Genomic DNA, 144,179 nt, shown 5'->3' with positions numbered 1-144,179 from the left:
TTAATTTTTAAGGCATCATCTAGCAAGGACAAAGAGAACCAGAGAGGAGACAAAAATAAATGGCCAGGGATTTACAAGTGATCAAGATTTAGCAAATCAAAGAAAGCTGAACATTAAGTTGGTTAATGGTGAAAGCCAAAAGCAGGTATCTTAAATTAGCATTAAGTGGAATGAAGTAGGGACAAATGGCAGAAAAACTGATTGAAAACTCTTTTAGAAAGAGACCCTCAGATCTTCCTGACTCCTGCAGATTTATGCTCCTGATGAGGCACAACAGAGGGATCTCTGTATTACCTGACCTGAGGGCAGGTATTGAAAATAGCACCACAGCATGACCATATTGGGTGGGGGGGCGGGGTGGACACAGGATGAAAGATGACTGACTGAATGCTTAGATTTCCAACCTTCTTCCCCTAACCTGGCTTCTCAGGATATATTCTTTAAGAAGATGTAAGAAGAACATTCTCTGGAGAATACAACCAGACCCAAAGAAAAGCTTTAATGAGATGAATGTTGAGGGTCACAAAATGACTCAGCAGCTCAATCTACAGTAAGTCTGAATCAATGAACACCCTCTACATGTACAAAGCCTCTAAGCAACTTTAACTGCCTCACAGTTAAATATGAGTAAGCACTTGAGGAAAGTCTCTTAATATGAACAAGCTGAGACCAAAATGAATAGCAAAAAGGCAACTTTAAAAAACAGAGTCTATGCTGGAAGAAGAAAAAAAGATTGAGACAGAAAAAAAATTGCATCTACCATAAAGAAATAGGATGCTATAAAACAGAACATATAGGGAACTAAAAAGTACTCATGGAAATCAAACTACTGGGCTTGATAGTCTTTTTTAAAGATTTTATCCATTTATTTTAGTGAGAGAGATAGCAAGAGTGAGAACAAGCAGGGGGAGTTGCAGAGGGAGAGGGAGAAGTAGGTTCCCCAGTGAGCAGGGAGCCTGAAGCAGGGCTCGAACACCCAAGACCCTGAGATCATGACCTGAGCCAAAGGCAGAACATTATTAACCGACTGAGCCACCCTGGTGCCCCTGGCCTTGATATTCTATTTGTCATTCCAGATCCACTCTACCCTTCTCTGTGGGCCTCTACAGACTAGGTCAACCAGGCTCACTTGCCCTCTGCCACTGAATGCAGTAAAGGGACAAACACCAGAAGGATGGAAGACAGGAGAGAGAAGAATTCCCGTTTTTTTCCCTCTCAGACCATGTGGGAAATGGGTAGATGGTTGGGGACTGCAGTTTTCCACAATTTGCCTGTACAACTTAGACTCTATAAACTATGTGCATTTATAACTTTGTTAAATAAAAACCGAATCAACAAACCAAAAAACGTAGTCAAGAACTGAAAAATCCAAAAATGGGAACAGGGGTATATAACATTTCAAGTCATGCCCCCCCCCCAGTTGCCTAAAAAAACCCCTAAAACCTTTGTTGGCTAACATATGAAAATTGAATGGTGTCTTAAAATGTTATTTAGCCAGGGGCGCCTGGGTGGCTCAGTCGTTAAGCGTCTGCCTTCGGCCCAGGGCGTGATCCCGGCGTTCTGGGATGGAGCCCCTCATGGGGCTCCTCCGCGGGGAGCCTGCTTCTTCCTCTTCACTCCACTTGTGTTCCCTCTCTCGCTGGCTGTCTCTCTCTCTGTCAAATAAATAAAATCTTAAAAAAAATGTTATTCAGCCAATTATCCTAGGCCTTATGTCATATGTACAAAAAAATCCATTAATACTGCAAAACCCTAAAACTTTGTTTTATGTTCAGCTGCTTTTCATTTGTTTGTGAAATAACAATAATTCCTCAACAATACTGATTACAGAAACACATTATTTATTTATTTGGCTCCACGCCCAGTGTGGAGTCCAATGTGAGGCTTGAACTTGAGACCTTGAGATCAAGACCTGAGCTGAGATCAAGAGTCAGACCCTTAATTGACTGAGCCACCCAGGCACCCCACAGAAGCACATCTTTAGACTTTTATCTAGTTTAAAACACCCTTATAAGGCAGCAGCCTTTACATACCAAAAAGTATATGATACCATTTGCACAAATGGGCAGCTTCGGCCCGTAACAAAAGTAAAAGAAGTCAAGTGAACTCTCTATGTGGGTGTTTCTCTTAAAAAACAAACAAGCAGAGGCATCTGACTCTTGGTTTCAGCTCAGGTCATGATCTCAAGGTAGTGAGATGGAGCCCTGAGTTGGACTCCATGCTCAGCAGGGAGTTTGCTTCTCTCCCTCTCCCTCTGCCCCACCCCCCCAACTCATGTGCATTCTCTCTCTCTCTAAAATAAATAAAAATCTTTAAAACAAACAGGAAAGGGATATTTACAGAAATACTGATCTAGTTTGGCTGGAGAGTAGACGAAGGCAACATTAAGTCTGGTCGGCTTGGGAAGAAATTAAAAAACTTAGCACAGCATCAAAAATGTGGGCAGATAACTGAAATTAAAGTGTGGAACAGAGATGAAGTACATGTTTTCATAAAAGATGTGACATTAAATCTTAAAGGAAAAAATACACTTCCATAATCCTATGTTCCCATCACAAAAGTATTCGGAAGTATAAATCTCACTGGTAAAGGTAAATATTTAGACAAATACGGAATAATGTAATATTGTAATAATGGTGTGTAAATCGCTTTTATGCAGCATAAAAGGTCCTTCTTAAACTCTTCCAAAAGATAGAAGAAGACAGTACTCTGAAATTCATTTTATGAGGCCAGCATCACTCTGATACCAAAGCTAAGGATACCACAAAAAAAGAAAACTAAAGGCCAATATCCCTGATGAACACAGATGCAAAACTTTTAAATAAAATACTGGCAAACTGAATTTCATAACACATTACAAGGATCATCCTATGCAAATCAATGTGATAAACCACAGTAAAAGAAAGAAGGAGGAAAACCACATGATCGGGACACCTAGGTAGCTCAGTTGGTTACGCATGTGCCTTCGGCCCAGGTCATGATCCCAGGGTCCTGAGACTGAGCCCTGCAGCAGGCTCCTTGCTTGCTCAGCAGGGAGCCTGCTCAGGTCATGATCTCCGGGTCCTGGGACTGAACCCCATCGGGCTGCCTGCTCAGCAGGGAGTCTGCTTCTACCTCTCCCTCTGCCCCACAACTATTATGAAAAACAGTATGGAGGTTCCTTAAAAATTAAAAATAGAATTACCATATGATCCGTACATATCCAAAGGAAATGAAATTGACATCTTGAAGAGATATTTGCGCTCCCATGTTCACTGCAGCACTGTTCATAGTAGCTGAGACATGGACACAACCTAAGTGTCTGTCAAGGGATGACTAAAGAAAATGCGTCACACACACACACACACACAGACAAAGAGGAATGTTACTCAGCCACAAAAAAGAAGTAAATGTGGTAACATGGGTAAGGGTGGAGGACATTATGCTAGTGAAGTAAGTCAAACACAGAAAGACAAATATTGCATGACTTCACTTATATGTGGAATCTAAAATAGTGGAACTCAATGAATAGGATGGTGGTAGCCAGGAGTTAGAAAGTGAGAAAATGGGTAAGATGTTGGCCAAAGGATACAGAATTCAGTTAGGCAAGATGGATAAGTTCTGGAGATCTAATGGACAGCATGGTGACCATAGTTAACAATGCTGTATTGGATATTTTTAATTTGCCAAAAGAGTAGATCTTAAATGTTCTCACCAGAAAAAAAAGGTAATTATGTGAGGTGATGGATAAGTTAATTAGCTTGATTGTGGTCATCATTTTCAATGTATACATAAATCTAAACATCTCAAGTTGTACATATTTTTTTTAAAAGATTTATTTGCGAGAGAGAGCGAGTTCAAGAGAGCAAGAGTGAACGAGTGACTCGGGGGAGGGGGAGAAGGAGAGGGAGAATCTCAAGCAGACTTTCTACTGAGTAGGGAGCCCGATGTGGGGTTCAATCCCAGGAACCTAAGATCATGACCTGAGCCGAAATCAAGAGTTGGACATCCAACCAACTGAGCCACCCAAGTGCCCCATCAAGTTGTACATCTTTTTTTTTTTTATTATATTATGTTAATCACCATACAGTACATCCCCGGATTCCGATAAAGTTTGATGCTTCATTAGTTGCGTATAACACCCAGTGCACCATGCAATACGTGCCCTCCTTACTACCCATCACCAGTCTATCCCATTCCCCCACCCCCTCCCCTCTGAAGTCTTCAGTTTGTTTCTCATAGTCCATAGTCTCTCATGTTTCATTCCCCCTTCTGATTACCCCCCTTTTCTTTATCCCTTTCTTCCCCTACCGATCATCCTAGTTCTTATGTTCCATAGATGAGAGAAATCATATGATAATTGTCTTTCTCTGCTTGACTTATTTCACTTAGCATTATCTCCTCCAGTGCCGTCCATGTTGCAGCAAATGTTGAGAATTCGTTCTTTCTGATAGCTGAGTAATATTCCATTGTATATATGGACCACAGCTTCTTAATCCAGTCATCTGTTGAAGGGCATCTCGGCTCCTTCCATGATTTGGCTATTGTGGACAATGCAGCTATGAACATTGGGGTGCATATGGCCCTTCTCTTTACTACGTCTGTATCTTTGGGGTAAACACCCAGTAGTGCAATGGCTGGGTCATAGGGTAGTTCAATTTTTATCAAGTTGTACATCTTAAGCATATATAATTAATTTGTCAATTACACTTCAATAAAGTTTAAAAAATAAAATATTATGGATGAAATGTTTCCTGCATATTTTTGTATATATTGTACATATTTTTCATGACCTGTGTAGCCCCACCCAATGAGGCCACAAATAAGCTCAGATCCACTTGCTGGGAATTAAGACACTATCCAGACACATAAATACTGTCTCCCAAGTAGTGGACTGATATATACGCTAAGACTCTGGAACAGGTTCTTATGCAAGAGAAAGAAAGTCTAATGAGCCAAGAGATCAGGTTGGGATGAACTAAGGCTATGAAAAGTGTACCATGATCATTAATTAACTCATGATGTCACACAACAAAGAATCCTTACTGGAGGAGAAACTCAGAAATGATGAAGGCAAAAATAACAGCCCAGCAAAACATGCTGGATAATACACTGCCAACCATGGTAAACACTAGATAAATATTTGTTGACTGAATGAATACATGTCATGCATCAGTCACAAATAAACAGTCCCAGCTACCAATTCCTGTCTATGCTACTTCACAATTATTCCTACATCAACACCTTTTCTGCGTCTAGCACCACTACCCTAATTCAGTCCCTCAATAGCTCTTCCCTGAAATATGGCAACAGCCTCCTAAATGGTCCTCACTCTAATCTCCCTTTCTCATGGCTACCAGAGAGCTCCTTCTAAAATACAAATTTCATAATGTCATTCCTCTGTTTAAAATCCTCCCCTGATGGGGTGCCTGAGTGGCTCAGTCAGTTGTGTCTGACTCTTGGTTTTCGTTCAGGTCCTGATCTCAGGGTTGTGGGATTGAGCCCTGCATCCGACTCCGTGCTCAGTGCAGAGTCTGCTTGAGAGTCTCTCTCCCTCTGGCTCTCCCACTCTCTCTCTCTAAAATAAATCTATCTTTAAAAAAATAATAAAATTCTTCACCACTTCCCCATATCTTGGAAGATAAGCTCCAACCTACTTTACATGGCCATGATTAGGTCCCTGCTTATCTTTAGTCTCTTGACCTTTTCTGTCTCATACTGCTTGTCATTCCCCATTTACTTCACACTATTTCTCATTTGTATGCCTTGTTCATGAGGTTTTCTTTCCTCAGTATGCCGTCTACTCTACCTTTCAACTTCCTACATTTACCAATTTAGTTCTCACTCACTTAGTTTAGTCACAACCTGCTCTAGGAATCAATACCCAACTCAGCCTTCAGGTGAAAGCCTGGTGTCATGTATGACGTGGTCTACCTTGGTTCCCTGAATGCCTCAGTGTCTGCCATTCTACTCAGTACCCTAGAGTACTGCCAACCAGGGGAGGGGCTGGCAAGAACTGGCGGAGTTGGCTTCCTCCATCATTCCATTCAGTCCTCATCTCCCAGGAGGTTGTCCTACTTTCCTTTTTTCTCTGTCTTGTCTCTGGCAGATGCTTCTATGATTATACATATTTCAAACGAACCAATATTTGAACCAAATTTAAAAAATTTATAAGCTTAAAAATAGCTATGTCCTTTCTTAAAAGGAATTCAAGTAGAAGAAGATACGACAATTTAGGCAATCTTTTCGATTTTACATCATCAGAATAATAGCCCTGGAGTATTAAACAATTTCTCTAAATAAAGGAAAAATTTTGTATGCCCAAGGCAATTACTCAGAATTTTTTTGTGATAATCTTTAATGTGTACACATGCACGCGAATATACATGCACATACACACAGCTGCCAGAAAGCTGTCCAAACTACACAAACAAACAAAAAAAAGTGGCAAAGCTAGTTTGTGACAGTTTGTTATACTGATGGATTACCATGGAAACAAACTCAGACTACTTGGCAACTGAGACTGAAGTCACATTTAGTAATGTTTTCCGTTATGTGAGTCATTAATTTCCTATGAGTTTTATATGGTTGCTTAACCACTTACAAGAAACAAAGCAAGAGAATAGGATTTGTGTTGATACTGTGGAAAGTCAAGTATTTCTAAGATAAACGATAAAGTTGCTGATTGTGAAATACATAAGCAAAGGACTTAAAAGAAGATAAACGTTGCTATGCCCACTGCTAATCCTTCAAGAGTAAAAAAAAATTGAAAAAGTCTTTAAAAAATTAATATAAAGTGAAAATTTTGGGTCCCTTTTTTGTAACTTAGTTACTGTACCAGCAAACTGCATTATTTAATATTCTAAGAATAACTTGCATATGTACACTCTATACATATATTTAAAATTATGCCATGTCTTGGTAATTTGAAATATTTTTAACTTTTTAGAAACAGTGATCAAAAAATTGCTGTGAGGAACGCAGGCTGTTTTGCCAGACAGTATTATTGTAGGGAGGTTAAGTGTATCCAGGGCCAGTCTGCTTGGGTTCAAATCCTGCCTCTGCTACTTGCCAGCTGTCACACTGGACATGTTCCCTAACCTCTCCGCACTTCCGTTTCCTCATCCATGAAACACGGGTGGTAATAGTACCTACACCTCAAGGGAGTTTTTGGAAACTAAGTGAATTATTACACACAGTGTTTGGAACAGTGCTTATAGTGGATCTCAATAATAAATGTTAGAAGTTGTTATTATTAAGAATATAAGTAGTTCTAAGTCTACCTACATTTGCCCCCTGCCCCGAGAGAAATAATGATTAAATTTATAAGTAGAGAATTTTCTTCAACAATCAATGGAGGTTTCTATTTGCTAAGAGATATAGATTCGTGAGAAAATGAAACTTTGGGAACTGAAGCAAAAATAAATATTTTAAGACTCCAAGGATAAATGAGATCTGTATTTTCTGTAAAACTGACTTTTAATTACAACACGAAGTGTACATGAATCTCTCACACTCTAGAGGCATTTTTGGCTTGTGTAACTGGGTGGACAGTACTGTAACTCACTGGAAAAAATTGAGCACAGGGGATTTTCATTCATTCGTTATTCATTCATTCATTCGTTATTCATTCATTCATTCATTCATTCATTCATTCTTCATTCCATTCATTCATTCATTCATTCATTCATTCTGCTGGTAGTGTTAGACAGTGAAGGAAATGATGATCCAAAGTTTGGACGTTTTGAGGTTGAGGAGCCTGAGAGTCCCTCATTTGGAAATGTCCAGTAGGTAGACAGATACAGAGACCTAGAACTCAAAAAGAGGGCAGGGCTGAAAATACAAACATTAAGTCCTCAGCATGTTAATGGTCATCAAGATCATGGGAATGGATAAGGCCATTCAGGGAGAGCGGTAGAGTAAGAAGGGAAGAGAGTGGAGTCTGGAACTCTAGGGAACACTAATATGTAAGGTATGGGAGAAGAAGGGGGCAGGTGAAGGAAACCAAAGGGTAAATGCAGAAGCAAAGGAGATCCTGTTGTCACTGAAACCAAGGAAAGGACTTTTAAGAAGGCGTTGCCCAAGAATATCAAATGCGGCAGAGGGGGCAGGTAAGATGATGAAGAAAAAGCACGAGTGAAGTCACGAGAATACCAGCAAGTGTAGTTTCAGTGCAAAGGTGAGGGTGGGACGCAGATTACTACAGGAGGAAGACACAGTAGTAATAAAGTGGAGAAAACAAGGGTTGTACTTGGAGGGGGACATGGGGTAGAAAGAAGATTTCAACTAACATGCAGAAGACTTAAGCATGTTTTAGCGTTGAGAGGAAAGAACCACTAAAGAGAAAAAGTCAAAGATTTGAGGGGGTCTGAGTAATGGTACCAGGGAGGACCCACCTCTGAGAATGTCAGAGGGGATGTGAACCGGACAATAATTGCGGGGATTGGCCCTCGACAGAAGAAGGGGCTCCTCTTTCATCATGAGGAAGGGAAGAGAAAAGAACATGCTCTAATGCAGGCAAGTTTGTTGACAGATCACTGTTCACTGCCCAGAACTGTTTTTTTTTTTTTTAAGATTTTATTTGTTTATATATTTGAGAGAGAGAGAGAAGGAAGGAAGGGGGAGAGGAGCAGAAGGAGAGGGAGAGAGAGAATCTCAAGCAGACTCCCTGCTGAGCATGGAGCCTGATGTGCAGCTCCATCCCACCGCCCTGAGATCATGACCTGAGCCGAAACCAGGAGTTGAACGCTCAATCGACTGAGCCACCCAGGCTCCCCAACCCAGAACTGTTCTGATGAGAAATTTCATTTAGAAACACACACTTGGTGTACAGGAGGTCCCCAAATAAATGTCTGAATACTTGAATGTTCATAATCTGCTGAATATATTAAAAAAAAAATCTTTGTAGTCTCACAAAAGAAAGACTGTCATTCAGTGACTTAGCAGATGTCCTAACAAGAAAAGTCATTTTTTGAAAAGTATGTAAAATTATGCCAATTTTTATAGTATAACTGAGTAGTTGTTTTTATGAGTAAAATATGAATTTATGTTCACCTAAAGAGACTTGTATTTTTTAAGTTCCCATATGTATAGTCATTATTTTTTCTATATACCTTTTTTTTTTAAGAGATTTTATTTATTTACTTGACACAGAGAGAGTCAGCCAGCGAGAGAGGGAACACAAGCAGGGGGAGTGGGAGAGGAAGAAGCAGGCTCCCAGCAGAGCAGGGAGGCCGAGGCAGGGCTCGATCCCAAGACCCTGGGATCATGCCTTGAGCCAAAGGAAGACGCTTAACGATTGAGCCACCCAGGCACCCCCTATATACTTTTTGATCACATTTCTAAACATTTAATAGAAACCAGTAGAATAATATAAAAAAGGAAAGACTAGCACCCAGCTCACCTGTCAGTTAACATATAGTTTTTCTATTTATAACTTCTCAGCTAAACAGCCAGTGAAAGAAAAGCAGGATGATGTATGGAAAGAGCAAAGGATAGAGACCAAGATGTTTTCTATCGTAAACCAGGTAAGTGAGTTGTGACTAGTCATTTAACCTACTGGGGCTTCAACTTCTTCATTTAGAAACAAGTGTTAAACTAGATACTAAAATTGCACAATTCCCATGTATCAAAATAAATATTTTTGACAATATTTTATCATCCAAGAAAACTAATTTATTTTGCTGTAAATACACACATTCTACATAGCATTACCTCCCTACCTTCTAGAAAGGAAAGTACAGAAAACACAGTAAAAAAATGAAGTAACAGAAAAAAACCCATTCCTAATCTAAGGAAAGACCTTACACTAGAAATTTAAGAATACACAGGATAGTTTAGGAAAATTTAATGAAAACTACACAAATTAAAAAAAAAAAAAAGAGCCACCACAGCTGCAGCTGGCCCACGGGGCCCTCAAAGTCTCTGGCTGAAGCACGGTGTTGGCGGAGTGATGCGGCCCAGGAGGACAAGGATGAATTTTTAGATGTGATCTACGGGTTTCGACAGATCATCTCTGTGGTCCTAGGTGTCATTTGGGGGAGTGTCAGCTTTGCAGGGTTTCTTGGGAACAGCAGGATTCTGCCTGATCAATGCAGGGGTCCTGTACCTCTGCTTCAGCAACTACCTACAGATAAGTGAGGAAGAATACGACGGCACATGGGAGGTGTTCTGTCCTTTTCCTACCATCCAACATCATCTACACAGTCTACTGGAGAGGGAGCAAAGTTTAGGCTCAGAAGACTTGGGCTCAAGTCTAATTTTTCTTTCTTTCTTTTTTTTAAAGTAGGCTTCATGCCCAAGTGTGGAGCCCAATGTGGGGCTTGGACTCACAACCCTGAGATCAAGACCTAAGCTGAGATCAAGAGTTGGACACTTAACTGACTGAGCCACCCAGATGCCAGAAAATTAAATTATATTTATCTATACATTATACAGATAAATTACATATATATTATTATATTACTTATATAAAAATTATATATGTTGCACTGTGTAAAGAACAAAATTTTTTTTTTTTTAAAGATTTTATTTATTTGACAGAGATAGAGACAGCCAGTGAGAGAGGGAACACAAGCAGGGGGAGTGGGAGAGGAAGACGCAGGCTCATCGCGGAGGAGCCTGATGTGGGACTCGATCCCAGGACCCTGGGATCACGCCCTGGGCCAAAGGCAGACGCTGAACCGCTGTGCCACCCAGGCGCCCCTGAAGAACAAAATGTTATGAATCCAGACTTCACTCAAAAGCTTTTTCTATGATACAATTCCTGAGTCCCAGGGTAAAATTATTCTCTTGTTTTGATAAACTCCTGGGACATTTTATATGTATCTGGAGCTGCCTTGCAAATAAGAGATACTGTGAGCAAGAAAGATGGGACTTGAGTGAAGTTTTGATGTGTGTGACGGAAGTACTCCCCCTTCAGTATTTTCACAAGCGTAATTATTGAAAGGGAACTCTAGAGTATCAGAGGAGGTTTATCTGTTACAGCGATATTAAGTAGTGAATTCAAAAGAACATGCCATCAGGACTGATTTGGAGATATAGATAAGGAGGAGGAGAATGTAGAATGCTTGAGACTGGGAGTGAAATGAGCCAGTGACACAGCTGGAATGTGACAAAATAGCAAGAAAACTGTGCTGCGAAGGCCCTACTCTGGCTGTCTTGGTAATTCTTAAAATAATGAGAACGATAAAATAAGTAGGAAAAACTCACGCAAAAGAAGTGAATTAAAATAAAAGTCATGGCAACAGTCTAGTGAGTGCTACTTTGAAGGGATGTCTGGGGACGAGATGGAGGAGGGGAGAGATCTGGGTGGCCATGAAAGGATGCAGTTAGGGGGTGACCAGAGAAGGACTATACTGAGCATGTGCGCTGGGAGATTTCTTGAGTGGCAGAGACCCACCGTGGTATCTCCTGCTGACTGTGACCACCGTATTATGCATCACATCGTGTTGCTTGACAGGTCTGAGACCATTTCTCAGCTGGAAGAAAATCCCAGGGAGTGCAGAGTAGGTGAGTTAGAAAAACTGCAATGAATATTTTAAATAGCTTCTCTCTCTCTCTCTTTTTTGTATGCTGGTTTTATATGGGTGACCTTAGTGAAAATAACTCTCATTCTGTCTTACTATCAGTTGGCACTAATATAGTTTCCCAAATGAGGAGCTGGCAAGAGCTAATATTGCAGGTATTACTGAATTCCTAGTTGCTTCACAAAGGCTTACACTATGTTAGTATAATGAGAGAGCTTATAGTGCTCAGCTATATATAATTACCAAATGCTTCTCATCTGTATTAGTAACTTAATGAGTGAGTTAATTTTTCCATGAATAGAAATGCATCAATAGAAATTGTAAAGGAAATTTATGGTTGCTTATAAAAGTTTCTTTATTAATTTAGCCTATGAGCAAAATTTTGGAACCAATTATTTTCTTTTGCAGGGACTATGAACAATCTTTTCTATGGTCCTGGGGCTGTTATTTCTAAAATTGTCTCTGCCTTGGACGCAGAGAAAATAGTGATGTCTATAGGACACTCCAAGGAAGATACTCATTTGAGCTTTCTGAAAGTCATTCCTTACCCGTAAGAAATGACCAAAATGCGGAGACCTTTGTGTCCAGGCTGGTACACAGATGTGATACTTAAAAAAAAAACCAAAAAACAAAAGCAAAACCTTTGGGACCCTGCACTGGCCTCAAAAGAGAACACTAGAAGATAAAATGCTAACAACTTAAAAAAAAATGTTAACAATTTTATGTTTAGACACCAGCACTAGAGAATTCCTAAAAGTTGCTATTGAGATGTGGCTGCAGTCTGCGAATAAGGAAATATATAAAATTTTAAATAGAAAGAAAATGTCACTAAATGAGTTTATTCTAATGCTATGCTAATGATGACTCACTAAAATGAAATGGAGCAAACATGTAAGGTCCAAAATCAATACTATGGTTACTTCCTCATTTCATTAAGATAAAATAAGACTTGGGTGTAAGCTAGTTTCTAAGCCACAATGTTTGGAAATAGCATTTGATTAGGAAAAGCCTGAGAATTTCTTGTGAAACCAGTAAACAGGTTTCAGGACAGAAAATTCTTTTTTTCTTTGAGATAACAGAAAGGTGTTCAATCATGGGTTTGTTTTAAATATCTTTACCCCTATTTTTTCTTATACTGTTTCTTTGCCCCAACCTAGAATCATGTTTGGGTCTCCATCCTAAAAATAAATACATAAAACTGTTGTTTTTTCCTGTTTTCCCCCTTTTACCTAATTCACTTCTCTCCTCTTCATTAACAAAGTTCCCCAAAGCACAATCACACTCAGCACTTCTGCGGCTTCACCGCCTGCTCACTCCCTGACTCCATGAAACTTGGATTCTGCTCCTATGACTCTAACGAAACGACTCACTAAAGTTCACCACTGGTCACGTGCTAAAGAATGAAATTAGACCACTATCTTACACCATATACAAAAATTAACTCAAACTGGATTAAAGACTTGAACATAAGACCTGAAATCATAAAACTCCCAGAAGAAAACTCAGGTGGTAAGCTCCTTGATGTAGTTCTTGACAATGATTTTTGAGGTTTGACTCTAAAAGCAAAGGTGACAAAAAACAGACAAAATAGCATTACACCAATCTAAGAAGCTTCTGCAGAGCAAAGGAAACCATCAACAAAATGAAAAGGTAGTCTACTGAATAGGAGAAAATATTTGTAAATCATATATCCAACAAGGGGTTAAGATCCAAAATTAGAACTCCTACAACTCAATAACAAAAAAACAACCTGATTAAAGAATGCACAAAGGAAATGAGTAGACATTTTTCCAAAGATGACATAAAAATGACTAACAGGCATAGGGAAAGATACTCAACATCACTAATCCTCAGGGCAATGCAAATCAAATCCACAATAAAATGTTACTTCACACCTGTCAGAAAGGGTAGAATAAAAAAGACAAGAAATAAATACTGGTAAGGATGTGGAAAAAAGGAAATGCTTGTACACTATTGGTGGGAATGTAAATTGGTGCAGCCACTATGGAAAACATTATAGAGGTTCCTCAAAAAATTAAAAATAAAACTACCATATGATCCAAAAATTCCATTGTTAAGTATTTATAGGAAAAAACCCCAAAAATTATTTGCAATAACAAACAAGCATTATTTACAATAGTTAAGATATGGAACCTGAGCGGGAACAAAGAGTCCTACGCTTAAAGGATTGAGCCACCCAGGCACCCCTCTTAACATAGTTTAGACAGGTAAAATCTGATCCTGAAAAACTGGCCTTTATAAAAAAAAATAGCCACTATACACATAACAGATTAATAAAAATTAGGATATTATAATTTTCATACTTGTTTTATAAATCATGTTTATTGCAGAATATACAAAGAAGATAACAGTCACCAAGAAAAATAATTTTATGGTAAACTGAAGTGAAAAGTAACAGAATAGTTCAACTGCCTGGAATAGTGCCTGGCACATAGCAGACACAGGAATATTTGTTAAACGAAAGAATGAACTATATAGAAAACTGTCCAAGGACTTAGATTGGTTTAAAAGAGTTTTGTCAGAAAATGCTTTATTATTTTATTATTATTATTATTATTTTAGAGAGAGAGAATGCAAGCATAAGCAGTGGGGGAGAGGGGGAAGGAGAGAATCTAAAGCAGGCTCCGTGCCCAGCACAGAGCCTGACATGGGGCTCAACCTCACAATCCAGGAGATCACGACCTGAGCCGAAATCAAGAGTCAGATGCTTAACCAACCGAGCCACTCAGGTGCTCCTATTATTATTATTTATTTTTATTATTTAAGTAGGCTCCATGCCCAGCATGGGACCTGAACTCATGACCCTGAGATCAAGAGCTGCATGCTCTATGGTCTGAGCCAGCCAGGTACCCCAGAAGATGTTTTTTTTTTTTTTAAAGATTTTATTTATTTATGTGACAGAGACAGCCAGTGAGACAGGGAACACAGCAGGGAGTGGGAGAGGAAGAAGCAGGCTCCCAGCGGAGGAGCCCGATGTGGGACTTGATCCCAGAACGCCGGGATCACGCCCTGAGCCAAAGGCAGACGCTTAATGACTGCGCTACCCAGGCACCCCCAGAAGATGCTTTTTAAAAACAACTTTATTGAGCTATAATTCCCACACTAAATGAGTCATCCATTTGAAATGTACAATCCAATGGTTTTTAGTGAATTCAGATTGTGAAACCACCACAATCTGTTTTAGAACATTTTCATCACCTCCAAAAGGAACCTAATCAACAGTCACTCCCCTTTTCCCTCCAACTCCCCAGGCCTGGGCAACTACTAATTTACTTTCTGTCTCTATAGATTGAATTTATATGAAATGTCCAAAATAGGAAATCATATAATATGTAGCTTTTTGTGATGGTTTCTTTCACCCAGCATGATGTTTTCAAGATTCATCCATATTGTAGCATGTATCAGTACTTCATTTTTTTATTGCTGAATAATATTCCATTGTACGGATGTCCCACATTTATCCATTTGATCAGCTGACAGACACTGGGGTTGTTTTGACTTTTGACTGTTATGATTAATGTTGTTATGAAAAGTCATGTATAAGTATTTGTGCTGACATGTTTTCTTTCTTTTTTTTTAAAGATTTTATTTTTAAGTAATCTGTACACCCAATGTGGGGGTCGAACTTACAACCCCAAGATCAAGAGTCCCATGTCCCACCGACCAAACCAGCCAGGTGCTGCTCTGTTGACTTGTTTTCATTTCTCTTGGGTATATTAGAGGAACTGCCAGATCATATGGAACTCTGTTTAACATCTGAGGAATTGCCAGTCTGTTCTACAAAGTGGTTGCACTAGAAAATGCTTTCCTGATGAAGGCTCAGTATTAACGTACTGCTCTTTAAGATGGTTTTTAATAATAAACACAAGTCCCAAAGTTATTAAAAATCAAAATATCTGACATTCTACCATCCCATTTCTCCCCTACTGGATAAGTCCTACTAATCTTTCAAAGCTTAGCTCACATGCTACCTCTTCTAAGGAGTTTTTCCTATTTTCTCAGTCAGAATTAATAGCTCCCTTTCTCCTTTGAACTGCCATACAATTTGATTTGTACATTTACTGTAGACTTTGTCACTCTGCCCTATATTGCATTTAAAAATATATGTCAGTATCTCTCACTAAACTGCAGACTTTTTGATGATAAAAATATTTTATACCTATGTTTATAGCAACAATTATATTATCGTATATTATATTAATATATATTATTATAATATACTCATAAATTGTTATGAAGGATATATCATTTGATAATAAAAAGGGCTCGTGCAAAAGATGAAAGTAATACAGTAGTTTCATAGAACAAATTTATTGGGGGGCCTGGGCAGCTCAGTCCATTAAGCATCTGCCTTAGGTTCAGGTCATGATCCTGGGGTCCTGGGATCGAGCTCCCCACAGCAGGCTCCCTGCTCAGCGAGGAGTCTGCTTCTGCCTTTCCCTCTCCTCTTCCCCCTGCTCCGGCTTGTGCTCTCTGTCTCTCTCTCATGCTGTCTGTGTCTCTCTCTCAAATAAATAAATTTAAAAATATCTTTTAAAAAAGGACAAATTTAGGGGCGCCTGGGTGGCACAGCGGTTAAGCGTCTGCCTTCGGCTCAGGGCGTGATCCCGTCGTTATGGGATCGAGCCCCACATCAGACTCCTCTGCTGTGAGCCTGCTTCTTCCTCTCCCATTCCCCCTGCTTGTGTTCCCTCTCTTGCTGGCTGTCTCTATCTCTGTCAAATAAATAAATAAAATCTTTAAAAAATAAATAAATAAATAAATAAATAAAAAGGACAAATTTATTAAGGTAATACATTTAATGAAAGATAAATTTGAAATAATATCAATAAATGCTATTTGTTGATGAACAAATAAGTTATATCTCAAGACTTACAGTACAAGCAAAAATGGCTTAAATAAGCACAAATACAAGTGGGAAAAAGAGGGACTTGCCTAAAATTGCTAAGTAAAAATTAATTACTACATAAACCTGTATGTCTTAATTTTATTAAATCACGTTAGTTTGCAGAATGACTGAATGGACTCATCAATGCTACCGCAGAAAATTCATGGCAAAATGTTCCTGTATTATGAAGTTTAAAAAGGTGTGGAGTCGCTTAAGATTTTGTCTCCTTCTCCCTCTGCCCCTCCACTCCAAAAAAGAAAAAAACAAAACCTGTGGTAAAATATACATAACATAAAATTTACTATCTTAACCATTTTTAAGTGTGCAGTTCATTAGTCTTAAATACATTCATATTGTATCAAATCTCTAAGAACTCTTTTCCTCTTGTGAAAGTGAAACTCCGTACACATTAAGAAATTTCCCATTCCTTCCTTTCCCCAGGTCCTGGCAACCATCATTCTACTTTCTGTCTCTATGAATATGACCACCCTAGGTAACTCACATAAATGGAATTTTATACATATAAAGGAATATACACAAATTTATAAATTATATATATAAAATCAATATAAAATATATAAATGTTACATAAAAAATAAATATAAAAATAAATATATAAATGTATACACACATTTATATATATATACACACACACACACACATACATATATAGTGAATGGTAGGTGAACAGATTATTTGTGGTACATTCAGACCACTAAGTTATTATTTGATGGTAAAAAGAAATGAGCTATCAAGCTATGAAGACACGGAAGAACTGTAAATGCATATTACTGAGTGAAAGAAGCCAATTTGAATAAGGTTACCTACTATATGATTCCAATTATATGACACTCTAGAAAAGGCTACTCAATGGAGCCTGGAGTTAGGGAAAAGGAGGGAGGAATAGATGACAAAGAAGATTTTTCAGGCACTGAAACTATTCTGCATACTGTAAGGGTAGACACGTGTCAGAACACATTTGTCAAAGCCCACCAAGATACAGATACAGAACACCAAGAGTGAATCTGAATGAAAACCATGGACTTTGGGTGATGATGATGTGTCAATGTAGGTCCATCAATTTTAACAAACGTACCCTCTGGTGGCAGATGTGGATAACGGGGGAGATGTGCATGTGTGGGGCAGGGGGTACGTGGGAACTCTCTATACTTCCCACTCAATTTTGCTGGGAACATAATACTGCTCAAAAAATAAAGTCTATTAAAAAAAAAAGAAGAAGAAGGTGAGCAGAAGCGACCTCAGAGGAATCAGAAGTGGGAGGTTAAAGTGGAGAATAAAATTCATGGAAGCCAAAGTAGTCAAGTTTCAAGAAACAGGTACTTACCAGATAATTTTGAATAGAGCGCAAAGGCAGGAATGAGAAAATATTGACCAGATATGGCAATTAGAGACGGCTGATGATGTCAGCAAGGAGAGTTGCCACTGTGTGGAGGGGTAGATATCAGAGTATAGGGTTGTGGGCAGGGAGAAGGAATGCTTACGAGGCAGCAAATGTGGATTATTTTTTCATGATGTTTGGGTCAGAACTGTAGAAAGAGAAGGAGAAGGAAGTTAGATGGAGGTGGCGTCAGAGATACAGGGGGGTGGTTTGGCACCAAACAGAAGGAAGAACATTTATCCTCTGAAACAGGGTGACAAGATTAGGGAAGGTGAAGATCAAGTCTGCAGGTAGGGGCTGTGAGACAGACAGAGACACAGATGATCAGGGAGAAGGCCTCCTAGGAAGCGGAAGGCTAGAAACACATGACCTTGTTCTTGCACGCCTAGAAGTAGTGCAAGTAGAAGACAGCTGGAGCAACTGTCTTGTATTACCTGGGCCTTAGACAGAATGCTAAATTATTTCATGTTCATATTGGAAATCTTCAGGCCATGCAGTTCTATGCATACCTCTCATCCCTGTAATTCACAGGAAAAGACTAAGATGCAGGTCCTGGTCACTCAGCCTTTGAATCCCCAGCAAGCTCTTTCCTATTGTTCTGTTCTTCCTCACTCTGATTCATTCTCCTCCGGCGGCTCTCCTTCGTAACTCAATCCTGTCACCTGAAACCCTGATCCCAGAGGGTTAAGCAAACTCTTACAGTCTCAACTCTTCATGTAACAACACTCCACACACTGTCTAACCGAAACCAACTATCTCATGAGGACACTATTTGTACTGAAGCCTTGTAGAGTCGGTGATGTTTACTTTCCACCCCCATCTCCCACAGAAGGCAGCACTAGCATTTCCCTAACTCCACAACATTATTGGTAGGCTGTAATTCTTCTACTTCCAAGCTTGAGGCACATAGTATTAGGCTGTAACATCAGGCTACACTCTTCCTCTCGTAGTTAATGCCCCAATGAAGCACTGCTTTTTTGATCTCTTTTCACCCCAACACCTGCAATCATACTGGCTATTTTAACACCATGCAAACGACCTAACACCCTACACCAGAGTTCTTTGCCCTATGTCTACCTTCACACCCACCGCTTTAGTAACACTGCACCTTGGACCTTGCCAACCCTCCTGACTACTCTAGAAGGAAGGAACCGCAAAGCTTCAATATCCTGCTCTCTGAACACATCTCTGACTCCAGCAACTCTCTTACAGCCTCATTCCTTTCACATGTACTTTTCTTTACAATCACCGAGGCCTGCATCTTCTAACCATTTTGTTTTCCTGATTTATCTTCCTGGCCTGGTTTCTTTCCTCATGAAGTGTGGACCCCATGAGTGACTGCTTAACATTTCTTTCTCACCAACAGTCTAATTCCCTTGCTTCCTTGGCCTTTTCACATACCTACAACATCTAAACCTGGATCAAATTTTCCATTTTTGCCTGTCTCAAACCTATGAGCATTGCAGGAGAAAAATGCATGCATATACACACCGCCATCACTAAAATTCATGGGTTATTGTTTTTTTAGAGAGAGAGAGTGAGAGAGAGCGAGAGAGAGTGAGAGAGAGCTAGAGAGAAAGTGATCAAGGTGGGGGGGAGGGGCAGAGGGGGAGAGAGAGAATCCCAAACAGACTCCACGCCCACTGCAGAGCCCAACATGAGGCTTGATCTCAGGAAACTTCCGCTTCAGCCAAAATCAAGAACTGACTGAGCCGCCCAGGTGCCCTGTTTTAAATTCTAGTTGGGCCTTCTGGATTTGTCTCTGGTCAGCTTTCTCTCCCATCACTTATAGAAGCTTTTCTGATTTTTTTATCATTATCCTCACGTTCCTTATTCCCCCCTTTTGGGTTGCTACTGAGAAAGCTAAGGTCGTCAGATGAGAATTCTCTTAAATTCCAGCCTTAAGCCAACCTACTCACTTTGCGTAAGTCACTCCTCTGCTTTTGGCTCCATAGATCCTACAGTATCAAAGTTAAGTCCAGACTCCTTGTAGAGACCACCCTCTCTGCCTCTCTTTATGTGTCAGCAGTAATACAAAATTATAGCAGTGCCCCCCCTTCTCCGTGGGGGATATGTTCCAAGACTCCCAGTGGATGCCTGAAACCCGATAGTACGGAATCGTATGTGTACTACGTTTTTTCCTATGCAAACATACTTACGATAAAGTTTAATTTATAAATTAGGCACAGTAAGAGATTGGCAAAGATAACTAACAATGAAGCAGAACAATTATAATATACGGTAACAAAAGTTACGTGAATGTGGTCTCTCTCTTACAATATTGTATGTACTCACCCTTCTTCTTGTGACAATGTGAGATGATGAAATGTCTGTGATGAGTGAGACATAGGCATTGTGACATAGCTTTAGGCTACTGCTGACCTTCTGACCATATGTTAAAGGACGATATCTGCTTCCTTACTGCAGCTGAACTCTGGTAATCAAAACTGCAGAAAACGGAACAACAAATAAGGGTGGAAAATACTACACACAGGTATCCCTCACTTTCAGAAAGTTTGTGTCTTGTCACTTCACATTTAGGAAAGACCTACATTAGTGCCTGCTAAGTGAAAGAAATCTGAAGAGGATTTTTGCTTTCACGAAAAAAGCTGTTACCATAATAAGGTGGATTTTTCCTAAACGTGAAGTGGCGGAATGTGAACTTTTGGAAAGGTGGGGGGGGGTGGTACTCTCTCCCTTATGCCATAGGTTGATGGAAGATTTCATAGAATGCTCTATCTTTGGATAGCGGGGTAAACCTGTATTCACAGAGCTCCCAGTACATACCATGCTGCCATCCTTGCCACTGTGTATATGTACTGTTCCTTCTATCATTCATTTCCCCCTCCAGCTAGACTTTTTTCAAAACCTTGCTAAGGAATTCTCTTCCACGACACTCCCCCCCCAAACAGTTAAACACTTCTTTCTACCCTTTCTTATTTACTACCATAAATTTTACACTGCATGGAAATTTTTCACAAAGGCAATTAAAACAACAAACTTGGGTAAAATGGCTGGTATGTAGAAACAAGGACTATAGGAATTGAGTGAGAAATAAAATCAGAGTGGGATAGTGAGGAAAGATTTCATTCATTCAACAGACAACTGACATTTATTAAGAACACAGTATGTGTAGTAAACATTGCAGCCAAGCAGTGGGTGTATTGTAGGTTGGGACAGGTACGGGCATAAAGCCAATGAGACATTTGATTTAGCTCTTGAAGAATGGCTGGAATTTGAATCAACTACAAGAATGGTGAAGAGGTGGGAAAGGAGAGAGTACCAAGGAGACAGAAACACACAAACACTTGGCTACTATAAGCTGATCAGTCTTGGCTAAAATGGGTGATTTAGGAAGAGCAGTATTAGGAAATACAACTGAAAGCCTAATCATAGAATCGTGGAATCAGAAAGGGCTATGAGAATCACCTAGGTCACCAAGCCTTCTAATGAAGGACAATGTCCCTGACAATGTTCCTTCGGATAGGGTACCAAGGTAGCCTATTCACTACTGTACTCTTCTAAATATTAGAAATTACTTTTCTAATACTATACTGGATAGAGACATGCCTTCTTTAAACTGGATAGAGACATGCCTTCTTTAAAATGTCCCCACTGATCCTAGGTTCTGTCCTCTGATGCACCAAGCATAAGCCTGTTCCTTCTTTATGGGACAGTCTTTCAAATATCTTTCATTTAATTGACTTGTGACCTTGAACAAATTATGCTGCTTTTCTGAGGATCAACTTTCTGATTTCTAAAACAGTGGTGTATGGGGTGCCAGCGTGGCTCAGTAGGTTAAGTGTCCGACTCTTTTTTTTTTTTTAAGGTTGTATTTATTTGTCAGAGAGAGAGAGAGAGACAGCACACATAAGCAGGGGAGCAGCAGGCAGAGGGAGAAGCAGGCTCCCACTGAGCAAGGAGCCCAATGTAGGACTCGATCCCAGGACCCTGGATCATGACCTGAGCTGAAGGCAGGTACTTAACTGACTGAGCCACCCAGGCGTCCTAAGCATCTGACTCTTGACCTCAGCTTAGGTCTTGGTCTCAGAGTTTTGAGTTCGGCCCTGTGCTGGGCTCCATGCTGGGCATGGAGCCTAATTAAGCAGACAAAACCCAAAACAAAACAGTGGTGTCACAGAGGCTAACTGTCCCCTGATATCTGTCCTCCCCTTCTCTTTATCGTAATTGAATCTTTTTCTGGACACGTGGACATCTAGGAAAGACTACACTTCTCAACCTTTCTTGGGGCTGGATGTGGCTTTCTGCTTAAGTTCTGGTCAATGGGCTCTGGGCAATAGGGACCTCCCCTTCCCCTTTCCTTCTTTCTAGTGGCCAGAATTCAGATGTGGGGTGAACCAACTTATTCCCCGTGGATGAGAATGATACCCTGGGCAGGACAGAGCAAGATAAAGCCAGGGCCCCTGACAACTTGACACAGCAGAGCCACCACATCAGCCTGGAATTTATGTAAGACAGAAATAAACTTTTGTATCTTTTAAGCCACTTATTACTTTTTAATATATGTGTTATAGCACCCCACATATATCCTAACCCAATAGGAGATAACACCTCTATAAAACGGATTTTATAAGAATTAAATAAAATTAAGAATGTAAACTATACTACTGGTGATGGGTATTAAGGAGGGCACGTATTGCATGGTGCACTGGGTGTTATACGCAAGTAATGAATCATGGAACTTTACATCAAAAACAAGGGATGTACTGTATGGTGACTAACATAATAAAAAATATTATTAAAAAAAGAATGTAAACTATACATACACTTTTTTTTGTTTTAGTATTTGAAGACTATCATCTCTCTTGAGACTCACCTCATAATTCAAGATTCCTCAGAATCTTTTTTTTTAAGATTTATTTATTTATTTGAGAGGGGGAGTGGGGAGGGGCAGGGGGAGAGGGAGACAGAGATAAGCAGACTCATGGGAACCCGTTTTCTGAGACTAGCATTCGGAAGAAGTCATACCATATATATTTACCCACAATTTTGTTAAAACATAAAAATAAGAAACCACATAACATAAAATTTGAAAGGCAGCAGAATTTAGTGATCAAGAGTGTACCCTACCTCCCAGCTCTGCTGTTTATTAACTGTATAACTCTCAATGCCTCTTTGTACTTCTGTTTCGTCAGGTATAAAATGAGAGTAATAACAGCAATAATGTAATAATAGTACCTTCCCACTAGGGGTATTCTGAGGATATAAAGACTTAGAAAAATTTCTGGCACATGGGAAAAGTGTACAAAAAATGTTAGCTATCATTATTACAATACTGTATCATGTGAATAGATGACCCCATTTCTGGTCAGGGTATAAAGAAGTCTGTAACACATACTCAATGGGGAAAAGCTGAAAGCTTTCTCTTTAGGATTAGGAACAAGACAAGGATGTCCTCTCTTACCACCTGTATTCCACATAGTACTGGAAGTCCTAGCCACAGCAGTCAGACAAGAAATAAAAGGCATTCAAATTGGTAAGGAAGAAGTAAAATGTCACTATTTGCAGATGACATGATACAATATACAGAAAACCCTGAAGAGTCCACCAAAAAACTACCAGAACTGATAAATGATTCAGTAAATTTGCAGGATACAAAATCAATACAGAGGGACCTGTTGCATTTAAATACACTAATAATGAATAAGGAAACTAAGAAAATCCCATTTACAATTGCACCTAACAAAATAAAATACCTAGGAATAAACTTAACCACAGGGGTGAGAGAACTGTATTCTGAAAACTATAAAACAATGATGACAGAAATTGAAGATGATACAAACAAATGGAAAGATATTCCATGCTCATGGATCGATAGAAAAAATATTGTTAAAATGTCCATACTACACAAAGCAATCGACAGATTTAATACAATTCCTATCGAAATAGCAACAGCATTTTTCACAGAACTGGAACCACAAATGACCCTGAATAGCCAAAGGAATCTCGAAAAGAAGATCAAAACTGGAGATGTAACAATCCCAGATGCCAACATATACTACAAAGCTGCAGTAATCAAAACAGTATGGTATTGGCACAAAAACAGACAAATCAATGGGACAAAATCGAGAGACCAGAAATAAACCCATGATTATTTGGTCAATTAATCTTCAACAAAGGAGACAAAAATATGCAATAGGAAAATGTCTCTTCAACAAATGGTGTTGGTCAAACTGGACAGCTACATACAAAAGAATGAAACTGAACCATTTTCTTATACCATACACAAAAATAAACTCAAAGTGGACTAGAAACCCAAATGTGAGACCTGAAACCATAAAAATCTTAGAAGAGTGCACAGGCAGTAATTTCTCTGACATCAATTGAAGCAACATTTTTATAGACTGTCTCCTAAGGCAAGGGAAACAAAAGCAAAAATAAACTATTGGGATTATATCAAAATAAAAAGCTTTTGCACAGCAAAGAAAACAAATCAACCCAACAAAAGACAATGTACTGAATGGAAAAAAGGTATCTGCAAATAATATATCTGATAAGGGGTTAATACTCAAAATATATAAAGAATTATACAGCTCAATTACCGCCCCCCAATAATCCAATTAAAATAAGCAGAAGACATGAACAGACATTACTTCAAAGAACATACAGATGGCCAACAGACACATGAAAAGATACTAAACATCAGTCATCATCAGGGAAATGCAGATCAAAACCACAATAAGATATCACATCACACCCACCAAAATGGCTAAAATAAAAAACACAAGAAACAAGTACTGGAGAGGATGTGGAGAAAAAGGAACCCTTGTGCACTGCTGGTAGGATTGCAAACTGGTGCAGCAAAACAGTATAGAGGTTCCTCAAAAAATTACAATAGAACTACCATACGATCTAGTTATCACACTACTGGGTATTTACCCAAAGAATATGAGAACACTACTTTGAAAGGATATATGCACCCTTAGGTTTACTGCAGCATTATTTACAGTAGCCAAATTATGGAAGCAGCCCAAGTGTCCATCAATTGATGAATGGATAAAGAAGATGTGTATGTGTGTGCTATAAAAAAGAATGAAATTTTGCCATGTGCAGCAACATGGATGGATCTAGACAGTATAATGTGAAATAAGTGAAATAAGTCAGTCAGGAAAAGACAAACACTATATGATTTCACTCATATATGGAATTTAAGAAATGAAACAATGAACAAAGAAAAAAGAGACAAAAAATCAGAGTCTTAAATATAGAGAATGAACTAGCGGTTACTGAGGGGAGGTGGGTGGGGAAATGGGTGAAATAGGTGATGGGCATTAAGAGTGCACTTATGATGAGCACTGAGTAATGTATAGACTTGTTGAAGCGCTACCTGAAACTAATATAACACTATACCTGAAACTAATATACCTGAAACTAATATAACACTATACCTATACCTGAAACTAATATAACACTATATGCTAATTATACTAGAATTAAAAAATAAATAAGTAAAAAAAAAAAAAAATTCTGTGATGGGCGGGGGAGTCCAAGATGGGAGCCTAGGAAGATCCTGAACTCACCTCCTCCCACAGATATACCAAATCTATAGCTACATATGGATCATTTCTCTCTGATAAAGATCTAAAAACTAGATGAAGTACTCTCCACAACAAAGGAAAAAAGGACCATATCAAGATAGGTAGGAGAGGCAGAGACACAGTCTCACAAAAAAAAAAAAACCCCAAAACCCATTCCTGGTGTGGTGACACAGAGTAGAGAGGGCTCTCACCAGAGGGACACTTCTTCTGGAGGAGTCAGGGGTTGATGCTATACAATGGGCCCCAGTCCCTGGGATCTGAACCATGCTATACAATGGGCCCCAGTCCCTGGGATCTGAACCATGAATGTCTGGCCTGTAAAACCAATAGGTCTGATGTCTGGGGGTCCCAAAGGGCTACAGGAAACTGAGATTCCCTTCTTGGAGGGCTCATGTACAGTCTCACTCACTCTGAGACCCAGTGAAAAAACAGCAGTCTGAAAAGAGGCAAGGTTTTGTGTGGGAAAGATTCATTTGCTCATCTGGGGGTATTGGCTAGAGGAGTAGGGGACAGTTTAGATGCTTCCCAGATATGGAGGCACTGATAGACACCACTGTTGCACTCTCCACACCGCCTACTAGCACAGGTGGGTGACCTTGGATGTGGTACCCGCTCACTGTCTTGGTGAGATGAGTCAGGTGAGCAGTCATGGCACCTGCTGAGACCAGAGAGCATAAACAGTTGTGGAGTTCTGCTCCCTAGCTAAAGTCTGCCAGCACTGGCTGTTGCAACCCATTCCCTCCACCCCTTCCTGGCTGGGGCTGGTAAGTGTGAGTAGTTGGGGCATCCTCCCACTCCCAAGCCTAAAGTCAGTGCAGGCACACAGACAAGGCACTCGCTCTCTTGCCACATTGCTGAATACTACCACTGCAGGAAGTCAAGACAGTTTCCCATTGCTTTTCTAAAGCTAGGGAGTGTGTCCAACCCCCTATACCTTCCAGCTCCTTTACTAAAACCAGTGGACTTGTGCCATCCATACAGGGGACCTCTGTGGATTGTCTGACCCTGGTGGCCAAGAGGATTGGTATTCTAGAGCTCCACAGGACTATAATAGTCCAAAAGACAGCTCTTGTTAGGCCGCCATGCCCTGGGCACTACAAAGACGGAAGACTGAAACACAACCCTAGTCTTCCTGTGAAAAAGGCCTATTTACTTAGCCTGGAGCTTCAGCCTGAGAGATAGGCTTTAGGTTTCCCACACATCTAGAGGCTAAGGAGGCATATCCAGGGAACGTAAGCAGAGAAATACATCCTTGTGCATCCCACTAGCCTTGCTGTGGCTCAACGAGTCTTCCCAGATTTTTGCAACTGTTGCCCAGGGGGTTCCTCAAGATCTCCTGGTCTGGAGGCTAATAGAGATTGTGACTGTGGCTCCATAGGATTTTGCAAACTTTAAAAGCTTTAAAACTTTAAGTTTAAAAACTTTGAAAGCTCCTGCCTGAGGATCTGGCTTCCAAACTGGGTGCTAAATGAGAACCCTCCCCTTGGATCACTAATAGGTCTTGGTACAACCTCAACAACAGGGGCTTATCAAGAATACAACAGGTGGCTTATACAATCACAAAGGTTAGAGAGACAGCCAACAGTTAGGGCAATGTTGAATGAGAAGGAGCATCACTTACATAAGGCCACTCCTTCAAGATAGAGAGGTAGCTATTTCAGTAATACATAGAAACAAACACAGAGAGTCAAGTAAAATAAGGAAACAAAGAAACATGCTCCAAATAAAACAAGATAAAACCTCAGAAAAAGGCCTTAATGATATAGGGATAAGTAATCCACCTGATAAAAAAAAATTAAAGTAATGGTCATAAAAATGCTCACCAAACTCTAGAGGAGAATGGATGAACACAGTAAGAACGTCAACAAAAACACAGGAAATGTAAAAAAAAAAAAAAAAAAAAAAAAAAAAGTACCAAACAGAAGTCACAGAGCTGAAGAATAGGGTAGCTGAAGTGAAAAATATACCACAGAGGTTCAATAGTATACTGGATGAAGCAGAACTATGGATCAGTGAGCCGGAAGATAAAGAAATGGAATTCACCCAGACAGATCAGCAAACAGAAACAAGAATTTTAAAAATGAAGATAATTTAAGGAATATTGAGGAAAACATCAAGTGAGATAGTCCCACAAGGGGAAGAGACAGAATAAGAGGCAGAACACTTAACTGAAGAACTATGGCTGAAAACTTCCCTCACCTAGGGAAGGAAACAGATATGCAGGTCCAGGAGGCCCAGAGTTCCAAATACAATGAACCCAGAGAGCTACCAAGACACATAATGATTAAAATGTCAAAAGTTAAAGAGAGAATCTTAGAAGCTGCAAGAGAAATACAAAATTGTTATGTATAAGGGAAACCCCATAAGGCTATCAGCAGAAACTTCGCAGGTCAGAAGGCAGTAGCATGAGATATCAAAGGGCTGAAAGGAAAAACCTTCTGACCAAGAATAAGCTACTGGCCAAGGTTATCATTCCGACCAAGAATAATCTTCTGGCCAAGGTTATCATTCAGATTTGAAGGTGAGATAAAGAGTTTTCCAGGCAAGCAAAGTGAAAGTTCATCACTACTAAACTGGCCTTACAAGAAATATTAAAGAGACTTCTTTAAGCTGAAAAGAAATAGATAATAAAACATATGAAAGTAAAAATCTCACTGGAAAAAGGTAAATATACAGTAAAGGTAGTGGATTAAAAAATTATAAAGCTATTAAAAGACCAAAGGACAAAAGTAGGAAAATTAACTAAAATTACAAGAATTAGTTAAAGGATACATAAAACTAAAAGATGTAAAAAGTGACACCAAAAACATACAATGTGGCAGGGGAGAATGAAAGTGTAGGGTTTTGAATGTGTTCAAATTTAAGTTGCTTTCAATTTAAAATAGACTGCTATATACATAGGATGATATATGTGAGCCTCATGGTATCCACAAAACAAAAACTTATGATAAATACCAAAAGAAAATGAGAAAGGGATCTAAACACAATAATAAAGAAAGTCATCAAATCACAAGGGAAAAAAGAGACAAGAAAAGAGGAACTACCAACAGCAGAAAACAATTAACAAACAAAATGGCAGTAAGTACATACCTATCAATAATCACTTTAAATGTAAGTGGACTAAATATTCCAATCAAGAGACACAGCGTGGATGATTAGCTTAAGAAATAAGACACATCTATATACTATCTACAGGAGACTCACTTCAGAAGGGCACACAGAGACTGAAAGTGAAGGGATAGAAAAAGATGTTCCGGGGCGCCTGGGTGGCACAGCGGTTAAGCGTCTGCCTTCAGCTCAGGGCGTGATCCCGGCGTTATGGGATAGCCCCACATCAGGCTCTTCCACTGTGAGCCTGCTTCTTCCTCTCCCACTCCCCCTGCTTGTGTTCCCTCTCTCGCTGGCTGTCTCTATCTCTTGTCAAATAAATAATAAAAAAAAATCTTTAAAAAAAAAAAAAAAAAGAAAAAGATGTTCCATGAAAATGGAAACAAAAAGAAAGCTGGTGTAGCTATACTCACTTTGGATAAAATGAACTTTAAAACAGCCTATTTATAACAAAAATGATTAAAGGTGCAAACCAGCAAGAAGATACAACATTTATAAACATAAACGACCCTGAGATTATGACCTGGGCTGAAATCAAGAGTCAGACACTTAATCTACTGAGCCACCCAGGTACCCATCAGTGAAAATCTAAAAGCTTTTCCTCTAAGATCAGGAACAAGACAAGGATGCCCACTATCCTCATTCTTATTCAACAAAGAATTGGAAGGCCTAGCCACAGCAATTAGACAAGAAAAAAAGAAAAGGCATACAATTTGAAAATGAAGGGAACTGTCACTATTTACAGATGACATGATACTATAAATCGAAAACCCTAAAGACTCTACCAAAAAGCTGTTAGAACTAGTAAATGAATTCAGTAAAGCTGCAGGATGCAAAATTAATATATAAAAATCTGTTGCATTTCTTTTTTTTTTAAAGATTTTATTTATTTATTTAAGAGATAAAGAGCGAAGAGAGAGCACAGGCATAGGGAGCAGCAGAGGGAGAGGGAGAAGAAGACCCCCTGTTGAGCAGGGAGCCCAATGTGGGGCTTGATCACAGGACCATGGGATCATGACCTGAGCTTAACTGACTGAGCCACCTACGCACCCCAAAATCTGTTGCATTTCTCTACACCAATAACTAAGTAGCAGAAAGAGAAATCAGGAAAAATAATCCCATTTATAATTGTATAAAAAAGAATAAAATACCTAGGAATAAATTTAACAAAGGAGGTGAGTGACTTACACACTGAAAAAGTATAACACACTGATGAAAGAAACTGAAGATAACAAATAAATGGAAACATGTTCTGGACTCACGGACTGAAAGAATTAATATTGTTTAAATGTCCCTACTACTCAAAGCAATCTACATATTCAATGCAATCCCTATTACAATTCTAGTGACCTTTGTCACAGAACTTAAACAAATAATTCTAAAATTTGTATGGAACCACAAAAGACCCCAAACACCCAAAACAATAATATTGAGAAAGAAGAACAAAGCCAAAATATCACACCACCTGATTTCAAACTATACTACAAAGCTGTGGTAATCAAAACACTATGACATTGACATAAAACCAGATTTACAGATCAGTGAAACAGAATAGAGAGCCCAGAAATAAACCCATGCACATGTGTTCAATTAATTTAGGACAAAGTAGGCAAGAATATACAATGGGAAAAGGACAGTCCAACAAATGGTGTTCAGAAAACCGGACATGCAAAAAAATCAAACACAATGTGCAGTGAACTAAAATCTTGAAAACATGAAGACATATTCTGGCCAAAGAGAAGAAATCCCTTTAGCTTGTTTACAAAGTAAAAGATCCAACACACAGATGTGCTCATTAGCTTCCCAGACACCATGAGTACAAAAAAAGATGAACAAAATAAGGCAAACTTGGGAATCCTAAAAATACAGGAAATTTTTCTTCTTATTCCTTTATTGAAGCAGACCAGAAATGAAACCTGTTCTGACAGTCTTAACAAACCTCAAAAGAGATTAAATGCTTTTACAAAGGAAGCATGTACTTAAAAGACTTAAATAGTGTAATTTTCTGTTCTTTTGAAAGATTCAAAAATATTTCATTAGGCAATAATTGGTTTCAGTTTATTAGATTATTTTAATCATACGATGTATTTTCTGAATGCTTTGTTAACTATGGTATGTAAACCCTGATAATTTTAATAATATTTATTACAAATAAACACCTTCTAGTCTTATTTTTTCTAACCTCTTCACTAAACACACTTTTCTAGCAAAAACTGGATCCTTCTCAAATTAATTGTCACTACTAATCTTTAAAAGGGCAAAACGGGTAAGGAAATTCTAGATGAAAAGTTCAGTAAGCAGGCTTACTTACAAGAGACCAGAATCTAAGAAACGCACAATAACTATGTCTCCAACTGCTAATCAGGCTCACTGTCACCTCAATGTGGTGTGTCCAACATATAACCTGCCTCCTATCCTCTCCCACAATATACTATCAACAAATATACCTCACATATACCGTGATATACCTCAACAAAACAATAAAACAAAGACTCTACTTGACTTCCTTACCTTACTCTGTCATATCTTCAAGGCATTTGTCATAATATTATTATTTTATCAGCCACTTAGATGAAAAACCTCCAAATTCAGGTTCTTGTTAGCTCCTGCCTGGGTTATTTTAACAGACTCCTAATTTGTCTCCCCATTTCTCATCTATCCGCACTTGAATCTGACAAACAGCAACGAGCTAGCCAGCTTAAATACCACTTTAATCACAATACAACTTAGTGCAAGAATCTCAAATTGACTTTTATCCTATGAGCAGTGGAAAACTATTCAAAGTCTTTATCTTCTGCTTCTGTTCAATGTGAACTCTCTCTGCAGTCAGGCTGATCTATCACCAGCTCCTATTGATGACCTGTTCAAGCTGTCCTCTCACCCTCACTTCTTTGTTAATGCAAATTCATCCACCCAGCACGCTCAACTGAAAAGCTACTGTGGTTTTTCAGTAACCATTACAGCTGCAAATAAATTCTTTACCTGCAGAATTTCAACAACACTCACATATTGTCTGACCCATTGATTAGGCACTAAATCATACTGTCTCCTACTGTCAAGTAATTATACATCTGTGATCTAATTTCATTAAGTAGAGCTAATTCCCTTTGGGCTTTTATATTTGTTGTGCTTCTTGGGGCCCCTGCCACACAGCTTGAAACCTGGTAAATGCTCAGTTAACATTTAGTGAGCAATGAATGATCTGCCTCTTTAGTTTCTGATTAAAGCCAAATATATTTATAATTTGCAATGTACCTCTAAAGCTTTTCTCTAAAAAATGAATTATTATTTTAGGTACATTCATGCTCAGGGATCCCCAAGAACATCCCCAGGTTGAGGGATCCATTAGGAAGACTCATAGGACTCAGCATACAGTTGTATTCATGTCAACGTTGGTTTTTTTGTTTTTTTTTTTCCAGTAATCTCTGCACCTAACATGGGGCTCAAACTCACAACCACGAGATCAAGAGTTGCATGCTCTACCAACTGAGCCAGCCAGGAGCCCCACGTCTAACATTTATTATAGCGAAAGGATACAAAGCAGAATCAGTAAAGCTAAAAGGTCCACGGACCAAAGTTGTGGGAAACCAAGTGAAAAGCTTCAAAGAGTCCTCTCCCAGTAGAGTCACCCAGCATCAAATAACAGCAACATATGTTATCTACCAAGGAAGCCCATTTGGGGGCTGGTCATATAGGCACTCTCCCCCTGGCACAGACCAAAATTCCAGACTCCTAGAAAGTATTCAGCATAAATCATATTGTTGGTAGTCTAGGCACGGTGAGACACTCCAAAGTTTTACATCACTGTAGGGAACTGGTGACCATTCGAGTTCTCAGATGCCAGCAAATACATTGTAAACAGGCCTTTCTAAGAAAAGTAGTGTTGGGCCTATGTTAACCCTTTTCTATGTAATTTCATATTTTTATGGGAGAAATGTTATAGTGTTAGCCATATTTGATTTATAAGAGGCATATAAAGCATTTTTGGTTGGTTTGGGGTTTTTTTTTTTGGTTGGCAACGGGGTTTGTTATTTTAAAGATTTAAGATTTAAATAATTTATTTCTTTTAGAGGGGGAGGAGCAGAGTGGGGAGACAAGGAGACTCCACACTGAGCGTGGAGCCAGATCGGGGCTTGATTTCAGGACCCTGAGATCATGACCTGAGCCAAAATCAAGAGTGGGACACAACGGACTGAGCCACCCAGGCGCCCCTTATTTTAAAAAAAAATTAAAATTTAGCATTTAATCAGAGATGCAATGCTTCAACTGGCATCCAAGAATTAAAAGTTACGCAATTTAAAAATAATTCACATCCTTTAGGTGTTTCAAGTCTTTTTTTCCTTATAATATGAGGTACCTTTTTCAAACCAACACTTTTGTAATTGTCAGGATAAAGGAATTAAGTATGACTATTGTAAAGGAAGCAAACCCTCTTGGACAAGCTCCTTGTCTTCTCTTTAAATGTTGATTGGGTGTGGACACCTGGGTGGCTCAGTTGCCTAAGTGTCTGCTTTCTGCTCAGGTCATGATCCCAGGGTCCTGGGATTAAGTCCTGCAACGGGGCTCCTTGCTTGGCAAGGAGCCTGCTTCTCCCTCTGCCTGCCACGCCCCCTGCTTGTGCGCGCTCTCCCTCTGACAAATAAAGCTTTTAAAAAAAATGTTGATTGGGTGCTAGAGCACTGTGATAGCTGATTTCGGCACATCATCTTACTAAATCCTCACAACAACCTTATATGCTAGTGATGGTTTCTATTTTACAGATGGAAACTTTGAGAGGCTGAGTAATCCACCTTGGTTTATCATGGTGGAGTTGGGATTTAGGCTCAGATTTGCCTCGTTCTAAATCCTTGTTCTTAGCTTTACACCAACCACCTCTACCTAACAAGGCACAGGCCCCTTATTATGAATCATTTCCCTCCAAACTGTAGGGGTTTTCGTTTGTTTGTTTGGCTATATAGAGCATTATTCTTTTTTTTTTTTTAATTTTATTTATTTATTTGACAGAGAGAGACAGCCAGCAAGAGAGGGAACACAAGCACGGGAGTGGGAGAGCCTGACGCAGCGCTCGATCCCAGGACCCCGGGACCACGCCCTGAGCCGAAGGCAGACGCTCAATGACTGAGCCACTCAGGTGCCCCTAGAGCACTATTCTTAACCTTACTGATTTTCATTAAGGCCACATTTTTGTTGGAAGAGAAAGGGGTAAGTTGAACCCAGGATACTCTGCTTTTGCCTTTCCAACTCTTGCAAATTAGAAATAAAATTATACCCCTTGTTTGTTAAGATCATTAGGAAGCTCCCCATTCAGCACAGCACATAACTTTCTCCTTCATCTGGCATCAATCTGTTTGAAATTAGGCAGACCTGTATCAAGATCTTGACATTTTACTTAACAGATCTACAGGCCTTGGGAAAGTTAAGCTTTCTGAGTCTCAGTTTATTCATCCACAAAATGGGAATCCCTACCTCACAGGTTTGCTGTGAGAATGAAATAAGATAATATACTTAAAGGTCCTAACCTACTCATATTTGCTGAATAAATGACTGCCTGCAAAACTGGAATAACTGATTTGTGAGTAGCAAGCCAAGAATCTGAGGGAGAAAGAGGTAAGAGAGAGGTACTCTAACCACCAGGTGTCACCACCAACCAGGAAGGGCTGGTCTAACTGCCAGAAATGGCGGGGTGGGACCCTGCAGCAAACAGGGTAAGACAGTCATTTGCACCTACAGGACATTCAATTGGTTTTGGCTTTTCCACACTTTAAGAGCTGGTACAATATTTGCTGCACCATTTCAAGTTACACTGTTCTCTTACCAGTGTGTTAAAAGTGATTGTAGTGTAATTAATTAGCTGAATAGCCACAAAAGATTTGGCAGCACAGTTTAATCTTAAAAAGTATCCTGGGTTGTTTTTTAATTTTGAAAGTCGACAATGCTTTATACATCCTTTGCTTTGGCCAACTAGCCATTTACATTTTCTGGCTTCTATAGGCTTCAGCGTTGCCACCACAGACAATTTTCTGACCCCAATCACACAACCCATTGACCTTATTTCCTTTACACTAATAGGGATGACAGGTAAAAAGAAAGCAGAATATTTTTAGGGTAAAAATAAAGTCTATGAGCAGTAAATTTAAGCAAAATAAGCATTAACTGTTAACCTCTTCCCTTGATCTCAGGCACTTAAAAATTCATTTTAAAAAATTCTGTAAATTTCCTATTTTCTTAAGAAACACTTATCTACTTACCTAAGGGTAAATCTGTCAACCTACCAAATAGACATTACACGACTCAAGGAACAAACACTATCACCCTTGGCTCCATTCTGTAACCTGCCAATGACTCTCCCCGAGGGTGCCCAAGGGCTCATTTCAAAATGAGGGCAGGTCTGGGCTCTCCTTCTGGTTCTAAGTCCTTCACACTGAGAGCCACTAGTGGCCACCTCAAGACTGGTAACTCAGTGAGTGTTACCCCGTAACTGGAGACGCCGCTCTCCGATGAGGCAGACTGTTGTCTCATCTGCCAGGGAACGCTTGATTCAAGTCAAGCCTGACCGGGCCTAACCTGGCCGCATCCTGAGCTTCTGGGTCCCCGAGTAAGCAACAAGAGAAAAGGAGTTAACGCTGAGCACAGGTTTCTGTTCAGAGCCAGGGCTCTTGGAACTCAAGCAGTTTGGGTTCTTTTGGGTTTTGTTTTAACAACAATTCAAGTTCCACTTTGCATTTCGCAAATATGGAAACGTCTTAAGAGAAAACAGAAGTATTCTCTCCCTTCTGGCCATTGCTCTCATTCCTAGAGAATTTAGGAGGGAAGAGCAGATACCAGGAACCATCTGGAATCAGGAGAGCCAGAGCCAAGCCCAGCTGAGATGGATCCATTTGAGAAGCACTTTGTGCAGATCAATAAACTCCTGACTGATTTCAGACTGGTCCCTAGAGAAAGAGAAGCTCGCGAGGCTGGCCTTCCCCCTGGAGTAAATGGGCCAAGGAATGACAAGCTGCCCATCGAAGAAATCCCTGCGGGGCAGGCGCGGGCGCAGCGGCTCGTGGGGCGCAGAGGGCGCGTTACCTGGGGGACTCTGCGGTGAAGCTGCCGCCGTCCAGCAGCCGCATCTTGCAGAACAGGACCCCATTGACGAAGGGCACTGAGGAGAGCTCCTCCAGCTCGAAGTCCACCTTAAACTTAAACTTCTTCTTCTTCATCATCATGAGAGCCAGACGCCNCGCCTCTCGCGGCAGCCCGGGCCGGAGCGCGGCGGCGCGGACCCCGCCCGCCCGCGAGGAGCGGTCGTGCTGCAGCTCGCCTAGGCTGTGGGGGCCCTTTCGGTGTGCAGCTCGCCGCCGCCGCCGCCCGTCTGAGAGCCGAGAGAGGCGAAGCGTGGAGGACCGCCGCTGCGGCCGCCGCCTCAGCGCCACGGGGCCCGAGGCGCCCCCAGTGGCGGCGGCCAGAGGTGCACCGCGGGGCGGAAGCTGGAGGGCGGACGAGGAAATTCGGGGCGGGCGGGGGCCNCGAGGAAATTCGGGGCGGGCGGGCGCTTCGCGGGGGAAACTGACCCACGACGGCAGTTAGAGCGTCACGCCTCTCTGAGGTTAAAAAAAGACAAACCCAACCAAAAAGGAGCTTCCTTCTACAGCTTCCTCTCGGCCTTGTTTCAGTTTTTGCTCCGCCTCCTTTTTCCCCTCCCCCTCCAGTGATTTCTTTTTCTCTTGGGTTTGAGAGTCATGGGTTAATAGGGTTAATCAGAATCTCCACGACGTTGTTTTCGTCAAATTGAAACCCTAAAACTAAAATTTCCTTTAGATACTCTAAATTCACAAGCTTCTAATATAAAATGAGGACGTGGTAGGAAAAAGGAAAGGGATTAAAATGTGCTGAGGGCCTACCAAGTGCCCCGCACTGTACTACTATAAGCATTTTCTCTTATTTATACTTTAATTCCTGTCCCCCAGGATAAAAGAACACAGGAAGGGTTAAAATAATACCTTCCCTTTTAAAATGTGGCTGTCCATGATGGAGAACTGAAAAGCCTGAAAATAAAGTCTCCCTAAGATGCATAGCAATTACTTTCCTTCCGTAGGCATGTATATGTTGTTACAATATATGTTGCCTACTTGATTACATAAAGTTAGTGTTTTCAAACCTAGTTATTGGTCGCCTGGGTGGCTCAGTTGGTTAAGTGCCTGCCTCCAGCTCAGGTCATGATCCCGGGGTCTTGGGATCAAGTCCCACATCAGGCAACTTGCTCAGCGGGGAGCTTGCTTCTGCCTCTAACCTCTGCTGTGCTCGCTCTTTCTCTCTCTTTTTTTTTAAGATTTTATTTATTTGACAGAGAGAGACAGCCAGCGAGAGAAGGAACACAAGCAGGGGGAGTGGGAGAGGAAGAAGCGGGTTCCCAGTGGAGGAGCCTGATGTGGGGCTCGATCCTAAAGCACTGGGATCACGCCCTGAGCCGAAGGCAGACGCTTAACAACTGCGCCACCGAGGCACCCCTCTTTCTCACTCTCACTTTAAAACAAAAAACTTAGTTACTGTCCTTTTGACTCAAAGATTCCCTCCCACTAATCTCTGAAAACATGTCATTGAAGAGATTCTCATTTCCAGTTCAACATTTATTCATGCATTAATTCATATGAAATAGTTTTTAATCGCCTAGAATGTCAGTTACTGGTTAGCCCCAATGATTGAAAAAAAAAAAAAAAAAGACAAAAACCTGCCCTCAAGAATTTTACCATCTAGTGAGAGACATATAAATCAATCATTAAAAACTGAATCTAGAATGAAGTTGTGTTTGTTCAGAATAAAGAAGCAATTTGTCTAGAACTTAGAAGAGGAAGCAATTAGGTGAAGTTCTGAATTTCAAAGAATGTATAGGATTTGCCTGAGATGTTCCAGGTGGAAGAAATAGAATACCCAGAGGCAGAGGTTAGGATTTGGGGCTGGGGGTTTGATGGTGGATAAAGCTGGTTGCCCAGCAGGACAGGGGAGAAAAGGCAGCTGGAAGCGTTGGGTTTTGTAACTTGGACATATAGATGCTTATTAATTACATTGGCTGAGTTTTGGAAGCGGGAGGAGGGCAGGCTGGGAATGGAAGAGTTATTTGAACTGCCTGTGAGATAACCAGGGAGAGAAGGGCAGCCTTAGCTCAGGTGAAAGGTTAAGATTGAAAACATGCGGGAGTTAGTGTATTCTCTGATGGCTGAAACCCCAAAGGTGCATAAAAATGAATTACTCTGAAGAATATTTAAGAGGAGTCTGTGAAGGTGCCTGAAAACAGAGAAAGAGGAGATCAAGAAAGAGAGATGGAAAAAAAGAAAGAAAGAAAGAAAAGAAAGAGAAACGAGCTGGAAACCAGGAGTTTTAATTACTTAACATTCATAGTAATTAAGACCTACTGTGTGCCAGGCACTATGCCACTATGCTTGGGGCTAGAGATAGAAATGAGCAAGACACACAGGGGCTTATAAACAAGTGAAGGATAGCATAGATATACAAACAAATCAATGAGAGAGTGAGAGAGACAGATACAGATCCCCAGACAACAGAGGAGGGAGTTTCCAGAAAGTGCTGCAGAGCATTCCTAGAGGATTTGGACTGAAAAGAACTTATTAAATTGAAGAGCAAGGAGGTCACTGGTACTATTGGCAAGAGAAGTCCCCACAAAAGGTGGTGGCAAAGTAAGATTAAAATGGTCTGGAAAGTAAATGGAAGGTAGTAATGAGGAGTGGGTGACTAAAAACTATTTTTTATGATTTTTGTCAGTGAATGAGAAGAGACAGGACAGTAGCTAGAGGAGGAGGGTTCAAGCTTTTTCAATAACATTTAGGTACTGTCTAAGATTTAGTGAGAGCCTGTTATGTACCAAGCACCTTAATAGGTCCTAGGGATCTGAGCTGCAGTCCTTGTTCTATATCTTACGGTCTACCAGAGGACACAAGTAAGTATGCAGGCAGTTGCAGTACTATGTAACATTGAGTCCATCTGTATGTGATGGTGATTAAAAGCTGCCTTGGGAACACATAATAACCTCTAACTAGGATAAATAGGTTTATGGAAGAGTTTCTGGGATAAATGACATTTGCACTGATGTCTGAATGATGAGAATGGGGGTTAGGGAGCAATTTCCAGGAAGAAGGTACTGCATGTGCAGAGGTTCAGAGGAAGAGTGACCACTTTGCAGGAGGAACTGAAAGTCGTTTAGTCTGGCTGCAGCTTGGAGTGGGGTGTGGTGACATTGATAAAATAGGCAGCCATTGACGTTTTAACACTGACGTTTAACAACCATTGAAGGGGCCCGATTCGCATTTTATAAAGATCTCCTGCTGGAGGAAGGGAGGGAGTCTAGTACTCTCTTTGATCTATGGTTTGATTATTAAACACGTTGTATGAATTAAAGCCCAAGCAAGAAGCAGGCATCAAACTCAAAGTGTTTAAATGAGGAAAGTTCAATGAAAGGACTCTTTACTGAGGGCAGGGTAAGGGACCCACAGTCTGCTGGGGAGCTGAAAGGAGGAAGGATAAATACCCTGACCTCTCTCACTTCCTGCATTCTGATCTCCTGCTGGTACCTCCCATGATCCAAAGCCAAGGGCAAAGGAACTTAGCAGATGCAGTTCCTAGATGACCTCACCCAGTACCTGGCATTAGTGAGTATTCAATAAATGTTGCTTGAAATGTTTTGAATTTATGGACCAATCCTAAATGTTTTACCCCCAGGTAAAACAATAAAGGTGCTAGACATGAGCTAAGACTGCTTGTGTCAGAGATTTGGTAGTTCTTATAGTCTCCTCTACTATGAGAAGAAAGTATTAAAGGTCTTCAACTAAAAGGAGTGGGCAAAAGAAAAAGTAACCATACCAAACAATTAGAGAATAATTATATAAGTTAAAGTTAGGTTAAGCTACAAATAAAAGAAAACGCAAACAACGGTGGCTTAAATATGACAGAAGCTCATTTCTCTCTTAATAAAAGGAGGCAAACAGTCCAAAGCTGGTAGGAAAGCTCTGAATCGGGGACCTAAGCTCTGTTTTTCCATCATCCTTGACATGTGCTTTTCACCCTGTGGTCTAAGATGGCTGCTTGAGCTCCATCACCATTTCTCAATTCTAGCCAGCAGGAAGCTGGAAGGAAGAAAGATATATTCCCTCCCTTCAAGAACACTTCCTGAAGGATGCAAACTCTGCTTTTACTTAAATTCTATTGGCCAGTGGAATGTGAACAGAAATAATGGCACCAATTCCAGGCCTGGCTCACAGAAACCTCCTACCCATGATCCTCCCTCTCTTCTGGTATCTGCTGGTTGGAATTTAGTGTGAAGGGAAACTTTTGAAGTTACTTGTTGAAGATGACAGAGCCTCTAGAAGCCTGGGTCCCTAGGTGACTGTGTGGCAAAGGGTTATTCCCTCCCTCCTCCACCCCTGACCAGGAACACTTACACAGAACTGTTAGGTGAGCAAGAAACAAATTTTACTGTGACTTTTTGAGGTATGTTTGCCCCAATAGCTAGCATTACCTTAATACAGAAATTGTTACAGAATAGGGTGCTATCATGCAAATCTAAAATTAGGCAGGCAGTAGACAACAAGGAAACTATTATCAGGAGCTGGAAAATGGAAACCCATGGCAAGACATTTGGTAAAGTTTAGTGCAGTATTTCAGAAGGCAAATAAGGTGACTACAAAGCCCATAGCTCTAGAAGAGGTTGGAAGATGAAATGTTAGTAGATTAAGTTTACTGGCTTCATTTAGCAAGATATTAGAAAGATGAGATGAGCTCATGCAATAATAAGTAGGTATGCAAGCATAAATGAAAAGGAATATAGAGAGTACAGAAACTTGGAGCCTCAAGGGATTGGAAAAACTGACTGCTCTATACTTCAAAGAATAGGAAATAAGATTGAAAGAGCTTTTGAGCAACAAGGCCCCATTAAAATTCAGCCAGGCAGCAAAGATTAGATTTAGGGTGTGGCCTCCACGGTTAAGCCTGCCTACCCTTTGAGAGGAGGAGAAGCGCAGGGGTGAACAAGCAAAGAAATAAATTATGGTTGAGAATTATCTCTAGGAAAGAACTTTAGTGTTACTGGCATAGGGAACTGACTGGATGCAAACAGATCAGAAGTCTTTCAGTTTTTGAGGGTCTATATGGCTAAAGAAACCATTTGCCTGTATTAAAAGCGGTACTCTTTACAAGGAATTCATGTTTCCCCACACCTACTTCGCATGTGGGCTTAGAGGAAGAGCCAGTGACCACAGAGAACAATAAACAGGAGGGGTCATTGCAGAATGTAGAAGCAAGGTTTGCTTGGGAACCTTCCCCACTGCCAGTTCAGGGCCACCACGATGCCTCCAGGCAGAACTGCATTTTTGCAGTGGGCCAATGTTTCCCTTTCTCCTTCCCACCTGCAAGTATTTGCTGCAATACATTTGCTCCATAATTATATAGAGCAAATGTATAGATGCCCCTCCTTCCCAGTTGTGACAATAAAAAATGTCCCCAGGTCTTGCCTAATATTCCCCAGGGGACAAAGTCACCCCTGGTTGAGAATCAACAGAGCACAAGATAATACAGAGTTGTATCCAGATCCGATGGAGAAGCCTGTGTAGTTACCTGGAGATCCTGCACTTTCAACTAGATGAAGTGACTGGGTGAGATTTTAGGTTATTTCCCTTGGAAAGGGAGTGAGCATAACGTTTGGGAGGAAGGGTGAAAAATATATATATATATATATTATATATATATATATTTACAAATACATATATATTTACAAATACATATATATATATTTACAAATACATATATATATTTATAAGAAGGGTGAAATATATATATACACATACACATATATATATACACCTGTATTTATATATATATATATTTGAGTTTATTTAGTTTTTTGATAATCTCTACATCCAACGTGGGGCTCGAACTCATTATCCTGAGATCTAGAGTCTCATGCACTTCTGGGGTGTCTGGGTGGCTCTGGCGGTTAAGTATCCTACTCTTGATTTTGGCTCAGGTCCTGATCTCAGGGTCCTGGGATCGAGCCCCGTGTCAGGCTCAGCACGTCAGGCTCCGCGTGGAGTCCGCTTGTCCTTCACCCTCTGCTCCTCCCACCTCTCTGTCTCTTAAATAAATAAATAAAATTAAAAAAAAAAAGTCTCATGCTCTTCTGACTGAGCCAGCCAGGCACCCTGGGTGAAACAGATACTCGATGACCAATAGATGAACTATGGCATAGAGTGCTAGGGCATCACCAAACATGTCTTCTTTTCTTCCTGAGTACACAGTGTCTTTTGAATGACTGAGTTCCAACCAATCGAATGTGTGCAACTTCCAGGCCTGGTCCATAAAAATCTTGCGCATGTGATTCTTTCATTCTTTCCTCATCTAATGTCTGGATGTTGATGTCAGTTTGGCCTTAGAAGCCGGGTGCTGAAGATGAGAAAGCCTCCATCAGCCTGGGTCTTTCTATCAGCAGCTTAGAGCAGAGCCCCTCACTCATGCTCCCAAACCCCTAACCAGAATACTGGTCTGTGAAGTGACTGAGAAATTAGCATTAATTTTGTGGGTGTTTTTTAAAAATTATTTTTAAAGATTGTGGTAAAATACATATAAAACTTACCATTTAACCATTTTTAAGTGTGCAATTCAGTGGTACAAAGTACATTCACGTTGTTGTGCAACCATCACCATTATCCATCTGTAGGACTTTTTTTTATCATCCACTGAAACTCTTTACGCATTAAATCATAACTCCTGATTTCCCTCTCCCCCCAGCCCCTAGATACCACCATTCCATTTTCTGTGTCTATGAATATGACTACTCTTGGTACTTCATATGAATGGAATCATACAATACCTGTCATTCTGTGAGTGACTTATTTTGCTTAAGCATTTAATTTTTTAAAGCCACTGAAATTTGGGATGTGTTTATTGTGCCAGCTAGAATTACATAACTCTGTGGCTAGAACAGAATTGTAATTACAATAATTTAAATTAACATTGGGAGTCCATGACATTTTTTTCCTATACATTGTTCATTTGGGGAAAATACTGCTATACTGTGTTGTTTGGAAAAAGCATATATTCTAAAAATTTTAAATCAAATACTTGCCTTAATTTTCCATTGCCCATAACCAAACTAGAGTTATTAAGGAATGCTTATAGGAGAATGACATAGGAGTTTGAATAATAACATTCCTAGCCAAGCAAAAGCTTTTTAATTTCACATCAAAGGAAATATGGTAGTAAAAACATAGCCTCTTTCTTTGGTCCTGCAGTTAAATAGGGACATTACTGATACCTAAGTACTGATATTTAATCGTCTTAAATACTAGTTTGCCTGATGGAAGAATGAAGGCTTTCAAAGAAAGAACTAGATTACTTTCTGAGGTGCCTCCATTAACTCTAAAACTTGATTTCTTTCATCACTTTCTTTTTACCTTTTTAAAAATATCTGTAGAAAGATGGCAAATTGCCTTTGTGGCTCTTAAAAACAAACTCTGAATTGTACACTTTTCTATCTGAAACCACAATGTTTAGTCAACATCTTCTTTCCAGTCATGGCATAACTACAGTGTGATTAAGATGGGTTCTTTCGTTGAACAAGTGTTAGAGCCTAAATGCCCTAGACTGATAGCATTTGGGGGATCCTTAAACCCTGATTTGGTCCTTTCTTCCCTTGACTCCTTCATAATCTAATACTAAGTCAGCTATGGGAATGATTACTTCTTCATCTCTTTATTCTTATCAGGCAGAACTAGATTTCTCTTTCCAGAGAACAGCAAATAATAATTTCATAAGTAAATACATTATGGAAGTTGTAGAAAATAAGGTTCTTTCTCTAAGAACATTTTAGAAATTACTGATGCTCTCAAAAAAAAAAGCTGAGGAAATCTTTTAAGAATTCACACCAAACCAATCCTGAATCCCAACTCTGAACAAACCTTATTAATTTGTTGATTTTGATCCAAATATTTTTTCAATTTAGTAAACCAAAGAGGAATGCTTTAAAGAAACCAAACTAAAAAAAGCAACCATTAAATCAGAACCTATTCTATGCATTTTCTAATTAAATTGGCAGAAGGCCAGGATACTATAACATTTTGTTTAGCTAGGCACCTGGAAAACATTTTTTATTTAAAAGATTTTATTTACTTACTTGAGAGAGAGAGAGAGCACAAGCCGGGTGAGGGTCAGAGGGAGAAGCAGACTCCCTGCTGAGCAGGGAGCCTGAGGTGGGACTCGATCCTGGGACTCAGGGATCATGACCTGAGCCAAAGGCAGATACTTAAGGACTGAGCCACCCAGGCACCCCTGGAAAACATTTTTTAAATTAGCATTATTTTCTACTTTTACAGCAGAGGTACAGAGCTTCTAGACCATTTTTTTAAATCTGTCATATTTTTCCTATTTATAAAACATGTAAATTGATCAATTGCAATAGAAAAATAAAATATCTTCTATGGCAATAAAAAGACAACGATCATATCTTCCATAATATCACCAGCTCTAAGTTAGGGCTACATACAGTTTGAACTCTGAAATGAATCAGTTACGATTTAACAACGATGGACATTGATTTAGGAGTTTCAGATTTTAATCCCAGTTCTGCTTTTGCTGATTTGATTTTGAGTAGGTGACACCTTTCCTGAGCTCATTTTCTTCTGCAAAATGAGGGAAATGGTCTAGACTGGCACTGTTCAATAGAACTTTCTGCACTGGTGGAAATTGTCTCTGCTCTGTTCAATATGGTAGTCACTAGCTACATGTGGCTATCGAATACTTCAGATGTGGCTTGTATGATCAAAGAATTGAATTTAAAATTAAAATTTTAAATTTAGTATTTAATTCTAACTAATTTAAATAGCCACATGTGGCTAATGGCTACCATATTGGACAGCAGAGTTCTAGCCTCACTCTCACTCAGCAAACGTTTGAGTACCTACAATTTGCCAAGCACCAGGCTACATGGGGGTCATCACAATGTCTTTGCATTCAAGGAGTTAACATAAGAAAAGCTAAATAAATACTTGCTAATACATGTGCTTCAATAAACGTAGGCAAAAAGCATAGAAGAGAGAGTAATTACCAGAAGGCAAATCATCTCTAAGATCATCTCTAATTCTAAAATTATATGAATTAAACTCAGCAAGTATTTACTGAGCACCTATTTTCTGTCCAGCTCATTCTTGGCTTGATTTCTGAGTACAGCATTATCACTCAGAGATAGTAGTTTATGAATACTATCAGCGCTCTTATTTTGTAGATTCGTTCATTCAATATTTGGGAGTGTTTCTTTATGTACCAAGCACTTTGCTAGACATGTATGAAAAAATTGAATTCGATGATGTTTTAAAGGTGATCTCAAGTCACCTCTCAGTTCATATTTTGAGTTGATAGGGTTTCAAATGTTACTTCAACTACTTAGAGATAAGTCAGCAGCACTGGCTAGTATTGCTAATAAAAAAGGTGGAAATGAAAGAAGTAGGCATGTTTGTCCATTAAAAACTACTCCAGTTTTACAATAGAATATATCAGAATAAATACTTTGAGGAAATATTCCTTTGAAAAGATCATTTTATGGTGAACAGACACATGAAAATATGCTCAGCATCATTCATCATCAAGGAAATACAAATCAAAATCACAATGAGATACCACCTCACACCAGTCAGAATGGCTAAAATTAACAACACAGGAAACAACAGATGTTGGCAAGGATGTGGAGAAAGGGGAAGCCTCTTACACTGTTGGTGGGAATGCAAACTGGTACAGACCCTCCAGAAAACATTATGGAGGTTCATCAAAAAGTTAAAAATAGAACTACCCCATGATCTAAAAATTGCACTACTAGGTATTTATCCAAAAGATACAAAAATACTGATTCAAAGGGGCACATGCACACCAATGTTTATAGCAGCATTATCAACAATAGCTAAACTATGGAAAGAGCCCAAATGTCATTGACTGATGAATGGATGAGGAAGATGTGGTATATAGACAATGGAATATTACTGAGCCATCAAAAGGAATGAAATCTTGCCATCTGCACCTATGTGGATGGAACTAGAGTGTATTATGCTAAGTGAAATAAATCAGTCAGAGAAAGACAAATACCATATGGAATTTAAGAAACAAAACAGGGGCGCCTAGGTAGCACAGTCGTTAAGCGTCTGCCTTCGGCTCAGGGCATGATCCCAGCGTTCCGTGATCGAGTCCCACATCGGGCTCCTCCGCTAGGAGCCTGCTTCTTCCTCTCCCACTCCCCTGGTGTGTTCCCTCTCTAGCTGGCTGTCTCTCTGTCACATAAATAAATATAAAAAGCTTAAAAAAAAAGAAACAAAACAGATGAATATAAGGAAATTGAAGGAAAAATAAAATAAGATAAAAACTGAGAGGGAGGCAAACCATAAGAAACTCTTGACTATACAGAACAAACTGAGGGTTGCTGGAGGGGAGGTGGGTGAGGGAATGGGGTAAATGGGTGATGGGTATTAAGGAGGGCACTTGTTGGGATGAGCACTGGGTGTTACATGTAAGTAATGAATCGCTAAAGTCTACTCCCCAAACTAATACTATATCTTAACTAACTTGAATTTAAATAAAATCTTGGAAGAAAAAGAAAATTATTTTATATTATTATCTAAATATAAATATTCATTCCTTTTCAGTGTTCTTTTTTCTTGTTACTATCTAACTACAGTATCAAGTCCAGTATTTTTCTATGCATTAGATTACGTCTTCTTTACATAAAACTTTTACTTGCTTTAATGCTTATTTATTAGATATGTGCCCATTTATTTCTTTAACTATTCTTGATTTAGTTGACCAGTATGCAATTATTCAATTAGAGGACACAAAAGCAAGTAAGAGTTCAATCTTCTTCTTTTTCTTTTAAGATTTATTTATTTTAGAGAGAGAAAGAGAGAGAGTGGGGCAAGGGGCAGAGGGAAAGAGAGAATCTCAAGCAGAGCCCCCTCCACCCCCTGCCAGCTGAGTGCAGAGCCCCATGAAAGGCATCACCCCACAACCCTGAGATCACGAACTGAGCCAAAATCAAGAGTGGGACGCCTAACGGACTGAGCCACCCAGGCACCCCAAGTTGAGGGTAGGGAAAATGAAACAGAAGAAAATTGAGAAAGAGGTATTTATATAACTACCGGAGTACTTCAGGGGAGGAAGCAATTACTTCCAGATGAGACATTAAGAGAAGGTTTTGTGGAGGATGTGGCATTGAGCTAGACCTTGAGCCCTGAAGGACTTGTAGGTTCTGCCAATGCAGAGAAGGAAGGAAAGGCCACTTCCGTCTTGAACTAGAGCAGAGACGGGGGAAAGCATGAAGTTAGGGAGAAGCATCTGAGTTGAAACAAAGGAAAAAATAGCTAGGAAAAGTAGTAGGGAAAAAACCAGGCTGGAATCATAGATTGTGGCCAGAACCTGGTTTTAGATGCTAGGCTGGGTAGTCTAGACTTTATTTTGTAGATTGTGAAGCTTTTGAGCAAGGGAATGAAAAATCAGAGATGTTCATTAAGAACATTGCCCTGACAGGAGTATTTAAGATACATTGGGCTAGGGAAAGGCTAATGGAGGGGCCAGTCAGAAAGCTAGTTATTATAGCAGTGCAGACCATAGGCTCTCAATTGGGATATTAGCAGGGACATTAGAGAAAGAGGACTCAGGAAAGGTTATTGTAAAACAAGAATCAATAGGCCTTGGAAACCTATTGCATATGGTGATGGTATAAGGGGAGCAAGTAAAAAATAAATGACTCCAATATTATGAGTCTCTATGAAAGAGAGGATGGTGGTACTTCAAGCTAATTTAGGGAATGCAAGAGGAGAAACAGATTAAGATTGATATAGAAAATATGCTCTTGTAAGGAAGAAATATATTTATACTATATTCTGGAAATATATATATTCAATTGAAGATTGAACTGAAGCCAGTGATGAAAATGTGAAGTGCACTGGGGTACATCTTGAATTTTGCTCTATGATAATAATGAGTGTTCAAGTTACTTATATTCAATGTTGTCTCCTTCATTATTTAAGTGTATTTATATCCTCAGACTGATAAATTGGACAAATGCCTCTTGTAACCTTAACCTGACCTTCTTGGTCAAGTGTCTGAGATATATAGATTTTTTTTTTTTACTGTATTCAAAATCTTTAACAAAGGAGATTCTTAAAATAGCTCGAAGATCTTTATCTTTAACAACAACCGCAAAAGTGCCCATCCATGGATGGGCTTGATTTAAGCTTTTAGCTTACATGTTCTTTGAATACTTAAACTCAGGGGCTTTCTAGATTAAATCTGGTGTGGTTAATATGGTTCAAATAAACAGCCCAGAGACAGGTACTGTCATTATCATGACTAATGCAATCAAATATAATTGCCCAGTTGGAAAGCATAATTTTTATTTGTATAATTTTTCTAAGAAAGAATATTCAGGTTTCAGTAGAATTGGTTAAGATAAAAAATTTTTTTTCAGGGTTTGATAATTGTTTTACTAGACTACTTTCTAACTAGGTAGGTAGGGATGATCTGTTAAAGTGAGTCCATTTGTAACAAAATGTTCTAAGCAGGACCTTCCTCCATATCTGTGGTTTTTAACTTTCAGTGTGAAAAGAATTATAGTAGGACGACGCAGTAAGCCTACTATTTATTCTGATACCTTCAATGCCATATTTAACTTCACACATTTTAAATTCTCTTTTGAATCTTAAGAGCTATCTTTATGAAAACCTATTTTTGTTGTTGTTGTTGTTTGAGGGAGAGGAAGGCTGAGACTGAAGGTACGTTGAGACACCCAGTATCATTTTCTCTGTTTGGCACACTTCAGAATCCTAGCTAAGAAAAGATGGGAGGTGCTTTGTGGGAACAAGAAGACCGTTACATGCTTGGCAAATCAGTTTGGCCAAAGACGACTGTAGCATAATTTCATCCTGATGGTTTTACTACGAAGCAAAAAAAAAAAAAGCAAAATAATAATGTGATGATAAAAAGAATAAAATAAAATAAATTTTTTTCCCATCGACATGTAGGAAAGAAAACTGAGGTAAATGCATAAACGAATTTAAAAGCAAGTTTTATCAAAATTATCGAGTGATTTGCTTCAATTTTTGGTTTTATTTTTAGTGCAGACTTGATTTCTTAACATGTATTTTAGTTAATCACACATGTTCATTTGTGGAAATCTTTGTTGGGGCCTTGCACTAATGTGATAAGCCGGGGCTAGAGAAAGAGGAATGTTGCTGCCTCCCAGATAGATATTAGTAAAAGGGGGATATTGTGGTTATGTGGTACAGAAGGGGCAAGGGCACGAGGAAAGGTATCCCATCTGTCCTTGTTGATTAGAGTGACATTTTGTATTGAAGAATACAGATGTGCTTTGACTTAACATTGTAGTCATGTATTTCCTGAAAAGTTGTATATAAGCTGATTCTTTTGTTGTTGTTAATCAAATCTGAATGTCTATGCTATAATTTTCAGAATTCCTTTACTTTCATTTCTGATTGATCTTTAATTGGCAGAGGTTTCTAGGACTTTAATTCTAAATTTCTCTGCTATTTCTTACCTCTCATGTAGTCAAGCCTGCTTTTTAATCCTACCACGTTTACTGGTTATGATTTTTAAATTCCTTTATTAGTGAAAAATGTCTATATCTTCTACCATATCAATTTAAACTTTGCAAATCTGTATTTCTGGTATTCCCTATATTTACTGGTATTATTATTCCATAGTAATGCTAACGATATCAGCATACATTGAGCACTTACTATGTAGTAGGCATTGTTCTAGTCTAAACACCTTCATGTATTCATTTGTTCAAATCTCACCATTCAGTGAGGTAGATATTCTTTTGTTTTACAGATGAAGAAACTGAAGCACAGGGAGATTATGCAACTCTCTCAAGGTTACACAACCAGTAAGGGGTAGAATCCCCTTATATCAGCGTTTCCTAAATGAGGTCCACGACTGTAATTGAGTCAAACTTGGAAGGCTTTCTAGAAGTGGTCTGCCTATATCCCATTTTCTGCCTATATCCCATTAGGTAGAACTTAGTCACATAGTGGCACCTAACTGAAGGGAGGCTGGGAAATGTAGTCTAGTTGCATACCTAGGAGGAGAATGGAAATGCTTTGGTAAATAGTTAAGCAGTCTCTCACCATATGACTACAAACTAGTCGACATACAATTATATAACTTGTGATAAATGCTGTGAAATAAAATAGTATGTATGAGTGAGAATAATGGAGTAAAGTTGGGGAGCGATTTCAGGAAAGTCCTTTGTAATAATGAGATAATATTTAAACTGAGACCTGAGAAATGAGAAGACAGTGGTAGAAGAAAGAATATGCAGCACACCATAGAACATATTAAAGACTTAGCATTTAATCCTAATAGCAGTGGAAAGACATAATATTTTAATATTTCTAACAGGATGTTAAAACAGGACTCTTGCTGACTCACTGACTCAGCTGATTCTTTCTAGGACCCCCACATTCCAAAGTGAAGTGTTAGAGTCAGATCATTCATGGCAGAATTATGGAGAAGGTGCCTAAAAACAGTTCTGTGGATCTTTACTCCCTTGCCTAACTTACTAGGTGTATACAAGGGCTAAATTGGAAGGGGCTGAGAAGCTGGTTGAGATTTAGAAGTTTCCCATGGAAAAATTTTTCAGCGCGTTGTGAGTCTTCCCTACACCGATGGGAGACGTGGGACAGGTGTTTTTACTTCACCTCAGGCCTAGTGAGGAAGGCTTTAAGGGGACAAGATAGAGAGTTTAACTTGCATCCCCTGGATTCCATGGAACACAGAAATACTTGGAAAATAGTTTACTGGCATCAGACCGAAGAACTGCATTTGGAAAGTAACTATAATCCCTTCATTGGCATCCTAAAGGTATGAAACCCTTGGCAGGAGTATGTGTCTGGGTTATTTAAAATGGGATCATGCCCAAGAGGCCTTCTGCCTAAGCCAGACAACCTTAGCAGAAACAGGCTACAGATGTGCCATCAGAGGCTGAAGGTGAGGTTGGGGCTGGGGTTCCTGCATACGTGTCCAGTTCAGGTGGAGGTTTTGCCTACTTCAGGGAAGCTATAGTCAAGGGAACTCATAGCAGGATATCCAAGGTGCTCATAAAACTAACCCTGAGAGCAGGAGTCAACTTTAAACACCTGCCACGGCCAGAGTATACCAGAGCTAGATTACATGCGTGGCTGTCAAACAAGACCTACCCCTTATCACTCTTCCTTCTCTGGCCCCTCCACCCCTGGCTGACCAAAGGCCAGCTGAAGAATGAAGATTTGCTGATCCCCACTGCAAAGGCCTCCGGCCCTAGCAATTTGGGTGGGTAATAGGAGCAAGCATTAACTGCGATAAAGTTCAGAGTTTTAACCAACACACTGGACTGGGCATTTTTATTATTGAACTGAGACTACTTTGTGACTAATAAGAAGAATTTCGATTAACTGAGCCTACCAAAAAAGTCAAGGGACTTTCCCTAGGCATTAGGAAAGAACCTTTCTGCAGAGCTGATTTGATCAGGCTTTTGGGAAGAAAAGAAGAAAGCTGTTTTCTGTTCTCACCTTAAGAGAGTTTCTGGTCCTGGGTAAAAGTTACTTGTTTTAAATTACCACACTGGCTGCTGAGTGGATATCAGACCAAAGGCTGACAGGGGTGAATGCAGAGGGCGAGTTAGGAGGTGATTGCTGGCTTCTCCACCTCCTTAGTTGTGTGACTTTGGGGAAGTCACTGAACTCCTCTGTACATCAGTTTCCCCATCTTAGAGTGGTACGGTACCAGAACACCTTACAGGGTTGTTGAGAGGAATAGATGAACTAACATTAAAGTGTTTAGAGTAGTGCTTGACCCAAAGTAAGTACTGTGAAGTATGTTGCTATTTTTACTCTAAGAATTATTGTTACAGCAGACGAAACATAGCAGTGCTTGGAATATCTTTAACTAGAGAGTATGAAAGGGTTATGATATACTTTATTTTTTTAAAAGATTTTATTTATTTATTAGAGAGAGAGCACAAGCAGGGGGAGGGGCAAAGGGAGAGGGAGAAGTAGATTCCCTGCTGAGCAGGGAGCCCAACTCAGAGCTTGATCCCAGGACCCTGGGATCATGACCTGAGCCGAAGGCAGATGTGGAACCAGCTGAGCCCCCCAGGTGCCCCATGATATATTTTAAAATTATAGTCAATAGGACTTCGTAGGGGATGATTGGATATGGAGAATAAGGTAGAGGGAGAAGGCAAGAATTACTCCCAGGTTTCTAGCTTGGACATATGCATGGAATTGAGATTATTGAGATTGAGAAGGACAGGAATTGTATACGGGCTTAATAAAGATTCCTGGTTGCTGATGCTTTTAAAGTCTGTGTTTTACTAGCATTGAAAGATCTGGGCACCACAGTAGTTTTTCTGAAATTGAAAATGCTCTAAAACAAAATCACCTTCTGACCCTTGCCCCACCATTTTAGAAAATGGGGCAGGATGGGTAGGTAATTGTATGATAATACGGTTTTTCTTTCAAGAACCAAGAATGACCTCAATGGGCAATCAATCTTTGTAAAATAAATGTTGTCAGAAAAAATGGCATAATATTAACAATCTTAAAACTAGCATTGCTATCTTTGACAGATGTCCTCCAAAATTTAATTGTTCTATGTTTAATTAACTCAATAAACTACATAATAAACTTATCCAGTGGGGGCTGCAATATAGTCTTCAGATCTTTTTTTTTTTTTCAAAAGCATACACACACAAATGCACGGATAAAATTTTAGCACTTACTGGTTTAAGTGACTTTAATGGTTTGTCACCTTACCTTTTCTGTAGGTAGGTTGATCTTTATAAGCAGGGTAACGGCTTTCCCATCCTAGTGATATACTGTGGAGATAAAGGAAACTTTAGTTCTTTGGTATTAACTGGTATCATGTTCTTCTCCGAACTTGGTGACAAGATCAGTGTTGAGAACCAGAATTTCTCTTCTACCTGAGGTAGTGTCTTTATCGACCTCTCCAGCCTTGCTAGGAATTGGAAGAACATTGCTATCAGATGCCAGGGCTGACCAATGAATAAGTGGCTAAGAGCTCTAAGTCCCAGCCTTTGTGTTTTGTAGAACCCTGTGCAGATAAGCATAGCCCCTCATTATCAGAACTTTTCTCCCAGTTCTTGACAGCACTGCAGAAGAAGATTCTGTGTCCTTCGGGGCCCTGTGAGAGTGAGAAGAAGCAGGTTGTTTCCTGAGCCCTTGATATCTAAGGTTACACCATCGACCAGGGTGGGGGGTGGTCATGTTGGTTTAATGATTACAGTATTCCTGTTGTAACAAACATTCTTCTAGGTAAAAGTACTAAATCTCCTGTTTAGTGACAGATGTTTGGTTTGGCATTTTACTTTTGCTTTTGGCAAAACTCATAAAGAGGCAAAGCCAACTCACATGATCTAGAAAGGGGAAAATGAAGTCAAATGCTAAAATACTAGACTAATTCTCTAGCAGGTTGATATGAGAGGGGGCCTTTGCTTTCAAATAGAGACTATTTTAGGTAATAGACATTTTGAGATCCATACAGGTATATAGAAAGTTAAAGTGCTTAAAACCAAATGTTTAATGTTATTTCATCTCATTTTTTAAAAGATTTTATTTATTTATTTATTTATTTATTTATTTATTTATTTGAGAGAGAGAGAGAGAGAGAAATAGATTTGAAGCAGACTCTGTGCTGAGTGCAGAGCTGGGCAAGGAGCTCAATCCCACAACCGCAAGATCCTGACCTGCACCGAAACCAACACTTAACAGACTGAGCCACCCAGGCACCCCCATTTTACCTTTTATAGCCATTGTTATCAACTGGAAGCTCCTGCTCTGAAAATTCCCAAGGTCAGCAATATCTTGGCCTTAGGGAGATAGTCCTTTGGGAACCTAATGGATATTTGTTTCCATGCTGGAGGAAAACTAGATCTGTTTATTCTTTTTCTTCTTTTTAATTTATTTCCCTTCAATTTTTATCAAAGTCATACATGTACATGACAAAAATAAAACAGAACTGAGGAATTTATACTGAAAAACAACAGCTCTCTGTCCCTACTTCTCAGTCTTCCTTTCCAGAGGCAAATAACCTTCCCTCATTTGGTAAAAAGATTAAAATTATTTTTAATAATTACTGATTTTTACCCTTTCATTCCTTTAAACTATCTCCTAAGAAGTTATAACTGCAAGTAATCTGGTCTATATCCTTCAAGTCTTTGTTTCTATGCTTATAACAAACATACATGCATACAGGAGGTACCACCTACTTTTAATAACCTTTTCTTTTGAGTAGTCCACGGATTACCTCTCAACTTCCAATTATATGCTGTTGCTGCCATTTCTTGATTTCCCAATTTAAAAGACATTATCTGTTCACTGCCTGTAATAAAAACAAGGATTTAACTGACCTTCCTTGAATTTTGATAGATATTATAGTTTTATTATTGGTTGCTTTTATATTTCTAAGTAATATACTTAAACCTCTAGTGTTTGTCTCAACAGCCTTATATAATTTCTCTTGATTCATTTCTCTTGGTTCATGATATTTATTTGTTTAATGATTATTTATTGAGTATCTACTATGATGGTAAGCACTGTTCGAAGTGCTTAATGATCAGAACAAAGATCCCAGCCTCATTGGCCTGTTTATTCTAGTTGGGGAAGGAACGTTGAGACTCATAAATTATATAGTAGACATTGACATGTTTAATGGAAAAAAAGTAGAATAAGGTTAAGAGGAATCAGGAGTCGGGGAAGTGAGAGTAACAATTTTGTACGGGGTGGTCAGATTTGGCCTCGATGAGAAGTGATGTTTGAGCAAAGACTTAAAGGCAGGGAGGGAGTCATCCAGGTGAGTATCTTAGAGAAGAGAGTTCAGACAGAGGAAACAGCAAAGGCCTCAAAGCAGGAGTTTGCCTGGCACATTCACGGGTTAGCAAGGAGGCTAGTATGGCTGGAATGGAGTGAGCAAAGGGCCCTGTGGTGGATGACAAGGTCAGAGAAGTAACAGAGGGTGAGATGACATAGGACCATAGGGAAAAATAAAGGACTTTTCAATTTTACTCTGGGTGCATTGGGAAGCCACTGAAAGGTTTTGAGCAGAGAATAACATGGTTTGACTTATATTTAGAAGGATTTATATAGCTTCCAGGGGCGCCTGGGTGGCTCAGTCGGTTAAGTGTCTGACTCTTGATTTCAACTGAGGTCATGATCCCAGAGTTGGGGGATTGAATCTTGCTTCTGGCTCCACACTCAGCTCGGAGTGCTTGCCCTTCTCTGCTCCTCCCCCTGTTTTTTTCCCCCTCTCTCAAATAAATAAATAAATAAATACATAAGAAAAATCTTAAGAAAAAAAAAAGAAAGGAGGATTTGTATAGCTGCCATGTTGAGAATAAGTGTAGGAAGGCATTGGTGGAAGCAGGGGAATGGTTTGGGAGGTATTGCAGTAACCCTAGACAGAGATAAAGGTAGTTCTAAGCAGGGAGTGCTTGTGGAATTGGCGAGAAGTAGTCAAATTCTGGATATACTTTGATGAGATTATCAGCTCTTCTCCCCTTTCTTCTACCTTCTACCCTTCTACCTACCATATTCTGTCATCCATACTTTTGTTTTTACATTTTCAAGGTTAATGCCAAGTTCATTCTTTATTGTAACCTATCTTTCATGTGTTGTTTATAGGTCGATCCTGAAAGTTAACAATCAACCCTTTCCTACTTAATTATTTTTCATTGCATAGCCAAGTAATGTGCAAAAATTACATTCAAACAAAAACAGTCCCAAGGTCATGACCTCTGGGCTCTTTGAAGAAGAATGTTCTAGTGTCCACATTAAATAAATTTTCTTTTATAGTTTCAGAAATCGCTTAAAATTATTAGCTGTCTTTCTTTCTTTCTTTCTTTTTTTTTTAGGAGAAGGAGAAAGGGAGAGAGAGAGAGCGTGAGCTTGCACATGCCAGCAGGGGGTAAGAGGAAGGGGCAGTGGGAAAGGAAGAGAGAGACTTAAGCAGACTCCATGCCTAGCACAGAGCCCGACGTGGAGTTCAAACTTAAAACCTTGAGATCATAACCTGGACTGAAATCAAGAGTCAGATGCCTAACTGACTGAGCCACCCAGGTGCTCCTATCATGAATTTTTAAAAATGTAATTCTTATTGTTTCCAGGGTAGCCTAGAATTTCCAATTATCTTTTTTTTGTATCTTGTTGAAAAAAAATACATGTTTTCTTTACATATTACTGATACCATCCATTTCTATAGTCATATCTTTTGCACAGACTACATTTCATTTTTCTTTTTGAAGACATTGCACTTGAGGCCCACTGACTTCCTCTTCTGATTTAGATTGTAAACAGTCTCACCCTAGAATTGTTTTGCATTAGACTCCTGGGTTCGTTCCAATTTTTTTTATACTCCACCCCTCCCTCTTTATTGGTTTCCACCCCATTTCTCTGGAATATATTAAATGAATTTTCAGGGTGCCTTGGTGGCTCCGTTGGTTAAATGTCTGCCTTCAGCTCAGGTCATGATCCTGGGGTCCTGGGATTGAGCCCTGCATGGGGCTCTTTGCTCAGTGCAGGGCCTGCTTCTCCCTCTCCCTCTGCCTCTGTCCTCCCCTGCACACGTGCTCTCTCGTTTGCTCACTCTCAGTCTCTCTATCTCACATAAATAAATAAATAAATAAATAAAATATTTTTAAAAAACAACAAATTTTCATCAGAAAACACAGATGGGAGATAAAAGGTTTAAAAGATATTCTCTTTTCATTTTCACTGCAGCATTGTTCTCAATAGCGAAGATATGGAAACAACCTAAATATCCACTGATGGATGAGTGGATTAAAAAAAATAAAAAAACATACAATGGAACATTATTCAGACATAAGAAAGAAGGAAATCCTGACATATGTGACAACATGGGTGAATGCTGAGGACATTATGCTAAAGGAAGTAAAGCCAGTCACAGAAGGACTGACACTGCATGGTATCTAAAGTAGTCAAATTCATAGAAGTGGAGAGGATGGTGGTTACCAGAGGCTGAAATAAGGGAAAAATTGGGAGTTGATGTCCAACAGGTATAAAGTTCCAATTATGCAAGATGAATAAATTCTAGAGAATAAATTCTAGAGATCTGCTGAACAACATTGTGCCTGTAGTTAACAAGCCTATAGTCTATTGTGCATTTAAAATTTTGCTAAGAAAGCTGATCTCATGTTATGTGTTCTTACCACAACAAAAAATTTAATTAAAAAATCTCTTAATATTCGGTGTTTTAAAACTTTGTGATTTATGTCTAATGATCTTTTTTCATTCATTCATTTTCTTGGCACTCATTTATCTCCTTTACTAGGAATACTTACATCATTCCTTAACTCTGGAGGATATATATATATATATCCTCCAGTATATGTATATATCCTCCTCTGTGTGTGTGTGTGTGTGTGTATATCTATATCTATATCTATATCTATATCTATATATATATATACCTCCTCCAGAGTTAAGGAATGACACATATATATGTCAAACTTTATAGAAGTTTCCATATATATGGAAAACTTTAATTTTAGACAACATATATTATGGAGAGCTAAGAAAATTTAAGGACTACTTGTTTTCTTTTTTTTTCTTGACAAAACAGAATTCATTGTGTGGAAGACTCTTGATATGTGATCGTTTAACCATTTTTGATAAATTAGAATGAAATCTAGTGTGATCATGATTATTGAATGAATTTGTTTGGAAAGTTATATTTTATTTGTGAATTAAAAAATTAGGGTAACTATAAACTTGACTGGTTTATTCAACTTTTCATTATGTTTTGTTCTTAGCTATAATATTTGTGACCCAGGGAGAATTACATTGGCTAACATGATAAATTCCACATGCATTTTGTTTCCCAGTGAGTTGTATAAATTTTATTTTTGTTGAAGATTGGATATTGAATCAATGTTATGTCCTCACACCACTTCTTGAGAAGGAAGTTCTGATTTGAAATTGTACCATTTCCTTCAAAATGAAGGGCAGTGCTTAGTTAAATAAGAGGTTGATGACATCTTTTAAACCATTTCCTCTCCACTATGTCTTATTAAAATAAAATCTGTAAGTCATTTTGAAAAATGCTATGAGGGTTTCCAATAAATCATATATTAGAATTAACTGAATTTATATAACTTTCCCACTTGTATATCTTTTTCTGTCATTTTGGGTCCAAATTCAAGCTACTCTGCTTAACTGTGATTTTTCTGAGAATATTGGTGTACCATCTTAACATTGCTCAGTAGACATTTTGATGAATTCATTTAGTGACTAAAAACCTCCTTTAATTTACTGTATGAGAATTAATCACCCATTGCTTCTAAGAAAAAAAATTAAGTAATAACAATGTAATATATAAATATATACCACACACATATAAATATGTATGTTTTAAAAGCTCTTTTCTCCCTGTTTTTATTTTTTTGGAACTTATATTTGCTCCATATTGAAATTTTGGGATTTGTTTTATCTTTTCTCTAAAGTTTTCTCTCATGTTATCTTTTGCTTTATGTCTTAGGAGTGGTTCTAGACTTTGTTTTTTTTAACTCTTCCACTGACTTAAAATTTTCGGCAATTATACATTTTAATTTGTAAGAAGTCTTCTTTTGGATTTTTATCTTGGTATGTGTTGGGGAGGTCGGGATGAGAGGTAGGAACATCCAGTTTGAACTTTGTGGAATCAATATCTTTTCAAATTTCTCTGATAATGCTAATTTAAAAATTTTAAAGCTAATTTTCTCTTCCAATAATCTCTACTCTTTCCTTAAGATCAGCGCAGGTACTGTTTATCTCAGTCTTCCTCTTTTAAGTTGCTTGTTTTCTCTCTTGAGCTCTTGAGTTGCCCATCATGTTTAAGAATGGGACTGTTCTAGATAGCTTTTAGGAGTTTCTTTCTGTTGTATGCATAGGTCTGTCTTCCTGTGGGATGGCTCTGTGTACATGGGAGGGATCACTGATTATGGGAATGCCAGTTACTCAGATAAACCTCCAAACTGCAATGGCTTTACACAATAGATTTGTTTCTCATGTGGGTCATAGTACGATGCAAATGCCCCTGACTGGGAGGTGGCTTTCTTGCATGTGAAAATTCAGAGGCCCAGAATTGTTTCCCCTAACATCTCCTTGAGCCTTGGTGCCTTCTGCTTCCAGCTGCCAGAAAAGTAAACAAGAAAGTGAAAAGGCACACTTACTTTCTCAAAAGCCCTGGCTGGAAGTGGCACGCTTCCCTTCTACTCACATTCTACTAGTTAGATGACTGCACTTGGGTGCAAGAGAGACTGGAAAATAAGGTCCCTGGCTGTGCACCCATTTCCCAGAAGAAGTATATCACACTGAAGAATGAGGAGCACAAGTTCTTGGTGGCCAACCAGCCACCGCTTCTATAAATAGACTTAACCACTGATTGTCTTCATTTTAGGGTAAGAATTCTGGAGCCTTTCAGTTTTTTAGGGGGGAGATTTGGCACTCCAAAATGCAAGACTAGAGAGAGCTTTACTTGGGGACACTGGAATCCAGCCTGAGCATTCCTGATTTTCCTCAGTTTATTCAGTTTTTTAATGACAAAAGCCCTTTTTTGGGGGGAGGCCAGGGGGAGCAGAAGTCAAATGCTGGTTGGTATCCCATGTATTAGAAATGGGAGAGGAGGGTGGGGAATGTTGGTTGGTATGTGGTACAGTCATGTATTAGACACAATTTCAACCAATCCTTCTGTTTTAGCCTCCCATCTGACTCCTGCCCTCTGATGCACCTGCCAACTCTGTCTGAAGCTTCTGTAGGTTTCTTCCAGGAGACTGACCCTCTCCTGCACTGAATGTCCTTCCTGTGTATTCTGGACTGCCTGTTCTCTATTATCTAACCACAGGTTTTTAGCCTCTTTCCATTTTCCATATATTGGCTTTAATCTCTCATCCACTTTTGTTCTCTTTATTGTTCTGGGTTTGTTTTGTGTTATCTTTAGGTCTCAAAAAATAGGAAACTAGGGAAGATAAAGGTTTTTTTCCCTTGGATTTATTGTTTTGAACTTGAGGCCTCAGAACTGTTTCTTCTTGAGGAAAATTGTTAGTTTCCTTACAGGAACTATTTGAGTATTTGTCCAGAGTTCTAGTTACATTCTTTTTTTTTTTTTTTTAGAAAGAGAGAGAGAGGAGATAAGGAGGTGGGGAGTAGCAGAAGAGAGAATCTTAAGCAAGCTCCATGCCCAGAGTGGAGCCCAGTTCAGGGCTCGACCTTACAACTCTGAGATCATGACCTGAGCCGAAATCAAGTTGGATGCTTAACTGACTGAGCCACCCAGGCATCCCTACATTCTTTAATTTTCTTAAAAATATAACTCTACCCTCTACCTAGTTTTTTTAATTTTAATTTCAGTATAGTTAACATACAGTGTTATATTAGTTTCGGGTGTACAATATAATGATTCAATGATTCTATACATTACTTGGGACTTGTCATGATAAGTACACTCTTAATCCCCACTACCTATTTCACCCATTCCCCCACCGACCTCCCCCGTGGTAACCACCAGTTTTTTTCTCTCTAGTTAAGAGTCTGTTTCTTGGTTTGTCTCTTTTTTTCCTTTGTTTGTTTGTTTTATTTCTTAAATTCCATATATGAGTGAAATCATATGGTATGCAACTGGCAAAATTTCATTCTTTTTTTATTGCTGAGTAATATTATTGTGTGTGTGTGTATATATATATATATATATATATACATATACATATACACACACACACACACACACACACAGTTTAGTTTTGCTTTTGTTTCCATTGCCTCAGGAGACATATCTAGAAAAATGTTGCTACAGTTGATATCAGAGAAATTACTGCCTATGCTTTCTTCTAGGATTTTTATGGTTTTAGGTCTCACATTTAGGTCTTTAATCCATTTGAGTTTATTTTTTTATGGCGTGAGAAAATGGTCCAGTTTCATTCTTTTACATGTTAACTGTCCAATTTTCCCAACACCATTAGTTGAATAGACTTTTTCCTATTGCATATTCTTGCCTCCTTTGTTGAAGATTAATTGACCATATAATTATGGATTTATTTCTGGACTCTATATTCTGTTCCATTGATTTGTCTATTTTTGTGCCCGAACCGTAGTGTTATGATTACTACAGCTTTATTTTTTTTAAAAGATTTTATTTATTTATTTGACATGGGGCGGTGGGCGGGGCACACAAGCAGGGGGATCAGTAGAGGGAGAGAGAAAAACAGGCTCTTTGCCCAACAGGGAGCCCGTTGCAGGGCTCAATCCCAGGACCCTGGGATCATGACCTGAGCTGAAGGCAGACGCTTAACCGACTGAGCCACCAGGTGCCCCTACTATAGTTTTATAGTATATCTTGATAGCTGGGATTGTGATACTTCCAGTTTTGTTCTTCTTTTCAGGATTACTTTGGCTATTCAGGGTCTTTTGTGGTTCCATACAAATTTTAGGATGATTCATTCTAGGTCTGTAAAAAATGCTGTTGGTATTTTGATAAGGATTGCATTTAATCTGTTAACTGTTTCGTGTAGTATGGACATTTTAACAATTTTTTTTTCTCTCAATACATGAGCATGGAATATCTTTCCATTTGTTTGTACCATCTTCAATTTCTTTCAAAAATGCTTTATAGTTTTCAGAGGATAGGTCTTTCACCTCCTTGGTTAAGTTTATTCCTAACTATTTTATTATTTTTGGTGCAATTTTAAATGGGATTGTTTTCTTAATTTCTCTTTCTGCTGCTTCATTATTAGTGTATAGAAATGCAATAGATTTCTGTATATTGATTTCCACATCTAGTAGTTTTTTGGTGGCATTTAGGGTTTTCTATACATAGTATCATGCCATTTGCAAATAGTGATAATTTTATTTCTTCCTTACCAATTTCAAAGCTTTTCTTTCTTAAAAATTTGTTTGTTTATTTTAGAGACAGAGAGTGCGAGTGAGTGAGAGTGGGGGGGAGGGGCAGAGGGAGAGGGAGAGAGAAACCCAGGCAGACTCCCTGCTGAGCACAGAGCCCAATGTGGGGCTTGATCTCAGGACCAAGAGTCAGACACTTAACTGACTGGCCCACCCAGGCACCCTTTTTATTTCTTTTTCTTATCTGATTGCTGTGGCTAGGATTTCCAATACAATGTTGAATAAAAATGGTGAGAGTGGCATCCTTGTGTTATTCTTGATCTTAGGGGAAAAGCCCTCAGTTTTTTCACCATTGAGTGTAATTTTAGTATAATTTTTCACATATGGCCTTTGTTATGTTGAGATTTGTTCCCTCTCAACTTACTTTGTTGAGGGTTTTTATCATGAATTGATGTTGTATTTTGTAAAATGCTTTTTCTGCATCTATTGAAATGATAATATGGTTTTTTATCCTTTCTCTTGTTGATACAATGTATCATATTGATTGATGAATATTTAACCATGTTTGCATCCCTGGAATAAATTCTACTTGATCATGGTGAATGACTTTTTTATGTATTGCTGGATTCAGTTTGCTAATATTCAGTTGACGATTTTGCATCTGTGTTCATCAAAGATAGCTCTTTTATGTAGTGAGTTGTCTGGTTTTCATAGCAGTAATGTAGGCCTCACAGAATTAATCTGGAAGTTTTCCTTCCTCTTCTATTATTTGGAATAGTTTGAGAAGAATTGGTATTAGTTCTTCTTTAAATGTTTGGTAGAATTCACTTGTGAAGCTCTCTGGTCCCAGACTTATTTGTTGGGAGTTTTTTGATTACTGACTCAATTTCATTGCTAGTAATTGGTCTGTTCAAATTTTCTATTTCTTCTTGATTCAGTTTTGGGAGGTTATATGTTTCTAGGAATTTATCCATTTCTTCTAGGTTGTCTAATTTATTGTCATATACTCGCTCTTAAGAATTCTCTTAAAATTATATAATTGTTCATGTTTCTGTGGTGTTGGTTCTTATTTCTCCTCTTTCATTTCTGATATTTTTATTTGAGCTCTCTCTCCATTTTTTTTTTTCTGAGTCTGCCTAAAGGTTTATCAATTCTGTTGATCTTTTTGAAGAACCAGCTCCTGGTTTCATTGACCTGTTCCATTATTTCTTTAGTTTCTATTTTGTTTATTTCTGCTCTAATCTTTATTATTTCCTTCCTACTACTGGTTTTGGGTTCTGTTTGTTATTCTTTTTCTAGCTCTTGTGGATGTAAGGTTAGGTTGTTTATTTGTGATTTTTCTTGCTTGTTGAAGTAGGCCTGAATATTTATAAAATTCCCTTAGGACAGCTTTTGCTGCATCCCAGAGATTTTGGACCAATGTATATTCATTTTCATTTGCCTCCATGTATTTTTTTAATTTTAAAAGCCAGATATATTTTTAAAAGATCATGCCTACAATAAGTAAATTATGTGGTGATGGAACATCAAAAAATTTGATGAACCAAAGGCACATTCTAAGAGTTCAGGAGTAGAAAGAACAGAGGAGCTCTTTTTGGTTTGGTTTAAAGTAGGGGAAAAGGGAAACAGGTATATTAAAATTATTTTTCAAGTGAGGGCTTCTGTCCGTCGGAGCAGTTAACCCTGGCTTCTTTCTCCCTTGTCCAAAGCAGTCTTTTCTTTCATTGGCTTCTGAGAATGTGTTTAATCTTCCACTGTGTAGAGGTGATACATCAGGGCTACCACCAGTGCTGAGATGGCTGGGATCACCCAGTTGGTCCACCAGCTGGAATTAGAATCAGCAGTAGTAATGAGAGTTTCTGAAGGCTTGGTCATCTTTTTTCTGTCATCTGGATGAAGTTCCTCAATGATGTACTTTTTGGACAATTTTCTAGCATCTGTACAGTGTCTCACATCCTCAGAACTTTCAGTAGCATCCCCTCCAGCTTGTTCCCTTAATACTTCTTCCCCACCAGGATGCCCTTCCAAAAACTTGGTCAAATCATACACCCTGTGGTGCAGAATCAACCAGGTGCTCTCGCTGTGGTTGTGCTCTGGATCTCTTGCAGGGTGTAGTACTTGACAGTCTGGTCCCACTGCTCGGACATTTCAGAACACAGCGAGCCTCAGGCTGTTCAGACACCAGTGGAGCCGGGAGGAGTGGAGACCCCGTCTCAGCTAGCTGGGCATAAGACATTCCAGGGCAGGCACCAAACCCTGCCTCCATGTATTTTTTAATTTCTTCCTTGACTTCTTGGTTGACTCATTCATTGTTTAGTAGCATGTTGTTTAGCCTCCATGTATTTGTGTTCTTTCCAGATTTTTTCTTGTGGTTAATTTCTAGTTTCATAGTGTTGTGGTTGGAAAAGATGTAGGGTGTGTCTTTGATTTTTTTGAATTTGTTGAACCTTGTTTTGGGCCTAATCTATTTTGGAGAACGTTTCATGTACACTTGAAAAGGATGTGTATTCTGCTGTTTTAGGATGTAATGTTCTGAATATATCTGTTAGATCCATCTGGTCCAATGTGTCATTCAAAGCCACTGTTTCCTTGTTGATTTTCTGTTTGGATGATCTATCCGTTGATGTGAGTGGGGTACTAAGGTCCCCTCTGTTATTATATTACTATTGATTGCTTCCTTTATGTTTGTTATTAGCTGCTTTATGTATTTGGATGCTCCCATGTTGGGAGCATAAATATATACAATTGTGATATCTTCTTGTAGGATTGTTCCCCTTATTATTATATAATGTCCATTTTTGTCCCTTGCTATAGTCTTTGTTTCAGCATCTATTTTGCCTAATGTAAGTATTGATATTGGCTTTCTTTTCCCTTCTGTTTGCATGAAAAATGTTTTTCCATCCCTTCACTTTCAATCTGCATGTGTCTTTAGGTCTAAAAACTGTCTCTTGTAAGCAGCATATAGATGAGTCTTGCTTTTTAAATCTATTCTATTATCCTATGTCTTTTGATTGGAGCATTTAGTCCATTTGCTTTCAAAGTAATTGTTGATAGGTGAGAACTTATTCTCATTTTGTCACTTGTTTTATGATTGTTTTTGTAGTTCTTCTCTGTTCTTTTCTTCTCATGCTCTCTTCCCTTATTATTTGCTGGTTTTCTTTAGTGATATACTTGCATCCTTTTCTCTTTATTTTTTGCATATCTATTACTGGTTTTTGATTTGTGGTTTACATTAGGTTAGTATATAACATCTTCCGCATATAGCAGTCTATATCCAGTTGGTCATTGCTTAAATTCGAATCCATTGTTTACTCCTCTCACCCCCACCCCAATACTTTAGGTATATAGTGTCGTCCTTTACATCTTTTATTTTGTGAATCTCTTGACTGATTTTTTATAGCTATACTTAATTTTATTGCTTTTGTGCTTCCTATCTATCTTACTCCTTTTTATGGCCTTTTCTTTCCACTCAGAGTCCCCTTTAACATTTTTTTGTAGGGCTGGTTCAGTGGTGTGAAATTCCTTAATTTTTGTTTGTCTAGGAAACTCTTTATCTCTCCTTCTATTCTGAATGTTAGCTTTGCTGGAGAGAGTGTTCTTGGCTGCAGCTTTTCCTCTTTTTCTTTTAAAGATTTTATTTATTTATTTATTTATTTATTTATTTGAGAGAGAGAGAGAGAGCATGAGTGGGGGGAGGAGGAGTGAGAGGGACAGCAGACTCTGCACTGAGCACAGAGGCCAACACACGGCTTGATCCCACAACCCCAAGATCACGACTTGAGCCAAAATCAAGAGTCAGATGCTCAACCTGAGCCACTCAGGCACTCGTGCAAGTTTTTTTCTTTCAGTACTTTGAATATATCATGCCATTCTCTTCTGGCCTGCAAAATTTCTGCTGAAAAATCAGCTGATAGTCTTATGGGGTTTCCCTTGTATTTAGTTGTTCTGGTCTCTTCCTCTTTTTTTTTTTATTTAAGATTTTGTTTATTTATTTGACAGAGAGAGAGACAGCCAGTGAGAGAGGGAACACAAGCAGGGGGAGCGGGAGAGGAAGAAGCAGGCTCCCAGCCGAGAAGCCCGATGTGGGGCTCGATCCCAGAGCGCCAGGATCACGCCCTGAGCCGAAGGCAGACACTCAACAACTGAGCCACCCTGGCGCCCCATGGTCTCTTCCTCTTTTTAAAGTTCTCCCTTTATCACTTTATCACTTTTTGCTATTTTAATTACCATGTGTTTTGTTGTGGCCTTCTTGGATGATTTTGTTCAGGGCTCTTACTTCCTAGGTCTGGATTTCTGTTTCTTTCCCCAGATTCAGTATGTTTTCAGCAATTATTTCTTCAAGAAATTTTTCTCCCCCCTTTTCTCTCTCTTCTCCTTCTGGGATCCCTATAATGCGAATGTTATTATGCTGTACGGTGTTACTGAATTTTCTCAGTCTATTTTCATTTATTATTATTTTTCTTTCTCCTGTTTAGCTTAATTGCTTTCTATTACTCTGCCCTTCAGGTTGTTGATCTGTTCTTCTGCTTCCTCTAGTCTACTATTTTTCCATTTAGTGTAGTTTTAATTGAGTTCTTCATTTCTGATTTTTTTAAATATGTTTTCTACCTCTCTTTAATGGTCTAACTGATATCCAACACTCTTTTCTCAAGCCCAGTGAGTACCTTTGTGAACATTACTTTAATTCTCTATCAGGCATATTATTTATCTCCATTTCATTTAGGCCTCTTGGTGTGATTTTGTCCTGTTAATTCATTTGGGACATAGTTCTCTGTCTCCTCATTTTGCCTAACTCTCTGTATCTGTGTGGTAGGAACATCAGCTACATCTCCAGCTCTTGAAGGGGTGGTCTTAAGAAGAAGAGGAACTATAGTGCCCTGCAGGGCAATGCCCCCTGTTCACCAGAACCTGGTGATTCAGGGCTATCACCCATGTGTATTGTGTGTGACTTGGTGTTGTGGCTGAGCCACTTTTTCCTTCAGTCCAGTCATCTGCAATAGCTCACTTTGCTTGTTGTGGGCAAGATTTGGTCCTTGTGTTGTCAGTCGGCCAGTCTGATGCCACCTTGGTCTTGTGTTGAGTCATACCCGGTATTTGCCAGAGATGCAGTAGCACCAAATTCCTGGGTGCTTTACCTGTGTTGTCTCCTGAAAAGCTTGTGTTGGTGGGCAGGGCCCACATTCAGACCAGATGTCTGCCCCCAGCCCGCTGCTGGGTCCATAGTCAAACTGGAGTGTGTGGTTATGTTCCCCTTTCCCTGGGATAAGAGTCATTTTTGGAGTGGTGCTGGCCCCTGTCAGGATGGCTTTCACACTGCCAGGCATATGGCACCACTTCAGATGGGCTCAGGCCAAGAAAATATTGGAAGGGCAGGTCTGCAGGGGAAAGTGGGGGCAGGGTACATGGTGCTAACAAGGTCTGTGGTAGTCTGCTGCAGAAAGGGACCTGCAGCTGCCTGGGAAAACTCCTGCCCGGCCTGATCAGAGGGGGTGCATTGCTAAGGCTCTTGGGGGCAGGGCTCATTGTTAGCAAACAAGGTGGAGAGTGTTGGTGTTGCACTGGTTCCCACAAGTGTCCGTGTACCTAGGCTGTGGGGCAGAGGAGGGAAATGGTGTCCGTCAGTTCTTATTCTTGGAGAAGTCTCCCAAAGATCCCTGCCCCTGCAGCACATTCTCTGAGATTAATAAATAAATCTTCTTCTAGTATATTTCACACAATTTTCAAACCGCTGCTTCTGTACTGTATCTCAGCAGGGCTGTTTATTATGCTGTGTTTTTATAGATGGGGACTCCACCCTCTTGGCTCTCCCAGAGCCAAGACTGCTGGTTTTTAAATTTCTAGGTGTTAAGCCCCACTGATTTTTAGGCCTCTCCGGTTTTCAGAGCCAAATGTTATGGGGATTTCTCTTCCCTGTGTCTGGGGTGCCTTTTGTGGGGTCTGGTCCTCTGTCCTTTCTGCATCTGCCATGTTCTTCCCTTTCCTGGTCAGTTCCACATGTCTGTTTGACTCCAGACCATGTCTCTGCCCTTCCTACCCTCTTCAATGCACCTTCTTATCTATATTTAGCTGTGGAAAGTCTTTTCTGTCAGTGTTTGGGCCATTTTCTGGGTTATTTACAGGGATGTGGTGTTATCTAGTTGTATCTGTGGGAATAGGTGGGTTTAGGATCCTCCTACTCTGCCATTTTTCCCAGAAGTCCTCTGCCTACTTGGTTTTAAAGAATGTCTGAATCTAGCAGCTCAGAATATTAGCTTTCTGGGTTCTCATCAGTGAGGGCAAGCTGGCAGAGTCTTCTACCCCACACCTCCCAAAAGACCAGGTGGAGGAGTAATATTTGGGGAGGTGTGTTTGAAGGATATTTGTTTCAGTTACTCTTCCAGTTACTTTAAGTTCTGTCCTTGGAATAAGCTGACACAATTATTGGGGTTGTATTATCTTAGCCATTCCAAAAACTGCCTTGGCTGAGTTGTGTTTTAGCATTATGGTCGCCACTTTAGCAAAACTGTTGACAAGAAGCTTACTTTCCTGTTATTGCAATTACTTTAGGAATTTTTGAAGGACATTACCTTCTTTCATGGCTCAATGAGACATTTTTTAAACAACTCATTTGCTACATAAAATTTTGGTTCTCCCAAGGAGCTGATGATGTGTTCTCTCCTGTCTGATGATAAGAATTGTGCTACTGACAATGTTTCCCCTTATCATGTATAGTTTAGCATTCTTTGGTCTTGACTTTCTACTCTAAGAATTGTGATAATGTCTTCGACATAATACGAATTCAGAACTTAATTGGCAATTGGCTCCCATCCTCCACCTGGCTGCAATTCTCAAGTAAGGACCCATTAAAGGTATTATCCTCTGCAGGGTAAAGTTTCAGAAAATGACTTTATGATTATTTGGGGGCTTTCTCAATAATAACTGGTCTATTTCTTACGCATCTCATAAATGAAAGCAAGTAAATTAAAACACATAGTAACTGGAAGATTGAAAAGGGTTCCTTTCTTTAACATTGCAATAATGCAACTATGAATTTTATGTGATGGAATTTTGGGGATTGCATTTATAGAGAGGGTTTTATCTTCATTTATTGTGAAGTCTCTAATTCTTCTGGGTCTCAACAAAAAGTATACACTGTTTATTGATAGTGAGCCACATGCATTTTATATTGTGCACATTACTAAGTGTTTTTATTGTAAGATACCTCAAAACCATTATAGAACAAGGTAAGGTATATACACATGAATGTGAAAATAAAGTAGAATAAAAAGACTCAGTTGAGTGTATTTTGGTATCTGTCTATTCTGAATATAATATATTCGGTGTCTATATTATTTCCATAAAGGAGAACCATTTTATTTTTTCTCTTTTAAGATTTCTTTCAAGATACACAAAATAGCATTACTACTTGTACTGGGTAGTGTTCCCTTCAAAATTCATGGCTACCCAGAACCTTAGAATGTGATCTTATTTGAAAGTAGGGTCTTTACAGATGTAATTGGTTAAGATGAGGTCATACTAGGGCCCATACTAGTTGGCCTTTAATCCAATGACGGGTGTCCTTTTAAGAAGATCATGTAAAGACATAGAGAGACACATGGAAGGCCATGTGATAATGGAAGCAGAGATTGAAATGATGCAGCTAGAAGTTAAGGATTGCTGGCAACCACTAGAAACTGGGAAAGAGACAAGGAGAAGATACCCCTAGAGACCTCCAGAAGAAAGTGACCTTGTTTACGTCTTGATTTCAGACTTTTGACCTGAATTGTGAGAGAGTTAATTTCTGTTGTGTTAAGCAACTCACTTTTTAATAATTTGTTAATTATTTAAAACATAAATTGAGCATCTGGTAGGTGCTCCATAAATAACTGCCAATTGATATCCTTCATAAAGGAGAATTAATTAAACCTATAATAATCTGAATAACAGCAGCACTTCTACAATAATTTTAGACAAAACACATTCTGATGAAGAAAAGCCTCTTTCTTTCTTTCAAAAACACACTATGGTATTATATAAAATGCTTTACTATAATTGCATTTTGAAAAGTTTTGATCTCATTAATATTACATAATATGAGTCATAGCCAAAGAAACTGACATAAATGAAGGAGATCAAATTTTATGCTTCAGAATGATGCTACCCATAGATAACATAAAGATTTTATTATTTACCTTTTGTTAATAGCCACAGGTGTCTTGGTGCAACCATTACATCGAGTCTCGTTAACTTGATCTCTCTTGGAAAGATATTGATAAAACAAACTATATTTGCAACACTGATAGGAAAAAAATGATGTGACATTTTCCTTAATTGATGAACTTTGATGATATTGTAGGACATAGAGAAAAAAAGGTAAAAAAGAATAATAAATAAAAGAGGAATACTGAAAATTGTTATTTTTCTCACCAAATGTTTCCAGGTGATGAACCATTCATTTATTCAGAATAGATTTATATACTTTGCGTATTCATAATTATATATATCAATGAGTCGGGGGAAAATATTAATTGAGTGAATTATAGAAAAATGCTTACAACGTGGTTCATAAAGGCGTTCTTAAGCTGTCATTCTAATGTTCTATCACCCTCTACTGATCAGTAGGCCAAATTACATTTAGCTTTTTTCCCTGGCCAAAGTGGATTTCTTTTTGGAAGATCAAAAACATTTTGGCAGGAGACCAGAAATAATGGTGGCTTATGGTCTGTGTTTATTTCTGTTTCATAAAAATGTAGTCCAGAGGCTGATATGATGGCTCTGTAGTCATCAGGACGCTGGTTCTTTGTGTCTTAGTTCTCCATTACGCATAAGCTGTATATGCTGAGTGGAATAAATAGGTGAAAAGCCTTTCGGAGAGTAGACTAGAATTAAGTCCATGTCATAGCACAGTGAGAGTCGGTGTATTGGTAGTTCTGACCAAGGGTGCTGATATGATGGGCTTGGTCCATTGCAACTATATGAGATTGGTGTGCCCAATTCTGGGCTACATGATACATGGTAATATTCACCAATAGATGTCCTATAAATTCATGACCACAAATGGGCACTCATGGATCCCCAAAATCTTACTCAGTTTCTCTTATAGCATAGCCTTCCCACTCTCCACAATAACTATGCTATACTTTCTCCCATTTCTTCTAATTTCTGGCCCTGACATCCTTTTTTTTCTGATTTTATCTCCCTCACATTTAACATCCTCATTTTTACCAGTTCTTCATTTTTCACTGGAGGAATGGAAGCCAATGCACAGGTCCCCTTCATCTTTCCACTATCATACTTACAAACTCTCAACAGACTTTTCATCCATGTTTCCGTTGCATTGGAGGAAGGGCATCTACAGATGTTGTCAGCCTGTGCAGTAAGATAATTAGGAAATTCTTGGAGTGGTCAGCTTGAGCTAGAGTGGTGGCAATGGAGGGGAAGTGAAGCAGACAGATCATGATGTATTTTAGAGATAAAACCGAAAGAACTTTATGAAGTATTGGATGAAGGATATGAGGGAGAGGGAGAGGTGAAGTTGCAGAGAATATGGAGAGTTGGATTTGTTCAAGGTTATGGTTTTGCAAAATGAGCAAAGCAAAGAAAGAGGGAGCAAATGTGTAAAGGGATATGGAAAGTAGTGATTAAGATAATGGATTATGAAATGTAAGTGGAAGGAAAGAGACAAATAAAGGCACAATGAAATGAGGACAGTGACAATACAGAAACATTAATAGGTTGTAGGTCCTGATGACATCCCTGTTCATATTACTTGCCTGTTTCTTCGGTCAACTGTCCTTTTCTTACTGATTTAGGATTTGAAAGTAGGGTTCCTTTAGGATTCCTTATATAGTCTGAATACTATTCTATGGAGGTCATAATGTTGGATTTTCTATCTGTGACTCTTTTTCACCTTTTAAATGATGTATCTTGATGCACAGATATTTTCAGTTTTATCAAATTTGTATTCATGGTTTATGCTTTTTTAATGTCTTATTTTGGAACTCCTCTATGCTGAGACCACAAACATATTCTTCTACATTTTCAGACTCCACATTTTACTTTTGGGTCTCTATTTTACCTGGAATTTATTTTTATGCATAGTATGAGGTAGGATCGGTCTTTAACTCTCCCCAGTCTGATTTCTGTTCCACCAATACACCGAAAATGCTGATGTATTTCTTGCCAAATCCAAAAGACACTTTACAGTCCTAGCTTTTAATTTAACTCAGCGTTTGACACTTTGAGCAGCATTTGACTTTTTTTTTCTAAAAACAGCCTCTTCTCATGTTTTCTTTAATAGTACACTTTCCTGTTCTCTTCTACTTCTGTGAAGGCTCTTTCTCAGTCATCCTTTAGTAAAAATAACATTAACGGTAACTTCCACTTATGAAGTGCTTCCTATGTGCCAGGGCTCATAGTAGGTTTTGTTTGTTTGTTTTGTTTTGTTTACTTAATCCTCACAACAGAATGCTGAGACAGAACTGGTACTGATGAGGAAACTGAGATTCAGAGAAATTATGTCATGTGCCCAAGCTTCTTCAGTTGCAGGCAGTTTGAATTTGAGCCCAAGCTCCTTACCACTATGCCATGCTGGCTCTGTTGCCTGTATTCGAAATGTACATTTTAGAGTTTTCCAGAGCTTGGTGTAGGGCCCTCTTCCTACTCTATACTTTCTAAGTGATATTCTTCTCTCCTACAAGGTTAAAAGCTATCTGTATGCCAATGACTTACAAATTTATATTTCCAGCTTGGACCTCTTTCCTGAGCTGTGCATGCAATTTTGCCACCTGCAAGACTCACCAGCACCTTAACAAGTCTAAATTTGAACTCTTGTTCTTAATCCTAATCTCCTCCACCTCAGGGACTGACAACGCCATCTACATGGTGCTTCATGCCAGAAACCTAAAAGTTGTTTTGATACTGTCTTAGTTCCTTCATGCTGCTATAACAGAATACCATAGACTGAGTGGCTTATAAACCACAGAAATTTATTTCAGTTCTGAAGGCTGGAAGTCCAAGATCAAGGCACCGGTAGATTCGGTGTCTGGTGAGGGCCTGTTTCCTGGTTTGTAGACACCTTCTTGCTGTGTCCTCACATGGTGGAAGGGCCAAAAGAACTCTTGGGTGTCTTTTATCAGGGAGCTTAATCCCATTCAGGAGGCATTCCCTTCATGACTTAAACACCTCCCTAAATTCCCACCTCCTAATACCATCATATTGGAGGCTAAGATTTCAATATTAATTTTGGAGGGACATAAAAATTCAGTCTATCGCAGGTATCATTTTCTCCCTCATATCCTGCAATCCTTCATAATCCTTCAATTCTACCTCTAAAATATATCATGATCTGTCTGCTTCTCTTTCCCTCTACTGCCACAACTCTAGTTCACGCTGACCACTCCTTTTTTAAAAAAAACATTTTATTTATTTGAGAACAAGAAAGAGAGTGTGCAGCAGAGGGAGAGAGAGAAGCAGGCTCCCCACTAGAAGGGAGCCCAACGTAGTACTCCATCCCAGGACGCTGAGATCAATCACGGCCTGTGCCAAAGGCAGATGCTTAACCAGCAGAGCCATCCAGGCGCCCCTCAAGCTGATCACTCCTAACTGACCTCACTGCACTGGTTCCTGATGTTTTCCCCATCCTCCTCGCAGTAACTAGCAGGATCTTTACACACGGTTAAATTAAACCATGTTATTCAGCTGCCAAAAATGCATAAATGGTTCCTGGTGTAGGCTGTAATATTTCTCACCAATATTCAGCATTCTTCCCTGCGGGAGAACTTGAAGTCAGGAGAGCATGTCACTTGTTTTGGCCAATAAAATAAACAGAGAAATTGAATATATTGCCTACAGGCAGAAGCTTTAAGATTCACAGCCTGCTTTTCCATGCTCTTTTTTCTCTTTGCCACGGCTACCAATGATGTTTCAGGTAGTGGCTACCACAGTCCCAGAGTAAGGGCAGTGACATCCCAGGAGAAGAACGTACTGCTGACCTATGATGGGTATAGGTACAAATGAAGTATTCACCCTGAAGGTCACTGAGATTCTGGAGTTGTTTGTTATCCCAGCATAATCTGGCTTATCCTGGCTGATATAACTCTATATTGTTCTTGAGATAAAAGCCAGGATTTTTAATGTGGACTGTGTTTTTAATCTTAGCTTGTGCCATTCTTTCTGTTGTATATTATTTTCCAGTGGCGGTGGCCTTCTTTTAGTTCTCTGAACTTTCTAAGTTCTTTTCTTCTCAGGAATGTTAAAAATACAGGGAATGCTATTTTCCTCACTCTTAACGGGTGAACCCCTACTTACCTTTAGGACTTGGCTTAAATATCACCTAAACTTCAGGAGGCCTCCCTTCATTCTCCAATATATACTATGGTCCCTGTTATGGTCTCATAGAATAATTACAAACTGAGTTGAGTGCAATTCTCCTTCATTACACTCAACTCAGTTTGTAATTATTCTGTGAGTTATGATTTTCTATGAGTATGCTTTTAGCTGTGACAGAATAGCCCGCAGAAAGTGGCTTAAAAAACAGAGGTTTGGGGGCGCCTGGGTGGCATAGCGGTTAAGCGCCTGCCTTTGGCTCAGGGCGTGATCCCGGCGTTATGGGATCGAGCCCCACATCAGGCTCCTCCTATGAGCCTGCTTCTTCCTCTCCCACTCCCCCTGCTTGTGTTCCCTCTCTTGCTGGCTGTCTCTATCTCTGTCGAATAAATAAATAAAAATCTTTAAAAAACAACAACAGAGGTTTGATTAGTTTCCTGTCCAAATAGGTGCAGTGGAAACTGGTTCCAGAATTGTTTCACTGGCTCAGCAATGCGATCGAGAGCTCGGACACTTTCCATCCTTCTGTTCTGCCATCCTTAGTTTTTTTTTTTTTTTTTTTAATTTTAGAGAGAGAAAAAGAGAGAGAGAAAGGGAGCATTTGAGCAGGGGGAGGGACAGAGGAAGAGGGAGAGTAAGAATATCAAGTGGACTCTCCACTGAGTGGGGAACCCAACACAGGTCTTGATCTCATAACCCTGAGATCATAACCCGAGCTGAAATCAAGAGTCAGATGCTCAACTCACTGAGCCAGCCGGGCACCCCTCTGCCATCTTAAGGTTTTGACTTTCACCTTGTCTTGTCCCAACATCAGTACAGATCATAAAGAAACAATCAGCAGTATAAGTTCACACGGAGGTTATTTAAAAACATGGGTCCAGGGGCGCCTGGGTAGCTCAGCTGTTATGTGTCTGCCTTTGGCTCAGGTCGTGATCCCAGGGTCCTGGGATTGAGCCCTGCATAGGGCTCCCTGCTTTGCGGGAAGCCTGCTTCTCCCTCTCACACTCCCCTTGCTTGCGTTCCCTCTCTTGCTGTCTCTGTCAAATAAATAAAATCTTGAAAAAAAAAGACACACAAAAAGCCCCATGGGTCCAGAATGATACTAATGGGACAAAGACTCCTAAATTTCTGCTCATACTAAAAATCAGATATGTGCATAAAACGTATTTTATTTGCCTAATCTGGTTTTTCTGATCTTTCTCATGAGTCCCACCTAGTGCATTAAAAAAAAAAAAAGTTAATCAAATATCTAATTTGTTTTAATGCTTGGACTGTCTGGTAACTGATTAGCCTCTTTAGATAGTATTTATTTTCTTTTGGATAGAATGTGTTTGCTCACTAATTTTCTCCCTAGGAGAGAATCTGGGTGTCTGAGGTCCTAATGTGGTTTACTTGTGACTTCTGTGGCACTGGGGCTAAGGGCCAAACTGCCCGTTTAGATCCTTGGAGCATGCTAGCTGGCATCAGTTGGTCCTTTGTCTATGTGTTCAGTGCTGGTCTCCATTGCTCCACTGCTGTGGCTGGTCTGTTCTCTTGACTTGAGCAGTGTTTCTGATGGCAATCCTTGGTGGCTGCTGATTACCGACTCCTGAATTTCTTACCAAGTCTTTCATCTAGCCTACTGACCAGGTGATCAATCCCATTACACAAGAACAATGGGCTCCAAATTTCTTTGTTCATCCACCCACAATTTGTTTGCACTTTATTTAAGTATTATATATAATGCAGGTGTCAATTCATGTTAAATATTAGAAAGCTTACTTTCCCCTTTTAAAAATGTAAAAAGAAGTCTTCCTATTTTCTCCCTTGGTTACTGAGGGGTTTGGATTTCAACAACCCTATGGGAATGAGGACGAAGACTTGGTGTAATAAGAAGAGAGAGAATTGGCCCAGGATTGCCCCATGGAGGCTGATCTAGTTAACTTTGGCTCTGAGCGTGAAACTGAAAAAGAAAACAAAACAAAACAAAATCCTCCCTTAATAACTCGTAACGATAGGGCTACCCTGTCAGTTTGTGCTGTCTGAGAATCCCTGGACGAACATTAATCTGAAAAACAACAACAAAAACGGTGGTCCCAAGCAGCTTTGCCCCCCCCCCCCACGCCAAGACTGGCAGAAGCAAATCCAGAACCAGGCCTTTTGCCCAACAGGCGTGATCAGACCGGCCGGCTGGCTCGGAACCTAGGGGCTTGGGAGCGCATGCGTTCCAGGGTCAGTTGCTGCGCTGGGGGCAGCCGGGCAGCTGCCGCCTCCACTGCTTCCTCGGAGGCTCCCCAACTCTCGGTCCCCTGAGTTGGCAGCTCCGTCTGACGGTGGGGCTTTCCCGCTATTCAGGGGAGCCTTAGAGCTCTGTGACCATGCTGCGCCGAATATGGGGCTTCCTGTTGCCCGCGGTGGCTGGCCAGGAAGAGGAATCCGACCGCCTTTTTGAAGAGCTCTTCCAGAAGCTGGACCACCATGGGAATGGCATGGTGGACATCACAGAACTGCAGAAAGAACTGGAAGCTATGGGTATCCCCATGGGCCAGGACGAGGAGGTGGGCCACGGTGCGTTTGGGCCGCACAGAATATGGGAGGTTGCAGGACCACGGAACCATTAGGAGGTGGGGGTGGGGCTGGGATGGGGGTGGGGACCGAGAAGAACCCCTCAGCCCTTCCTGACCTCCTCTCCAGGCTTGGAAATTCTTTCCCTGTGAGCTGCTTCACTTAAAACTGCCCCGCTGTTGGAACACTTTTCGTAAGTTTCTGTCCTAATAGTGACCTGGCACGGAAAACGTGTTGAAGACTTTACCATCTTGCCTAAGTGGTTTCAAAGCCATTGAAACTCTTAAAAGGACTGCTTGCACCATTGCAACGTTAACCAAACGTCCCCAGTGAGCTAAATGCCTATGGCCTGTGTTCAAATTCTGTTAGCTTTTGGGAACTCCAAGGGTCTGCCTTGATGGCCTGGGATGGCTCATTCTGCAAGGGCATCCCATAGCTTGGGCAATGCAGCCTGCACAGCTGTTTGCTCCAGAATGCTCCTGCCTCAGGGCTGCATCATGCCCTTTGGGGACACTCCTGTGTGTGCACTGGAGATGTTCTGATCCTAACATGTTAATTACAACCACGTGTATTCAGTTGTCCTAAAACTATTGAAGTATTTATACTATACTGCAACAATATGCCATTTACTATAGCATAGAATTATCATTTAGCTTAATACTGACTGCTGCGTTCTCAGAGAAGCCCCACTTCCACAGTACATTTAACCAGCTGACCACCTAGAGTAAAAAAAAAAAAGTGTTTTAATTTAAGCTTCTCTAAGAGACTCTGAGGCCCAGCAGCAGCATGGGAGTGTTTGAAAAGGGGAAGGGGTCACCAGGTTTTCTGGAAATCTTTTTCTTAATGAGGTGACTTAATTAAATTCAGTAAAAGAAAATAACAATATTTAATAAGTTTCCATCTAGCAGGCTTGACTTAAATAATGGATGTGAGGTCATACAACATGGAGTCCAGACAATCAGGACAGTAGCATTTACTGTTAAGTCCATAATTCTTGGGATTTATAAAATGCATGGCAGAGAAATGGGGGGATAACTACATATCCTGGATAATGCTGTGTCACATATTGTTATAGAAATTGATGATCTGTTCCCTGAGGCCTACCCAACCACAGATGCCAGTCTTAATCATACACACTGTATATTGATTTCACTGGATTCTTTGTGTCCAAGGCTTTCTGCTGAGTTCACTTTGCATTATACAGAAAACAAACTGATGACTTTATGCCTTCCTTCTGAATATAGCCCCATAATCTTAATATTCCATTTCCCTCTAATAAAGATCTACGTCTTCTGTTTCATCAGACTGTCCAGAGGCCACTCTCTTCATTCCATTTATCCCAGTGGTTCTCAACTAGGAGTGATTGTGCCCCTCCGGGACATTTGGCAATTTTGACATTTTTGATGGCCATGACAGCTGGGGATGTGTGTGTGTGTGTGTGTGTGTGTGTGTGTGTGTGTGTGTGATACTAGCATCTAGTGAATGAAGGCCAGGGATGTTGCTACAGTGTACAGGAAACAAAAGATGATCTGGTCCTAAATATCAATAGCGTCGGGGCTGAAAAACTCTGACTTACCCCAGCCACAACCCCTCCCATTCCTTGCTCGCCTCTTCCGGGAGCTGCACGTGCCCTTACTTCAGTGAGTGAGTACAGGTGAACTGCACTGAATTCCTTCACATTTCTGGCCCTCTTGTAAAATTTCCTCAGCTGTAAATTGGGATAATAATAGTGCCTAGCTCATAGGGTTGTTATGATTAATGAGCAAATAAATGAAAAATGCCTAAAATTGTTAACTGAACTTAAAGCCTCAACAAATTTGATACAGAGACTATAATCTCATCTTTATTTACATCTATGCTCAGTTTCTTTCCACTCGTCTCAAGGAATGAGGTGTTTCTTCTTTTCAAAATTGGTTTTTCCAGTTACATTGTCAACTTCGTGTCCTCTCCATCTCCTTTAAAACAGGAAAAGTACAACTTCTGTTATTCCCTTTCTTCCTCCTGTGTTTTCAAGCTCTTCCCCTCTAATAACAATGATCTTCCCATGGCCCTGGCTCCCCATCTAGCAATTTTCTTATCATTTCCCTCTGTATGTAGTCTGGTCTTTGACAAAGCTATGTCTTCGCTCCCTGCCTTCTATTCTCTGTGGTGAGGTTTCGGTCACCATTCTTTCCCTCTGTGAAAGGTCACTGAGGACTTCTGCATTGTGCACTTTGGCTCTTGGGCTCTTTCTGCGGCATGGAACACTGATGATGGCTCTTGTATTTTCTCTTTTGGCACTCTGTCTCAGGTCTCAGGCTGTTGCTTTTCAGATCCCTTTATGGACTCTCTTTTGGCTCACCCCTCGAACGCAGGTGGGCTTCAAGATTACTTTTCAAGCTTCCAACTCTCATCCTAGTGTGGGTGACTCACAAATGGATAGCTAGCCCCAGCTTCTGAGTCTCTGCACTTTCCCCTCTGATCATAGTCTTAGCTAAGTGTTCGACCACCAAGTCATTCTATATTCCTCCTTTCCTTTACCCCAAAAAACATACAGCTCATCGCATGGTCCTACGTAATTCCTCAGTATATCTCATAACCAGTTCCCTTCCTCTCCATACCTATTGCTCCTGCTAAGCCCAGGCCCCCACCATCTCTCACCTAAGTCACTGTAATCAGTCTTATAACCAGTCTTCTTGCCTTTCCTCTTACCATTTTTTCCTCAACATTGCCACCAGATGACCCTTCTAAAAGGTACATCTGATTATATCATGACCCTGCTTAAAATTCTTCAGGGGCTTGACAATGTCAGTGGGAAAATCCAAGCTCCTTAGCATGGTATATAAGATGATTTCTTGGTAGGTATTAAGGCTGGTGGTGCAGTTCTCCACCTTACAGTTACTCAAAGATCTGGATTCCTTCCTTCTTACTGCTCTACCATCCTAAAGGGACTCTCATCGTTACCTGCATTCAGCTAGTGAAAGTGGAATGAGCATGTAGGATTTTTTTAGCTAGGCCTAGAAGTGGTACACGTTACTTTCCCTCTTACTTCATTGGTGAGACCTTGCTCACATGACCATATTTAACGGCAAGGGAGACTGAGAAATGTAATCTAGTGGTGTGCCCAAAGAAGGCAAGAAGGAATTTGGTGGACAGCCAGTGGTCTCTGCTACATCCCTCATACTCTTGTATCTTTGTTCACCTTTCGCTACTCATTTTTAAAATATTCAGATGGAGCCACTTCTGTGATGATTTCCCTCACATCTTTATTCCCCACTGAACCTTGAACTTCTTTTTTCTTTAGATATATTTTAGTTTATGATGTAATTAGTATTTCTGTTCTTCAATAAAACATTTATTATTATAAGAATTTTATAAAATACGTAGATATATTTCCCAAGAGCTCTAGTTTTTTTTTTTTAATGTACAGCATCGCATTAGTTTCAGGTGTACAATATAGTGCTTTGACAATTCTACACATTACTCAGTGCTCCTCAGGATAACTGTACTTTTAATCCCCTTCACCTATTTTACCCATCCCCCCACCCCACTTCCCCTCTTCTCTATACTTGTCTTTTTTTTTTAAATTTGTTTCTTTTTTTGTTTGGTTGGTTGGTCTCTTAAAATCCACATGTGAGTGAAATCAGATGGTATTTGTCTTTCTCTGACCTATTTCTACTTAGCCTTCTACTGTCTGGATCCATCCATGTTGTTGCAAAGGGCAAGATTTCATTCTTTTTTATGGCTGAGTAACATGTATATGTCACTTCTTCTTCATCCATTCATCTATCAAAGGAAACTCGGGTTGCTTCCATAATTTGGCTATTGAACCTTGAACCTTTTCTATCATAGTGGCTTTGGTGTGTTTCCTGTTAGCCTGTAAACTTCTTTAGGGCAGAGGTTATACCTGATTCATTTCTTTTTCTTAAGCATTTACTGAGTGAGTGAATACATGCATGATTGTTGAGTATAAGAGTAGACTAGTCAGTTGCTAAACTTTTTTAAAGTTCTAATACTCAAAGATTCTGTTTTTAGTGTTAGAAATTTTACTCTAAAACTAAAGTACCAATAATCTATGGCAGAATATCTAATTTATATAAGATAAATGTACACGTTTAAACACTGTAATTTGTAATCTACCTTGTCTGAATCTCATCTCTCTAATACTCTTTCTTCTCTCTCATAGATACTATTAAAATCTGTTAATACTAACGCATGCAATCTGTTGGAGCTTAGCACATTTATGCAGTACCTTCAAGATAATGAGAGGATAATGAGGTTGACTTTTAAGAGTTTGGACACAAATAATGATGGTATGTCATTATACGGTGAGCAAACATGTATAGCCAAGAATTAACCATATTTTAGTAAAGGTTTATTATTTGATATTTGGCTTCCGTGAAGTTATTAAAAATTCATTTATTTAATCCTGTCATTTGTTTGCCTGTTCTTACTTCTAAGTAATATTTTTAAGTGATGTAATTTTTATTTGCATACTCTCTTTCAAAAACAACAACTGTCAACAGAAAGCCCTTACCCTTTAAACAATATGTTTTTCCCTTTGAATAATATGAATATCTAAAAAATATTTATAACATTTTGATAAGGTTTTTACATGAAGCTCCATGTAGCAATGGTGGGTAAGCCAAATCTGGAAAGATGAGCGAAAGTTAGCTTAAGGAGGAGTGGGAAAGTGTTCCAGGCAGGGAAAATGGCTTGCTGGGAGACTGGTCACACCAGGAGAGCAGGTCATGTCTGAGGAACTGGAGGAAGACCAGTGAGGCTGAGGCTGAGAGCAAGCGGAAGTTTCAGAGATGAGGCTAAGGAGCAGGCTTGGGCAGGATCATGGAGGTCCTTGCGGCCTGTGAAGGTTTCTGTACTTGATCCGTGAGGAAATAAGGTGGGAGGCCACTGAAGACTTTTCAGTAGGAGGAGTAGCACCATCAGATTTGTGTGGAGCATGGATTGGTGTGTCTAAACTGAAATGGGATTAGTGGTGATGGGAATAAATAACTTGGGAGATGTTTACACATAGAACGGATCACATTTGGTGATTGAAATTGGTGAAGGAAAGGAGAGAGGCAAGAATAACTGGTTTGAGCAACATTGGAGGGTGGTAGTATTATTTATTGATACAGGAAATATCATATGGGCTCTCCAGTCTCTTCTTTTTATCTTGGCAAGTAAAAGAGATAATTGGGATATTAATGTCTTACGACATGCTGCAAAAATGCAGTGAATACTGCTTAACTCTTTGCCTCTGTATCTTTTCAAAACTTAATCTTTATTTTCTTTGTTCCGTTAAAGGAGTGATTGATACTTCAGAAATTATTGATGCTCTCGACTTAATAGGTATACAGATTTCTGAAAAAGAGGCAATGAAGATTCTTGAAAGGTCAGCCCTTATATGTGTGTATACATTTAAAATTTTTTTTATTTACTTTAAGACCCTTTTCATTATAATAATGACAACATTGGAAACTTGAGGGAAGCATGAGTAATAGCTTATAATTATTAAGCATCTGTTTGGTAACATTCTTCTGAGTACTTCATGTATATTATACTTTAATCCTTACAAGACTTTATAGTCAAAGTATTACTTTCCTCATTTCACAGATTAGGAAATTTTTGAATAGTGAGGTTAAGTAATTTGCCCAATGTCAACATAATCTACCACCCAAATATTAACTCATTCCTGGGATAAGGAACTATTTCATACAGGAAAATGTATAGAAAGATAAAGATAAAAATTTAGCAACCATGGCTTCACTGGATTTATCATAGTTAACATTTTGCCATATTTGGCTCAAATTTTTTTGAGTAAATAAAATATTACACATAGTTGACATTTTCAATGTATTCCTAATACTCATTTTCATCCCTGCTGCCAGAAGTAACTACTATCCTGAATGTACTATTCATTCAGACTTTTATCTCTCTATTTGTAGGCATACTCTTAAAATACATGGTATTGTTTCTCATGTTTTAAGACCTTACTTGAGTGGTGGCATACCACATATTTTTTAAAATTACTTTTTTTCTAAGCCTTCTATTTTTGAGATTTGTTGCTGCTGGTGTATGAAACTCTAGTTAATCATTTTAGCCACAGTAGGGGTCCTGTTTAATAAATATAATTCAATTCACTTATGAATTCTCCTGCTGATGGTCATTTAGGTTTAAAATTTTGTTTTGTTTTGTTACTAATACAAAACAATGCTGCAGTGAGTGTTCTTGTATACATCTCCTTGTATATTACTTACAGTAGAGTTGCTTGATTATAGGGTATGCTGACATTTAACTTTAATTGCATATACCAAAGTGTCCTTCCAAGTGGTTGTACCAATTTAGCTTCCTACTAAAAATGTATTTCTTTTCAAATATTTGATACTGTAGGCTTCTAATATTTTAATATTTTTCAAGCTAGTGAGTCAGAAATATTGTCCTGTGGTTTTAATTTAATTTGATTCAGTTTAACCCTATTCCCCATTACTAGTGAGTCTGAGTATCTTTTCATATATTTGTTGGCCATCTGGATAATTCTCTTCTGTGAATTACCTAGTCATGTCTTTTGCCTATTTTTCAGCTAGATTGGTTGTCTTTTTCTTAATGGCTTGCAGGTGTTCTTTCTAAACCCTGGATATTAATCCTGTGTTGATTATATGCATTGCAAATATCTTTTCCTAGCCTGTTGCTTACTTTTAAAATCATTTTTAGGTGTTTTTTTTGGTCATTCTGCAGTTTAATATTTTAATGTAGTCTTATTTCTCCATTTTTTCCTTTATGGATGTGCTTTTCACATCTTGAGAAATTCTTCCTTAGCCTGGGACGTAAAGATATTAATCTCTATTTCTTTTTCCTACTTTAGAGAGAGAGAGTATGCACATTCCTGCATGTGTGAGTGGGGGGAGGGGCAGAGGGAGAGAATCTCAAGTAAACTCCCTACTGAGCACGGAGCCCGGGGATATGGGGCTCTATCTAACCACCCATGAGATCATGACCTCAGCCAAAACCAAAAGTCATATGTTTCACCCATTGAGCCACCCAAGCACCCCAAGATACTAAGCTATATTTCATTAAAAAAATGTGTCTTACATTTAGTTCTTTAATTCATCTGTAATTGATATTATGGTGTGAAATAAGGATCCATTTTCTTCTTTTCCTTCCTTCCTTCCTTCCTCTCTCCCCTCTTTCTTTCTTTCTTTCTTTCTTTCTTTCTTTCTTTCTTTCTTTCTTCTTTCTTTCTTTCTCTTTCTTTCTTCTTTCTTTTTCTTTCCTTCTCTTTCCTTTTTCTTTTCTTTCTTTCTTTCTTTCTTTCTTTCTTTCTTTCTTTCTTTCTTTTCTTTTCTTTTCTTTCTTTCCTCTTCCTTCCTTTCTTTCTCATAGTTGGTTATTCTGTCATTTTTTATTAACTGGTCCCAGCCTTTTCCCACAGATTTTAAATGCTTACCTCTGTCATATTCAAATTTCCATCTGTGTATGGATGTGTTTCTGGTCTCTTTATTCTATTACATTGGTGTCTATTATACATCATTACCAAATGTCTTAATTACTATCACTTTATATATTTATTTTTCTGGTCAATGTGCGTTTTTTTTTTGTTTTTTTTGTTTTTTTTTTGTTTTTGGGGGAGAGAGAGCGGGGCAGGTGGAGGGGCAGGGGGAGAGGGACAGAGAATTTTAAGCTGGTTCCACACTTAGCATGGAGCCCAATGTGGGGCTCCAACTCAAGACCCTGAGATTATGACCTGAGCTGAAATCAAGAGTTGGATGCTTAACCAACTGAGCCACCCAGGTGCCCCTTACTATCACTTTAGAATCCATCTTGATGCCTTGACTTTCCTCATCTTCAACAGTATCTGTGCTCTTCTTGGTCCTTTGCTCTTCCGCATTAGTTTTAGAATTGACTTATTTAGTTACATACACACGTGTGCACACAGACACTCCTTTTGGAATGTTAATTGGAATTGCATTGAATTTATAAATTAATTAAGGAGAGAATTATGATGTTAAATTTACTGTTCCATGAACATTATATATATCTTTATTTATTTAAATCCTCCTTTATGTCTTTTAATGAAGTTTTATACATTCTCTAAAATGGTCTTGTATCTTTAGTTGGATTTATATACAAGTATGGTTTTTGTAACTTTTATAAGTGTATGGCTGAATTTGAGTTGTTTTCACTTCATTAGACCATTTGTGTCCATATTCATAAGCGTTGCTATACCAACAGCTAAGATGGAACATAGAATCCTTTCCATGATCTGGCTCCTGTCTTCTTCTCTAGCTGCATCATCTCTACAAATTTTCTTCTATTCTGTACTCTAGGCTGACTGAGATTCTTTCAACTTTTGAAAAACCATGGTCTTTCTATCCTCCAGACCTTATACAAACTGTTCTTTCTGCCTGGAAGACCCTTTCAAACTCCTTCACTTGAATATCTCCTACTTACTCCTTAGGTCTCAATATAGGTGTGACATTAACCTCTGAAACTTCTTTATCTTCCTGGTGTTTGCTTTTACAGCAGGTTTACAGAAGCTTGTTTGCCATACTCCCTGTTACCAGTAGACTGAAAGCTTCGTGAAGCAGGAACCAGAATATATTATCTATTATTCTGTAGTCAGTGCCTACCATAGTGTCTGGCACATACGAGTAGATCAATACATGTTTTCTGATTCATTCAATGGTATCATGAGAGCCAACAGTGGAGCATGTCATATTTAATAGAAAGAGCCAGCAACATAAATATTGAAAATCATCTGTTGGATCTGAAATTTGGGAGATTTCTGGAGATCTCAGTGAATGCATTTTCAGTAGGGAGCTTAAGAGTTGAGTCAGATTGTTATTGAGTGAATGGAAGGTGAGGATGTGGGGACTGTGATGTGGTTTACTGATTTGGGATATTTGGATAAGAAGGAGAAGACAGTCAGGCAAGTCTTTTTATTTTTATTATTATTTTTTTAAGGATAGGAGAGATTTGAGGAGAAATATTGTTGGATATGCTGTAGAGAGAGGAGATAAGTGATTGGGAGGGAATGGGACCAATGGCTTGAGAAAGAAAGAGAGAGAGAGATGGAGACAGAGACAGAGAGTCCTTCAGTAAGAGTCAACATTTCACCCTCTAGGTCTAGAGCACAGGAGGTAAGGATGAAAGTGGGTAGGGAGAAATTTATTCATTTACTCAACCAATATTTATTGAGTGCTTGACATTCATCTAGATGCTAAGGATGTAGTAGTGAAGGAAACAGGCAAAAATCCCTGCTCTTATGTAACTCAGAATAAACAAGGGAAGAAAACAGTAAACTAGATAAACAATCTATGTTAATGACAATTAGCAATAATCACCAGTAGAGCAGGGGAGGGAAACAGTCTGTGTGTGTGAGTGGTACAGGGGGCTGCAGTTTTAGACATGGTGGGTAGGGAAGATCTTGAAGGTGACGTTTGAGTAGAGGTCTGAAGAAGGTGAGAGAAGGAGCCATGATAATCTTTTGGGGGAAAAGCCTTCCAGGTAAAGGAAACAGCAAGAGCAAAGGCCTAAGTTGAGCAGTGCATTTATACGGTTGAGGCACTGAGAGGGGGCTAGTGTGTTTAGAATAGACTGAATGAGGAAGAGGATGGTAGGAGATGTTAACAGGAGTCAGAGCACATCAGATCTTGAGAGGGAAATTATAAGGACTTTGGCTTTTACTCTGTAAGTCATTGGATTGTTTTAAAACTACATGTGCCATGATTTAACTTAGGTTTTGCAGTCTCATTCTGTCTCAAGTGTTGGAAATAGTTTGTAGGCAGCAAGAGAGAAAGCAGGTAGACCAATCAGGACAGTTTTGCAATAATACAAACAAAATTTGAGGGTGGCTTGTACCAGGACAGAGGAGGATGGATTCTGGATATGTTTTGAAATGTTGATATGATTTACTTCTGGATCACATGTGGGGTAAAAAGGAAAGAAAACAGTCAAGGTTAATGCCAAGAGTTTTGACTTGAGCATCTAAATAATGGAGTGGCTATGCATTGAGACGGATAAGACTGAGAAAAGGAAGTTTGGGATGGGGTGGTTATCAGAGTCTAGGTTTGTTCTTGTTCTCTTTTAGATGCTGATCAGACATACAAGTAGCAATGCCACGTAGGCAGCCTGAAACAGGAGTCTAGAGTTCAGAGGAATACTCTGGCAGAGATTTAGGAGTTGTGGGGTTATAGATGATATTTAAAGCCATGAGACTGGAAGAGATGACCAGGGAGAGAGTATATACTCTGTGTCCTGGTATTCTTTAAAGTTAAGAGGCAGGGGATTGAGGGGGAAACCAGTAAAGAAGAGTAAGAAGGAGCAGCTAGAGAAAAGGGACAAGAACCAGGAGAATACTCTATTCTGGAAGCCAAACAGAGAAAATGTTGTAAGGAGGAGGCAGCTGTCTTTTTCAAATACTGCTGATAAACTAAATAAGATGAGGACAGAAACCAGACCACTGATTTTGCACTGTGGAGGCCATTGGTGAAGTAATGGTGGTGAAAGCCTGATGTGAGTGGGTTCAAGAGAGAATGACGAGGAGAAATTGGAGGGAGAGAAGATAGACAACTCTTTAAGAAGTATTACTACAATGTGATGAGCACTGGGTGTTATATGTGACTAATGAATCATTGAACGATACATTAAAAACTAATGATGTATTAATGTTGGCTAATTGAATTTAAATTTAAAAAAGTGTTACTGCAAAGGCAAAGAGAGATAAAAGTGATATTGGGGAAAACAAGGTCAACAGATTTTTTTTTTTTTAATGAGAATGCTTGTACACTCACGTTTTGGGGAGAAGCAGGGTGACAATGGCCTGAGATTTAATGTCTGGAATTGATTTGGTGGCTTGAGGAGATATTTGAAGGTTAGCAACAGAGGAAGCTGAGAAAGGGAGCTGACTGAGACAAGAAGTTGAACTTTTGGGAAGTTCATACTCGGCAATATATTTCACTATCTTTCTTCAAATTCTTAATTTCCTTCAGGGATTTGAGAAATTCTCTAATGGGAATTCTTTAAAATTCTTAAAATTGGCTTAATTATATTATTCCATATTAATGGAAGTTATACTTCCATGGGTATTTGGGTTTCTTATGATATTTTTATATCTGAATTTCATGTCCATAGAAAGTGGAAATTGTCTTTTAAGAGCTGAATTACCAAGAAGGTAATTTTCAGTCATCATTCTGAAGAATTACAAGATGAGGTTTATCAGATGGAAAGAAGGGAAAATGTTTAAGAAGAAATGGGAGAAGGTTGGGATGCAGGAATACCTGCATATAGTTTTGTAGTTCTTTATATTTCACAAGGCCATCGTATATAATCCCATATAATACTTTAAGGGTGCCTAGCTGGCTCTTCTGGGGGGATTGTGCAACTCTTGATCTCAGGGTTGTGAGTTTGAGCCCCATGATGGGTGTAGAGCTTACTTAAAAATAAAATCTTAAAAAAAAATACTCTAAAGCTCTATGTTGTAGAACTTACTCCCATAGAAACTGAAATTTCAAGATGTAGGATGCATTCTACGTCACAAAAGTAACAATGGACAGGGGCGCCTGGGTGGCACAGCAGTTAAAGCATCTGCCTTCGGCTCAGGGCGTGATCCTGGCGTTATGGGATCAAGCCCCACATCAGGCTCCTCCACTATGAGCCTGCTTCTTCCTCTCCCACTCCCCCTGCTTGTGTTCCCTCTCTCGCTGGCTGTCTCTATCTCTGTTAAATAAATAAAATCTTAAAAAAAAAAGTAACAATGGACAGAGCTCAACTATAACCCAGATATTCTGACTTTAAGAATATAAGATATCATTTTGATAATGCTGTTTGAAGTTTATGAATCATAATTCATATTTTAGCATATTCTTTTAAAAATATACAGCATGGATACTGATGGGTCAATGACAGTGGACTGGGACGAATGGAGGAAGTATTTTTTATTTAAACCTGCAAGAGATGTTAAGGAAGTTGCCCGTCACTGGAACTATTTTACTGTAAGTGATCTCTTCTTTAATATTTGTGTATTTTGCACCATGAGTCATGGGCATAAAAAGTAATGCATCATAAACTGTTAGAAAATTATGGGGCCAGAATGTTAGCTGTGAGGTTTTGTTGATTAAACAAGTGATGATATAGAATGTTATTTCCTTACAAATTTGTATAATGTGAAGTATCTGAAGTGACATAGAATATTTACTTCAACCAAAGTTTCAACTTGCAAAAGGCACCCATTTTTGGGAATAATTATGCACTTAACAGTTAATTACTCCTACATAGCACCATTATTCTGTATTATAGTTGCTTATTTTCTTGCCTGAAAGTAGGGACTGTGAATTGCTGATTGCTGTCACACAGCACATTCCCAATAAATATTTGTTGGATAAATGAATAAACCATAACAGGAATTCCTTTGAAAGAGCGCTAAGGTTCTAGTTTTTTCACATTCATAGGCCCTCAAAAAAAAATCCTACTTATGATTCATGTACAGCAGAGCTTATAATCTGCTCTGGGTACGACATGGGAAGGTCCAGGGTTTTTTGTTTTTTTGTGTGTGTGTTGCGGGGGGAGTTGGCAATTCTACTGTAGGTAAAGATATAAAAGGAAACTGCTTCCAAATGTGTGCTTATATTTCATATTTGTTTTGTTGGAGGTAAAGAGTCTGACTGAACATAACATGGGGATCCACTAGGTCTTCAACACTGGAGACACTTTTATGTTATTGCCAATTAAATAGTTATTTCCCTAGTAGTTTATTACCCTGTATCTCACCACAGATACCAACATTTGGTAGAACCTGATGGGTTGTTCTTTTTTTGTATTCAATCTTTGGCAAATAATTTTGAATTGAAAATTGGAATAGACTTAAAAATGGCAAATGTAAAGATTATCCTAAACGTGATAAAGATATTATTAGTTAGTTAGTTTGTTTATTTATTTATTTATTTTGGTGGGCAGCAAAGCAAGGTTTATTGAGTGATAGCAAATTGAGAGTACAAAGCTCTTAAGGAGGGAGGGGACCCAAAAGGGTTGCCCAAAATATTATTAGTTTATAACTGATAGTATTCCAAGCTAATTTATGAGTTACTTAAAATATACTGGTTGGTGAAGCACAAAATTCTAGGAAAGGCTGATATTAATTTACTGTGGAGCTGAGATGTATAAAACATTATTTAGATCTTATAAGGAGAGAACGTACTCATTTGAGATCTAATTTTAATGTTATTTATTTGTTTTGTTTTAATAGGGAATTGATATGGGAGAAAGATGGACTTTTCATGATTTAACTGATGAAGAGAGAAGCTCTGGCCTGTTATGGAAATATCTGTTGGCTGGAGGCATAGCTGGTACTTGTGCTCGAACACGCACAGCGCCATTAGAGTGTCTAAAAACCCTAATGCAGGTGTGTTACATAGTTCATGTGCATATTTCTGAGTAATGTGGATAATATTTGATGCTTTTCAAAAGAGGGGTTTCAGAGGTCTTAACCTGATTCCTTGATATTCTCATGTAGAAATTACTTCCTTGCCAATAATCTCCTAGACTCGTTTATTCAGTAGGCTGCCAGGCACTCAACTCGAGGGTGCAAAAAACAATAGTACACCCTTCTCATCCATATGCATTTTGGAGCTTAGTGATGGAGACAGATATGTAAATGAATAACTAAATACAATTTAATAATCTAGCACTAGTATTCTAGGGAGGGCAAAAATTTGGGAAGTCTCCTTTTTCTGTGGAGTAGGGGAAAAGGATAGACAGTACTTTGATTCTCTCCGTGGGTTAGAAGTTGTGACACCAAGAATCAGAGGCTGGTCAAAGAGCTGCTCTCCCTCTTTATTCCTTAGCAAATACAAGGCTCTATAGGTGGAATTCTTCAATTGTCTGAAAAGTTTGGGGTCCTAGAGCTGTTGTGGTCCCGTTGAAGATGGTGCAGGCCATGGAGGGATTGCCTGAGTGTGGCGGCCAAGTCTCTGTGGTTTTGGCTGCACAACTGAAACAGAGGTAAAGGGTTTCCATTCTTCCCATAGTTCTACTTAGGGCAGAAATTATAAGCGTATGACAACATTCAGTCGCTATCTCCTTTTATTTGTCTTGGGTCACCAAGTAAAAAATTTCTCCATAATTTTTATATAAAATATACAGAGCAAGGAGGCCTACCTGGCTGGCTGCTAGTGTTCTGTGTTTAAGGCAGGGGAGAGGGGCAGAAGTCTTCCTATCTATTGTGCATCTGTTTTTCAGTCCTATGCCTCCTTGAATTCTTGAAGTCTGAATTTCTGAATCAAGAGCTTCTTCATCTTCTCCAAAGAACAAAGCCTCAGGGGTTTTTAAGGGCAAATCGACTTCTATATGCATTCTCTTCCATAGACACTTAAATAGTAACTTTTACCTTTCTAAATCATTTATCTCTTTTCCCTTTGCTTTCCACCTCTTCTGAATCTGCTGAAATCACTAGTATACTTTTCCCTTGGAGATTAGAAGTGGGGTGACAATATGCTTTTCATTTGAACCAAGACACTTTTAAAAGTGAGAGGAGGTGCTTAATAATCATGGAGGGACAAGTTTTGGGCAAAGTATGATATATGGTCATCCTACTCACTGCCTTTTTTTTTTTTTTTTTTTTTTNTTAACTATCATTGTGGTTTTGGAGAAGGAGGACCATAAGCGTGTGGTCAATCTATCATTTTTACTGAATGTCAGTTTCTTGCATGTCTAAAAATTATTTTGTTTTGCTTTTTCCCCTTATTGGCAATTTGGCTGAGCATGGACACCAAGGCTAAAAATGCTTTCCCTCAGAACTTTCAAGGCATTACCTTATTATTTTCTAGCATCTAGTGTAACTTGAGAAATCTGATGCCACTCTGATTTTTTTGTAGATGATATGTTTTTTCTCTCTCGAAGCTTTTAGTCATGCTTCTATCCTGGGTATTCTGAAATTATACAAGGTTTTAAGTAGGTTCTTTTATCATCCATTACGTTTGACATTTGGTGGGCTCTTCCTAACTGTAAACTTATGTTTTCCCTCAGCATTAGTATATTTTATGATTTCTTTCCTAATTTTCTTTCCTCCATTTTCTTTCTCTGGGATTCTTATTAGTTGGATGTTGTGCCTTCTGGATTGACCTGCTATACATCTTATCTTTTCATAGATATATTCTATCATTATGTCATTTTACTCAACATTCTGGGAAATTTCTTCCATCTTATTTTCTTACCCTTCTGTTGAACTTCTTATTTTGGCAATCACATTTTAAATTTCCAAGAGCTCTTTTTATCCCTTCAATTGTTCCTTTTTCATAGTATATTTTTCTTGCTTTTTAAAAATTTTTATTGATTCAGTATCATCTTGATTCTTTCTGACACATTAGAGGGTCCTTTACGTTGTTTGTTTTAGTTAACTGTGGCTTCCTGAATTGTCACTATTTTCTCTGGAATTAGTTTGATTAATGTTAGTTTTAGATTTTTATGCTGCCATTCCTTCCCCATATATATGGTGATCCTTTATTGTTCTTCCATATTCAAAATAAAGGACTGGATATTTTAGGTAGCTGGTATAGATTTCTTCTGCAGTCAGTTGTGTTTTCTAGTTATGTTTCTCCTACAGAATTTTTTAAAAATTAGATATAATTGACAGACAACATATATATTAGTTTCAGGAATACAACATAATGATTCAGTATTTGTACAACTGAAAAACAATCATCGTGGGAAGTCTAGTTAACATCCATCACCACAAAGTTGCAATTTTTGTGTGTGTGTGATGAGAACATTTAAGATCTCGTCTAGTAGCAACTCAGGATTTTTGCTGTCAAAGGAGTTTACACATACTGTTTATTTGCATTCTTTCCTTGTCACCAAGAGAAACAAGCAATGATCACAAGAAGTAAGTTCTCTGTAAATCAGTTTCTTGAAAACTCCACAGCTTTTTTTGTAGCCTTGTTGTTTGTTTTGCTAGCTGTTCTTTCCCTCTATGTGTGGCAGTCTCAAGCTTCTACACTGCACCATACTTCCTCAGACTTCTCTCATCAAGCTGGGGTACTAGGAGACCCTCCCAGGCCTTGCCTTCTCCTTGAGGCCTATCACTTTTTCCTTTATATATCTTGAGGCCAAAAGTTTGTATACTCTTGGCGAATTGAATCTTTTAGCATTGTGAAGGACCCTCTAGATCTTTATAAATGCTTTTAGTTCTATTTTGCCTGACATTAATATAGCCACACTCCCTTCTTCTGTTTAGGGTTTGTGGCATATATTCATTGTTATTCTTTTACTTTTAAACCTTCTGTACTTGTGTGTTTTAGATAAGCCAGTTAAAGCAGCATATGTTTGGGTTTTATTACATTTTTAATTGGAAGTTCTATTCCATTTACAGTTAATGTATGTATTGATATTTTCATTTAAACCCACCATCTTATTTCATGCTTTCTATTTACCCTGCATGTTTTAAAATCCTCCTTCCTTTCTTGCCTTCTGTTGTATTTAAAAAAATCATTCTGCTTTCCCCCCCTCCATTAGTTTTGTTGTTGTTTTCTAAAATATTACTTGTAGTGGTAATTTGCGGACAAGGATGATGACATCCAACTTCAGACTAGATTTCTGTTTGTTTCTGTCAGGTGCCTGGGAGTGCTGTCAATCTGGGATCACTTTAATTCAAGTTCGAGTCTTGAAGTTCCTTGGACCACCCAGGTGATACAAAGCCATGCTGCAAGTCCTTGCAGTGGCTGGTTTCTACTGGTGTACACTTACCATGAGGGTATAGCCCTGCAAGTCCACATTTAAAGTGGAGGTGGTATGTGAGAGACTTATACCTTTGGTGGGCCCTGGGATTTATATTTTGTTCTTTGTTAATCCTGTGAGGCTATCAAAACAACTTAATTTCACAACTGTTTCTTCTGCATTCAGAAATACATTTGAATGCTAATCTTACTTTTCTGTGTTATCTCCTACATATTGGCCCTGTAATATGTCTCTGTCTTGTTAGCTCATGGATACCTTTAAGAAAACTTTAAGAAATATATATTTCATCAGCTTTTTTCAGTTGTCCTTAGTAGGAAGTTCATTCCTAATTACTAGTTTGTTGTTACCACAAGTGGAATTCTAAACATATTTTAAGGTTTCTGATACGTTGTCAAACTTCCTTCTAGGAAGATAATACCAACTTGCACTTTTCCTAGCAATGTGTGATATTACCTGCTTCCCTGTATCCTCACCAACAATAATATTATTTTATAAAAGATTTTGCTGGCAAGAGAGACAATAATCAGAATTTCTAGAAGGATCTAAATACTGGAATGAATCCTCTCATATTTTTACCTTACTAATGGCATTTTTAACAACATTGGAGAGAGTTGAAGTATATCCTTTTCAAAACTATCAAGGTTGTTAATATTACATTCTGTTCTACAATCATATTGACATCCTCAAAGTTTTGTCAATGGGGTGATTTTAAATGTTTAAAATTAAAAAATACCATTTACATTCTTATGATGATATAAATATTATTTATTGTAAAGCCAACTGGTGTGTTAGAACTATATTTCTTTCGCTATGGATCTAGTGCCATACCTCCTCGAGGTAGATTGTTTGCAAAGATAGATTCCATAATTCTTCCCACCTTTGCAATGACTTTGCTACTCCTCCCATCAAGAGGTGGAGTTAATTTCACCATCCCTTGAATCGGGGCCAGCTTTGTCCAGGGATGTTGTGTGACTTGGAAGCTTAGACTTCAAGAGGTCTTGCAATTTTTGCTCATGCTGGCTTAAGTGCCCTAAGACCATCCATAATAGAAGTTTGGACTAACCTACTTGAAAATAAGAAACCACATGGAGAGAGAGATGCTCAGCTAACAGCACCAACACCAGCCATATGCCTGAAGCCATCTTGGACTATCCAGCCCCTGCCAAACTGCCAGATGACTATTGCTACACAAATAACCACAGGGAAGAATAGCAGAACCACTCGCTGAGCCCAGTCCAATTGCTAATCCATAGAATCACCAGCAAATGAAATGTTTGTTGTTTCAAGCCACTGAGTTTTTTAGGGTGCTTTGTTACATAACAATAGCTAACTGATACACCATTTTATGTTACTCAAAGGAGAATATTTGCAAAAACCCAAATCACATCATTACATAACTTATAGGAGGAGTGATTTTAAAAATATTTAACAATCTGTGTAGATGAAAGAATGTCAGAGAGTCTGCAGTACCAATAAAGATGAGGGTATGTGGGGTCACTTTTGGAGTGCACTGGCTGATGGTGGACTGTCATAGCCTCTGGGGTCAAATGGGTGCCTAGCATTTGCTTGTCAAGGTGCAAATGCCATAAACAGTGGTACTGTCTCTCCTGTCTTGGTCTGGACTTGTTCTTAACAAAGAGGCCCAGGGGTGACACAAGAGAAGACAGGCATATAGACTGGTTGGTTGTCACTGGGGCAGGTACCTCTTCAAAGTGGAGCCCACCTGGGACTCTTTGGAGCCAGAGTGGCTGCTGTTGTAGGTGGTAGGTATACAAGGGCTTAGCTTAGTGATTGTGAATCAGCCAGTGCAGAATTATTTCCTTATTTTATATATTGGCTGACTATCAGGCCTCCTATACAGATTTATTGTATATTTAAAGCAGACATATTTATTATTGTGGCTGTATAATACAGCTATCATTTTGAGTTTAAATGTCTGTTTCTCTTCAATAAATAGTTGGTAATGGTCTTAGCTGCAACTGACTTGGTGATTATCCTCATTCTGGTTCTTTTTCAAAATTAAAAAATAAATTTGTCAGTTTTCCCCCTCTTTTCTTCTTCATGTATGTATTATAGGGATCCTGCTGATTTCCTCCATGCTTATTAAATATTCAACTATTTCACCGCAAGGGCTGCCTGCCCAGGTCCCCTAAAAACAAATAGCTCTTTATTTATTTTTACACTTTTATTAAGTAACCTCTATCCCCCAACACAGGGCTTGAACTCACAACCCTGAGATCAAGAGTCTCATGCTCCACTGACTGAGCCAGACAGGCACTCCCCCAAATTGCTCTTTAATACCTCTTATTTTAAAACCACTTTTGCATCTTCTCTTACTGGACTATATTTGTTGAATTTGTCCTTTCTTCCTTCAGTTATCTTCACTCATGTGCTGAATCACATTGTTCTGGGCTTAATTTTTCTTTTGCTCTATGCAATATATCCAATACATAGGCCATATTCTCTTATGTTCTCTCAAGGCTAAATTGGGTATTTGTTTTCCAATGTATGCCCCGGAGAAAGGTCTCAGGTCTTTTGGCCACAAAATTAGTTGGATTCCATTTTTCCTCTGCTCACACTGACCATACTGATCATACTTGTTAGAGGCCTCATAGCCCCTTGTTAGCAATAAATCCTCTGAGTGTCAGTAGTCTTAACTTCTCAGGAATGTTATTTCCCTGATTCTTCTGTTTGCGTTTATATCTCCCATCTTTTCATGATGGGAGAACCATTTGTCCATCCGCCTGAGGAATAGGAAACAAAGCAACCATGTCTATGGCATGTTTATCCATGTCCCATGTGTAAAGTGTCCCCCTTCATAAGCTATAGTGCAGGGATCAAAATAAACATGCTTCCTAACCTGTCTAATCACCAGAACAGCTGCTGTTTCCCCAATAAGAGAGACTTTCACTATCCAGGGTACTTTAATTCTTTCCTGCCCACCACATAAAAATTACAATATGCAGTTTTCAAAGTTCTCCAAATCATATTGTCGGTTTTCAAAATTCTTCCTTTCCTTTTCAAGGCTCAGAGTTTAGAAGCAAAGAACGTGAGGATAATAAACCGTTTAAGAGAGATGGTCAAAGAGGGTGGAGTCATTTCTCTATGGAGAGGAAATGGTGTGAATGTTCTCAAGATTGCGCCTGAAACAGCTGTTAAGGTCTGGTCATATGAACAGGTAAAGCCATACTGCCTATGACATTTATTTACAAAGAAAAGTTATTCAATTTTATTTTTTAAAAATTGCTTCAGATTATTATAAAACAAAGGGAGACAATTACTTATATTGAAATGTTATTTTAATATTATTATTTTATTTTATTTTTAATTATTTTTTAGCTTTATTTATTTATTTGAGAGAGAGAGAACGCCAACATGAGCAGGGAGAGGGGCAGAAGGAGAGGGAGAGAATCTCTAGCAGACTCCATGCTGAGTGCAAAGCCTGATATGGGGCTGGATCCCATGACCCTGAGGTCATGACCTGAGTCGAAACCAAGAGTTGGACACTTAACCAACTGAGCCACCCAGGCACCCCGTTATTATTATTTTAAAATTATGCTGTTTTTAAAAGAAAATTCCTTCTTTTAATATTTCCTCAATAAAAGTTAGTTTAAATAATTGATTTGGGCATCTACATGGAAACTTCACAAGAGTATACTAAATTCACTGAATTCCAACAGGAATATGGTTGAACCAAGGGAGAAAAAATGAAACAATGGGACAGAGTCGGGCTTTAGAGACCACAGACTTGTATTTGCCCCATTCTAGCTGTGTGAACTTGGATAAGTTTCCATAACATCTCTGAACTTCAGTTGGCTCATCTGTAAAATATAGAAAATAGTATCTATTTTGCAAGTAGCTTGGCACATCATAAGCATTCAAGAAACAGTGGTCCCAAGTATTACATAAAGCATAATGTAGGATACTGTGGGTAAGTTCTACAGAGGGTCTCAAAATAGGTTGAGGGGCTAGGGATGGCCTCATCAAGGAGGTAACATTTAGGTTGAAACCCAAAGGGTAAGTGGAAAATTTCCAGTTGAAAGATAGAGAAAAGAATATTCTACCCAGAGTGAACAATGTGTTCAAAGCCCTGGAAGCAAAAGAGCAAGGTGTGTTTGAGGTGTTAAAAGAAGCTCCCTAAGGCTAGAGTGGTGGTTAAAGAGGTGGCTGAGGAGGCAGACAGACAAAGGGAAGAGAGGCAAAAGCATATGCAGGGAGAATGGTTGGGACAATATGCAGTAATCCAGGTGAGAGATGAGAGGGATGTCAGTGGAGAGAGACAAGTGTACAGATTCTGCAGATATTTAAGATGTGGATAAGATTTTGTTATAATTGTTTGTGGAGTGTAAAAGAGAGGGAGATGTCACTCTGGGGGTTCAACTGGGGCCATTTATCATGATGGGGAACACTTGGGCAGGACTGCCATGTCAAAAATCCTCAAGGGCACCATTTGCAGTATATTTTTGGGCGGCAGGATGTGTGTGTGTGTGTGTATTTAGTTTTGGGCATGTGGACCTTGAGGTGTCCATATTAGTTAGGAATCTTTAAGTCATAAATAACAAGAAGCGTGACTCAAACTGGCTTCCATAATAAATGGAATTTATTTTCTCACATTTAGAAATAGGGTGGACTTCTGCTGAAGCTTTATTTATCAGATCAACAGTGTCAGCAAAGACTCCACACCATCCCCATCTATTCTCTCTGACTTCCACTGAGTTCTTTATCCTAAGACTTACTCTTTTTGTGATTGAAAGATGACTGCCAGAGGCTTTCAGGGTGTAGTAGGAAGAGAGCTAACTCTTCATGTAGTTCTCTCAGAAGAGCAAGGAAGCTTCTTTTGGGAAGTCTTCCTAAAACATTTCCTTGGGTCTCACTGGTTCAGATTGTGTCATTTATCAATCCTTGAACTAATCAATATTTCAGAGTGATAGAATGTACTGATTGTCTTAGAACAACAAGCTAAAATACAGACCAAAATAAAGGCCAAGGAAATATTCTACAGAAAATCTATTCTTTAAGGAAAATTTTACTATCGTTATGCAGTAACAATGACAGCTCCCACAGTTTCCATGCGGAAGCATGTTGCACGTCTGCATTATTGTATTTAATCTTCACAAAAATCCTGCAAAGTAGGGACTGCAGATATAATCGTGACCAGTATGGACAAGGCACTTAACTTCATTTTCCAGATGAAAAAACTGAGTTATAGAGAAGTTAGATAATTTATCCTGGATTACTCAGTAAGTGACCTGGCCAAGATTGTTTGTGATATCATGTTGCTTCGTTAAAATTGGATAGGGTTGCCACCGAACTTACTGCATAAGGTGTTTAGTTGTTTCCATCTCATTGGTTCCCATTCCATTATAATAATTTCTTATCATAATCAACACTTGTTGAGTGTCTGCTAGATACCAGATCTTATTCTAGGCAAAAAGACATACAAGCTGAAGTCTCTACCCTTAAGTTTGGGGCCTCCTATCTAAAGGGCATAACTGTATTTAGGTCCTTGGTAATGTGCATTATGATTTTTAACAGGTGTTCATCGATATTAAATAAGTTTGTATGCCCTCTGGGACTTCTGAGTATTAACATACCTTTGAACTCTATTAATACAGTATAAGAAGTTTCTTTCTTCTGAAGGAGCCAAATTAAAAACTTTTGAGCAATTTGCTTCTGCTTCTTTGGCTGGTGCTACTGCACAATCTCTTATTTACCCCTTGGAGGTAAGTGCTGTTGAAAGAAAATGATGTAATTGCTAATTTTAATGAAAATTATGGCTATTTTTTTCAAATGAGCCAGAATCCTCTTACAATTAGTAGTAATTACATTGAGTAGGGAAAACTCAATGTAATTGAGTTTAGATGCTGTGGCATCTAAACTGGCATTTCGATTACTGTTCCATTTTTTTTCATTTTCCCTTCTGTATGAACATTAAAATCGGCTTGCCAAGTTTCTTTAAAAACAAAAAACAAAACCAGCTGGGATTTTTGACGAACTGTACTGAAAGAATTTTGGGAAGAAATGACAATTGTAACACTGAATCTTTTTGTCCAGGAAGGAGGTATCGCTCTCTCTCTCTTTAAATCTTTTTTATATTCTTTGCCAAGGTTTATAATTTTCTCATAGAGGTTTTACACATTATGAGGCTTTCATATTAGTGTACCTTTGTGATATTTGTTACTATTAAGTATTCCATTATATTTTGCTAATGTTTATTGCTAGTATATATGAAAACTCTTGGATTTTAACTCCCATCCAACCACTCTACATTACCCTTATTAATTCTTATAATTTGGAATCTTTTCAGGTTTTTCTCTTAATCATTGTTTTTCTGAAATTTCACCATGACATGTACAGATTTGGATTCTTTTCTTCATAGTAGTTAATTTTTTTTCAGTGAAAAAGTTGGCATTTTTGTAGTCCTGGGAAATTTTTACTGTTAAATTTTGGATTACATTTTTCTTTCTTTTTTTTAAAGTAGGCGCCATGCCCAGCACGGAGCCCAACATGGGGCTCAAACTCACGATCCTGAGATCAAGACCTGAGCAGAGATCAAGAGTCTGCTAACCGACTGAGCCACCCAGGATTATATTTTTCTATTTGATCTTTCTATACTCTCCTTCTGTAACTCTTCTTAATTCGTTAATTATTCCAGTATAATTAACATACAGTGTTATATTACTTTCAGGTGTACAATATAGAGATTCAACAATTCTATACATTGCAATGCTCATCATAATAAGTGCACTTTTAATCCCCATTACCTATTTTACCCATTGCCCCAACCACTTTCCCTGTGATAACCATCAGTTTGTTCTCTATATTGAAGACTTTTTCCATTTGTCTCTTTTTTTCTATGTTTGTTTTGTTTCTTAAATTCTGCATATGAGTGAAATCATTTGGTATTTGTCTTTCTCTGACTGATTTATTTCGCTTAGCATTAAACCCTCTAGATTCATCCATGTTGCAAATGGCGAGATTTCATTCTTTTCTATGGCAGAGTAATATTCTATTGTATATATATATACCACTTCTTTTTTTCTCCCTTTTTCAATTTTTTATTTGAATTCTAGTTAGTTAACATAGAGTTACAGCACTTCTTCTTTATTCATTCACCTATCTATGGACACTTGGGCTGCTTTCATAATTTGGCTATTGTAAATAATGCTGCAATAAACATAGGGGTGCATATATCTTTTCAAATTAGTGTTTTTGTATTCTTTGGGTTAATACCCAGTAGTGGAATTACTGGATCATATAGTAGTTTTATTTTTAATTTTTTGAGGCACCTCCATACTGTTTTCCACAGTCGCTACACCAGTTTGCATTCCCAGCAAAGGTGCACAACGGTTCCTTTCTCTCCATATCCTCGCCAATAATTGTTGTTTCTTGTGTTTTTGATTTTAGCCATTCTGACAGATGTTTGGTGATATCTCATTGTGGTTTTGATTTGCATTTCCTTTATGATTAGCGGTGTTGAGCATCTTTTCATGTGTCTTTTGACCATCTGTATGTCTTCTTTGGAGAAATGTCCATTCAGGTCTTCTCCCACTTTTAAATTGGATTATTTGGGTTTGCGTGTGTGTGTGTGTGTGTGTGTGTGTGTGTGTGTGTGTGTTGATTTGTATGTGTTTTTTATATATTTGGATACTTACCCCTTATTGGCTATGTCATGTGCAAATATCTTCTCCCATTCAGTAGGTTGTCTTTTAGTTTTGTTGATTGTTTCCTTTGCTGTGCAGAAGCTTTTTATTTTGATGTAGTCCTAATAGTTTACTTTTGCTGTTGTCTCCCTTGCCTCAGGAGACACATCTAGAAAAAAGTTGCTATGGCCAATGTCAGAGAAATTACGGCCAGTGCTCTCTTCTAGGATTTTTATGGTTTAGGTTTCACATTTAGATCCTTAATCTATTATGAGTTTATTTTTGTGTATGTTTTAAGAAAGTGGTCCAATTTCATTTTTTGCATGTAGCTGTCCTGTTCTTCCAAAACCATTAACTGAAGAGACTGTCTTTTTCCCATTGCATATTCTTGCCTCCTTTGTTGAACATTAATTGACCACATAATTGTGGGTTTATTTATGGGCTTTCTATTCTGTTCTATTGACCTATGTGTCCACTTTTGTGTCAGTACCATACTGTTTTGATTACTACAGCTTTGTAATATATCTTGAAATCTGGGATTGTGATACCTTCAGTTTTGTTCTTCTTTTTCAAGATTGCTTCAGCTATTTGAGGTCTCTTGTGGTTCCATACAAATTTTAAGATTATTTGTTCTGGTTCTGTGAAAAATGCTGTTGGTATTTTGATAGGGATTGCATTTAGTCTGTTGATTGCTTTGTGTAGCATGGACATTTTGATAATTTTTTTTCTCCCAATCCATGAGCATGGAATATCTTTCCATTTGTTTATATCATCTTCAATTTCTTTCATCAAGGTTTTATAGTTTTTGAACAATACAGGTCTTTCACCTCCTAGTTATTTTATTATTTTTGGTGCAGTTGTAAATGGGATTGTTTTCTTAATTTCTCTTTCTGCTACTTCATTATTAATGCATAGGAATGCAACATATTTCTGTAATTGATTTTGTGTCCTGGAACTTTACTGATTCACTTATCAGTTCTGGTAGCTTTTTGGTGGTGTCTTTATGGTTTTCTGTATATAGTATCATGTCATCTGCAAATAGTGAAAGTTTTACTTCTTCCTTACACACTTTGGATGCCTTTTATTTCTTTTCTTATCTGATTGCTCTGGCTAGGATTTCCGATACTATGTTGAATAAAAATGGTGAGAGTGACATCCTAGTGTTGTTCCTGATCTTAGTGGAAAAGCCCTCAGTTTTTCACCATTGAGTATAATTTTAGTATAAGTTTTATATATGGCCTTTGTTATGTTGAGATATGTTCCCTCTAAACCTACTTTGTTGAGAGTTTTTATCATGAATGCATATTGTATTTTGTCAAATTCTTTTTCTGCATCTATTGAAATGATCATTTGGTTTTTAAATCCTTTCTCTTGTTGATGTGATGTATCACACTGATTGATTTACAAGTATTGAACCATGCTTGCTTCCCCGGAATAAATTCCACTTATCATGGTAAATGACTTTTTTTATGTATTGCTGGATTCAGTTTGCTAATATTTGGTTGATGATTTTGCATCTATGCTCATCAGAGATATAGGCCTGTAGTTCACTTTTTTGTACTGTGTTTGTCTGGTTTTGATAACAGGGTAATGTAGGCCTCACAGAATTAATTTGGAAGTTTTCCTTCCTTTTCTATTATTTGGAATAGTTTGAGAAGAATAGGTATTAATTCTTCTTTAAATCTTTGGCAGAATTCACTTGTGAAGCTATCTGGTCCCGGACTTTTGTTTGTTGGGAGTTTTTTGATTACTGACTCAATTTCATTGCTGATAATTGGTCTGTTCAAATTTTCTATTTCTTCTTGATTCAGTATTGGGAGGTTATATGTTTCTAGGAGTTTATCCATTTCTTCTAGGTTGTCTAATTTATTGGCATATACTTGCTCATAGTCTTCTCTTATAATTGTTCGTGTTTCTGTTGTGTTGGTTCTTATATCTCCTCTTTCATTTTTGATATTTTTATTTAAGCTCTCTCTCCTTTTTTTTGGGGGGGGGATAAGTCTGCCTAAAGGTTTATCAATTCTGTTGATCTTTTCAAAGAACCAGTTCCTGATTTCACTGAACTGTTCCATTATTTCTTTAGTTTCTGTTTTGTTTATTTCTGCTCTAATCTTTATTATTTCCTTCCTACTACTGGTTTTAGGTTTTGTTATTCTTTTTTTTAAATTTATTTTTATTTTTTAATTTTTAATTATTTATTTTTTTAAATAATATTTATTTTGTTATATTAGTCACCATACAGTACATCCCCAGTTCTTGATGCAATGTTCCATGATTCATTACTTGCATATAACACCCAGTGCACCATGCAATATGTGCCCTCCTTAATACCCATCACCGGCCTATCCCATCCCATTCCCCCCCGCCCCCGCCCTGAAGCCCTCAGTTTGTTTTTGTTTGTNCCCATTCCCCCCCGCCCCCGCCCTGAAGCCCTCAGTTTGTTTTTGTTTGTTGTTCTTTTTCTAGCACCTGTAGGTGTAAGGTTAGGTTGTTTATTTGACATTTTTCTTGCTTGTTGAGGTAGGCCTGTATATTTATAAAATTCCCTCTTAGAATAGCTTTTGCTGCATCCCAGAGATTTTGGACCAATGTATATTCATTTTCATTTGTCTCTATGTATTTTTTTTATTTCCTCCTTATTTTCCTGGTTGACCCATTCATTGTTTTGTAGCGTTATTTTGTTTAACCACCATGTTCTTTCCAGATTTTTTCTTGTGGTTGATTTCTGGTTTGAAACTAGATCTAGTTTCTGACCACTAGTGCTATGGTCGGAAAAGATGTATGGTATGTCTTTGATCTTTTTGAATTTGTTGAGCCTTGTTTTGGGCCTAATCTATTTTGGAGAATGTTTCATGTGCCCTTGAAGAGGATGTGTATTCTGCTGTTTTAGGATGGAATGTTCTGAATATATCTGTTAGATCCATCTAGTCCAATGTGTCATTCAAAGCCACTGTTCCCTTATTGATTTTCTGTTTGGATAATCTATCCATTGATATAAGTGGGATGCTAAAGTCCCCTATATTATTGTATAACTATTGATTACTTCTTTTATGTTTATTATTAGCTGTTTTATGTATTTGGGTGCTCCCATGTTGGGTGCATAAATATGTACAATTGTGGTATCTTCTTGTAGGATTATTCCCCTTATTATTACATGGTGTTTTTCTTTGTTCCTTATTACAGTCTTTGTTTTAAGGTCTATTTTGTCCAATATAAATATTGCTAACCCTGGGTTTCTTTTTGCTTCCATTTGCATGATAAATGTTTTTCCATCCCTTTATTTTCAATCTGCATGTGTCTTTAGGTCTGAATTGAGTCTCTTGTAATCAGCAAAAAGATGGCTCTTCCTTTCTTATCCATTCCATAGCCTGTGGGTATTTTTTTTTCTTTTTTGATTGGAGCAGTTAGTCCATTTCCATTTAAAGTAATTATTGATAGGTAAGAACTTATTGTCATTTTGTTACTTGTTTTATGACTGTTTTTGTAGTTCTACTCTCTTCTCTTGCTCTCGTCTCATGGTTTTGTTTGGTTTCTCTAGTGATATATTTGGACTCCTTTCTCTTTATTTTTGGCTTATCTATTACTGGTTTTTGATTAGGGGTTAAGTAGGTTTGTATATAACATCTTCTTTTTTTTAAATGTTTTTTTATTATATTATGTTAGTCGCCATACAGTACATCCCTGGTTTCTGATGCAAAGTTCGATGATTCATTAGTTGCGTATAACACCCAGTGCACCATGCAATACGTGCCCTCCTTACTACCCATCACCAGTCTATCCCATTCCCCCACCCCCTCCCCTCTGAAGCCCTCAGTTTGTTTCCCAGAGTCCATAGTCTCTCATGTTTCATTCCCCCTTCTGATTACCCCCCTTTTCTTTATCCCTTTCTTCCCCTACCGATCTTCCTAGTTCTTATGTTCCATAGATGAGAGAAATCATATGATAATTGTCTTTCTCTGCTTGACTTATTTCACTTAGCATTATCTCCTCCAGTGCCGTCCATGTTGCAGCAAATGTTGAGAATTCGTTCTTTCTGATAGCTGAGTAATATTCCATTGTATATATGGACCACAGCTTCTTAATCCAGTCATCTGTTGAAGGGCATCTCGGCTCCTTCCATGATTTGGCTATTGTGGACAATGCAGCTATGAACATTGGGGTGCATATGGCCCTTCTCTTTACTACGTCTGTATCTTTGGGGTAAACACCCAGTAGTGCAATGGCTGGGTCATAGGGTAGTTCAATTTTTAACTTTTTAAGGGACCTCCACACTGTTTTCCAGAGTGGCTGTACCAACTTGCATTCCCACCAACAATGTAGGAGGGATCCCCTTTCTCCACATCCTCTCCAACAATTGTTGTTTCTTGCCTTGTCTATCTTTGCCATTCTAACTGGCGTAAGGTGGTATCTCAGTGTGGTTTTGATTTGAATTTCCCTGATGGCTAATGATTTTGAACATTTTTTCATGTGTCTGTTAGCCATTTGTATGTCTTCATTGGAAAAGTGTCTGTTCATATCTTCTGCCCATTTTATGATTTGTTTATTTGTTTCTCGTGTATTGAGTTTGAGAAGTTCTTTGTAGATCTTGGATACCAGTCTTTTATCTGTAGCATCATTTTCAAATATATTCTCCCATTCCGTGGGCTGCCTCTTAGTTTTTTTGACTGTTTCCTTGGCTGTGCAGAGGTTTTTATCTTGATGTAGTCCCACATGTTCATTTTATCTTTTGTTTCTCTTGCCTTTGGAGATGTGTCATTAAAAAGGTTGCTTTGGCCGATGTCGAAAAGGTTGTTGCCTATGTTCTCCTCTAGGATTTTGATGGATTCCTGTCTCACATCGAGGTCTTTCATCCATTTGGAGTTTATTTTTGTGTATGGTGTGAGAGAGTGGTCAAGTTTCATTCTTTTGCATGTAGCTGTCTTCTGCATAAAGCAGTCTATATTATGTTGATGGTCCCTTAAGTTTGCATCCTTTCTTTCTCTCCCTCTCATGCTTTAGGTATATGGTTTCATACCTAACATCATTGTGTGTGTTTGTGTGTGTGTGTGTGTGTGTGTGTGTATCCCTTGGCTGATTGTTACAGATATATTTACTTTTACTGCTTTTGTCTGTCTTGTTTTTCATGCTCCTGCTTATGGTCTTTCCTTTCCAGTCAAGGAGTCCCCTTTAACTTTTCTTGTAAGGCTGGTTTAGAGGTGATGAATTTCTTTAACCTTTTTCTAGGAAACTCTTAATCTTTCCTTTTGTTCTGAATGATAACCTTGCTGGATTGAGTACTCTTGTGTGCAGGTTTTTTTCTTTCAGCACTCTGAGTATATAATACCACTCCGTTATGGCCTGCAAAGGTTCTGCTGACAAATCAGCTGATAGCCTTATGGGGTTTCCCTTGTGTGTAACTGTTTTCTGCTCTCTTGCTGCTTTTAAAATTCTTTTTTTTAATCACTATTTTCCCATTTTAATTACTATGTGTCTTGGTGTGGACCTCCTTTGGTTGATTTTGTTAGGTCTCTCTGTGCCTCCTGGATCTGGATTTCTGTTTCCTTCCCCCAATTCAGGAAGTTTTCAGCCATTATTTCTTCAAGTAAATTTTGTGCCCCCTTTCTCTCTCTTCTTCTGGGATCCCTATAATGTGAATGTTGTTATGCTTAATGGTGTCACTGAGTTCCCTAAGTCTACTTTCATTTTTTATATTATTTTTCTCTCTCCTTTTCTGCTTGATTGCTTTCCATTACTTTGTCCTTCAGTTTGCTGATCTGTTCTTCTTCCTCTTATCTACTATTTACTCCATCTAGCATATTGTTAATTTCAGTTATTAAGTTCTTCATCCCCCCCCTTTTTTTAATGTTTTCTGTCTCTTCGTTAATAGCCTCACTGAGGTCCTCTACTCTTTTCTCAAGTCCAGTGAGTATCTTTATGACCATTTCTTTAAGTTCTCTATCAGGTATATTACTTATCTCCATTTCACATATCTCTCTCGTTGTGATTTTGTCTCATTCTTTCATTTGGGGTATATTCCTGTCTCCTCATTTTAACTTACTCTCTGTGTCTGTTTGTGTATGTTAAGAAATTTAGCTATGTCTACTGCTATTGAAAGTAGTGGCCTTCTGAAGATGTCCTGTAATGTCCTGCAGTGCAGTGTCCCATTTGCCAGAACCTGGTGCTTCAGGAGTATCTCCTGTGTGTATTGCATGTGCTCTGCTATTGTGGCTGAGCCACTTTTTTCTTCAGTCTGGTCATCTGCAATGGCTCTCTTTGCCTGTTGTGGACAGTTTGGTCTCTGTATTGTTAGTGGGCCAGTCTAGGGCTGCCTTGGGCTTAAGCTGAGTCAGACAAGGTGTTTTCCAGAGATGCAGTAATACTGAACTGCCGAGTGCTTTCCCTGTGTTGTCCCCTGAGAAGCTTTTGTTGGTCATCAGGGCCTGCATTCAGACCAGATGTCTGCCCCCAGCCTACTGCTGGGGCCATAGTTGGTCTCATATGTGTGGTTATCTTCCCCTCTCCCCAGGGCATGAATCACTTTGGAGTAGTGCTGCCTCTGTTGGAGCTGTTTGCACACTGCCAGGCTTATGACACTGCTTTGGATGGGCTCTGATCAAGGGACTATTGGAGTGGGCAAGTCCACAGAAGAATATGGGGGTGGGGACTGTGTTCTAGCAAGGTCTGGGCAGATCCACTGTGGGAGGGGAACTGCAGCCTCAGGGGACTGAGGCAGGCCTGGTTGTGGGGGCAGATATGCAGAAGTCCATGGGAGCGAGATGCGTAGTGTTAGCAAGGTTTGCACAGGTCTGCTGTGGTAGGGGACCTGGAGCTGAGGCCTGCCTGGAGGGGGTGTGTCTGCAGGAGAATGCAGGGGCAGAGCACTGTTAGCAAGTTAGCACTCTGTAGTGGGTGTAGGCACTGTGCTGGTTTCCACCTGTGTCTGTGTGTCTTTACCGAGGGGATGAAAGGAGGAAGTTGTGCCCACCAGCTCCTTTGTTCCTGGAGAAGTCTCTCAACATTCCCCACCCCTCTGGCACATACTCTGATTTAGTAAACAAATCTCCCTCCCATATACTCCAGGTGTTTTTCAAACTGCTGTTTCTATGCTGTATCTCCGCGTGCTTGTTTGTTGTGTTGTCTCTCTAAGAGCAGGGACTCATCTTCCTTTGGCTTTCCTGGATCTCCTAGAGCTAAGCCTGCTGATTTTTAAAGTTCCAGGTGGTAGGCCCTGCTGATTGTAAGAACTCAAAATTTGGCCCCTCTGATTTTCAAAGCCAAACGTTATGGGAATTTGTCTTCCTTGTGTGGGATTCCTGTGCCTGGGGTGCCTGGTATGAGGGTCTGTTTGTTTTCCCCTCCCTTGCCCACATTGCCTCTTTGCCCCTGGACAGTCCATACTCCATTTAGCTCCCAACCATGGCACCCCCTTTCCTACTCTCTTTGATCGGTCTCTTCTCTCCATTTACTTGTGGAGAGTCTGTTCTGCCAGTCTTCTGGTGTTTTTTGGGTTATTTACACTGATGTGGGTGTTTTCCATTTGTAATTGTGGGACAAGGTGAGCTTAGAATCCTCCTACTCCATCATCTTCCCTGGAACTCTTCCTCCTTCTGTAACTCTTATTTGATGGATATTGGAATTCCTGGTGATAACTTCCAAAATTTTTCTTATACATACTGTGTATGTATACACATGTATAGCTGTTTGTGAAATCCTAATATCAGTTTCTTAGGATCCTAAATTTGGGGGTGGGGGGTTATAAGAACTTCTTTTTTTTAAAATTTTGGGTCCCTTATCTGAGTCACAGTGTAATAGCTATGGTTACTATCTTATAATTTGGACAAAAAGAAAACAGAGCTGAATTCAGACACTCTATCTTCCTATGAAGTTAAATTAAGAAATTCAGTAAAAGAATTTAAACACTGTATTTGTAAAATATTCCTATGGAAAACTAAAATATTCCAGGGAACAGTAGGAAAATATTTAGATATACTGTCATTAAAAATACAGGATAACCTAAGATTGTTTTCTCTTTTTAATTCTATAATAATGGGTGAGCTCTGTAGCCTATAATTTGTGGTAATGCTCTGGGTTAGATAACTGATCAATGACCTTACAACATTATTTTCTTTCACATTCAGGTTTTAAAAACTAATATGGCTGTGAGTAGAACTGGACAGTACTCTGGGATTTTGGATTGTGCCAGGAAGATTTGGAAGCTTGCAAGTGTTCCTGGCTTTTACAAAGGCTATGTTCCCAGTCTTCTGGCTGTTATACCATATGTAGGCATAGATTTTACTATTTACGAGGTGAGTTTGTTTCCATGATGGACTTAAAAACAAATTTATTAGATCTGACATTATAATACAACTTAAAGTTTTCTTTTTTTATCAAATTATACATTTAAGGCAGAGTCAATAGAAGACACAGTTTTTTGCAGTTTGTTTTGCTGCTCCTCTTCATCAGGATTACTAGGTAGTTTTCTAGGAGTATTGACTTCAACCTCCCCTCTTCTCTCCCTGCACACAACCCACTGTCCTTCGATGACTCCATCTGTTGCTGGGTTTCAATATAGCTGGTATACCACTTACTTGCAGATCTGTTTTTTAACCTCTCTTCTGATCTCCAGACTGCATGACACTGTTTTGCTTTGCATTTTTTCTGGCATCAGAAGTCTGATTTGGCTCATGTTACTCTTGCTCTCAGTTTCCTTGTGGATAATTTCCGGTAATGATAATTATCTACTCCAAATCAATTAAAGTCACTTGATTCTCAAAGGAAAAAAAAGTTAAGAGAGGAGGAGGAGTTAAGATGTTGGAGCAGTAGGGGGATCCTGAGCTTGCCTCATCCCTCAAACACAGCTAGATCAACATCAAATCATTTTGAACAACTAGGAAGTTGATCTGAGGATTAAGAAAACAATCTGCACAATTGGAGGGAGAGAACATGGCAGATGTGAGGTTGTGAGGTTCGGAGCTGTGAACTGGGGCGGTGGGGGGGGAGAAAAGCTGCAGTGCCATGAAGGGGAGGGAACCCTTTTCGCAGAGTGAAGTCAGGGAGAGAGTGGGAGAGAGGGAGAGAGAGCAGCACTTATGATGCTCACAATATGCTGCAGTGAGGGGATCCGCTAGGTGGCACTGGGAGAGAAAGTTCCCCTTCCTGAAGTACATTTGGAAGAGGGTTTTTGCCTCTCCAAGGACAAAGGGCCCTCTGGGAGCCTTCAAGTGGCTTTTCAGCTGCAGGTGACAGAGGCGCACACAGACGGCAGATAACCTAGTGGCAGCTTTTTGATGTGCGTCGCCATAGACTCCAGCCACCATGTGCGCATGGCGCAACTGCTTTTCTGGGACAGAACGGTGCCGGGAGCAATGCCAGGATCTCCTCTGGGGGAGGGGAGCAGGTATGTACTGTGCCAGGCCCTTTAAAATTTGGAGTTTTGAATTCCAGTTATTGGCCAGAGATAAAACACAGAAGAACTGTGGCGCCGGGCGTGCCGACGGCCGAGCACAGTCAGGTTGAGGGCAAGGATCTGATGAAAGCCTGGGGCACAGGAGAGGAAATTGTTCTCTTTTCTGTGAGGGCCACCTAAACAGGGAGGCTGTGAGTACCCCTCCCTGGAGATGAGAGGGCCGGGTGACACCATCTTCCACCCCTCACCCAACAGCACTGTCGGACTTCAGAGAGAAACACAGCACCTCCATTGGAGGCTAGAGTCCCTTACACCAAACCCCGGCCCCCTGCATCTGGCAGGGGCATCTTTACAAGGGCAGGTCTGACTGTGAGACAGAGCAGTGAGCCTCTCCCTCAGATCAACACAGTCCCCCCTCGTCTACCAGGTGTACCGATCATAGAGTGCTCCAAAGTGTCAGCTTTAGTTCTGGTGGAAATAGGACCAGGCTTTCTTTTTTATTTTTAATATATTTATTTTATTATTTTTCTTCTTTTTTCCTTGAAATCAGGCTTAAGGTTTTTGTTCGTTTGTTCGTTTGTTTACTTTTCTTGTTTTTTGGATCAGGCTTTTCTTTCTTTCTTTCTTTCTTTCTTTCTCTTTTCTTTTTTCCTTCTTACTTTCTTACTCCTTGGAATCAGGCTTATAGTTTTTGTTTGTCTGTTTGTTTCCTCTTTTGTTCCTTTATCTTTTTTCTTGGATTAGACTTTTTTTTTTCAGGCTTATCTTAACAAACAGATCAAAGCACACCTCATTAAATGTTTAAACACTCCCCACTCTAATAAAAAAAAACCCATAAGTTATCAGAATGGATAAAAAAAAACCCAAGACCCATCCATATGCTGCCTACAAGAGACTCATTTTAGCTCCAATGGCACCTCTAGATTGAAAGTAAGGGGGTGGAGAACCATCTCAAGCTAATGGACATCAAAAGAAATCTGGAGTAGCCATACTAATGTCAGATGAACTAGATTTTAAACCAAATACTGTAGTAAGAGATGAAGGGCACTATATCATAGGAAAGGGGTCTATCTAACAAGAAGATCTAACAATTGTACATATTTATGTCCCCAACTTGGGAGAAGCCAAATATACAAATCAATTACTAACAAACTTAAGTTCATTGATAATAATGCAATAATAGTAGGAGACTTTAAACCCTACTCACTGCAATGGACAGATCCTCTAAGCAGAAAATCAATAAGGAAACAACGGTTTTGAATGACACAGTGGACCAGACGGGACTTCACAGATATATTCAGAACATATCCTAAAGCAGCAGAATACACATTCTTTTTGAGTGCATGTGGAACATTCTCCAGATTAGATCACATACTGGGTCACAAATCAGGCCAAAAAGATTGAGATCATACCATGCATATTTTCAGACCACAATGCTATGAAATTTGAAGTCAACCACAAGAACAAATTTGAAAAGACCACAAATACATGGAGGTTAAAGAGCATCCTACTAAAGAATGAATGGGTCAACCAGAAAATTAAGGAAGAAATAAAGAAATACATGGAAGCAAATGAAAATGAAAACATGACAGTCTAAACCTTTGGGATGTAGCAAAGGTGGTCATTAGAGGGAAGTATATAGCAATACAGGCATACCTCAAGAAGCAAGAAGAGTCTCAAGTACATAACCTAACCTTACACCCAAAGGAGCTGGAAAAAAGAAGAGCAAATAAAGCCTAAAACAAGCAAAAGAAGGGAAATAATTAAGATCAAAGCAGAAATAAATGGTATAGAAATTAAAAAAAAAAGGCACCAGTAGAACAAATCAACAAAACTAGGGGCTGGTTCTTTGAAAGAATTAACAAGATTGATAAATCCCTAGCCAGACTTATCAAAAAGAAAAGAGAAAGGACCCAATTAAATAAAATCACAAATGAAAGAGGAGAGATCACAACCAACTCTGCAGAAATACAATTATAAGAGAATAATATGAGCAATTATATGCCAATAAACTGGGCAATCTGCAAGAAATGGATAAATTCCTCAAAACCTATAAACTACCAAAACTGACACAGGAAGAAATAGAAAATTTGAACAGACCCATAACCAGCAAAGAAATTGAATCAGTAATCAAAACTCTCCCAACAAAAAAGAGTCCAGGGCCAGATGGCTTCCCAGGGGAATTCTACCAAACATCTCAAGAAGAATTAATACCTATTCTTTGGAGGCTGTTCCAAAAAATAGAAATGGAAGGAAAACTTCCAAACTCATTCTATGAGGCCAGCATTACCTTGATTCCAAAACCAGACAAAGATCCCGCTAAAAAGGAGAATTACAGACCAATATCCCTGATGAACATGGATGAAAAATTTCTCAATAAGATAACAGAATCCAACAGTACGTTAAAAGAATTACTCACCATGGTCAAGTGGTATTTATTCCTGGGCTTCAGGGGTGGTTCAACATCCACGAATCAATCAACGTGACACACCACATTAATAAAAGAAAGGGTAAGAACCATATGATCCTCTCAATAGATGTAGAAAAAGCATTTGACAAAATACAGCATTGTTTCTTGATAAAAACCCTCAAGAAAGTAGGGCTAGAAGGAACATAGCTCAACATCATCAAGGCCATATATGAAAGGCCCCAGCTAAAACCATTCTCAATGGGGAAAAACTGAGAGCTTTTATTTCCTAAGATCAGGGATAGGGATATCCACTCTCACCACTGTTTTTCCACATTGTACTAGAAGTCCTTGCTTCAGCAATCAGACAATAAATAGAAATAAAAGGCTTCCAAAGCAGCAAAGAAGAAGTCAATTTCACTCTTCACAGATGACAAGATGCTCTAGGTAGAAAACCTAAAAGACTCCACCAAAAAATTGCTAGAACTGATACATGAATTCAGCAAAGTTGCAAGATATAAAAATCAGTGTACAGAAATCTGTTGCATATCTATATACTAATAATGAAGCAGCAGAAAGAGAAATCAAGGAATCAATCCCATTTATGATTGCATCAAAAACCATAAGATACCTAGGAATAAACCTAACCAAAGAGGTAAAAGATTTGTACACTGTAAACTATAGAACACTTATGAAAGAAACTGAAGAAGACACAAAGAAATGAATTGGAAGAACAAATATTCTTAAAATGTCTATACTACCCAAAGTACACATTTTACACAGTCAATGCAATCCCTCTTAATATAACAGCAGCATTTTTCACAGAGCTAGAACAAACAATTCTAAAATTTGTATGAAACCAGAAAAGAACCCAAATAGCCAAGGTAATGTTGAAAAAGGAAAGCAAAGCAGGAAGCATCACAATCCTAGACTTCAAGCTGTATTACAAAGCTGTAACCATCAATACTGTACGGTACTGGCAAAAATACAGACATACAGATCAATGGAACAGAATAGAGAGTCCAGAAATGGACCCTCAACTCTACGGTCAACTAATTTTTGAAAAAGCAGGTAAGAATATCCAATGGAATAAAGACAGTCTCTTCAATAAATGGTACTGAGAAAACTGGACAGTGACATGCATAAGAATGAAACTGGACCTGTTTTTTATACCATACACAAAAATAAATTAAAAATGGATGAAAGACCTAATGTAAGACAGGAAACCATCAAAATCCTAGAGGAGAAAACAGGCAACAACCTCTTTGATGTCAGGCAGAGCAACTTCTTACCAGACACATGTCTGGAGGCAAAGGAAACAAAAGCAAAAATGAATATAAAGGCTTCTGTACAGTGAGGGAAACAACCAACAAAACTAAGAGGCAACTGACAGAATGGGAGAATATATTTGCAAATTACATATTGGATAAAGGGCTAGTAACCAGAATCTATAAAGGACTCATCAAACTCAACAACAAAAAAACAAATAATCCAGTTAAGACATGGGCAAAAGACATGAATAGACACTTTCCCAAAGAAGACATCCAGATGGCTAAAGACACATGAAAAAAATGCTCAATGTCCCTCATCATCAGGGAACTACACATCAAAACCACACTGAGATACCACCTCACACCTGTCAGAATGGCTAAAATTAACAACTCAGTAAACAACAGATGTTGGCAAGGATGTGGTTAAAGGGGAATCCTTTTGCACTGTTAGTGGGAATGCAAACTGGTGCAGCCACTCTGGAAAACAGTATGGAGGTTCCTCAAAAAGTTACAAATAGAACTACCCTATGATCCACCAATTGCACTACTAAGTATTTATCCAAAGGGTACAAAAACACTGATTCGAAGGGGCACACACACCTCAATGGGTTAAAATAGCACTATCAACAATAGCTAAATTATGGAGAGATCCCAAATGTCCATTGACTTATGAATGGATAAAGATGTGGTATAGGGGCCCTGGGTGCTCAGTCGGTTAGTTGTCTGCCTTCAGCTTGGGTAGTGGTCCCAGGGTCCTGGGATTGGGCCTTGCATTGGGCTCTCTGCTCAGGGGGGAGTCTGCTTCTCCCTCTCCCTCTGTCCCTCCACACCACTCATGCTCTCTCTCTCTCTCTCACTCTGTTGGTCTCAAATAAATAAAATCTTTTAAAAAACATTTTATTTATTTGACAGAGAGAGAGCACAAGTGGGGGAAACAGCAGGCAAAGCTGGTATGAAATTGAGTACAACTTTACGTGAGGACAAATGTTTTCATTCTCTTGGGTATATATCTAGGAGTAGAATTGCTGTGTCATTTGATAATTCTATGTTTAACCATTTGAAGAACTACCAAACTATTTTCCAAAGTGGTTAGACCATTTTACATTTCCACCAGCAGTGAATGAAGGTTCCAAGTTCTCCACATCCTTGTCAACACTTGTTATCATCCATCATTTTTATTATAGTCATCTTAGTGGATATGAAGTGGTAGTGTTGCCCATTTTTAATTGGTTTGTCTTTTTTATTACGGACTTGTAGGAGTTCTTTTTATATATTAGATATAAGTCCCTGATTAGATATACAGTTTGCAAATATTTTCTTCCATTCCATGGGTTGTCTTTTACTTTACGATGTCCATTGAAACACAAAAGTTTTTAATTTTAATTTTTTTTTGGTCATTTGTGCATTGGTGTCATATCTAAGAAACCATTATCTAATGCGAGATCATGGAAAATTTACTCCTAGGTTTTCTTCTAAGAGTTTCATAGTTTTAGTTCTTATATTTAAGTCTATGATCTATTTTTAATTTTTGTATGTGGTGTTAGGCAGGGGTCTAACTACATTCTTTTTGAAGGTGAATATCCAGTTGTTTCAACTGGAAAAGAGCCAACTGAAAACTTCTAATTTGTTGAAAAAACTATTTTTTCCCATTGGGTTATCTTGGCACCCTTGTTGTATCAACTGGCCGTAAATGAAAGTGTTTATTTCTGGATTCCTGAATTTTACTCCATTGATCTGTATATCTGTCCTTATGTACTACACTGGCATGGTTCTTGGAGCTCTGTAGTAAGTTTTAAAATCAGAAAGTGTCTCAGCTATCAAAAAGAACAATTTCTCAACATTTGCTGCAACATGGATGGCACTGGAGGAGATAATGCTAAGTGAAATAAGTCAAGCAGAGAAAGACAATTATATGGTTTCTCTCATCTATGGAACATAAGAACTAGGAAGATTGGTAGGAGAAGAAAGGGATAAAGAAAGGGGGGATAATCAGAAGGGGGAATGAAGCATGAGAGACTATGGACTATGAGAAACAACTGAGGGCCTCAGAGGGGAGGGGGGTGGGGGAATGGGATAGGCTGGTGATGGGTAGTAAGGAGGGCACGTATTGCAGGGTGCACTGGGTGTTATACGCAACTAATGAATCATCAAACTACAACAAAAACCAGGGATGTACTGTATGGTGACTAACATAATATAATAAAAAATATTATTATAAAAAAATAAAAATAAAATCAGAAAGTGTGAATTATCTAACTTTGTTCTTTTCTAAGCATTATTTTGGCTATTCTGAGTGTCCTTACATTTTCATATGAATTTTAAGATCAGCTAGCGTCAGAAGTTTTAGGACAATGGAGAATGTAGCTGTTTCCTTGAAATAATGATGTTGGTATGTTCGGAGAGTAAATGGTCAAGGAAAATATGATATCATTCCAGGGAAAAATTAAAGGTCCACTTAAGATTTTAGGATCATGAATTTAAAATGAGACCAATCAGTATAGGTGTCTGTTTTCTCAGCCATGTTTAACTGTATTCTGAACTATTTTCATAACATGAAATCACCATCACCATTTATCCTTATCACTCTTATTCTTTTATGAGTAGAGAGTTTTCCAAAGGCTATAGGATTTATGATGACATTATTGCTCTTATGGCTATTTAATATATTCTTGTGATTATAATTTTTCTCTTAATATCTAATGCAATAGATAATATTGATAGATATAACCCATAGAAACAAAAACTTTTTGGTGTTCTCAGTAACTTCGAAGAGTGTAAAGGAGTCCTGAAACAAAATTATTGCTGTTAGAGGAAATACAGTTTGACACAATAAGCTTCCCTTAAGATTAGGCAATCAGGGCTTGGAGAGTTGAGTGGATAGTGAGTTCTCATCATTAGGGTTCTCTGATCGTTGGTTGTTTGCATGCCTCTGAATAATTCTAATTGCTAGGGTGGTGCTTAGGTAAAGAAGTAATATTTAGATAATTTGAGTCCTGTAAATATTGGGGGGAGGGCTTTATTAACTTTAACTGCATTAAATTACACTAAAAATTGGCAGTTCAAAAATGTCCTATGGCTCTTATTACTCTGTCCTGGATTACTGCATTCTGCATTTTATTTTCTTTGCTATAATGTAACATAAAAGATAGAAAGGAGTGTATGCATAGGGTGAGAAAATATATTAGCATTTTATTATTTTGGTTCTTCCTTGATAGTTATTAAAGCATATTATTACTTTGTTCTCTGCCAGCTTTTGAAGACTCATTGGCTAAACACTGACACAGAACACCCTGGGTTGCTGACTTTGATCGGATGTAATGCCTTCTCTAACTTTTGTGGTCAGTTTTTCAGCTACCCTCTGCACCTAGTGAGAACTTGCATGCAGGTTCAAGGTGAGCTTTTGTGCGAAGGATGGCAGTGTAAAAAGCTCTAGGGGATTTTAAACGTTTTCTTCTGAAGAATGTCTAAGAATCCTCCTTATTTCTGTCATTCAGTGCTGCCTCTTTTAAAAAGACAAAATTAGGAAATTCTTCTTATATGAATGGGAATGGTGCTGTTTATTTACTGCCTTAGGTGGTAGAATGAATGTTTTCACACCAGAGGGGTCCAGTCTTTTTGTGAACTAGAGTTTGTTCATAAGACTGTGATAACAAAGGATTCAAACTTGAGATACCTATCTAAATGACTGTTAAAAGTCTTTTGCAAGTTGAGATGCAGTGATTCTGTTTCACTTAAAAATAACTCAATAAAATACCTGCTGATTATTAGGAAAAATTAGCTATTGAATTCAGAAAAGAAAGATTCTTTCAATTTATTTACACATACCCATGAAACTACCAACTATATCAAGACAGTACATTTCTAGCACCCCAGAAGGCTCCTTCATACCCTTCCCAATCAATAAACACCGCCACCCCAAGGTAACTATTATTCTGACTTTAATCACCATTTATTAGTTTCCTATTTTATTTTAAGAGAGAGAGAGCACTAGCATGTGAGCAGGGGGAGGGCCAGAGGGAGAGGGAGAGAATCTGAAGCAGGCTTAATGCTTAGTGCAGAGCCTGAGGCAGAGCTCAATCTTACGGCCCTGAGATCATGCATGACCTGGACTGAAATCAAGAGTTGGACACTTGACCAACTGAGCACCCAGGTTCCCCTAGTTTGCCTATTCTTGAAAACTATGTACTGTCTTGGAGAGTCATCTTTGTTTATTGCGTGTAATTATTTTCTGTGCTGTATAGTATTTCATTACATGAATACCACACTTAATCCATTGTAATATTTTAAAATTTATTTTTTAAATTGAAGTATAGTTGACATACATTATTATATAAGTTTCAGGTGTACCACATAGTGATTTGACATTTATATCTGTTGTAAATTCCTCACCACAATAAGTATATTATCCATTATACTATGGAAAACTTATTCCTCTCAGGTGTGTATACACACACACACACACACACACACAAACACACACACATATATACCAGGAGAAGAATTTTTGGGTTATGGGGTAAATGCATATTCAGTTTTAGTAGATACTGCCAAATTGGTTTTCCATAGTGTTTATTTCAGTTTATACTGTAACAGCAATGTATGAGTTTCAGTTGCTCTACATCTTTGTTAACACTTATTATTGTCAGTCTTTTAATTTAGACATTCTGATAGTTGTGCAATAAAATCTCACTGTGGCTTTAATTTTCATTTCTCAATGACTATTAATATTGAACACCTTGAACACTTATTTTTTTTGCATCTTACCATTTTATTTTTTTTTAATGACACATTTATTTCAAGATCTAACAAGTATCCCTACTAAACTGAGATTTGATGTTACAAACTTCTGTTATTCTTTTTTTAAAATTGAAATTCAATTAATTAACACATAATGTATTATTTGTTTCAGGGGTACAGGTTTGTGATTCATCAGTCTTAAATAATATCCAGTGCTCATTATAACACACACCCTCCCCAATGTCCATCACCCAGTGCCGCATCCCCCTCTCACTCCCTCCAGCAACCCTCAGTTTGTTTCCTATGATTAAGAGTCTCTGGTTTCATCTTGTTTCATTTTTCCTTTCTTCCCCTATGATCCTCTGCCTTGTTCCTTAAATTCCACATATCAGTGAGATCATATGATAATTATCTTTCTCTGATTGACTTATTTCACTTAGCACAATAGCCTCTAGTTCCATTCACATCGTTGCAAATGGTAAGATTTTATTTTTTTTTTGATGGTGGCATAATATTCCGTTGTGTGTGTGTGTGTGTGTGTGTGTGTGTGTGTGTAGTACATCTTCTTTATTCATTCATCTGTCGATGGACATCTGGGCTCTTTCTATAGTATGGCTCTTGTGGGTGTTGCTGCCATAACCATTGGGGTACAGTGCCCCTTTAGATCACTACATTTGTATCTTTGGGGTAAATACCCAGTAGTGCAATTGTTGGGTTGTAGGATAGCTCTATTTTCAACTTTTTGAGGAACCTCCATACTGTTTTCCAGAGTGGCTGCACCAGCTTGCATTCCCACCAATGTAAGAGGGTTCCCGTTTCTCTGTATCCTCGCCAACATCCTGTTTCCTGACTTGTTGATTTTAGCCATCCTGACTGGTGTGAAGTGGTAACTCATTGTGGTTTTGATTTGGATTTCCCTGATGCCAGGTGATGTTGAGCACTTTTTCATGTGTCTGTTGGCCATATGAATGTCTTCTTTGGAGAAATGTCTGTTCGTTCTTTGGGTGTCCAGTTTGATAAGCTCTTTATAGATTTTGGATACCAGCCCTTTATCTGATATGTTATTTGCAAACATCTTCTCCCATTCTGTCAGTTGTCTTTGTCTTTTGTTTTGTTGACTGTTTCCTTTGCTGTGCAAAAGATTTTTATCTTAATGAAGTCCCAACAGTTCATTTTTGCCTTTCTTTCCCTTGCCTTTGGAGATGCGTCTAGCAAGAAGTTGCTGTGGCTTAATGTTTATTTTATTTTATTTTATTTTTTAAAAGATTTTATTTATTTATTCTACAGAGATAGAGACAGCCAGCGAGAGAGGGAACACAAGCAGGGGGAGTGGGAGAAGAAGCAGGCTCATAGCAGAGGAGCCCGATGTGGGGCTCGATCCCATAATGCCGGGATTATGCCCTGAGCCGAAGGCAGAAGCCAAACCTCTGTGCCACCCAGGCGCCCCTAATGTTTATTTTAAAGATTTGTTTTTATTTTTTAAAAGATCTTATTTATTTATTTATTTTTAATATTTTTTTATTATATTATGTTAGTCACCATACAGTACATCCCTGGTTTTTGATGTAAAGTTTGATGATTCCTTAGTTGCGTATAACACCCAGTGCACCACGCAGTACGTGCCCTTCCCACCACCTATCACCAGCCTATCCCATTCCCCCACCCCCCTCCCCTCTGAAGCCCTCAGTTTGTTTCTCAGAGTCCATAGTCTGTCATGTTTCATTCCCCCTTCTGATTACCCCCCTTCTTTATCCCTTTCTTCTACCGATCTTCCTAGTTCTTATGTTCCATAGATGAGAGAAACAAAAGATCTTATTTATTTATTTGACAGAGAGAGACAGCAAGAGAGGGAACACAAGCAAGGGGAGTGTGAGAGGGAGAAGCAGGCTTCCCACCGAGCAGGGAGCCTGATGCAGGCTCGACCCCAGGACCCTGGGATCACGACCTGAGCCGAAGGCAGGCGCTTAACGGCTGAGCCACCCAGGCGCCCTAAAGATATATTTATTTTAGAGAGAGAGAGAGAGCACGAGTTGGGGCAGGGGCAGAAGGATAGAGGGAGAGAGAATCCCAAGCAGATTCTGCACTGAATGTGGAGCCTAACATCGGGCTCAATCTCATGACCCTGAGATCCTGACCAGAGCTGAAATCCAGGGTCAGATGCTCAACCGATGAGCCACCCTGGCGCCTCAGTTGTTGTCGTTGTTGTTTTATTTGATACGTACACAGCCATGGCTCTCTGAATAGCAAAAATTTGGTTTCTTCCTTTCCAGCTTTTATACTTTTTACCTCCTTTTCTTGCCTCATTGACGCCACTCTTTAGGAGCTCCAGTACAATGCTATAATGATAATGTTAAAAGTGGACATCCTTATCTCATTCCTACTCAGAATAAAACTGTTCCAATATTTTACCATTGAGTATGATGTTGCTGTAGGTTTTGCAATGTACCCTTTGTGAGATTAAGGAAGTTCTCTTCTATTCCTAGTTTGTGGAAAGTGTTTTTTAAATCATGAATAGGTGTTGAATTTTATTAAGTGCTTTTTCTGCATCGTAATAATAGTATTATTTCTCCTTTTTTTCTATGAATGAATGACTTTCAAATGTTAAAACCACCTTGAAATCATGGATTAAACTTCACTTGGTCATGTTGCATTGCCATTTTTATATAATATTGGATTTGATTGATAATATGTTGAATAGGATTTTTATATTATGTTCATGAGAATTTTTGGTTGTAATTTTCCTTCCTGTAATGTTCTTGTCAGGTTGTTGTATTAATGTTACATTGGCTCTGTAAAGATAGTTAGAAAACGTTCCTTCTTTTGCTAGTCTTCAGAAGAATTTGTGTACAGCTAGAATTATTTTTTCCTTAAATATTTGGGAGAGTTCACCAGTGAAGCCAATTTTGCCTGGATATTTTTGGTGGAAGGCTTTTTTCTTTCTTTCTATATTTTAATAACAGTTTCTAGTTTATTCTTACATCAGTTTTGAGGTATCATGTTTTTTAAAGAATCTGTCCATTTCATCTAAATGTTTAAACTTAATAGCATAAGGTCATTAACAATGTCCTTTTAATATGCCTTTAGTAATGACTGTAGGTTTTACAGTGATGTTTCCTTTTTATTTTCTGATATTAGCAGTTTGTTATTTTTCTTAATCAGTGTCTTGGGGTTTATTAATTTTATTCATCTTTTCATTCTGTTGGTTTTTCTCTATTGTACATTTGTGTTCGATTTCACTGTTTTATGTTCTTATTTTTATTATTTTTATCCTCTTTTTTGCTTGTTTGTTTTTTGTTTAGTTTCTTAGGTTTGAAGTTTAGATCAGGGGTTGGCAAACTATGGCTTGCAGGCCAAATCTTACCCACCACCCATGTGTGTAAGTAAAACGTAATTGGAAGACAGTCACTGCCATTTATTTATTTATTGTCTATGGCTACTTTCATGCTACAATGGTAGACCTGAATAGTTCCTAGAGACCATGTGACCCATGAAGCCTAAAATATTTACTTATCTAGCCTGTTACAGCAAAAGTTTGCTGACACCTGGTTAAGATAATTGATTTTAAATCTTTTTTCTTTTTAAATATACCAATTCCAGTTTCTGAATATTTCTCCAAGTACTGCTTTACTTATATCCCATAAACTGTTTTCATTACTATTCATTTCAAAATATCATCCAAATTTCCATTGTGATTTCTTTTTGACTCATTGGTTATTTAGAAATATATTGCTTAATTTATAAACACTTGGGGATTTTTCCAATGATCTGTTATTGAACTTGTAGTTTAACTGCACTGGAGAAAGAGAATGTACTCTATGTGATTTCTGATCTTTGAAATTTAATAAGACCTGTCTTACTGGTCTAGATATGGTCAATTTTGATAAGTGTTCATTGTAAACTTGTAATCCTCTTGAAAAGAAAGAGGATTTTGAAGTTGTATTTAGTGTTCTACATACATGTTCTATAAAGTAAATTAGTTAAAATGTTAATCAAATATTTTATATCCTGATTTTTTTTATCTGCTTTTTCTATTGGTTACTGACAGAGGTGTGTTTAAATCTTTAGACGGGATTGTGGATTTCTTCATCTCTCCTTTAATTTGATCTACTTTTGCTTTCTATATTTGAAGCTATATTATTGTCTATGGCCATACCACCTTGAATGTGCCCAATCTCGTCTGAAGCTATATTATTATGTATATTAAAATTTAGTATTGATCTTTTCCTTATTATGAAATGTGTCCTCTTTAGTGCTAGTAATATTTGTTTTTGCCTTAAAAAGTCTACTTTGATATTAATGTAGTTACAATAGCTTTCCTTTGATTAATGTTTGCTTAGTATAATTTTTAGGGCATCTTTTTATTTTCAGTCTTTTTGTGTCCTTATATATAGTATGTCCATTCTGTAAAAAGTATAGTTAAATCTTTAAAAAAAAATCCAGTGTGATTATTTTGTCTTTTAATTAAACATTTAATACATTTATATTTTAAAGCAGTGTTACAGTTACATTGAAGTGGAAACCACATATTAAAGTGCTACTTCTTATTGATTCCATTTTTCATTTTCCTTTATCTCTTTCTTTTTTTGGGTCTCCTTTTGAATTAATTAGGTATATTCATTATTTCAATATTTCTCCTCTATTAGCTTGTTAGTTATATATTCTTTTTTCTTTTCTTACCCTATAGATTCCAAGGTGAATTCTTTGTTAATTACAGCCTACCTTAAATTAGTATTTTTACCAATATGTTCTTCTCTCCTTTTCTTTTTCTTTCTTTCTTTCTTTCTTTCTTTCTTTCTTTCTTTCTTTCTTTCTCTTTCTTTCTCTCCCTTTCTTTCTTTCTCTCTCTTTCTTTTTCTTTTCTCTTTTCTTCCTTCCTTACTTTTTACCAATTTCTAATACAATACTTTTACTTCATTCACACTGCACACCTTTTTGTGCTACTATTGCTATATATTTTACTTTAGTATATATTTTAAACCCCACATTATTGTTTTAAAAATCAATGTTAATTTATATTTTATTCTCTTTTGACTGTTTTACTTCTAGAATTTCCTTGGTTTCACCTGAGATCATTATTCTTCTAGTTGAAGAATTCCTTTTAGAATTCTTTCTTCAGTGGAAGGTCTACTAGCAACAGATTTTCTCAGCTTTGTTTCTCTATGGCACAGTAAAAGCTATTATTCCAATGTCTTATGACTTTCATAATTTTTGTTGAAAAGTTAGCCAACAGTTTTATTTCTGGTGCTTTAAGGTACTGTCTCCCCCCCACCCCCGCCATGCTTTTTAAGATTTTTCCTTCTGTCTCTGGTTTTCAGAAGTTTGAATATGATGTGCCTAAAATGTGGTTTGCTTTCTGCTTTTCCTCCTCCTGTTCTTAAAATCTGTGGTTTGATGACTTTTGTCAGTTTTGGGAAAATTCCCAGTCAAAATTTCTTCAAATATTGCTCTATCCCATTGTCTCTCTCTTCTTCTGACATTCCAATTACATGTATGTTAGATTTTTTTCTTCATGTTCAATTTTCCTATTATGTTCTTTTCTGTATTTTATATTCCTTTCCCCCCTCTCTGCACTTCAATCTGGATACTTTTTTTTTTATTGCACCTATCTTCTAAAGTTCACTAATCTAATGTTTTGCTTTGTCTAATCTGCTGTTGAACCTAATACACTGATGTCTTAAATTTAGTACGTTCTTTTTTAAAAAGATTTTACTTGTTTGACAGAGAGATAGAGCCAGAGAGCACAAGCGGTGGGGAGGGGGAATGGCAGAGGAGGAGGGAGAAGCAGGCTTCCTGCCAAGCAGGGAGCCTGATGTGGGGCTTGATCCCAGGACCTTGAGATCATGACCTGAGCTGAAGGCAGATGCTTAACCAACTGAGCCACCCAGGTGCCCCTTTACATTTTTTTAAAAAAGATTTTACTTATTTATTTGACAGAGAGAGACAGCCAGCGAGAGAGGGAACACAAGCAGGGGAGTGGGAGAGGAAGAAGCAGGCTCCCAGCAGAGGAGCCTGATGTGGGGCTTGATCCCAGAATGCTGGGATCACGCGGAGCTGAAGGCAGATGCTTAACGACTGCGCCACCCAGGCGCCCCTACATTTTTATTCTTAAAGAAATAGATACTAGGTGTTGTGTGAAAGTCTCCATCTTTTTCCCTAATTTCTTAAACATATTAATCATGATTATTTTAAATTTAATATATTAATACTTGTTTTGTTGTCTAGTTTTCTGTTTTCAGTGATTTGATCCTGTTTTTTTAAATCATGCCTCATTATTTTAGATTGAATAATGTGCATTTTGTATGAAAAACTGTAAATTCTGGATGATGTTATTTTTCTCCAAATAAGGCTAGCCTTTCCTCTGGTAGGTAGGTACTGTATAGGCAGATCAACCTAAATCTATTGAAGGCTGGTTTTAGATTTGTTAGGGATGTTTTATTTCAGCTCTGGTCTTTCTTCAAGGTACTTACTCATAGAGTATGGCCCTTACTCCCAGACAGTAACCTTTGTGGGTCTTATCTGAAAGCCTAGAGTGGTTACCAAGGTGCCTCACCTCAGCTTGTTGGGCTCGAACTCCAACCTTTATGATCCAGCACTGTGTTACTGCTAAGGTCTTTTCCTAGCTCTTTAGCCTTCCACCTGCTCTTTTCTGTGGTTTTCTTGAAATCTCACTTAGTGCAGTTTTAGAGTTGGCAATGCCTCAAGGGAAAACTGCACGGAGACTTTTGGACTCACTTCACTAGTATTACCTCCATTTCAGATTTTGTTCCTCAAGTATCTGGCACATTGGCATCCTTGAACTCCAACTTTTGTCCTCAGTTCAGTAACACTTGTCTTTTCTGCTTGGACCCTATTCTCTCATGCTGAAAACTGTCAAATGGCCTAAGGTAAAAAAACAAAAACAAAAACAAAAAAACAAAACTGGAGTGAAATATAGTGCTTACCTTTATATTTTCCTTCTCTCAGGGATCCTAGTCTTGTTTGCATTTATTACTCTCAAACAATTTCATGTACTTTGTTCATATTTTAATATTTATTTTTATTTGTAGGATTAGTCTGGAACAAACTGCTCTGTCATAATTAGAACTGAAAATCCTCCTTTGTTCTTTTGACATCTCCATATTTATTTCTGAGCTCTTCTGTTTATTTCTTTTTTTTTTAAGTGATGTCTCATGGTCACTTGTACCTGCCCTCAAATCTATAATCAGCTATTTTTCCTTTTAGTGCCTAGGGTAGTGATATTTCAAAATCAATATCTGAGTCTTAGGATCATCAGCTGATATTGAAGCTTTATTAAGTTAAAGGGAGTTGGGGAATAGTATATTTACATGATGATGCCACAGTATCATCCATCAGAGTTATTGCTAATTGCAAAGAGGAAAACATACCTTTACAATGGAGAGACTGGACGGTCATAATTACAACCAACTGACCAACTTGGCAACCAGTACTGGCAACAGTAAAACAAAAAATATCCTCTGACATAATCTGCCTCTTGATGTAATGTAATATGAAGTGCATATTACATGGCATAGCATCTGCTATGACGTACTCTTGCCCAAAATGTTTCACTGGCATCTGGGAATGCTTTTAGACCTAAAGGAAATACAGGGGATCAAAGGATAAGTTAAATGATACTATTAAGAATGAATCAGACCAATCTAGAATTTTAGGATATTCTATAAGACAATTGGCCTGTGTTATTCAAACAGCCATTGTCACAGAAAAAGTGGTAGTTGCAGGGGAATGACTGGTATTAGTCTTGATTAGGAAACTAAAGAAACATAACCAGTGTGATGAGTGAATTTTGTTTAGATTTTAGTTTGGAAAAAACAAACCCAGCTCTAAGTGACATTTTTGGGACAACTGGGAAAATTTTAATAAGGAGGTATTTGGTGAGATAGAGAATTATTTTTAATTTTCTTAGGCATAATTATGATTTGGGTTATGTAGATTAATGTCTTTGTTTTTAGGGTATGTTGAAGTTTTTAAGGTTGCAGGGTTCATAGTGTTTGTAACTACCTTCAGAGTGTGTACACTCACACACATATATACACACATATTTATATGTGTGTATGGAGAAAAGAGAAAGAGAGAAAAAATAAGAACAGCAAAATGTCAAATTGTGAAACTAGTTGGTGAGTATACTCATTGTACTATAGTTTACATTTTCACAATAATGGGATGGGGTAAATCAATGGGGGATGTAGGTTCAACATTAGGAAAAAAGTAAGCCTGTTCCATATTCCTTTACGAAATTATAGAAATTGAGAGCAGTGTTATTAGCTTCTACTAAAAAATAAAAGGCCAAAAATGAATGTAGTAAGAGAACATTCTCCACGAAATTCCATGGTGAGTATTTTCTTAAATTTCAAGAGACTTTATCTAGATTTCAAAGGAAGGATGGAGGGAGCAAATGTGTAGATTAAAACAAATAGCAACAGACAAACTTTTCAGTTCTCTACTGCTTTTTACTTAACTTTAGCTATGTCAATTTTGGGAACATGGCGTAATGATTAAGGAGAAAAATGCTAGATAAGAATCTGAGAATATTGTCAGGTACTGAGCAATGTGCCAGCCATGTGGGGTTTGAGTAAGCAAAGACATTTGTCCTTGCTCTCATGGAATTGATAATCTAGCAGGGAAGATAGTTATTAATTAAATATGGACATAAAATGCATAAACTGTGATGAGAGCTACAAAAGAAAACTGGAATTCTCTAAACACTACCTTGGGGGGAGCTGAGGAAGTTCTGGAAGACTTTCTTGGGGAAGTATTGTTTGGACTGAGAACTGAAGGCTGAGATGGGGTTAATAGCCAGAGGTTGGGGGAGTGACTTTCAGGCAAAGGGAAAAGCCTGTGCAACTAGCCTTAAGAGGGAAGAAGTTTGGGGACATCTGAGAAACTGAAAGTGGCCTCTATGGTTGGAGTGCAGAAAGGAAAGGAATGGTACAAGTGAGGTGGGAGGAGGAAACAGAGGCTAGACCATACTGTATTTAAGTATAATGGGGAATTACTGGAGCAGCAGAGTAACATAACCAGAGTTACATTATTAAAAGTTCTCTTTGGTTAAAGTATGGAGAAAAAAAATGAAAGAGGTGATTATGGTAAAAGACTAGGCAAGAGATGTTGGTAGTTTGGAGGCATGGCAGTGGACCTGTAGGTACATACATAGATTTGAGAGCTATTTAGAGAGTAAAACTGATGGGTAACAGTTTGGATATGTAAGATAACAGAAACATTATGGATGCCTTTCAGGTTTCCAAGTTTCAACAGGTAGAAGAATGGTGGAGCCACTCTCTGAGAAAAGAAGTAGTGAATGAGAAACATATTTGAGTTTTTACAGTTTGAGTTGCTCCTAAGAAATAAGAAGTTGAATAAAGGTACCTCTGTATGGCTAGCTAGTTTTGAAAATTATGTCTACAATAATTATAAGTAAATTACACCACCAGTGGACAGAATTTGTTCCAAAAGGAAAGAAAATTAAATAGAGACGAGTATCAGTTCCATTAGGGTCCCTGATTATATATAATATGATGAAGCAGAGATGTACCCCTGGAACTGCTTGTGAAAGAATTTAAGTAATTATATATATATTTTTCTGTTTTAACATGTGTTTTACCTTAGTTAATGTTTGAAAAAAGTTAAATATCAAATTAATTAGGCTTTTTCCTTTCCTTTCATTTTCTAGGCATAATGGGAGTCCCACAGCTAAATATGATCGTCTTTCGTCAAATTTATAAAAGCAGTGGAATGCTAAGGTTTTTCAGAGCCATGACTCCAAATTTCTTAAAGTTGCTTCCTTCAGTATGCATAAATTGTCTGGTTTACGAGTCAATAAAACCACTCTTGGAAAGAGTGTAGAAACGAAATTGTGAACTGCCATTTTATATACATTTATTTATAAGCATAGAATTGTCTTGTCTTTCTTCTTAAATTTCTAGAGGATTGCATGAAAAGATGCTATATCCATCCTCCAAAAAGATAAACATACTAATCAGAATTAAATACTGAACTCTAATTTTTTGTAAGCCAGAATTATAGTTTATTAAGTTCTTTATGAATTGAAATCTTTAATATTCAGAAAGTCTATTTAAGCTTCTCTAAATTTTAATGAATACTCACCAGAAATTTGCATTTAAATGGATTAAAATGCAATTTATATTACCTAATATTACCTAATTGTATTATTAACCTAATATATTTTTGTGTTGGAGAAAATTGGAATACTTTGAAGTTTTTCATCATTTTCTATTTTCTATTTTAAAAACCTAACATTGTTTTGTATGCATATTTTCGATCTGTTTGAAAGCATTAAAAGAAAACCTATGTATTTGAAATTATAATTAAGAGGGAAACAGTAGTGGTTTTGAACCCCTTTTCTTTCTCTAAACTAAACAAAACAAAATAGTTCTGTCTTAAACAGAATTACATGGCATCATAACACCTCAGTCTCTTACTGGTGTTGTTAATGGAATACTGGTGACTAATTGTTCACTTCCTAAACACTCTTATTTGTGGATTCACACATTTTTAACTTACTCTTGGTTCTTAACATTGCTAAAAATTACAAGAAATTCACCAATGTGAACAAAGTAAATCAGAAAAAATTGAGAACTCCTGGTCTTAAAACTGTGTTAAAATAAAAGGTTCATATATTTTTTCTTTTATATTAATGAGTTCATATATATATATTTTCTACCCTTTATACAGTGCTTTTAAACTCCTATTTTTAAGAATAAAGACTGGCTAGAACTCCCCCTGTGAAATCTTAAACTTATATGAAGGAGGAATAGTATTCTTCTTTGCCCTTTGGAGGTTGTTTTGTTTTGTATTTTGACTCCATTTAAAAAAATGGATTAATTTATTTTTTATTGAGGTATAACTGACATACACCATTATGTTATGCTTGCCACAAATGTAGCCACCATCTGTCATTATAATGCTACTACAATATCATTAACTATATTCTCTACGTGGTACCTTTTATTCCCATGTGTCTCCTACTCCCCTTCACCCATTTTGCCCATCCCTCCAACATCCCCCCTCTAGCAGCCATCGGTTTATTCTCTGTATTTATGGGTCTGTTTCTGCTTTTTATTTGCCTATTCATTTGTTTTTTAGAGTCCACATATAGAGAAATCAAATGGTATTTGTCTTTCTCTGTCTGACTTATTTTACTTACAATACCCTCTAGGTCCATTCATGTTGCAAATTGGCCTCTACCTTTTTTTTTTTTTTTAAAGATTTTATTTATTTGTTCGACAGAGATAGAGAGAGCCAGCGAGAGAGGGAACACAAGCAGGGGGAGTGGGAGAGGAAGAAGCAGGCTCACAGCGGAGGAGCCTGATGTGGGGCTCGCTCCCATAACGCCGGGATCACGCCCTGAGCCGAAGACAGTTAACCGCTGTGCCACCCAGGCGCCCCAAGGCCTCTATCTTTTCGATCTATGTTGAGAGAGAACAGGCCAAAGATATTTAAGATTGTATATATATATAGCTACATTTTAAAAATTGCATTGGCTCTAAAATTGTGATTTAATGAGCTATAAATATAAATTATATAATTTATCCTGAAGACCTACTGCACAGCATAAAGATTATAGTAAACAATATTGTATTATAGACTTCAAAGTTGCTAAGAGACTAGACCTTATTGGTACTCACCACAAAAAAGAAATGATAATTATACAATGCCATAGAGGTGGTAACTAACGCTCTAGTGTAATCATATTGCAATATATAAATGTATCAAATCAAGTGTATACCTTTAACTTACACAATGTTATATGTAAATTATATCTCAATAAAATTTTATGAATTGTTTAATTTAAAAAATGGAGATATGATAAACCAGTTTGAAAATGTAAAAAAAAATAAATTATACAATTTATATTATAACCAACAACTAGTAACTGGATCAGACCAGCTCTCTTTTCAGGTGTTTTTTAGGACAAGATATTTCTGCCATTTTATAGATTATGGATTTTTCAGTTACTCTAATATTTGGAGTTATGTCTTACATATCAAGGTTATTAAAATTTAGTTATAATTTGCTCCCACTATAAAGAGTGTTGAAACTCAAAAGAATAATTCATATAGTCTTTTTCTCTCTTGTTAAATGGCATGATTTAATTTGCTGTGAAATTAGATGAATTTAATTTCCTTAGGATAGGATAAGGGGAGGATCTTTGGGATAGGGTACTTAATAAACTATTAATGATGGAATTAAATTGTTAAGTTAAATTTCCTAAAAATTAAAATTAATATGAATATACAACTAGCATAAGTTTGAATGACAAAACCAAGCCAAATTTCTAGTTGTATTCCCATTTTTTCTTAGTAGGATTTGTTAATAGAGGGATTCTAATTAATATATAACTCAGCTTCTAAAATTCACATAAAAAGAGATTAAAATAATTTAATTAGATAATTAAATTTAATTAAAATAATTTAATTAGAGATTAAATTTTTAGGGGCGCCTGGGTGGCACAGCGGTTAAGCGTCTGCCTTCGGCTCAGGGCGTGATCCCGGCGTTATGGGATTGAGCCCCACATCAGGCTCCTCCGCTGTGAGCCTGCTTCTTCCTCTCCCACTCACCCTGCTTGTGTTCCCTCTCTCGCTGGCTGTCTCTATCTCTGCCAAATAAATAAATAAAATCTTAAAAAAAAAAAAAAAGAAATTAAATTTTTATGTGAACTGTTACTCTACAACAGAGAGAGGAAAATAAATGGCAAGCTGAACCCCTCAATAACTACGGATTATAAAGATCAGATATTGACTTAAAATAATTTCATACTGGTGAAATACTTCAGATCCTTCAGTGGATCTGAAACATTTTGCCAGTGGATCAGATCCACTGAGCTCATTTAAAGTATTTTGTCATTTTTTTCTCTATTTTTTAGAATACAATTTGTGAGTAGCAATGTGGCATATAAATTGGAATTATTATGTCCTTTCCATATTCCTAGATTTGGAGAAGTGTTCTGACTCTAACCTGTGAGTTTATGTATTTTCCCATTATTTTGTTTGTTAATAAAGACAGAAGCATTTCTACATAGAATTCAATTAATATATAGAAGTTTATATATGGACATGAAAAGTCTAATCCCCGCGTGGCCCAAATAGGTTTGATCCCACCAAGTTGTCTGTGGAGAGAAGCAGCAGTAATGAAGAAGAGTACCTGTGAATTAGATGTGTGGATCTACCTTTCCAAGGATTCAACAAATCTTTGAATTGGCTTCTAATAAGCTAAGGGAGTAAGGGAAATAAAATTTAAACTCTCCTCTACGCACAATAAATGCTCTATAGGCAGTCATGTGTTTTATTCCAGTTAACCATAAAGTAAGACAATAAGCATCAAAGTTGACGGAGAGGGGTAGATAGAGATGTAAAATGTTGATTTAAATATTGAAGTACCCACAATGTGATAGGTGTTATTTAATACATATGCTGTCTTCCTATTTAATATATAGAAGACAAAGTACTCCTCTTTCTCTTATTATTAGATAAATTAGAAACACTTCCAAGCCTGTCATTTAATGAAAGAATACCACAGCTATAAATTCTTTCAGAAATCTTGACTTGTGTCTATGAATCTTCTTGATTTTCAGGACTAGGTCTATATTAGATGGAATTTTGGCTTACTTTCGTTATCCTGTATACATGTATTCAAACATCATTTTAAATTATGCGCTATTTCTGGGAGTGCCTGGGGGGCTCAATCGGTTAAGTGGCAGACTTTTCATTTCAGCTCAGGTCATGATCTCAGGGTCATGAGACTGAGCCCCAGGTTGGGCTTCATGCTCAGCGTCAAGCCTGTTTATCCCTCTCCCTAACTCTCCCCCTGCTCGTGCTCACTCTCTCTCTCTAATAAATAAATAAATAAATAAATAAATAAATAAACAAAACCTTTAAAAAAATAAGTTGTGGACTATTTCTGAAAGTAATATCAAAACATTGACATTTGGGATGGGAACAATTATTATTGAATTAATCTCTGTCATTTATTACATGCTTCCATGACCTGTTTTTGCCAGTCTGACTAAAAAAAGAGTAAATTGGTTCTGTCTTTATATATATGTTGTTAAATATATATATTTTAAAATTAAATATGTAGCACTTCACAAAGAAAATGATAAATCAGTCATGTACAATACTATTTGACTTCAAACACTACCTTTTTGCTTCAAACACTACCTTTCCTTCTCTCCCCTCCTGAAAAGTAATCCTTATCCTGATGTTGGTGTGTTTCATTCCTACGCACATTTAAAATTTTGTTTATGTATGAGTGTATCCATAAATATTTTTCATAACTATATATTGTATGTATCTTGTAAAACTTGCTTTTTCACTCAACATTGTTAGATTTATCTATGTAACTTTATTTCATTCATGTTTACTCCTATAGGGTATTCCACCATATACATACACAGATTTATCTCATCTTCTGATGGGTACTTAAGTTAATTCAAATGAGAAACAGATTCTTAAACTATTTTATTTTTTAATTTTCCCCCCCATGGCTTGATGTCTTAAACTATTTTAATGAGTATTAAGCCATGTTAGAGGTTTTTATACCTTTATGAACAGAGAATGGAGGAAATTCCAAACGTTTCTTCTGAATTATTAAAAGAACAAAGAAGCTTGAACAAGTACTTTTACATTTCAGAAAACAGAGAAGTCCATTTAAATATTATTATTAGAGCAATAAAGTACTATTTAGAATTTATCTAACTGCAGACTTTCAAGAGTTAAAAACATAGCAACAGTCTCTGGAACCCAGTTAACTTAGAAAACACCTTTGTTACACATAAATTAAGAAGCCATTGGGTATTCTTTCTTGTGAAATGCCTGTTTGAGTCTTTTTTCTATTTGCTAAATTTTTAATTGGGTTGTTTGCCTTTTTCTTATTGATTTGTAGGAGTTCTTAAAAATTCTGTATAGGAGTCATTTGTTAGCTATATGTATTATGAATATCTCTTTTTCAGTCTGGGACTTGAACATCAACTATCTTAATTGTGTCTTTTGATGAACAGATGTTTTAAATGTTGATGAGGTCCAATTTCTCAGTTTTCCTTTCATGGTTAGTGTAGTAAAAACAAACAAAAAATAACAAACAGAGACCATATGTGGTCTACACAGCCTAAACTATTTACTGTCTAGCCCTTTGTAGAAAAAATAAAGATGATCGCTGAACTAAACTGATGAGTTGAACATAGCTGCAATTCAGAGATCAGAAAGTTGCTATAGCTACCACCACCACTGTCAAATTTGCTTCAAGATACGCATGAAATTGGAGAATAAGCATTGGAATGCTGAGCGCAGGCACAAAAACTGGTCTAAACCTAATATTCATGACCCTGCATGCCGACTGAAACATCAAAAGAAAGCTGTCGTACTTCCTCTTTCCAAATTCTGTGTAAGGTTTTTGGAGGGAATCTAATTTTCTTACAGAACTCTAGCTTCAAAGGAGTTTAGAAATGCAGTTTTGAGTGCTCTGTGGTCTCCAAACACAAATGCAGAATGAAGGTTGGAAGTACCAGTCCAAAGTATCTGCCATAGCTCCCAAGTGATTTTTTTAAACAATTGATATTATTACACCAATATAGCCCACTAAGAAATTTTCCATATTGCTTGCTCTGAGACAAAGCAGGGACTGATCTCAAGCTCCTCACCCAGAAACTCTCATAAAAAACAAAACAAAACAAAACAAAACAAAAAACCCACAATAGCCCAGGTCTCTGGCCCAGTTTACAGGTGCTTCTTGCCATCAGGAAGCCAGAAGCCACAAGTGCAAAACAAGCCTCATGGCCCAGCTTGCAACCGGTTTGCTCCTGCAAGAACCAGACCAGACCAATCTAAGCCACAATGGAGCCCAGCCCTGACCTTTCACTGACTTTCCCCCTCATTATAATGTTAAAAATCATGCCAGGTGGGGCGCCTGGGGGGCTTAGTCAGTTAAGTATCTGCCTTCAGCTCAGGTCATGATCTCAGGGTCCTGAGATTCAGCCTCTGGTGGGGCTCCCTGCCCAGGAGTGAGCCTGCTTCTCCCTCTCCCTCTGTGATCTCTCTCTCAAAAAAATAAATAAAATAAAATAAAATAAATAAAATAAATAAAATAAAATAATAAAATAAAATAAATAAAATAAAATAAAATAAATAAAATAAAATAAAATAAAATCTTTAAAAAATTCATGCCCTGGGGGTAGAGATTTAATATGCTAATCAGACGTGCCATGTATGACAAAACATGATCTTTCAGTGTGCAGGTACTGATAAGTCCCCATCTCTACATGCTTAAATGTTACCCTTTTACCCCCAATCTCTTTAAAACTGTCCCTGACCTCTCCTTGAAAAGCCAGCCTGAGGACACTTTCCTTTGTGCTGTCTCCCTTGTCTTGAGTATAAGTCCCAATAAAGCTTTGTCTGGAACTGTTGTCAGGCCCCTTGTCAATTTCTGTTGCTTGGTGAGCCCAAGGGGCCTGTTCAGTAACATAAGGATATGACTTCTAATGAAGAAAGTAGTATTAGCAAACTTTTAAATGCATACAATGAGCCAGTTGTAAGCACTTTACATCTTTTTTTTTTAAACTTTAATAATGTTCCTACAAGGTAGGTATAATTATTAAACTCATTTTACAAATGAGAAAACTGAGTTTTAGAAAAGTAATTTGTCTAAGGTTGCATAATAGGTATGTGGGAGAGCTGGGATTCAAGATCAAGTATGTCTGAGTCAACATCTTCTAGTACTTTTAATTCTAACTTTAATCTTATGATTTGGTGAAGAATGGGATAGAGAGATGAAAAAAAATGAAATGAAAAGGAATAAAAGCATGGAGAAATTCTACGTTTCTCCCCTTACCAAACACACCCTAAATCCTAGAAGTTAGGTTTATGGGTCAATGGGATTAAAATCCCTCTGGAGAGTCTAATCTTGTTCAGATTTAATAATTCCACACTTCAAATAAGTATTGAATTTTTTTTTTCTTTCCGAAATTCTGCTAAATTCTGGGGAAATTGAATAATGCTCTGTTCTTGGCATCAAGTAGTGAGACAGAAACATAAATGGCCATAATATGATAAATGCAATTTTTTTTCCTGGTGAGCAGTTTGATTACATTCCAACTATACTTTCTCTTTATATCTATAATGAACCCAAATTATAAAGAATACTGTATGTAGAGCAGTGGCTGCTGGAAAGATGGCGGAATAGGAGGACCCTGGGCTCTCCTCTTGCCATGTGGCCACCTAGAGAACACCCTCATCAGCATAAATAACCCAGAAAGTGACCCGAAGACTGGCAGAACAGACTCTCCATAGCTGGATGTAGACAAGAGGCCATAGCAAAGCAGATCCACCCCCTCCGACTGCTCTCGGCAAGATCCCATCAAAGCAGTGCCACAAGCCTGGCAGTGTGCAAGCAGCCCAAACAAGGGTCAACACCACTCCAAAGTGAGTCCTGCTCCAGGGAGAGGGGAAGATAACCACACACCTGTCTGACTGTGGCCTCAGCAGTGGGCTGGGGTAGGCAGCTGGTTTGACTGTACTCCTCACCCACCAACAAAAGCTTCTCAGGGCAAAACACAGGGAAAGTGCCTGCTGTTTGGTGCTACTTCATCTCTGGCAAACACCTGGTCTTACTCAACTCAAGCCCAAGGCAGCCTTGGACACAGGCACCAGACTCTGCCCACAATAGGCAAAGAGCCATCACAGACTGGACTGAAGGCAAACGCAGCTCTGCCACAACAGTAGGACACCCCTGTAGCAACACACATAGGAGACACCCCTGAAGCACCATTTTCTGGTGAAAAGGAGACACTGCACTGCAGGACCTCTTCTTCATACAGACACTACTTCAAGTGTGGGAGACATAGCTGACTTTCCTAACACATAGAAACAGAATACAGCAATAGACAAAATGAGACAGAGGAATATGTCCCAAATGAAAGAGCAGAACAAAATCATAGCAAGAGACCTAAACAAAATAGAGATAAGTAATACATGTCTGATAGCAAATTTAAAGTAATGCTCATAAAGATAGAATTGAGAAAGGAGTGCAGGACCTCCATGAGACCCTCCATCAAGAGATAGGAGACCTAAAAAAGAATCAGTTAGAGATAGTGAACTCACTAAATGAAAATAAAAATAGACCACCTGGAATAAACGGCAAACCAGAGGAAGCAGAACAGATCAGCAACCTGGAGGACAGAGTAATGGGAAGTAACCAAGCTGAACAAATTAAAGGGGAAAAAATACGCAAAATGAGAATAGACCCGGGGAACTCAGTGACACTGTCTAGCACAACAGTCACAAGACAGGGATCTTAGAAGGAGAAGAGCAAGAAAAGGAGGCAGAAGATTTATTTGAAGAAATAATAGCTGAAAACTTCTTGAATCTGGGGAGCGAAAGAGAAATCCAGATCCAGGAGGCACAGAGAGGTCCCAACAAAACCAACCCAAAGAGGTCTACACCAAGACACAAAGTAAATAAGATGGCCAAAGGCAGTGATAAAGAGAGAATTTTCAAAGCAGCAAGAGAAAGGAAAGCAGTTACACACAAGGGAAACCCCATAAGGCTGTCAGTGGGTTTTCAGCAGAAACTTTCTGGGCCAGAGTGAAGCGGCACGATATATTCAAAGTGCTAAAATGGAGAAAATCTACAGCCAAGAATACTCTATCCTGGGGTGTCTGGGTGGCTCAATCATTAAGCGTCTGCCTTCAGCTCAGGGCGTGATCCCAGGGTCCTGGGATCGAGCTGTGCATCGGGCTCCCTTCTCCACTGGGAGCCTGTTTCTTCCTCTCCCACTCCCCCTGCTTGTGTTCCCTCTCTCGCTGGCTGTCTCTCTCTCTCTGTCAAATAAATTAATAAAATCTTAAAAAAAACAACAACAACAAACTCTATCCAGCAAGGCTTTCATTCAGGATAGAAGGAGAGTTAGAGTTTCCCAGACAAAGTTTAAAGGAATTCATGACCAGGAGCAAAATCAGACATGTCCCCGTCACACACGATACCACTGGTCTGTGGATCCCAAATTCACAGTCCAGCTGCCCTCCTGCCTGAGTCGGCATGCACGGCCTGCCACCTGCTCAATGCCAAGTCAATACACCTTCACCTCAGATTGATAAGGGCTCAAACTGACACTCTTCCCCTCGAATTCCAGCCCCTGTGCTCAAGTTTGTGCACAAAAGTGGGCATAATTATAACAGCAAAATGAAGCAACCTGAATAGTGACACTAATTCTGTGGAATATATTATGGATGAAAGGAGTGTCCTAGAGGCGCCTGGGTGGCTTAGTCGTTTAGTGTCTGCCTTCGGCTCAGGGCGTGATCCCAGGGTCCTGCGATCCAGGCCTGCATCGGGCTCTTTGCTGGGAGGCTGCTTCTTCTTCTCCCACTCCCCCTGCTTGTGTTCCCTCTGTCGCTGGCTGTCTCTCTCTCTGTCAAATAAATAAATAAAATCTTTAAAAATAAAAAAATAAAATTAAAAAAAGGAGTGTGCTAGGCTGAGAACATCTTCAACAAGCAAATCAAAGAACAATCCATACAGCACGATTCTGGTTACTAAAAGAAACAAACCCAGGAAAAATAAAACGACGAAATCAGAGAGGGAGACAAACCATGAGATTCTTAATCATAGGAAACAGAGTGTTGCTGGAGGGAGGGGAGTGGGGGGATGGGGTAACTGGGTGATGGGCATTAAGGAAGGCATGTGAGCGCTGGGTGTTATGGAGCCGCTGGAACCGTGGGTCCAGGAGAAAGTGGGAGGTGAGGAAGAGGGGGGGCTCTGGAAACAGCCCCAAGGTCCCTGGGAGAGGGCCAGGAGGGCGGAGGCCCCTCTGGAAGGACTGCCTTCTTCAGACGTCCCCCGAGAGGAGGGGTGGCACCGGGGCACGGGATGCTCGGGTCTGAGGCACCTGAGACGCCTTCAGAGCAACTCACCTGTCGCCGCCGCTCAGTTTGCCCTGGGAAACACCCGGATGATCTTCTGACGCCGCCTGCAGAACACGCGCCCTCCTCGCTCGGGTGAGCCCCGGACGGTCCTGGGTGCAGGTTGCCACCGCTTTTGGCGCCTCAACTTCCAACTTCCGGGGCGCGGCGCCCGTCCTGAGGGGCCTGAGCCCGGCTTCCCACGAGGGGGCCTCCCGAGTTTCTCCCGGCGGCGCCCGGTAACCCAGCGGCGCGGGTCCGCTGGTCCCCGAGGCTCCGTCGGGCCGTTGGCTGGGCCACCCGACGGCACGCACCCGCAGGCACGAGAGCAGCGTCGTGGTCGAGGCGGTGGCAGGCGGCGCAGGAGGGCGGCGGGAATCCCTCGCCGGGACCCAGAGGAGAGGCGGCCGAGCTGCCATGCCGCCGCGGGCCGGGCGGGACGGGTCATGCTGCGCTGGCTCCGGGGTTTCGTGCTGCCCGCGGTGGCTTGCCAGGAGGACGATGACTACTTCAGCTACGAGATCCTCTTCCAAGACCTGGACCGCGACGGGAACGGGTTGGTGGACATCGTCGAGCTCCAGGAGGGGCTGAAAAACTGGGGCTCATCGTTTGGTCCGAACTCTGAGAATGTGAGTGACCAAGGGAATGTGGCAGCGGGAGCGTGGGGGAGATGCTGGGAAGAGGGGGAAGCCATACTGGCTCTTTGCAGAGCTTCTTTGAAAGACCCGTGTTGTGAGGGTGGGGTTCTCTTCCGTGAGTCCCCGCAGCGCGGAGTAGTGCAGCCCAGCGAAACAGTTTCTCAGCCCTCTTAGAACACGTTTCACAATGACCAGAGCCTACTCCTGGGCTTTTTGGAGATGCTGAGTGCTTTTCTGGTGATTCAACATTTACTGAACCCATTCAGAATTTCAGGGGCTGTGTTAGCCTTTGTGAATTCATGAGGAGACCTTCTCTTTTCTCAGGATGTTCACAGCCTACGTTCACGCTTCAGGATCTTGTACAAAAGACAGGCACAGATAGGTCCCCAGAGTTGCTCTGTCTTTCTGACATCAGCACCAAAGGTCTAGGGGGAATCGGACCTTGATCCATGGTGACGCTTCAGCTGATTTAGTACTTTGCGTAAATTAGGGATGTCTTCCTTCTCTGGACCAGTCTTGACTTGATTGTTTAAAAACTGTTAGGTGAAAGTTTCAGGATATCAAGAGAAAACAATTATTCTATTTCCCTTCCATCAGTGCAAAACAATCCTCAGATGTCACTCCACTTGTTTCAGCTCTCTACTGGTGAGACTTGTGGGTTGTAAGTCCAAAATATTCCCATGGTTCGGAGATTCCTGTATGTGTTAGGACTAGTGGATTTTATAGTCATTATATAGCCCCCTTGCTGTATAATAAGACCTTCAGCCCAATGCAGTGTAATGTGTAATTTTATGTCAAAAGATTACAAACTCCTTAGTCATTGGATTGTCCTGCTGGCTGAGGCTCCTCAGGCAAAGAAGGTAACTACGTACCTAAAATATGTGTCCGGATGAAACACTACACCCTTCAGGGTGGATAGTTTCAGAGTAATCAACTTGCTGCCCAGTGGCTGGTGGGTTTCCTGAAGGGCTGATGTTATGTCAGTGGCTCGGTATTAGTCTCTGATGCTAGAAGGCTGGGTATTTGGCAGCAGCAGTAACTATATTAGGTTTGGTGAGTGGGAGCCCATGCTGTTCGGCCCATCGATCTATCTTCACCACCATAAACACTCCATTACGAAACCACTGTGTTGGCACTGGTGTTCATTGTGTCAGCTGACAGAGTCTGGTTGACTTTTTCTGGCTGCATCATTCTGTCTCCTTGGTTGTTCATACCTCTTCCATGATAGTGACCATACAGTGTAAACATATTTTTCCTTTGTGTCCACTCTAATCTTTGTACATATTCCCCAGATCTCTTTGTCTCTGATTATCCAATCTTTTTTGCTTCCAGGCCACTGACCATCTAAGCAAGCTATTTACCACTGTCTGTGAGTCTATATATATTGTTCTCTGGCCACTTCTCTTTTCATGTAAAGTGAACAATCAGGTACACTACTTGAAGTTCTTTTCACTGGGCAGATTTCCTCTCATTGCTGTCTTTCAGCATTATTCCTGAGTAGTGCCGAGTAGTGCATAACTGGGCTTTTTAAATTTGCACTCACATAAGAAATGCATCCATGAATTGAGCTCATCCCTTTTAGTCCTGTGTCAGCTAGTCATACTGAATCTCCATGTAGTTATAGGTGTGGTTTTAGGGAGAGGTAATGGTGTAACAGTGATGGAGTGTGAAAATCTGGATCGCTTCTCGTGTGTGGGCCTTGCTTGTGCTCTGATTCTGCTTGTGCTTGATTTCAGACATACTGTTCCATCATATGGTTTGTTGTTCAAATCACCAAAACTTATGACTTGATGAGTCTGACAGAATACAACTCAAGATAGGCAACTCTTGCTGTATGTCATTTGATGTCCCATATTTAAGCTCTCTATTTCTACCTGGGCCTCATAGCATACCAGGAACCGTTAGAGTGTTCTGCTATAGATTCTCCTTTTAGGGCTCACTATACACCCTATACAACATCTTTTCCTACCTCTGATACTTGTAATTACCACAGAGTCTACTGGGACATGTGGCCCAAGAGGCAGGGCTGTTTGCTGCATAACTTTGTTTGCTGAAGAGCTCTTTCCAACTTTGGTCCCCATTAAAAGCTGTCAACCTTTCTTGTTCCTCAGAAATGCGTCACAGACGTTTTCTTAATTTTGAGATATATTACCTCCAGGACTCAAAGAGCTTCAGGTGTGTGTTTCCTTTTTAGGTGGTATGAGATGAAATCATTTGCCCTTCATTTTGGTGGTGGTAGGGTTATGTCCTGACATACTCCAGACTGGTCCTGGAAATACTCAATTGATGTGATCCCTGAATCTTCATTGACTCTATTATCTCCCACCTTCTGGAGTACATGTGCCTTACCAAGGCCTCCAACCTATTGCTACCTCTTTTTTTTTTTAATAAGAGAATTATTATTCTTTAAAGATTTATTTATTTATTTTTAGAGTGGGGGGGGTGAGAAGCAGAGGGAGAGGGAGAGAGAGTCCCAAGCAGTCCCTCCGCTGAGCACAGAGCTCAACACAGGGCTCGATCTCAGGGTCCTGAGATTACAACCTGAGCTGAAACCAAGAGTCAGACACTCAACAGATTGCGCCTCCTATGCACGCCCCATTGCTACTTCTTGTTCATCTAGTCTGATTAGCATGATGTCATCAATACAGTGAATATGTAGATGAGCCAGGTCCCTCTGTGACAGAGGGCAAGAGATTTAAATGTATATTATTGTCTATGCCATGGGAATGTCAACTGTTCCTGGTTTTCCTTCTTGGTAAATGGAAAACAATGCATTCACCAGATCAATGGCCATATTCTATGTCCCTGAGGCTGTGTTAATCTGCTGTAGTAAAGATACCACCTCTGGATCCATAGCTGCAATTGACTCCTCTGCTGCTTGGTTGAGTTTGAAGCAGTCCACCGTCATCCTCTACTGCGATCCATTTAGCTTTTGTAGGACTCAGAACGGTGAATTAAATGATGGACATCTCCGCCTTTGAATTCCTTAGTAAGTCTGTAAGTACTAATCTGTGCTATTTATTTTGGGCTGTGATTTTTTTCCCAATTATTTTATTGTGGTAAAATACACATAACATAATACTTACCCTTTTGACCATTTTTAAGTATAGAGTTCACTGGTATTAAGCAGATTCATAATTTTGCACAACCATCGGTCTCCTTAACTCTTTTCATCTGGCAAAACGAAAACTTTATGCCCACTAAAAAATAACTCCCCATTCCTCCCTCCCTCCAGCCCCTGGTAACCGTCTTTCTGCTTTCTGTCTCTGTGATTCTGACTACTCTAAGTACTTCATGTAAGTGAAATCATGCAGTATCTGTCTTTTTGTGACTGACTTATTTCACTTAGCGTAATATCCTCAGACTTCATCCCTGTTGTAGCAGATATCAGCATCTTTACTTTTTAAGCCTGAATAATATTTCATTGTATATTTATACCACATTTTTGGTGCTGTATTATTCTCAGCCTTTTTTCCAATGCATTGATGGCCTGCAGTAACATCCACCCAATTCCATAGTACTTATAATTGGTATTTCTCCCACATTTATCAAAAACTGAGATATTGCATCAGCCAATGCATTCTCTTCCCATCACAGTTCACCATCTCCCACCAATGACTGTGTATCATGTAGAGTCTGCCTCCTAAGACCATTTCTGGTACCAGCTGTCATAGGTTGTGTTCCATGAAAGCTGCGTCTAATACTCAGATTCATGTGCAGACAATTTACTGGCGAGTACTACTAGGGATAATACCTGTGAGAGCTGGAGGAAGCAGGATTGGACAGAGGGGAAAGTTGAGCTATGATGGAGCTGCAACAGAGACTTCAGACAATTCAAGGAACTGTGTATCTGGGGTATTTCTTTCGAGTTGTCCCTCTTTGAGGCAAAAGGCCAGACCTTTATTACCTGCCCCTGCCTCCTCTGCCTCCTCCCCCACTTTCTGAAGTTGGCTTCCTCCAGGGAGTGACTTCAGGCAAGGTGAGTTTTTCCAGCCTAGGACAACGCAAAGGGAAGGGCTCAGTTGAGAGCTGTCAGTCAACAGTACTCCCGGCTACTCTCAGTCATGAAGGTGACGTGAGCAGGGCACTACAGTATCTACTACAAAGATACATTTGGAAAATAGTGCTGATGGGACTAGTTGATTAATTGGATTTGGAGTGTGAGGTAAAGGAAGAATACAAGAATGACTCCAGGAATTTTGGTTTGAACAACTAGACGAATGGCGGTGCCATTTGCCAAGATAAGGCAGAATTGGAGAGTAGTGAAGTAGGGTGAGTGATTAATCAACAGTTCTTGGTTTGGACATTGGAGGTATCTTTTAAACAACCAGGTGGATATAGCAGGTAGTAGTTTTGTAAATCTTGAGGCAATGTCAGGGTAGAGTTGTACATCATCAGCATTATATATTTAAAGCTTTTTATTGGGTGAGATCCCCTAGGCAGAGGGTATATAAGAGATGCTCTGAGGACGGAATCCTGGATCATTGCAACATTTCAATGTCAGCAACAGGAAGAGCCAGCATAAGAGACTGAAAAGAAGCAATTGATGAAGTGTGAGGGAAATCAGGAGAGTATGGTCTCTTTGGAGACCATGCGAGTTGAGTATTTCAAGGAGGGAGTTAATAGATAGAACTGAGAAGTCTGCTGAGAGGTCTAGTAAGATGAAGACTGAATTTAGCTGTGGGGTTTGTCAAGATGAAGAAGTGTCTGACCTTGAATAATTACATGCATGTGTGTCCCTTGTTGTTGGTTGTGTCTGCTGTAAGTGAGAGGGCTAGGATTTTGAATTGCTAGCTGCCTGACCACCTTCCTATGCTAGTGATATGTATTAAAGTCATGGGGCTGTACAATATGGAGGACACTCTGGGTTGGGGCTTTGGTCCCAGATCTCCACGTTATTCCCATCTGTGGTGAGGGAAGTTGTGCCAGACTACTGGAAGTTCTTAACTTCTGAACACAATCCAGGCTAGTGGGTCTCCAAACTTGAATATATATGCCTACATATTAACTTCTAAAGAAAAACTACTCTTGTACTCCCAAGGATCGAGTTAAATCACTTTTTAAAATATTTTATTTATTGATTTCAGAGAAAGAGAGCATGAGAGAGAGCACAAGTGAAGGAGAAGGGCAGAGGGAGAGGGAGAAGCAGATGCCCCGTTGAGCAGGGAGCCTGATGCAGGGCTCAATCCCAGGACCCTGGGATCATGACCT

The 144,179-nt window shown here is 38.8% G+C and overlaps 2 protein-coding genes and 2 pseudogenes across 6 annotated transcripts in view; 2 read left to right on the top strand and 2 right to left on the bottom strand.

Annotated features, from left to right (window-relative positions):
• FAM102B (family with sequence similarity 102 member B) overlaps nucleotides 1–35,698 on the bottom strand; it is an 87,360-nt gene extending 51,662 nt beyond the window's left edge. For all 5 annotated transcript variants that reach the window (XR_004623342.1, XM_034654005.1, XM_034654008.1 and 2 more), the window contains exon 1: nucleotides 35,551–35,698. Coding sequence is in view for 4 of the 5 variants with exons in the window: in XM_034654005.1 (XP_034509896.1) it covers nucleotides 35,551–35,690 (140 nt within the window). In the remaining variant the exon portion in view is untranslated. The remainder of the gene's footprint in view (nucleotides 1–35,550) is intronic.
• A 27,438-nt stretch (nucleotides 35,699–63,136) lies between these two features.
• LOC100469039 lies at nucleotides 63,137–63,553 on the bottom strand (annotated as a pseudogene).
• A 12,501-nt stretch (nucleotides 63,554–76,054) lies between these two features.
• On the top strand, nucleotides 76,055–128,267 carry LOC100469544 (calcium-binding mitochondrial carrier protein SCaMC-1). The gene is made up of 10 exons (XM_019809937.2): nucleotides 76,055–76,249; nucleotides 80,422–80,548; nucleotides 81,543–81,630; nucleotides 88,117–88,228; nucleotides 89,479–89,636; nucleotides 95,997–96,141; nucleotides 98,579–98,686; nucleotides 108,724–108,891; nucleotides 116,920–117,061; nucleotides 128,095–128,267. Exons 1-10 carry the CDS (start codon nucleotides 76,070–76,072, stop codon nucleotides 128,265–128,267), a joined length of 1,401 nt encoding a protein of 466 aa, XP_019665496.2. The 5' UTR covers nucleotides 76,055–76,069.
• A 10,413-nt stretch (nucleotides 128,268–138,680) lies between these two features.
• The window catches only part of LOC100469794, a 61,710-nt pseudogene continuing 56,211 nt past the window's right edge, over nucleotides 138,681–144,179 (top strand).

Source organism: Ailuropoda melanoleuca, chromosome 2 (genome assembly GCF_002007445.2).
Source record: "Ailuropoda melanoleuca isolate Jingjing chromosome 2, ASM200744v2, whole genome shotgun sequence".
NCBI lineage: Eukaryota > Metazoa > Chordata > Mammalia > Carnivora > Ursidae > Ailuropoda > Ailuropoda melanoleuca.
Note: the sequence above shows the minus strand (reverse complement) of the source record. Positions and strands in the feature narration are given on the sequence as shown.

What these genes read in the sequence shown, in the direction of transcription:
- LOC100469544 (XM_019809937.2), top strand. Translation starts at nt 76,070, where the DNA reads ATGCTGCGCCGAATATGGGGCTTCCTGTTGCCCGCGGTGGCTGGCCAG. An exon ending in CTAAAAACCCTAATGCAGGT is followed by an intron (nt 89,637 to 95,996) that starts GTGTTACATAGT and finishes CAAGGCTCAGAG; the next exon opens with TTTAGAAGCAAAGAACGTGA. An exon ending in AGGTCTGGTCATATGAACAG is followed by an intron (nt 96,142 to 98,578) that starts GTAAAGCCATAC and finishes CTATTAATACAG; the next exon opens with TATAAGAAGTTTCTTTCTTC.